Below are 133,993 nucleotides of genomic sequence, written 5' to 3' on the forward strand. Positions count from 1 at the left end.
ATAGAAAAAACAATCCTAAAATTTGTATGGAACTACAAAAGACCCCAAATAGCCAAAGCAACCCTGAGAAAGAAGAACACAGCTGGAGGCATTACACTTCCTGATTTCAAACTATACTACAAAGCTACAGTAACCAAAGCAGTATGGTACTGGCCTAAAAAAAAGACACATAGACCAATGGAACAGAATCAAGAGCTCAGAAATAAACCCTCACATATATGGTCAACTAATATTTGACAAGGGAACCAAGAATACTTAATGGAGAAAGAATAGTCTTTTCAATAAATGGTACTGGGAAAACTGGATAAGCACATGCAGAAGAATGGAATTGGACCCCTATCTTACTCCATTCAAAAATTAACTTGAAATGGATTAAAGACAAACATAAGACCTGAAACCATAAAACTCCTAGAAGAAAACAGGGGAAAATCTCCCTGACATTGGCCTTGGCAATGATTTTTTGACTATGATACCAAAAGCACAAGCAACAAAAGCAAAAATTAATAAGTGGGACTACACCAAACTAGAAAGTTTCTGTACAGCAAAGGAAATAATCACCAAAATAAAAAGGCAACCTATGGCTTGGGAGAAAATATTTGTAAATCTTATATATGATAAGGAGTTAATATCCAAAATATATAAAGAACTCATACAACTCAATAGTAAAAAAACCACAAACAATCTGATTAAAAAATGGTAGAGTAACTGAATAGACGTTTTTCCAAAGAAGACATACAAATGGCCAACAGGTACATGAAAAGGTGCTCCACATCACTAATCATCAGGGAACTGTAAATCCAAACCACAATGAGATAGCGCCTCACATCTATTAGAATGGCTGTCATCAAACATGAAAAATAACAAGTGTTGGCGAGGATGTAGAGAAAAGGGAACCCCTGCACATTGCTAGCGGGATGTAAATGGGTGCAGCCACTATGGAAAACAGTATGAAGGGTTCTCAAAAAATTAAAAATAGAACTATCATATGATCCAGCAATCCCACTTCTGGGTATATATCCAAAGGAAATGAAAACAGGATCCCAAAGAGATATCCATACCCCATGTTCATTGCAGCATTATTTACAATGGCCAAGATAGAGAAACAACCTAAGTGTCTTTCAACAGATGAACACATACAGTGTACATACATACATATATATATATATATGTATGTATATACACACACACAATGGAATATTATTCAGCTATGAGAAAGAAGGAGATTCTGCCATTTGCGACAACATGGATGAAACTTGAGGGTATTATGCTAAGTGAAATATGTCAGACCAAGAAAGACAAATACTGAATTATATCACTTTTATATGTGGAATCTAAAAAAGTCAAACTCATAGAAACAGAGAGTAGAATGGTGGTCACTAGGGGATGGGGGGTGGGGAAAATGAGGAGATGTTGGTCAAAGGATACAAACTTTCAATCATAAGATGAATAAATTCTGGGAATCTAATGTACAGAATAGTGATTATAGTTAATAACACTGTATTAGATACTTGAAAGTTACTAAGAGAGTAGATCTTAAATGTTCTCACCACAAAAAAGAAATGGCAATTATGTGTCATGATGGAGGTGTCAGCTAGCTATGGTAGTTGAGTTATAAGTGTATCAATATATAATTGTATCAAACCAACAGGTTGTACATCTTAAACTTATATGTTATATATATGTCAACTACATCTCAATAAAGCGAAAGGGGAAAAAAGACTTTACTGGAAAAAAAAAACATATTTCAAGGGAAACCTTCCCTCACGCACTCTTTTGTAACTGCCTCAACAATTGAGATGGTTACATTTTTTTTAAGTTTTTCATGATTTTATTAGAAAGCCATAACTGCATTGGTACCCTTTCTGATAGCCCACTTAAGGACAACTTTTGCATTATTCATGCATTTTTCACAATAGACTCTTCATGTCTTTGAATTCTTTTAGTTGGAGTAGGAAATGCAAACAACCAGCAAATGGACTTAGCCCTTGAAAGCCCATGTCCAGCTGAGTAGTTACAATATCAATTACATCATGATAAATTCCTTTTACCTAGAAACCTGCTAAAGCTCAGAGGGTTGCAGTATATTTCTCAACATAGGACAGACTGGAAAAGAAAATGCAGACCCCTTTTAAACATCTTTGGATGCTGGCAAAAATTGCGGGAGTTGTTCGATATGAGAAAAATAGGCATTTGCCTTTAAGGCAACATGTTGCCCATTATGTATTAATAAACTGGCTTCAACAAAGACTTTCTTATCCATTGCTAAAAATTGACCAACTATAAAGAGCTACCACAGTTCTGTTTTTGCCAGCGCCAAAAAGATTTCCAAATCCTTTCAGCTAAAAAGCCAGCAAAGATCAAAGAGGTTTCATGAGCGCTCTACGTGCCAATGAGGTACAAGTGCCATCTTTTAGCACATTATAATAAGCCTGTTGTGCAGTACTCTTTTTCCAATGACCTGTAAAACTTAGATATTTGAGAAAGGCATTTTCTTTCTTCAGTTAAAGAGAGAAAGTATGAATTAGGAAAGGTACAGTTAACAAGTTCAATGATCAATTGTTATAAGTTAATACACTTTTTCCCCAGGTTGTAGAATTCAGAATTGCAAATGCTTGGCCAATTAGCCATAACATAGACACAATTTGAACGTTACAGCGCAACTTGACAAAATGATTTATAACACTTTAGTCATTGGAATAAATAATATATGTGCTCTAACATTTATAGCTTTTCACTTATTTTGTTATGCACACCCTGCACCAAATTAAAATATGTACACTAGCACAATATGGTAGCCAGATTTCAAAAACAAAAAAAGTGAGGCAGCAAGCAAGGAAAGGAGGGAGGAAGGGACGGAAAAAAATCCAGCCACAGTTGAATTCTAGTTAAGTGCAATTTATTTATTTTTTTGCTAATGATATCATACTAATTTTCTAATGCATTCACACATCCATTGGCCATGATCAGTAACATTGAAACTTTCACCTGACCTCCTGGTTAGTTCTGACACTACAACACTCGATAGCCATTTGTTTTACTGTCTGCCTCCTACATCAGATGATAAGCATTACACTCGGGTTATGGTCAAAATCAAAATGTGTAAAATCTGTCTCCTCCACTATACTGTAAACTCTGTGATGTCAGGGAGCATATCTGCTTCGTGCACACACCAGCATTTAGGACACAATGTCCCGTGCATTCATTCATTCAACAAATATTTATTGAGGACCGCCTCTGCACAGGTCCTTTGGGTTGCAAGAAATATAAATCTAGTCAAATTACTTCAAGTGAAAAAAGAGAGTCTGGATGTTTTCTCATCCTCCTGCTCTTATGCTTCTTTGCTTTACCCTGTGTATCCACTCTATTCTTTTCACCTGATGAGCTTTCCCTGATACTCTTGTCCTTCATAATCTAGGAGTAGAGGAAACTCCAAAGGGCTGCCCAGTCCCAACTCCATGAGACTTTCCGTTTAAGTAGGCGCTATAATCTTCAGCCTCGGTTCTAAATTATGTGAGAAAAGCCTGATAAAAACAGCTCACCAGGGGCTGGCCCCATGGCTTAGCGGTTGAGTGCACGCGCTCCACTACTGGCAGCCCAGGTTCGGATCCTGGGCACATACAGAGGCACTGCTTGTCCGGCCATGCTGAGGCCGCGTCCCACATAACATCAACTAGAAGGATGTGCAACTACGACATACAACTATCTACTGGGGCTTTGGGGAGAAAAAGAGAAAAAAAGGAGGAGGATTGGCAATAGATGTTAGTTCAGGGCCGGTCTTCCTCACACACACACACAAAAAATAAAGTATATTTAAAGAAAAAAAAAACAGCCTACCATTTTCAAGTCATCCCCTTGGATTAAGTTTCCTCTGTCGTTTAATCAGCTGTAGCCAGGGAGAAGAAGGCACATATTAGGATCAGAGTGTGTAAGCACAGGAGAAGGGAGCCCCCATTAGGAATGGCTCCCCAAGACGAAGCTGGGCATAGGACAGGTAAACACAGACAAGTCTAGCCAAACTGTGTTTTTAGTTGTTAGTTTTGTTTTGTTTTTTATCATTCTGCCCCTGGTATCCGGCACATAATAGGTATTAAAAAATATTTCAACTGATGCTAGGATATGACATAATATATTATTTCTTTTAAGTTTTATAATTATATGGGGTGGGGAAGGAAAGAGGAGGGAGAAGAAGTCAGAGTTGCTGAGGTTTTGGATTCTGGAAAGATATACAATGCTCCCAGGATAAGCAGACTTAAAGCTGGAAATTTATGTTTCTTTAACTTTCCTACTCATTGTTTTTAAAATGAAAATTCTTATCAAATCAATCTTTTAAAAATCAGTATATAATAAAAATGAGTATATAATTTCTCAGAAACCCACTGCCCACTATAACCATCCCTGAGGATACTCCACATTTTAAAAGTGCCACAATACTGTATTCTCTCCTTTTCTGATTTCTTTAGAAATTAAGTTATTTAGAATGACATGAAGGATTCTATTATTAATTTCCAGATTTAAAAAGTAAGGAAACAAATCCTCCTCTAATGAATTCCCCCTTAGAAAATATGCTGTGAGGTGAAAACGGCTGACGGCTAGACAGATGTTACAGAAATCCGTTGGTAGAGATGCCCTTTGCTTCATGTTGGAAACAAGTAATTATTTTTCTCTTTGTTCTTGTGGAGGGGCCCCTCTAGTGCCCAGAGGAGCATTTATTAGCCTTTTTCCTCCCTTCCCTTCAAATAAATCAAAGTTGGTAAAGGGCGATAAAACCAAGACCAGATGTGATTATTTAAGCTGAGAATCCAACCACGCCAGTTGTCAGAGCGTGTTGTGAGCCCCTCTACCTGGGGGCTCCCCAGGAATACAGGTTCTCTCAAGGTCCCCTCCCTCTCACACAGAAAGACAGTTCAACTCAATCTGAGGACCACTGTACACACTGGTAGGAACTTCAACTTCAAAAGGTACAATGAGGTTAATGTACGAAGCAAAGCAGAATTCCTACAATAGGTTTTACATAGGGGGGTTTGAGGGATTGAGAAACTGTTATATTGTCTTCCACCTGTAACATTTTGTATAGAATGCAAATGTTCAGACTGCTTTTCTAGAAGACTCTATGGCTTACGGCTGAAGGCAGTATAGTTGAGTTGTGTGATCTATCCTTCAGACGGGAGTCATGGTATTATTTCACTCGCCAGCAACCCTTGGACTTGGGCTCAGATGTGACAGGAATAGCAGAACTTGATAGAGAGGACATCAGCTGCTTCCTCTAATCACTTTCTGGGTCCCGTGACCTCCAGCAGCAGAGGAATTTATTCTCCAAGGGTGTGCTGCTGTCTGGAAAGCCTATGAGCCTCGTCGGTCCTCACTGTGTGATCAGCTGCCGAGGGAACTGCCAGTACAATCTTGAGAATAGATGAGAAGTCACACTGATAGGATAACGTTTCAAGGCCTATTAATCCTTGTGCCCAGTGACATAAGAAGATCATCAGACCAGATTGATTATGGGAGGTATTTCTGCAAAGGCATAAGATTACAGTTAAGTGTCTCAAAGCTCCTGCCTTTTTTATGAAGTACTGACTCTAGCTAAAGGTGAGGCCCCAGATTGAAAGGATCATCTCTATTACAGGACAATTACTATCACTTTGTAATTTCTCTGACAGCCCCTCTTCTTTGCTCTTGGTATTTCACTCACATTTCCAGATAAAAAAGTCATTTTCCTGCAACATGGACATAGAACATCTTTTTGATCTCCTGCCAATGCTCCCACCCTTCTGCCTATTTATATAAGAAACTCAGATTTCACATCTTCTCCCCCAAATACTCCAGACATGTAAATCACCTCTGGGAGAAAGCACAGAAACCACTTCTTTGCGTCACCACTGACACAAAGGTGCTGGAAACCCCCACCGACCTGCACCTCATAATGCCCTGCCCCTCCACAAGAACAAAAAGAAAAATAACCACTTTCTCCCAACATGAAGCAAAGGGCATCTTTACCAATGGAATTGTGTAGCATCTGTCTAACCATCAGCTGTTTCCACCTCACAGCATATTTTCTGAGAGCTGTGCGGGTTGTGGGGTTGACTAAACAGAAAGATGAAACAAACATGGACCCTGACCTCAAGGCATTCCCAGAATCGAAGGAGACACAGATACGTAACAATTACACTGTGATTCAATAAGCACTATAGTAAATGCATCTACAAGGTTCAGAAGAGAGGATGATGTGCTAAGGAAAAGGGAAGTGATGTTTCAGCTCACTGTTTACAGTATGATCAGGAGTTTGCCAGCCAGAATATAAGAGAACATTTCATTCCAGGAAACAACATGAGGAAAAGCAGAGTCTTCCAATGAGCAATTGTTGAAACTGTTCTGGATATTGCAATGACACTTGAAAATATAAGCTTTACATCTGTTGTGTATAGTATGCAAAATTACAGTATAAAGTATATACAGTATAGAGCAGTCTTAAAAGAAACCTCTTTCCCATTTAAGGTAATGAAAAAGACTTTCAGAGCAGAGCTGGGATATAGACTGACACAAAAATGTCCCATTTTCAAGAATTTAAGTTGTGATGTTATACTATTCATGAAAACCATGATGAACTCTTTGAACGCGATTATTTATAAGAAGCAAAACCAAATGGCCTAATATCAGAAAAACAACCATGCTTTACTGAATTTTTACTATGTGGGAGGTCCCAATCTCACCAATTTATACAACGATGTCATTGACTTTAATCTTCACAATAGTCCTTTGAGGGAGATATTATCCCCATTCTATACTTACAGAAACAAACTCAGAAAAGCCAAGTAATTCATCCCTAAGTGACAGATCTGGGATTCAAACCCCAGATTTGTTTGATGCCACAGCATCGTACCTTACATCCACCCCCAAAATCCTACCAGGAACCAGTAAATGTTCATTATGATTAAGACTTTATGATCGTATAACTATAAGCATATATGTGGCTGCATGGCACAGTAGAAGGAGCACTATACCAAGAATCAAGAAGAGAGTATTCTAGTCCCCATACATCTTTTTGTGTGTGACTTCGGTTAAATTACTTAACCCGTGAGTAGGTTGAACTAGATAATTTCTAAGGCTCTACCTAGCTATAAAAGACCAAAATACTCCATTATTACAGTCATTGCTGCATAATGAGTTTTTCACTCAAGTATTAGCTATTATCTTGAAAACAAGTTCATCTTTCATAAAGGCAGAATCAATCAATCAGTTATATTTACAGAGCTCCCTACACTAAGTCTAATGCTAGGTTAGGTGTTGTATATTCTAAGGTAGGATCTCACTTCAACAGCTGGGTTAGCTTCACGAATTAACCAAAACATCATCTTTCTTAACATAGGAAGTAAATACTGTGTGAGTTTAAGCCTCAAAAGTAAAATGAGTATTTTCACAACTGGTAAAGATGTGACATCCTATCTATTACACACTGGGGTGCGGAGGAGCGTGAAGATAGACTAGGAAAGAAATTTGATTCAGTAGAGATTAACCTGTGGAGGATCAGAGAGAAAAAGTGAAGTAAATTAGAATCAGGGAGGACAGAAAGCAGTCATGGTACCCCCAAGCCCACTGTTAATTACCCAGGAAATGGTTTTCAGTATTTTGGGAAAGAGCATGATAGAAGTAGAAGAAATAAGGGCCAGAAATTTAACAGCAATAGATTTTAATCTCAGCTTTGTCACTAATAATTTTGTGACACTGGGGCAAGGGATTTAAAGCTCTTTGAGACAATTTCCTCTTTTACTTATGAAAATTGAGAAAATAATCCCTACAGAGCAAATTTGGTTGTGGAGATTAAATGAGGTAATGGACAGGAAAATGCCTAGCATTGAGAATGGTATAATGTAAGCACTCAGTTATTTTTCTTCTCCTTGAGCTGTAGTTAATTCAGTGCAAAGCAGCTTTAAATGCTATTGGATAAAAAAGCCCACCTTCGCATCTGAGAGATCTGAGAGACAACGTAATCATAAGAACACAGCTCTGGGCTGGATTTAAATCTTGGCTCCGCTCTGTCCTTGCAGTGTAAGGAAGTTACAAATGTGCTTACAAGTTAAGTTTGTACAAGTTACTTACCTTCTCTGAACTTCTGCTTCCACAACAGTAAACAAGGACAATCATCACGTAGGGTTATTGTGAGGACTAAACAAGCAGTACTTAGAGGATTAAATTAGATAAAACTTATCACAGTGGCTGGTGCACAGTAAGCTCTCAATAAACGTTTGCTTTCATTATTACTCTAGCCAGCATTTTCGACTTGGACAAAACTTCTATTAATAGCCAAGGTCAAATCTTCCCCTCCCTCTCATCTCAAGTTCTGCCACCTGGGCCTTGCTTCAGGCTGCACACAAAGACCCTGGTACATTTTGGCTGAAGGTAAGAGTTAGGAATGAAGTGAAGTTCAGCTGCGGCCTGGGAAGTTGTACATTATCTGCTCCTCAGCTTTAGCTTCAGCCTTTGCGAGGTCTGACAGTTGGCTACTTCAACGCGCTTTCTGGCATTCACAACTTGTGTGTCATCAATGACCATTTGATTACGTAGGTTACAGTCATACCTAATTAGTACGGCAGCCTGATTATTAATAATTGAATATTCACTTTCAAACAAAATCTCCCTGTGTGCTTGATATGTTAAATTCTATCCATCAGTTTAAGTGTGAATGTGCCTTTAGAATGCAAGAATATCTTACATGATACTCGCTGTAAGGATTCTCTATCTACTCCAGGAAAGAAGCCGAAATTGATGTGTATGCAATTAATGATGACATGCAAGTGGGAATTCACAAGCTATATTTCCATCTTGACAGCCAGTTACATTGCTCCATTGCCACATTTCTAGAACCCAGGTTTATGAACAATTTTTTTCTCAAGTAACTGTGATTCCTGTAAGTGCAGGCAAAAAACATTAGAAAAAAATAAATAAGGGCAACATGTAAAGTTCATTTCTGAAAACATTCAGAAAACATCATCCAATAGTGCATGAAGTTTCAGTTTGTGAGAATACTTCAATGAAATTTTATCATCATCACTGGCCACCAAATCTTCAATTCTAGGTGTTAAAGAAGAAATGCCTTTAACTTAGGCAGTTATTAATGGAGAAAAAGCAAATCCTAATAATTTGACAGCAACTGCATAATAAGTTGCTACCTGCTCTATACTTCAAAGTAACTACTAGTATCTTTTTTTTTTTTTTGGTGAGGAAGATCAGCCCTGAGCTAACATCCATGCCGATCCTCCTCTTTTTTTTGCTGAGGAAGACCGGCCCTGAGCTAACATCTATTGCCAATCTTCCTCCCTTTTTCCCCTTTTTCTCCCCAAAGCCTCAGTAGATAGTTGTATGTCATAGGTGCACATCCTTCTAGTTGCTGTATGTGGGACGCGGCCTCAGCATGGCCAGACAAGCGGTGCGTCAGTGCGCGCCTGGATCCGAACCTGGGCCACCAGTAGTGGAGCACGTGCACTTAACCACTAAGCCACAGGGCCGGCCCCACTACTAGTATCTTAAATGAGTAGTTTAACATGAGTCTGGGTGCAACTTAGTTGACAAAGCTGAGAAATTAATGATTCTGAACTAAATTTTAAAAATACAACTGATGTAATAATAATTCTTAAACAAAATATCATGTTTGTTCATGTCTTCTAGAAGCTTGTATCCTATGATGGTAATCTTCAACTTAGGTGTTGGCCAAATATAAATTTCAAGACTCAGCCACTGGGCATTTGGTCAATATATGCATTATGAATGTGACTCAGCCATATATCACACTTAAGACATGGCAATCACCAAGGCTGCATTCCCAGTACAGCTCCATCTAGGTCACCCATTTCCCAGGTTTGTGGACCTCATGTAAGAGGTTGACCAGAATTCTCCTGCACCAAAAACTTGTCCATCCATCTTACTCCTTAAGTTACCAGAAAGAAGTAGTATGGTAAGGGTCAAGGTGCGTGTCCTTAAATCAGAAATGAGACATGGCCCTCTGTGCCTAGGTTCCTGATTTGAGATTGCTAATTTGTCCTATTTTGTTATTTTTAGGCCAGAACGACAGGTTGAAAACTTTTCTTGGAAGTGAAACATTTCAGAGTGAGGTATTGCTGTTCATGACAGCAATATATATGGAAAGTTCTTTTCATATAGGAAAGAATGAAATTTTAACATACTTCAAGCAATTTTCCACACTGAAAATAACACCAAAGTAGAGTCAATAAATATTTTCTTTCAATTCAACAAAACCGAATAACTCAAAAATCATTCTTCACTAAAGATTAAAACACTTACAATTTCAAACAAATCCTTTTCCCCACAGACAGAGGTCATGGCACATCTTTAGAAAAAGAGGGCATGTTGTCTACTTGGAAATTCAGGCCAAGGCCATCAAATGAAACAATGGCTTATGTTCAAGTGGCTATAAAGAAGAGATAAGGACAGATGTAAGGAGTTACTACTACTTGAAGGATTATTCATTCACAAAAGTCTTTACAAATAACACAAGCTGAAATCTCCCAAAGGCAAGTCATTATAATAGAAGGGTGGGCATGATTACATGCAAATTAAACTAGTAGATTATGGTTCACCGCCTGACAGAACTTGAGCTTGGTTTAGGACAGATGGTGTATAATAGACTTTATCAGTCTCAGATTAATGCCACAACATATCTGTGAATTCAGTTCATTTCCTTCTTTATAACCAACCTACCTTAAATTGGATTTGTGTAGTCTGAATATATAAGCAAAGAACAAAGGAAGACAGGCAGACTAGTAAAGGAAAAGAGTTAGCTAGCCAAATGAGGCTCCTGGAGGAGCACCAAGGGCTCCTTGCGACAAAACACTAACGGGTATACTTCTTCCTACTTCTCATACACGCCAAGTTTGCTCTTGCCTTCTGGGCCTTTACTTTCACTGTTCTCTCTGCCCATTTCTGGTTCCTTCTCATCTTTCCTGTACTAGCTGGAATATTTCTCTTACAGAGACCTTCCCTGATGACAGTTTCTAAAGTAGTGGCCCAAGTGACTCTCTTCCCTACTCCCCCGCCCATCATCCTATATCTGTCCCTATCACTTTCAGAAGTTTGCTCCTTTACTGTCTTCCATCATTAAAATGCAAACCCAACTGTAAAAAGGGACCTTCTCTGTTTTGCTCATCATCGTATCCAGGCATCTAGAAATATTTGCTGAAAGAATGAATAGAAAATATGAGAAAACGATTACGAGAGTGCCAACGACTAACAGGAGGATCCAGAATGGGAAGCCATGGGAAGCACATGCGCCAAGTTCCATGATTACCTCTGGGAAAGAGAAGAAAGTGAAAATTAAGAGATAAGTTGGAGAAAAGAAAGAGAAAGAAAAAAGAAAGGAACGAATTAGGGTCTAACAGAAAAGGAAGCCCTCATTTTAACTCTGCTGCACTGTTTTACCAAGTGAGGAAACGCAAAGACTAGGTGGGGGTATTGCTAGCCTAAGTTTATCTCATCCAGCCAAAACTTGCTCAACTGCATCAGATTCTCACAACTATCAGCACAGCACTATGCCAAGTGTAATCCATAAAGCCAGACTTGGACCTTTTTTGGACTCAAGCTTCTCTTGGCTGTTAAGTTCCCAGCAGTCTTTTTTCCTGAATAAATACCAGAGCCCTAGTCTTATGGCACTGAACTCCAGATTGTTTTCCATTCTTTTTGGGTTAAGAAATTGGCAACACTAGCACAACTAGAATAATCAGCTGACTAAAACATGACAAACAGCATAAAGTTCACTTAAACAGTACAAAGCTCCTGAAAGGCAGGGGCAAGATCTTACACATCTTTTATATCCTCAACAGTACAGACATATGCTCTCAAACTGACAGAACACAGGACACTCTGTGACCAGAGATCCTGTATTAGCTCAATACATAAAGGTAAGGATTACAGTAAATAAAGATAAGATGAATTAATGACGGGTAGGCAGTAATTTCCTCTCAAGGAACGATTTAAATTACATTTAAAATAAAATATGATATAGATTTCTATTTCCTTTATATATTTAATAACAAAAAGGACACTTTACCTAGGTTCCAAAGCATTTTGTAAGATGGGAATGACAGCCGGGGCGGAATGAATGATAGAAACTTAATTTTATCAAGCACATTAAAATATAAAAAGCTTTAAAAATTAACCTGAGAGGATGTAATTTAATTGAAAGACAAAGGTTAGTATATCAATTTAGGAAGGAGAGTGATTTTTTTGGTCTTTTCTCCTTTCTTTTTTGAAAATTATGTATACCAGGCTATTAGTAAGAAAGGCAAGGCAAGTCTTACAACTTTTGCCTTCTTACTGGTAGTTTTACTTGAGAACATCAAGTTTTCAAAATGACATCTCTGAGAAATGAGGTTAAAGTTGGTATATACACACTCTCCTACATATAGCACCTAAACACACAAACAGCATCTTTCTGAAATAGCTTAATATATAATTTACAACACACCTATTTAATAGTACAAATTTAGAATAAAGGAATTAGAATCTTGGTGTAATTCCAATCCACTCTGAAGTTCATATATTTAAATTGGACATCTTTTCATTCTTTACCAGGTCTATAGCCCTTTTATATCAATGCTATTCTTAAGTTGGACTTGGAAATAAATGCCCTACACCCCTAAAAGTCAATTAGAACTCAGTTACCAAAGTAGCTGTATTCCAACATGAATTACTGTGCACTACTGGTGTATTTTAATAGTTGTATCAACTACAATGAAGACTGTACGAGCATTGTTTTCAGTCCTAACTACACGTACTAAAAAATTTTATAAATGCAAATAAGTGTTCCATTAGTACTTTAGAAGAAAATCATTTGAATACTCCACTTGAAAAAAACAAAGAATAAAAATGAGTAATTCATTAAATAAAAACAACAAATAAACATAAAGATATTTCACCTCACTAACAAACAAAGATGAGTAAATTAAAACAAGGTTTATGTTTCACCTTTTGAAGAGGCAAAGATGTGCTGGCAATAGTGGAGGAAATTCACTCACACACACAACTGCAGGAGTAAAACTGATATAATCTTATTGGAGGGAAATCTAATAATATGTATCAACGTTTAAAATGTGTACATCCTTCCATCAAGCAATCTTGTGAGAAATTATCCTAAGGAGATAATAGGCCAAGTTCACCAAGATACAGATGGAAGATATTTATAATAATGAAGAACAAGAAAATTGCCTAAATGTTCATGCAAATAAAACTGTTAAATTACACATGGTATATATGGAGGCATTAAAAAGAACATCAAAGAGCTTTTTCTACTATAGAGTGAAATAAGCAGATTATATGCTAGACATACATGGTGTGATCACATTATTGTGGTGTAAACAACAAAAACAGTATGTTGTAGTTTAAGTTTAGAAGAAAAGTTAAAATAAACAAAACGTTAAAAACAGTAGCTGTCAATTTACTTTTAATTTTTTCCTCCAACTTACCTTTGCGCCCCCCACCCCCTTTTTTGGTAGAAAAACTCTCTGTAAAGAATAATTAATTAGTATACCAGTCAGTCAGTCAGTCTGTTCGGGTATAAGAGAAAAAAATATGGGCAAGAAAAACTTCATGTGACGAAAGAGTGATCTTTCCTTGGCGTGAACAGGGGTAAAGAATGGCTTATGTACATTCCTATGGCCTTCCACATATTACCCTCATCAAAGTGCACATCCTCAAATGCCTACGTTACCTCTCAGGATATCAGGACCGACAAATTATTACCACTCTAGGATCCTAATATATCAAAACAAACAGCATTTAATCTTAGTTTCAATTGTTCACTGTGTAATCAGGCTATTTCAAGTTTGAAACTATACCATTTAAAAATTCTTTCCTTTTTAAAAGATTCTCATAGAACCACTAAAAATTTTCAAATAGTGACAACTATTCCCTGCTTTAAATACTGGACAAACCATACACAAATAGCAAAACGATAATCTTGTGGCACCTCGATTTCACTCCACTCTGTATCTTAACAAAGAAAAACATTATAACTGAGTTCATAGCAGCTTTCTTTTATCTTAACACAAGTTACCAGTGTATACATAAGAAGCCCTGAACAGCAAAAGCACTATGATATCCAGATACAAAGCTGTTGAGAAAGTCTTTACAATGCTAATCAAAGGGCAAAACATCTGGTTAGTTTTCAAACTAAATGAGCTGCTCTGCCCTCCATGCCAACGACCAGGCAATAGGCCCTTTATATCTTTCCCATTAATTATTGACTGATATAGTAGTTCTTAAGAACATTTTCACTAGTTCCATGATCCCTCAATTTTGTCGCATTCTTTCAAGTATTTATTTTTAGTTCTTAATTTTTTTTTTTTTTTTTTTTTTTGGTGAGGAAGATTAGCCCTGAGTTAACATCTGTTGTCAATCCTCCTCTTTTTGCTGAGGAAGATTGGCCCTGGGCTAACATCCATGCCCATCTTCCTCTACTTTACATGGGACACCGCCACAGCATGGCTTGACAAGTGGCGCATAAGTCTGCACCTGGGATCCGAACCTGCAAACCCCGGGCCACCAAAGAGGAGCGCGCAAACAACCACTACACCACCAGGCCAGGCCATTTAGTTTTTAATTTTTAAAGACTGTTTTATAATTCTATTTTCTAATTTTAATATTTTTTCCAGTGCAATGTTTTTCAAAACATTTAAACAAATCTGTTAATAGCTGACCTGGTATCAAATGCTATACTTACACATTCCTAAACTAAACTAAAGTTTAGTTTAAACTAAGTTTAAACTAAAACTTTCATATTATTGAATAAATTTCTGAAGATCCCAAATTAAAGAAATCATTCAAAATGTGATACCGTCTAGTGTTTATTTTATGTTATGGCAGGTACACTTGAATTTCAAAAATTTAAAACATATAAAAAGTGGTTAGGGACTAACATTTGTATCAACAGTTGATAAATGTCTAAGATTGTTTATTATACAGCAGGGTACAATGGTAGTGCTAATGCCAACAGGGCACCATGGAAGTTAGTCTAAAAATTATCACTAGGCTTTATACAAGCAACAACATATGCTGCTGTTTTAGAATTTCAGGACATAGTCTGCTTCTAATGCTAAGCAGTCCTTCAACATTTTTAATGTTATACAGTGTTATAGTACTGAGTTTGGCAAATGTTTTGAAATAAAGTAGAAATGTATTCATAACATCACAGAAATGCACATCCAGTTTTGTTTTCAATAAGAACCATAGGTACAGACCAGAACTCTTCCCTATATGAAATAATTTACACACAGATGAATGCTATAATATCACTATCTAAAATAATCACTAAATACAATTCTCTTTCAGAAATAAACAAGCAAAGGTTTTTTTTTCATTATCAAATATCAAAAACATAGAGATAATGTATGTTTTTCAAACAAATGATACCCTAAAATTATAAGAATAATTTCAGTGAATTCAGTGAATGTGCAACCTAAATCAACCAAGTATATTGTAGTACAACCATATTAAGAAACCAATGATCAGAAAATACAACTGTAGGAAAGCAATTTATAATGCACAAAACTGTTTTTCAGGCCTTAAGGTAAAATAGTTCCACAGTTTACAGGTAAAACCGAGGCAACAAAAATGCGTGCTTGTCTTCAATAAGTAGATATTTTAAGCAGAAGATGTAACACTTTGCTTGTAGACAGCATGGTATGCATTTCTCAGCAAGACATAAGGAAAACAAGATTCCAAAAGATCCATTGTCAGGAATGGGGATTCCTGCACAATCTGAAAAATTCCAAAAATGCATCAGAATTCAAGTTATTTATAACAGGAACATATACTGACAACTGGTAAACCATAATTTTATATTATTCTTATTGGAAATAGACACAAATTATTTTCCTTTTACTTTAAAATCTGAAACGTAAATGTGCCACAGGGTATGGTATCAAAATGTTTAAAATCACTACTTTTCAATTAAATCAACTAATCAACAGGAACATACTGAGTACTTTCATTGCCCTCAACAACATACTAGACATAAAAGAGAATACAAACATACTTAAAATGTGGTCCATATCACCATATGGACCCAAGTCTAACTGGGGAACCAAGACTATACTAGAAAGTCAAATCAAATGTAAGACCAACTATAATTAAGTAGAAAGCTATAAATACCAGAGGAGTTCAAAAAAGAAGAAAGGTTAATGCAGGCAGAGTAATCAGGCAAGCCTATCTGGAAAAAGATCTGAGTTAGGGGATATGCTGAATTATTAGCATAGACACGGATCTCTGCAGGTAAAGGAAATTATTCTAAGTGAGGGAAGAGCCACAGGGTAGAAACAAGAATGGCCATTTCATAGACAGAGAACGAACTGACTAGGCATAGAGAATTACAGGAAATTATATCACATGGGTGGAAGGGAGCCAGAATACTGAAAACTCAGAAAACTGGAAGAGTTAAAACTGATACACTAGAAAAATATAAGGCCCAAGTGTTTTCCAACAGGTTGAAAAACCAGTCATAGAAGAATACCCTACAGGTAATGCTGATCTTTTATTCTATTGTTTTCTAATATGATTACCATATGGTAAAATACAAGTGATGTCAGTCTTTTCAGTTAATTTTTACAAAGTGTGTGGCTTGCGTAGAGTGAACACAAGGGATCAAAAAAATACTTCAGCTCTTGTTATTTAATAACTAAAATGCAAGAAAAGATTACTAGGAATGACCGGTACTTTTTTCTTGTTAATAAAAATTAAAATGAGACTTACCATATCCAGCAGTAAATAAACAGATTCTCTATTTCTTGTTGTAGTTTTATCTGTCTCCTGGCCAATTTTCAGTAGACTGGAGGACGCAAGCTTAAAAGTATACATACATTTTAAATAAGTTTTTTTAAAGCAATGTTCACCAGTTACTTGTTTATTTTCATTATGCTTCAACTTGCAACACACTGCAATCATTCAGCAGCTATATATAAGACAATGAGCAATTAAATAACAAATAAGATGAGCTTAGATTCTTTACATTCAAGCAATAATTTAGAGAGCTATTAAGGTAAGAACAGACACAAAGATGATAAATGTAATCAAATGCTCTTAATTAGTCTTTAAAACTGTTTTTTTTTTTTTAAGATTTTTTCTCTTACCAGTATCTGTATTAACTATATTTCTTAGTACTCTAAAAAGAAGATTTCACACTGAGTTTGAATTAATGGGAACACTGTGAGATTAAGACATTAAGTCTTGAATGAAGGAAATAAAGGAAATGGAAAGAAAAATTTTAAATCTTAATACTGTTTTCTTTGAAATAGAAGTTATTTTCTCCTCAAGTCAGTACTATATTTGCTTTAAAAATTAAAAAAATAAATTTTTTTAAAAAGCTAACAGGATGTCTAACTTGAAAAGAAGCAAATATTCTAATATGTTTATTATACCATGGTGTATCTTTCCTTTAAGTAAAATATGGCTAAGGTACACTGATAAAGGAAAGCAAGAGCTATACTAACAAAGAAACTAAGAGACATACTTCATGAAGCTAGCATTAGCACTACCACCCTCTTTTGTTAGTGAATAGTATTCTTATTTTTGAGTTTGTCACCATTAACAGTCTTTCTTCAAATAAATGGAAATAAGTAAAATACATCCTTTTAGATGTATTTTGCCTCAGTTTTCCTTTGTTTTGTTTTTTCCTCTTTCAAACCCTAGGCAAAATTCTAAGGCAGTCTAAACATTAGCTTAGGAAAAAAAGTCACATTGCAGAGCTCTAGAAATGAGACTTGTAAGTCAAAGGGAAAAAATGCTAAACTAACAGCTCCTTGATTTTAATGCCCTGTGTTCACCTGTTCCTCCTTCCAAAAAAAATTAAGAGAATTTACATCTGTTACATCTCATAGTTACGATTTTTAATTTTCTTTAGAAAATGGCATGAGTTTTGCTATCTGATTATACATACCGCCAGAAATTCTTTAAGACGGTCTTCAATGCTTCCTTTGTGGATTGTAAACAAAGCTGCAGCAATCTGGTTGATGGCTTTGGCCAAGCAATGTATATTGTTGCAGTGCCCTGAGAAAGTGTAAACAGGGTTTGTGGTTTCTATGCAACCCCAAAATATCAAATAATACACAGAAGGCAAATCTTTAATGACTTCACAATATGCATAAATAGTGGCATGATTAAAAACAGAGTGGAGTGGGGCCGGCCCTGTGGTGTAGTGGTTAATTTCGGCGTGCTCTGCTTCAGCAGGCCGGGTTCACAGGTTCGGATCCCGGGCGCACACCTACACCACTTGTCAGCCACGCTGTGGTGGTGACCCACATACAAAACAGAGGAAGATTGGCATGGACGTTAGCTCAGGGCTACTCTTCCTCCAGCAAAAAAAAAGAGGGGGGAACAGATGTTAGCTCAGGGCGAATCTTCTTCAGCAAAAACAAACAAACAAAAAAACAAAACACAGAGTGGGGACATAACCTGCCTGCCTTGCTTTCCTTTCACTTTCATGAGGACTAGTGCTTTTAAAAACAAGGGTAGCTAGGGGCCGGCCTGGTTGGCGCAAGCGGTTAAGTGCGTGCGCTCCGCTGCGGCGGCCTGGGGTTGGCTGGTTTGGATCCTGGGCACGCACCAATGCACTGCTTGTCAAGCCATGCTGTGGCAGCGTCCCATATAAAGTGGAGGAAGATGGGCATGGATGTTAGCTCAGGGCCAGTCTTTCTCAGCAAAAAGAGGAGGATTGGCAGATGTTAGCTCACGGCCGATCTTCCTCACAAAAATAAAAAAATAAAAACAAGGGTAGCTAAAAGAGCACCAAATGTCATGTCTGTATTAAATAGGTAAATTTTCAAAAACCCTTAAAAGAAACCATACATCAGTTTTACACTGTCTTGGAAATTTAAAAAAGAAGTGCTTAGCTGCTTTACAAACATTTTCTCATTCAATCCTTAAAATAATCCTAAAAGTTGGATATTCCCTTACCATCCCCTGCCACACACACATTCAGGCACCCATAGGTTCACACATATGATTTCATGTATCAGGAAACAGGGCTTAGAAAAAGGAAAATCCACCATTCAAGGTTATACAGCTAGTAAGTGGCAGAACTTAACCCATTTTATTATAAAACAACATCAATTACTTAAAAAGTATCTACTGCATCAAAACTCATGACCTTTCCATTGCCAAAACAATTTTAAACCACTATTACCTTCTATAGCAGGGCTATACTGAGACATCACATTACTGGCCAGTGTTGGCAAAGAAACTGCCACAAAGACCATGAGGAGGCAGGCAATTTTATACTCTTCTTCTGGACTTATGTTCTCTAAGGGAGAAAAATTAAAAATAAAACCAAAGTATTTCTTCAAGATTTGTTAAGAGTTGATATCTAAACTAGAAAAAGCAAATTTTATTATATAAAGTATTTTACTGAGCCTCTACAGAACTGATCACAATTTTGTTACAAGAAACATAGAATAGAAATAATATACATTACTATTGGCTATTATCAACTACTCAGGCATATTTCAAGGACCTCTAATAAAACAATAAGGCAAAATTTTCCTTTTTTTTTAAATTTTAAGATTATAGGGCAAAAAATACAATTAGGATAACTGGAATCCTAGAATTTCCTAATTGAAAACTGATGAGAAATTATTATTTTACGGGGCCAGCCCCATGGCGTAGCGGTTAAGTGCACGCACTCCACTGCTGGCGGCCCAGGTTTGGATCCCAGGCGTGCACCGAGGCACCACTTGTCAGGCCATGCTGTGGCGGCATCCCATATAAAGTGGAGGAAGATAGGCACAGATGTTAGTCCAGGGCCAGTCTTCCTCAGCAAAAAGAGGAGGATTCGCATGGATGTTAGCTCAGGGCTGATCTTTCTCACACACAAAAAAATTATTATTTTACAAGAAAATTCTATTTACTACAGTTTAGATTTATTATCTCATAAATTACTCTGCAAAATCATCAAAAAAAATGCTGAAATTTTTTTTCTAAAACAGATATGAATATGATTTGAAATTTACTATTTAAAAGATATAAATAGGGAAGTGGACTGAATTTCCAACCTCTCCATTTTAGAAGACACAAGGAACCAGTCATAAATGAAAATAACTATAATTGCCCTAAGGCTTTTAAGACATAATCCTATCTAAAATATTTATTATAATGTGTACTAAAATTGTGGGTTGTCTAGGCACTTGACTGATCTGGTACTTGGGAACTTCCAGTTACCCTACTATTTACCACCACATATATCTAAGAATTGAACAGAAGAAAAGAGCCAGGATATGTTTTAAAAATTTGGTTGATTATGAAAAATACAACTGTAGCAAATTAAGTAATAGTAGTAATTATCTATGTGACTACAATTAACATACTGCATGAATGACAAAATAAAAAAAAGCAACGTTAAATAAAAAAAGAACTGATGAACTCAGTCAGACGCCATGCTACATGCAAGCGGGTAGGGGAGGACAATTTAGTACCAGAAACAGATGAAATGTTACTTACTTTGTAGACAAATCTAGAAATATCTAGAGCATTCTGGGTACTACATTTCAAAGGGCTGGCCTTAAAATCTTTCAAATGTTAAATATTATATAATAATGCACAGACTCTCTATGGTAGGTTGTTCTAGTCCAATTAAAATAGGACAATCTTTTCTAGATATCAATTTTGCTGTCTCCTGGACCATTTCCATCAGCATACAAATGCTGTTATTCCCCCACCTGAAAAAAATCCTTCTCTTGATTTTACTCCTGGCTCCAGCTACTATAATTTTATTTCTTTGCTCCCCTTTACAATAAAACTCTTTGAGAGAGTTGTTTTATACTTATTATCTCAAATTCCTCTTCTCATATTCTCTCTTAAGCCCTCTCTAATCAGCTCTTTGCGCCTAAAACTCCACTGACGCTGCTCCTGTCAGCATCACCCATTAATTCTACATAGTTGATCATTCCCTTTCTACTCTCCTGGAACTACTCTTTCCTTATTTCCCTTCTCCTTCACTGGTCCTTCCTTCTCAGTTTCTTTTTTGGTAGTTCCTCCTCTTCTCCCCGAGCTCTTAAAGTTGAGAGTGTCCCAGGGCTCAGACTCTGAACGTCTCCACCTCTGCATCTACATAAATAGCCTCAGTAATCTCATCCAGTCTTATGGCTTAAACATCTAATCTGTGTGATGACTATGCTAAAACATAAGCTCCAGAAAACGGGGATCTTTGTTTTTTCTGCACTGATATATTCCAGCTACCAAAAAAAAAAGCTTGATATAAAGTAGGCATTTGAATAAATAGGTAAGTATCACACCTATATACATTGCCCTGGTAATTTTAACACTACTACCTATTTACTAATGCACGTTACCTGATTTTTGTGAGGAGAGAGCCACTACCAAGGCAGGATCAATCTCGCAAGGTAATCCAGCAGCTGATGATAACTCATACACATTCATTGCAACCTGATAAAAATACAAGAATCACAGATTAACATATTCTAACAAATTTCTCAGAAGTCTCACTTTAGTAAGAAAAGATATATCATTTGGATTAGAGTCTACCTATAAGAACACTACGGAATTTCAGAAATGGCCGAAGCAGGAACTATAGCACAACTAACCTCACTGAACAGACGATTTACTACTCTGCGATGTGCTGCTGCTTCTAACTTCCTACTGTTAGGCTGAACAAAACCTGTATACTTTTGGTGGCAAATTCCAAGAGAATGATTCTAAAGTTATTATTTTTCTTGGAAGCATGCATATAAAACATGAAGCCAAAAGAGATGAATAAAAGTTAATCTAAATTACTAGACTTATGTTTATTGTCCATACTTGTTTAATGAAAAATTATAGTGGTTCAATGCCTAATCATATCATATCCATAAATATGCTAAATTACTTATTACAACAGATTTGTTAAGGGGTACTGATTTAAAATCTGATAAAGGAATTTCTAATGACAAAAGCAATTTTTTTTGGATTCACATATAAGTTTCAAGTATTTAAGATATTCTGACTGCTCAATACCTCAAATGACCTACATAATTTGTCGCCTCTGGTATTACAACAACAAACAACTCAGTATAAAATATTAAGTAAAACTGTGTATTTTAAAATAAATGGAAATTGCCATGGATTAAGTTCTAGATAACATTTGTTTGTGATCCATTACTCACTCCAAACATAAACATTTACTCAAAATAGATCACAGACCTACACCTAAGAGCTAAAACTATAAAATTCTTAGAAGAAAATGTAGGCATAAGTTTATATGACTTGGCTTAGGCAATGGTTTATTAGATATGACACCAAAAGCAGGGCCACAGAAGAAAAAACAGATAAATTGGACTTCATCAAAATTAAAAACTTTTGTGTTTCAGAGGACACTATGAAGAAAATGAAAATACAACCAACAGAATGGCAGAACAGACTTGCAAATCATGTATCTGTTAATGGACTTGTATCCAGAATATAAGAAGAATTTTTACAACTCAAAATTAAAAAGGCAAACCAGTCAACTGAAAAACGAGCAAGGGATCTGAATAGACATTTCTCCAAAGAAGATATACAGATAGCCAATTAAACACACACGAAAAGATGTTCAACATCATTTGCCATCAAGAAAATGCAAAACAAAACAAGGAGATGCCATTTCACACACACTAGAGTGGCTATAATTAAGAAGACAGATAATAACAAGTATTGATGAGGATACAGAGAAATGTAAATACATTGCTGGTGGGAATGCAAAATGGTACAGTCATTTTGAAAACAATCTGGCAGTTTCTCAAAAGGCTAAACATCAAGTTTCTATATGATCCAGCAATTCCACTCCTGGGATATACCCAAGAGAAATGAAAGCATATGTCCACACAAAAACTTGTACATGGATACTCATAGTAGTATTATCTATAAAAGCCAAAAAGTAAAAACAACCTAAATGTTCATCAAGTGATGAATGGATAAATAAAATGTGGTACATATATCCATACAATGGAATATTATTCAGCAGTAAAAAAATGAAGTACTGATATGTGCTACAATATGAATAAACCTGCAAACATTACGCTGAGTGAAAGAAGCCAGTGTCAGAAGACTACATATTGTATAATTTATATGAAGTGTCAAGAATAGGCAAACCTATAAAGACAGAAAGTAGATTAGTGGTTGCCTAGGGCTGGGGACCTGGAAGAAATTAGGAATAACCACTAATAGGTACAAGGTTTCTTTTCGGGGTGATGAAAATGTTCTAAAATTGACTGGGGTGATGGTTACACAATTCTGTGACTATATTAAGATCCACTGAATTGTATACTTTAAATGAGTAAATTTTATGATAGGTGAATTACATCTCAAAAAAACTATTAAAAATTATGTTTGGTTTTTTAAAAAATAGTAAGTTCTGTTGCAAGTTTGCTGGAAACTGGAAATATAATTATCAGGTGCTAAGAGAATTGGAGTTTTGCTAGAATATTAATTAGTATTCTCATAATCTGCACACTAGTGTCTTCTCAAGGACTGATTTGTCTTTAATGTTTTCTTAACTTTTTTTTCCTACAGCGTTTCCCTGAAGAAATAATTTTGTGCTATTCATACACAGTTTTCAATCATAGGACAATCACTGATCTCAAATGTTTATTCTATGCAAAGCACTGTGGGAAAAATAAAAATAAAGAAAAAAAGGTCTTGGTTTTCAAGATGTTTTCCATCTAGTATAAATTTAAGTGGAAAAACACAACTATAATACAAGGCAGAATGCACTTAATTCTACAATGGTTAAACAAAAGTTCTCTGATAATGCTAAGAAAAAGAAATTCTTTATCACTTGGGGATCAAGAAATGTTTCTTAGAAGAAGGCAATTGAATCAGGCCTTAAAAGATAAGTACAATTTCAAAAGGCAGAAATAGAGAAGGGCAGGATTTTCAGGCAGAACAAATTAGAGGACAAAACAGACAGACGTGAGAATGCACACAGAAAGATCTGGTTATCTCACAGGGTACATGTGAAGAGAGGGGTAGAGTAAGACACTGAAGAGAGCAGGAGAGGATGAAACAAGCGATGGAAGATAAGACTCAAAGTTTGAGTGGCATCAATCTGAGGAGAGACTTGAGTGTCACACAAAAGAGTTTAAACATAACTTTTTCCAGTCGCTGCTTTTCAAAATACGCAAAACAGAAAATAATCTTTCCAAGAAACATGAAAGCTTAGAAAACATAGATATGAGCCCTGATATGTCACTTACCAGAGGTGTAACCACTGGTAAATCATTGCTGGGATTAGATCAAAGGTTGGATTTCACGATCAATAAATTTTCAAAACAAACAAAAACTATGGACTTGCATCAGGCTACCAACCTTTTATCTTAGATTTATTAATTAAAAACGAGATATTTTAAAAATTTAAAAATTATAGCCTATGATTAACATCCTTTTATGACTTTGTAACATCAATTTTTAAATACTGATTGAATTTAGCTTTATTTAAAACAAAACTACTCTCATTTCACTGCTTTATCTTTTTCATTCTGCTTCTGACCATGTATAAATAGCTATCGGTTTAAGAAAAAAAATATCAATATCAACCCATTTTACATCGCTATAGGTGATCAAGGAAGACTGACTTTCAAAATGTCTACATAATATTTTTGTGCTAAGCTCTCAAAGACGCATTTGCAATGGCAAGCATGCTAACTGATCACTCTGAAATAGAAACTTTACAGTAGATCAGGATTTATTAAATCTTACTTCATATGTAACTTAAGTATTTCATTTTAGAAACTGTAAAATCCAAATAGAAGTTTTATTACCTTCATATCAGTTTCCCTTGGAATGTGATCCTTGAAATCTTCAATTGAACTTACAAGAAAAGGAATGTGGTAGGACAAGACCTAGGGAGAACAACAAATAAGAACATAAAATTATTTTTAGAGGGAAACCTCTAAATTTATGAAATATTACCATTCAATTACTTCCAGTTTTCATAAAAATTACTTTACTTTATCTATTTTCATGTGATTTTCTAAAGTACTAAGATATGTAGAAATGGAATGTATTCAATGTCAAACTAAGTATAGTCAAAATGGAAAATGTTTTAATAAAGAGTAAAGTTGAAATAGTAGTGCAATATCCAGGCAAGTTAAACCCCCTGCATTTCAATACAAAAAAAAAAAAATGAGTTTAAATAACTTTAACTTCTATATACTTTATTTTATAAAACTATGAAAAATGGAATTTTAATTGTATTACTGCCAACTAACATTTAGAGTAACTTTTAATTTCTGGGAAATTAAAAGGGATTATTTAGATATAGGATATGTACTTATAATGGTTTCTTACATCTCTAAGTGCTTCTTGTGCCAATGATCGGAAGGATAAAATTACACCAATTATTGTCATCCTCTTCAAGACACTGTCAACAGCTAAATTTAAAGGAAGGGGAGGAGAAGAGAAGAAAAGAGTGTGAACTGGAGTCTTTCTTAACCTTGGAGAAAACTCTTAGTCATAAAATTCCCATGATAAAAGGTACAATTAATAGCAATTTGATTACAACAAATGATTAAAGATGCAAAAGTACTGAAAGCTGATATTAAAATTAAGGAAATTATAGTTTACTTCAAATGAAGTACTCTCTATTCTTTAAAATGGTTTAGATAGTTCACTTGAATCTTGAAACAATCATATAAGTAGCCACCTGTATAATCCTGTCTCAGAAATGACAGAGGTAGGAGGAAGGAGAGAGACTAGGGCAGAAAGAGGAAGAAGCTGATCAGAGTGGATATGAGTTAAATCCTCAAATGCCAAATTCTTAGGTTGTTGGGACTTACAGAGTCCAGAAACAAAAAATGACCTTTGAGATCACAAGCAGTTTTGGCAAGACTAGGTTGCTGAAGACTATGAATGGATTTGATCACTTCATTTTGGTTAGAGAGCATTTTTCTGGAAATTATTACTATATACTCAATATGACAATACTTGGTTAACAAAATCAAGGGACATTAGGATTTGAAGGATCAATACCTTCCTATTCAAAAAGCCAACAAAAATTTATGGAATTACTCCCCATATACAAGGCATTGTACTATGTAAGAATACAAAATATAAACAGAATACTAATCTAGACCTTAAGTAACAGTCTAAACGGACTGTCAAGAAAACTAAGATCCCATTTATGTAAGAGAAAAAGCTATACATACACACATATATTTGTATACACATACACACATTTATATATACATACATTTGTATGTACATACAATACATATAATTTGTATATAGATAACAAATTTCCAGAAAGATGTATAGAAAACTGTTAACTGTAGTCACCTTGGAGGAGTAGAAATGAAGAGAATTGTTTTGACTTTCTACCACCTGTACGGTTTGTTTAAACCTTTACCGTAAGTGTCTTTTATTAAAACACACAAACAGGCATATAAGCCAAAATGTGATGAGAATTAAAATAGCGGTGTTAACAAAATGATGTTAAGCACAAATGTATTATAAATTCCTCATGAGCAGGAACCAGTCTTATTAATTTTTTTATCTATCTTTAGCACTCAGCAGAGTACCTGAGACCCAGACGACCAGAAGCTGTTCAATAAGATGTTTATTCAAGAAATGAGACTAGGAAATTGTTGCTATCCAGAAAAGGAGAGAAGAAAAGGAGGGTGAAAGGAAAGATTTCTCTGAGAAAATGTCATCTAAGTTGGGCATAAAGGAGGTGTAAGAGGAGATGGGCATTCCAAGACAGAAAACAAAAGAATAGCAAACTCAGAAAAAGAAATGGCAGAGAATACGGTGAATAATCAGAAAATAAGTAGCGGGCTGGCCCCAAGGTTTAGCAGTTAAGTGTGCGCGCTCCACTACTGGCAGCCCGGGTTCAGATTCCGGCCCGGGCTCGGATCCCGGGCGCGCACCTATGCACCGCTTCTCCGGCCAGGCTGAGGCCACGTCCCACATACAGCAACTAGAAGGATGTGCAACTATGACATACAACTATCTACTGGGGCTTTGGGGGGGAAAAAAAAGGAGGAGGATTGGCAATAGATGTTAGCTCAGAGCCAGTCTTCCTCAGCACAAAGAGGAGGATTAGCATGTATGTTAGCTCAGGGCTGATCTTCCTCACAAAAAAAAAAAAAAGAAGAAAAGTAGCATGATATAATCATATATTCCAAAGGGTGTTACCCAGAATTTTAATCAAATAGGTTTGCAAAAACTATTATCCTACAACCTCCTCTTGAATATGTGCAACAATAATGACACATTAAAAGCTTTGCGAAACTTCACAGTAAGAAATCTTGTTTAACTTACCGTTTAACAGATTATTTGCCAAATCTATTTGACCACTGGCACCTCCCCTAGGCCCCTATAATTTCCAGTAACATCTTGCTATGGTTTGAATGTTTGCGTCCCCACAAAATTCATATGTTGAGATCCTAACCCCCAAAGCTGATGGTATTAGGAGTTGTAGCCTTTGGAACGTGCTCACACCATGAGGATGGAGCACTTATGAATTTGATTAGTGATTATAAGAGGCTCCAGAGAGCTTTCTAATGCCTTCTGTCAAGTGAGAATACAATGAGAAGTCTGCGACCCAGGAGAGAGCCCTCACCCAACCATGCTGGCACCATGATCTTGGACTTCCAGCCGCCAGAACTGTGAGAAATAAATTTCTGTTGTTTATAAACTACCCAGTCTGTGGTATTTTGCCACAGCAGCCCAAATGGACTAAGACACATTCCAAGGAACTAACACTACAGCAGTGGCTATGAGGGTCTTGGGCAAGGCAACCAAATGGCAATGAGGGAAAGGAGGGGAAAGAATGGTTGGATACGAGGTTACTCCAAATAAAGGCTTTTGAATGCCATGCTAAGGAGTTTACATTATCATTCAAAAGAGGGGAGTGCTTAGGGTTTCTGAAATATGAGGAATGATATAAAAAGAAATATGTTTATAAATATGACTCTCAGTGTGGGAGATGGGTTAGAAAGGGAAGACTGTTAGGAAGCCATGACTGTAGTTCATGAAACAAGGATAAAGCCTTACATAAGAGCCACAGGAATAGACAGGAATAGATGTGGGGCATTACCTTTAAGAGGTGGGATCTGCAGCAGAAGTTACAAGCTCAAATACCTACAGCAGTTAACATAAAATAGTGGAGTAGACTCGATGAAAGATAGAATAGTGAGTAAGAGAGAATGGAGAAAAAATTTCTGAAGGTGGCAACTGTTACTAAGCTCCGGCTAATCACTGCCATGTCGGGAAACACTGCCCAGGCTTTTTTGGGGGAAGCCATAAGCTTGGATTTTTATGTGAAATATCTCCCTTTTAAAAATAATGCCCCCCCCGTTTTTTTTTTTTTAATTTAATGTAGCATAGGGCTAAACAAAGTATGTCTTTGGGCCAAATGTGACCCACCAGTTTGCACTCTGATCTGCAAGATACAGCTATTGGATGTGGAATGTGATGACACGAAGAATCCGGGAGGATATCCAAGTTTTCTTGTGCGAGTGACTGGGTAGGTGACGAGGTGGGTGATGAAATGTTCAAGAAGGAGTATCAGGCTTTTTCTCCCCACCCTTGCACCTCCCAGGAAGGGAAGAGCCTTCCCATTCCTATAGCTGAAGATGTTTCTCAAACTTAAGTACAAATCAGAGTCACCTGGTAGGCCCCAGCAATCTGATTCAGTAGGTCTGGGATGGGACCCAACAATTTACATTGTTAACAAGCTCCTAAGTGGTACTGTTGCCTGTTGCTTCTGCTCCATGCACCACACTTTGAGCAACCCCGGTCAAACTAGCCCTTGGTATTAAACGTGTGGAGCTCCACAGAGAGAGTCAAGGCTGGGGATGAATATTTAAGACACAGTGATAAATAAGACTGAATAAATTTTCCCAATAGGACTGTAGAACAATAACTTAAAAAGTAGAGATAAAAGTATTGGCAAATGAAGAGAATAAAGTTTCAATAAAAAGGAGAAGAAAAGAGATAAACAATATAGAGAAATCAAGTAGAATAAGAATGAGGAAACAGGACCAGATTTTGCAAATGAGTAGTCACTAATGACCTGTTCCAGAAGTTTCGGGAAAGTAGCCATATTACAGTGTACTAAGAGCAGGGAATTGGGAAGACAAAACAGTGAATACAAGCTTGTCAAAAAGTTTAGCAATATGAAGAGTGGTAGGATGCGTAAGAGGAAGGTTTAAACAACAGACTTAAAAAGTGTTATTTCACAAGCAGTACCTGGTTTCCAGGGAGCAGGAGACTTTTCTGGGATCAGGGAAATTGCTTGGGATGTTGAATGTAGCAAAAAGTCAAGGGTATGATAGCACAGAGGAGAATGTAATTAAAATCACTAATCAAATTTTATAGTGCAGAATGGGTAACTAAGTAAAGCCAGAAAGAGACTGATTAGAAAACTAGAGAGACATCAAAATTTCAGTGAGCTAGAACAAAAAGTTTAATAGGAGTGAAGGAGTGGGAGAGCTGGAACACATGACTATGGTCTCAGAGTGAAATTTCAAACTCAAGATTTTACTAGTGCAACAGTTTCAGGTGATAATAACACCCGAAGTAGTGCTACAGTAAAGGTCCTTGGAGGCAACTTGTAGGTTTGCAGATGGTGGCAAGGTCAGGGCAAAAGTGAGTGGAATGAGTTTTAAAACGGAAGAATTACTACATGAAAAGCAGAAAATAAAGGTCTGGAAGAAGGGCGCCAGTAAAGCGATGAACGTAGCCCCAACAAACATAGTGTCAAAGACTAGAAAAATGGAATAGGGACATTACTAAATTTGCTCAAGTCACATGGTTAGAAAGTCCTAAAACTGATAATTAATTCCAGATTGCTTCCCAATTCAGAGCTACTTTTAATAAATTATATTGCTTTTTATTTTTAAGGGTATTAAAAAGAATGTGTTTGTTGACTATGAAAATCACACTGCTACAAAAGTACATAAACTTCTGGATATGGGGTGAAGGAAGCCTAAAGGTAAGGATCAGACACAAAAGAGAATATTTTGGAAAAATTAAAAGAAAAATGTCAAAGGAGAAGTACGTAAAATACATGCATGGCTTTAATTTTCTTCAGGAATTTTTTTCATTTGGGAAAATAAACTTTCTCTGGTTTCCTAAAATACAAAGAATATTTTATTTGGGATTTCACTAATTCTTAACTTTGGGAAGGCTTTTAAATAAATCAGTAAGAAGTAATGGTTAGGGGCCGCCCGGTGGCATAGCGGTTAAGGGTGCACGCTCTGCTGCAGCGGCCTGGGGTTCGCAGGTTTGGATCCCGGGTGCACACAGACGCACCGCTTATCAAGCTATGCTGTGGTGGCGTCCCATATAAAGTAGAGGAAGATGGCCACGGATGTTAGCCCAGGGCCAATCTTCCTCAGCAAAAAGAGGAGGATTGGCAATGGATGTTAGCTCAGGGCTAATCTTACACACACACACACACACACACACACACACACACACACACAAAGAAAAGAAGTAATGGTTACATGGATATACATATACATTTGTCATAATTCATCACACTGTTCACTTAAATGTGTGCATTTTGTTGTATGTAAATTATACCTCAATAAAGCTGATTTTTACAAAATTACAGACAAAAGTTAATTCTCCTTTAGTCTAAATTAATACAGATTTACTGTATTAAACTTAACAGGTTCATGAACTAATTGATAATGATAACATTCATTAAATATTTGATACACGGTACTAAGAGTACAGTAAAAAAAAATTATGAAACACAGAAGCCATATACTTAAAAATGGCTTGACTGCAAAAATTTTCTAGTTCTCTTCATAAGCTAAAGAGTACTTTTCATAATTGACTACCTACATTTATATTTACAAATTTTGAGCAAAAGCTAAATACTGAGTCTTCTTAATGCTTATTAATGCTTATAAAAAGTATCATGAGTTACCCACATGATAATCTTTTGAACAGCGCAGCCATCTGGTCTGGTTTGTCAAAGCTGGTCCTCATTTGCGTTAGCACATCAACATTCTCCACCACAAGTTTCTAAAAAAAAAAAAAAGAAAGATCCTACGTCAGGCATAGACCTCCTTGTGTTAAGAAGATAAGAGCATGCTTGGAAATTACAACCTGACAAGTAGGAAATATAATTTATGAAATCCAGATACTCTATGCTATATATTTTTGTTGCTGTTTTAATAAAGAACCTTAAAGTTATTTACATAGGATTAATGTTTTCCTTCAGTTTGCAAATTTAAGAAGGGAGGAGTTCAGGAAAAAGCAATAAAGATAAGGAGCAGGATAAAGGATTTTCTTATGCTTAGATACAGAACAGCATCAATAATAAAAGGCAGACACTGAAATGGACATAGAGAGCAATAAATTCCAACCAAAACAAAAAGAACTTGCTCAAGTTAAAGCTAGCCAAAGACAGCCTACAGTTCACCACTGGATATATGCAATCAGAGGGAGGATAACTTGTTGGGGTGTGGGACCACTTCATGGAGATTATAATAGGGCAATGTTTCCCAGGACAAATGATAAAATGGAAGTGTCAACTATCTACTTCTCTTTCAAGGGACCTGAGAAAAGGGAAGAGAGAGAAGGAAGGGATACATATAAGGGAAGGGAGTGAAGGATAGCTAATGAAGAAAAGTATAACTCATTAAAGAAGTTTTTCTTAAAAGGAGCACTAGAAAAGTAATTTAGCTTAAAGAGTATAACTAAAACAAATATAATTAATTTGATTCTGGCAGAGATAGTGGATAGATGTATTTGGAAAGCCTGGATATTTCAATTCAGCAGGTCTGGGTACAAAGATGTAGCAAGCATATTATTCAAGTGCCATAGTGGTTTTGTTATGAGCCAAAGGCTGATGACAACTGATTAAGAGGAGCATGAAAAACTACAGAGAAAACCCATAAAAATCATTTTTCCTATACCAGTATGAATTTTGCTTAGGTTACTTGATATTACTTCAGATTATTTCTTTTTATGCTCTGAATCAGCTGTTCAGCTCCAGTCATTTTTATTTTTATTCAACTTCTACAGTCTCTGATTAGACTGCCTGCTCTCTCTGGGGCCAATTCAATACTTGCCCCATACTAAACCTTGATTCAATCAATACACACTCAAACTATATGCCCAACTCTGACGGTACCTAGGCAGCTAAAACATAATATCACATACCAGTCAATCACAGACATCACTGAATTTTAGATGCACCATTATCTTATGTATCATTAAGAAAAAAACCTCTACCAATTAAACTGACAATGTTTTTCTAATCATCTGACTATAAGCACATACATACAATTTCAGAAATATTAACATAGTATAATTGTGTTTTAGAATAAATAAATTATTATTGTCAGTGCTGTCAAGTCGATTCTGACTCCTAGCCACCCTCTGCACAGCAGAGTGGAACCCTGCCTGGTCTTTTTGTGCCATCCCCTCACCTTCCAGCACTATATCAGACAGTACTCCGCTGCCATTCATAGGGTTTTCATGGCCACTTTTTTCGCAAGTGGATGGCCAGGTTCTTCTTCCCTGTATGTCTTAGCCTAGAAGCTCCGCTGAAACCTGTCCATCCTGGGTGACCCTGCTGGTATTTGAAATACCAGTGGCATAGCTTTCAGCATCGCCGCAACAAGTAGCTATGACAGTGTGACACCCGACAGACGGGTGGTGTGATTCTCTGACCAAGAAACGAACCCAGGTCACAGTGGTGAGAGCGCCAAATCTTAACCACTAGACCATCATCAATAAATTATAGTATATATTTAATAATAAGGAGACTGTAATCATTTTTAAGCTCCTGCACTAGGCAATTTATAAATAATCCCATTTAACCTGATTCAAATGAGGGAGGTGATATTCTAATTTTACAACTGAGAAAAAACTAAGGCTCGAAGAAGTTAGACAACTTGCCCAAAGTTATAGAGATATTAAATAGTGGAGTTTGGAATTTGAATTCAAATGATTTAAAAATTCATGCTCTTAATTCCTAAAGAAGTGGTTCCCAATCTTTAGTGTGCATCAGAATTATCTGGAGGACTTGTTAATTAAAACATACTTTCCTAGGTCCCAGCCCCATAAGTTCTGATTTAGCAGGCCTGAGGTAGAACCAAAAATTGTACATTTTTAACACGTTCCAAGGTAATGCTGCTGCTGATAAGAGGACCATACTTTAAGAACTATTACCCTAAAGTATCTGTTTGCAAATTACTCTTTAAAAGAAAAAAAAAAAAAAAGTCAAATGTCGTCTCCTCTTGAAGGTAACAGTTTACATATTTAAATTTTTTTCTTTTCTCCCTCAATTGCATCCTGAAACAGAGCTCTCCATATATTTAAAGCCAATGATTAATATCACTGACAAACGGACTGAAAGCTGGAAGTACTACTAAGAACTACCAACTAAATGGTTTAGAACAAACTGATACAAATCAAGTGAAACAAATCAAGGGTACTAAAAAAAGAAATGGTTAAAAAAAAAGTGTTAAATTCTTGGCACAACTCGTATTTAAATTTCCTACTTCAAAAAAAAATCTTCCAGGACCCTGTGAAGAACTAGAAGAACTGATCTGTTAAATGCCAAAACAATTCTTTGGCAGGACTAGAAGGAGAAATTGACTCAATGGGCACAACTTCAAATGAAACATCCCATGAATTTTAGTAGGAAAGAAGACTGATTGTTTTCTTCTCCGGAAAGTAATAAACACATTTTACCATGAGTACACATGCACAGCGCTATGTCTGACACACGAATTTACTCACAACCATTAAATATAAAGAAGCTCTCCTTTTTTATTGGCACACAAATTTACTCTTTGAAACAAAAAGGTCCTCAGCTAAAACAGGAACTAAAAACAATTAAGGTCATCTTTAAAAGAAAAAGAGGCAGCCACATAATAGTTTGTCAGTTTAGATTAAACATAAATAAAAATACAGAAAAATAAAAGCTAAGAAGTTAACACAATGATCTTAAAAATATTATAATTCCCCCAAAAACATTTCAGTGTCTAATTTCATAAAGACTAAAATGCTGTATTACATCATCATGCTCTAATGTGGAGAGTGTGAGCTACAATTTTTTCAGAGAGGTACATGGCAATAACAGAAAAAATGTAAATGTTCATATCCTTTGATCCACTTTCAGAAATTTTTCCTATAGAAATGTTCAAACAAGTATGTAAACTATGTGGAAATGCTGGTTAAATACAGAGAATTCTATACATGTCTAAAACTCTGCTTCCTCCAGAAATCCACTAAAGTGAGAGGAAAAGAATAAAAAGGCATAAACCTACAATAACAGAGGAAACAAGACCAAATGAGAGATGTCAACAAATTTCTAGAAGATGGAAACTGGAGCAAAGAATAAGTAGAGGTGAGAATTTTCACTAGCAAGTTCCTGTAGGGGAGATACAATGTAGAAGGCAAGCTAATCCATGCCTCAGGACGCAGGCAGGGCTCAGGAATGGTAGGCAGTGGCATAGAAAGAAAGGCTTGAGACTGAAAACAAGAGAGTTAAGGGCTGGCCCGGTGGCATAGTGGTTAAGTTCGCACGCTCCACTCCAGCAGCCCTGGGTTTGCAGGTTCAGATCCCAGGTGAGGACCTACGTGCCACTTATCTAGCCATGCTGTGGCAGGTGTCCCACATGTAAAGTAGAGGAAGATGGGCACGGGTGTTAGCCCAGGGCCAATCTTCCTCAGCAAAAAGAGGAGGATTGGCAACAGATGTTAGCTCAGGGCTAATCTTCTTCACAAAAACAAACAAACAAGAGGGTTATTACACGTCTGTATGGGGGCGGGGGCGGCAGTCGTTACACACTCAACTTCTCCTCACCACCTTAAGAAGTGATGCAGCCAAAGAGAATACTAAATTCAAGAAACACCAGAAACAGAAGGTGGCAGGAGAAAGAGGCAGAATGACCTAAGAATCATGGCAGCCAGCCAGACGTATTAAACCTCCTACCTCCATCCTCCACTGATCTCTAACAGACTTTCACTCTCCAGCTAGAGGTCACCATGTTTGAAAAATTATTTGCAGGAATCATTTGAAGCCTAGGGTGAAAATACCTTTCTCCAAAGAGGATTTTTGTTAGCTTCTGCCAAGTAAGCACCTTGGGGCACTACTAATGTAGGACCACCTTAATCCAGGTTCAAGACCCGAGACTCCTTGGACAAAGAGAGCAACGTAAACAAGGCTGCAAACCCTGATGAGGGGTGAATCATTTCCAGTTCACTGTTACCCTGAAGGTGTAACCCTTTGGAGTGTTCATGTAAAAAGAGTGAAGAGGAATTTAAGCAGACTTCCTTCTCATTCCCATTTTCAGCAGGCTTTCCGGTTTTGATTACAGACTCCTTGCCCAACAAGGCCACCAAAACCACAGTTTAATCTTACAAATGTTAGTTCTGGATCAGCAAATGTCCTCAGGTCAAAAGTGGCTTCCAGGGCTAGGCTTGTCTCTGAGTTCGCACATTCTCTCTGATACCAGCCTAGAAATACCTATCTTTTTAGCTCTTCTTTAAAAGAAGACTCGTTTCCTTTTATCTCTCTAGTTTTTTAAGTTGTCCTTAAGGGACAACTAAATAACCTACCCTATCAATATTAGAAACAAAAATCTATATTATTTTGTTTCTGTAATTTCATAAATTAGCTTATCCTGAGGAAAGTAATCTTATAGGACACTGAAAGATGCAAAACAATCAGAATCATCACTGAAAGACTGAGTACTTTTGGAGATTTATTTCAATGAAATAGTATACAACACATTGAACTTGTCTATATGAAACTAATTATATTATGATCATAAGATTTCTTACAGAATTAAACAAAAGAATACACATGAAAGTACGTTTCAGTACACAGAGGCTGAGAATATAAAATCATGAATAACACCTTCTCCAGTTCTTAATAATACAGAAGTAGTTTAATCCAGAGAAATCTGGATTACATCTTGGGATTGTTAAGAAGTATTTCTAAGAAAATCACTGTAAAGCACTGTGCAATTCCAGAAAACTGAATCCTTAGGACTAACTTTGTTTTGAAGAACCTAAATGATAAAGACACAAAGAAAAGTAAAGCTTTCATATTTATGGTTGACCATATGAAGAAGCCTTTTGAAAAATATTTAATCAAATCAGGATTTAGTACTAGAGAAGAAAAAAGTAAAAACAGAAAGCCTCTAAATACCAAAACATAATCACATGATTTTCTAAAAGTCTTTCTACAACTAACATTAAATCATTAATAAAATATGCAAGTTTTAATGAAGGTAAAATGGAAAGTCAGGTCAAGTAAGGAAAATCACATAGAAAATTACTAAAACGCTAAAATCAAAAGTTTTAGAGAAAACAATGGTTTAGCGTAAACCATCGCGGTTTTGGAGCTAGTTACATTTAACGACAAACCCAAGCTAATCCACACCCATGTAGCTAAGAGATAATGAATCTAAGCTCTTACACAGAAAGTCTCTTTTGTCTAGGTTTTTGACTCAGGTTTAATATTATCAAATATTTGAAAAAGAATCCAGCCAAGAAATAACATCTTGAATCAGAAAGGTCCATAGCATTATTTATACTATTAGCACTCCATAGGACTAGTCATACCATTAACATTATTTATACTATTAACAACTTTAAATTAAATTTTAATAATAGCTGAGAAAGAAACTATGGTCACTCCAAGATATAAGAGAAATGTTAAAATATAAGTTCCTTCCATTTCTTTTCAAGAATCAGAATGTTATTTGATAACATTAATACTTAAGAAAACAGCTAAGACTTATGTTTACAAAAGGATTACTAAAAGACTATGACAAAATCTGAACTCAAAAAAGATCTGGAAATAATGGACATTATCTAACAAGATAAATTTTTAAAAGAACAACAATAAAGCAACACAGGTCTAAAAAAACTGTACAAAATATATGATATGGAGAGCCATGGTTCAATGTCAATATGTATGGTAAAAAAAAACAAGAAAACTTATCTGATTGCAAGTTGATATCAAAATAACATAGTATAGCTACCAAAAGTGTTAATGCTATCTTAAACTGTATTAGTAAGTACAGTATCCAGAGTACATTTAAGTGTACCCTCACTAATCAAATCTCTAGCTAAAGTTTATTTTCAGTTCAAGGTACTAAGCTCTAAGAGTGACACTAACAAGACAGAATTTGTACAGAAGTGAGACTAAATATGAAGATATTTCCCATGGGGATGAGAATAACACAGCAAAAGTTTTTAAATATGTGAAGGGTGATCTTGTCAAAGGTAGTCACTGCCTTTTGATACAAAAATGAGGACCAATCAAAAATTACTATTTAGATATTGACTCAACATAACTAGAGATACAAAGTAATTGATGAGATTGATTCATTTTCAAAAAGACCAGATCACCACCTAAAAAAATGTAGCATATGTGCCTGAATCAGCTAAGGGTGGGTCAGGTGACAGCTAAGATTCCTTTCATTCCCAGAGACAGCGTAGCACGGTATTAGCACCAGCTCTGGCGTTAGACAGATTATGTAGGTTCAAATTTTAGTTTAACCACTTATCAAGCATGTGAGCCTTGACAAATTACTTAATCTTTCTTGGTCGTACTTTCCTAATTTGTAAATAGGGACAATACCAGTTTTAAGGATTTAAAGAAGTTAGTAATACATATGTAAAGAGCTTAGAAAAGTCCAGGAACAGAGTCAAGAAAGCTATCTATTTTTATTTTTGCATTCAATAAATATTTGGCCAGCACCTACTATGTGTTGGACACTAATTTAGCACCAAGGCTTTAAGCGAGTTTATACAATCATCCCGCAGTATCCACGGGGGATTGGTTCCAGGACTCCCCACCCCCCAATTTCAAAATCCCTGGATGCTCAAGTCCAAAATGGCATAGTATTTGCAAATAACCTATGCAGATCTTCCCATATACTTTAAATCATCTCTAGATTACTCATAATACCTAACACAATGTAAATGCTATGTAAATAGTTGTTACACTGTATTGTTTAGGGAATGATGACAAGAAAAAAAAAATCTGTCCATATTCAGTACCGACAACCATGGTAGGCCTTTCTATCTGTGGCTGGTTGAAGCCACAGATGCAGAATCCACAGATATAGAGGGCTGACTGTAACTGAGTTTTTATTCCAGTGAGAGTGACATATACAAATACACAACACGAGAGGTCACAAGTAAGATACACATAAAGCTGGATAAAGAGAATAAAAAGTGATGCTTACTATTTCAGAAAGTGTGGTCAAGGAAGGATATCCTGATGTGGTGACATTTGAAAAATACACAAATGTTATGAGAAGGCAAGCTAAGACAATATCTCATTGAAGAGTGTTTTGAGATGACACAATAGCAAGTAGGCCAACCAGGCTGGAGAAGTAAAGGAGGTGAGGAAAAGTGGAAGGCCAGATCCCACAGGGGCCTTGCAGTGCTGTTAAGGACATCAGATGCCTTTGAACTCTCACAGACATGAATACAGAGAGACCCAAACAGGCTTATTTTTATTACACCACAATACTCAATCCACCACATTAAATGGGAAAGAAGCACTAAAAATACTGACAGTTCTAGAAGTATCTCTTTATTCAGTCTGAAATTAAAAAATAGCTGGTAAAGTAAAATTACTGGGCCATAATTCTTCTATTACCTCATACTGAAAGGAACAGAAGAAAGTAAATTGGAGATGAGAAATTTGTTATCTGAGAACAGTAGGATGAAAAGAGATCATGTATTTACAGGGAAATGAGTCTAATAAATAAGAATGATATTTGCTTGTAAAGAACCAAAACTAGTATTACAATGTTTGTATATTTAAAACTGTATAAAGTTTGTATACTGACAACATGGATGGACATTGAGGGTATTATGCAAAGTGAAATAAGTCAGAGGGAGAAGGTCAAATACCGTATGATTTCCTTCATTAAGTAGTAGTTAATAACAACAATAAACAAACACATAGAGACAGAGATTGGATTGGTGGTTACCAGAGGGGAAGGGGGGAGGGAGGAGGGTGAAAGGGATAATTCGGTACATGTGTGTGGTGATGGGTTATAATTAGTATTTTGGTGGTGAACATGATGTAATCTATGCAGAAATAGAAGTATAATGATGTACACCTGAAATTTTTACAATGTTATAAACCAATGTTACTGCAATAAACAAACAAAATTTAAAAAAAAAACCACACACAAAAAAATGTTTGTGTACTGAAAATGCACATTATAAGGTATCTAACAGTTGATTTTTATATAAGAATTGTAGAACATTCTTTTAAAAAAGAATGAGAGGATAATGACATGATGAATGCCAAAATAATATTTACTCAGTACTTACTGTGTCAAGCACTACGCTGAGTACCTAAGCTGACATGTATTATCTCATATAATTCTCTCAAAGTAAAAGCCTAGTGAGTTTAAATTTGGTCCAAAGTCAAAGCTCATATGACAGGACTGAAATACAGGCAGCCTGACTTGAAAGCTTGAGTTCTTAACCACTGGGTAATGCTGCCTCTCCTTTTAGTCATGCTGACTTTTGCCATCTATTTTATTCACTCAGCGAAATATTATTAACCTTACAGCAATTGACTTATCCTATAAATTTGCTCCATTTTCAGTAAATCAGATTACCACATTTAGACCTCTAAATGCTACATTTGAAATGCAAGCTACTTATCGGTGCTATATACCATATTCTTAAGAAATTAAAAATGCAAGGCACAAATAACCAACAAAAAAACTTCCACAAAGAAAAAGCCATATTTTAAAACATGCCTTTTCTATTCTGCTCATAAGTTCAAGTTTTAGTGGCCCAAATTCAAATTCTTTCAAAAACTAGATAGCTATTATATACACAGACTTATTCAAGATAAATCACCTTAGCTCTGGGATATTTCTAAAAGGCTTTTAAAAAAAGTTATTTAAAATGTTCTTATTTCAGTTCTTTTATATCTTTATTAAAACATTAAGCATTCTAAAGACATTTTTCATCCAGCTTAAAACAGGCATAAGATAATTTAAAAGATTGCTTAATGGTAAGAAAAAAACAATAAGCCTAATAATGTTTGTGTTTTAATCTGTGGAAAGTAACACATTCAAACTACAAATTTAAACAAATGACTTTGGCTGGAATTTTTAAACATGGTCATTCCAAGAAAAGCACCATGGTACAAGAGAAAGAGGACTTGACCAAAAGTCAAGAAATCTGAGTTTCAGTCTCCTTTAGCAAGTCAATTCACCTCTCTAGGCTTTCAGTTTTTTCATCTGTAAAACAGAGAGAACTACACTAAGATGTTACTGAAAGGCCACGCTAGCTCTCTAATTTCATTTACATATGAGAACTTTCATGTCAGGATAAATTAATTAACAGTCTAGCCTTGCTGTTCATATTCTTGAAATGTTTTTCAGGAATTAATGTTTCTATTAAAAGCTAAAATCAATAAAGTCTGTATTACCTTAAGTTCAGCAACTTGTGATGAAATATGCCACATAAGGCTTTCACTTAGGAACTTCATACCATATGGGCCTAGCAGTTCTGATAACGACCTCATTTCTGAAAGGAAATGTAATTAATTTTATACTTTGACAGAGCAAATACCTTAAGAAAATGAATAACATACTGGAACATTCCATTATAGAAGCAAATTATTAATGGAGAATCTTGAGAAAAGTCTCTAGAATAAAAAAAGTAACACAAATGCAAAGGTAAGTCTAAGATAAAAGGTATGATTATGCATATAATTAAATGAAAACAGTCATAACAGAATCAAAAACCAAAAGAATCAAGGTTTCTTCATTCTCTAAAACATGTCATAATATTATTCACCTGATATGTCAGAATATTCCTCTGCATTGAATGTTAACTCATTTTCTGTAGGTAAGTTCACAAATGCTTTCATTGCAGGGAAATAAGCTATGTGACCATTGCTGACTTGTCTTAACAAAGTTTCCAAATACCTAAGGAGAAAAGTAAATGTATAACAAGGAAAAATTATTTAATTCAAAATTTATTATGGTATACACTCCTATATATAATTTTAAGTTGACCAATAACAACGTAAATGAGCACTTACAAGAAAATAACTTTCCTAAGTGGTTCATTACAAAGAAACTTTATTTCACTCCAAATTTCTAAATGTGCTCCTTACCAATTTGTGTATAGACTTGTAATGGTTGGCTCTCCATGACTGTCTAAATGTTGTGTTTGTTGAAGAAGAACATTATTAAATACTCTTGTAATATCAATTTGCACATAGTTTTCTATTGACTGGAGTACAGTCATGTATGCTCTTACACTTGTTAGAAGCTCTGATGGTTTTGCAATTTCCTGTGTGGCTTGATTATACATAGTCATTCCAACAATTGACCTGGGGGTAAAAACAATAAGAGCCCTTAACTTTTGCATTTATGTCAACAGGCCATTCAACCTACTGATCTCTATTATTAAATAAGCAATAAAATTAATTTTAAATACGGTTTGTTAGAAAGCCATGAAATTACTACTATCATTACCTTCCAAAGAAACAACCTAAAAAGAGGAATGAATACCTAAAAGCTACAATGAAATGGGAATGCAAGTGATTAAAAAAATTCTAAGGACTTCAGTAATAAAAATGATTTAAGGATAAAGAGGGTTTAAAAAATTCCTTTAACATGATATGTTGTCTGTAGCAACTACAATGGACTATTTAGTCCATAGCTTGAATTCATCTGGACTGCTATATGCCAGTAGTTTTTTAGGCTTTATATATATTCCTTAAAATCCTTATATTTAATAACTACTATGTAGTTATTATCACCACTACTTCACAGATGGAAAAAAACTAAGGCTCAGAACTCAAGTAAAGTGATCAAGGTTCCTTTGTTTGGAAGTGGTAGGTCTAGGGTTTGACCCCACAATTGCTTAACTTAGTGCTGCCTCTCAACAAAACACATGACAGTCAAAACAAGGCAATAAATAAAAAACTTTATTGTTCTTTAATCACTCACAGCACATAAAACACAGTTCTGTTTGGTTTATATCTTAAGAAACTGTATAAACCTAAAAGGAAGCCTAATTTTGAAAATATTTTCCTAAATGATCTTTTCCTACACTGGCCACCCTTATTTCACTGTCTTTAAAACGCCCTGAGCATTAGATTTGTAAAGATCTTAGACTTGTATTTGTAAAGATGAGTCTCTAAAGACAACAGACAAACCCCATCACTAGAAACAGTCCCAGAAGACCAACTCAAGACAAAAACTGCTATCCTTGTATACAGCCCCTAAGTCCTAAGATTGTGCTCAAGTGATTAACAAAAATCAACCGACTAATACTCACAAGCTATTTTTCCTGACATAAAAATCTTTCCCAGGTAAACAAGTTTACAGCCTTGCCTTGATCCTGATCACTAAGCAGATATTTGGTAAAAAGAACATCTGCTTCTCCACAGATTAACAGACCAGACTATTTATAGAAGGAAAACAAAGGAGCTATAAATTGAACCCCACCTTCCACCCACCACTCCACCACCCCCACCCAGTTGAGAATAATAAATACCACAGGGCGAAGGCCCTTTGGTCTAAATGCTAGAGCATTCGGGGCTTCACTGTCAGGATGCCTGGCTTATTAAAGGAGAGCAAAAGACAGTGTTCAACACCAGACTCTTCTCTAGGCGACTGAGGCTTAACACTCAATTTACTGCCCATTTATATATTCTCCTATTTTGTTCTCTAATTGTTGTAGCTCTAAGCTTTATACCATTTCATTACTATTCATAGTACTTAACACAATGTTAAGCATATGGTACAAATACTACTTGTTAATGACTACAAAACTTTGAAAAACCTCTGGCAAAATTTTGTTTTATAAATTGCTTTAAGGCTTTCAAGAAAAGGTTGTCAAATCAATCACTATTTGCTTTAATAAATAGATGTGTAATTTTAGGAAAGGTTGAAGCAACATTTATAAAATTGAAAGGTTTCTGACTTATGACATGCAATATCATGTCAAGAAGCATATATACAACTTATAAAACTCTAATTAGAATTGAGCACCTCAAAAGTCTAGAATTCTACAGGCATAACAGCATATATTTGAATTCAGAAAAGACTTAAGAGCTCATCTAGTCCTGTGGTTTTCAAACATTTGACTGTGACCTACCATAAGATATGGAGCTAGCATCACAACTCTATACACATACACATACATAACTGAAAAGTTTCATGGAGCAATACTTCAACTTACTACATGCAGTGCAGATTCTTTTTTATTTCTTCTTCCTTCCTTCCTTTCCTTCCCTCTCTCCTTTCTTTCTTTAAATGTTGACTACAACGTTCTAAACTGATTTCATCACCCTATTGGGTTGCCACCTGGCAGGTGAAATACACTGATTTGCCCCAATCTTCTCATTTTGCTTATAAGAAAGCCAAGGCTTACGGAGATTAACTGGCTTGTCCAGTGTTACAACTAGTTAATAACAAGTATGGGATGAGCATCTGGGTAATTTAAGTACTTCCCAGTTCATTATTCTTTATACTATGCCAGTTCTACTAATGCTTTTCCTCATAAAAAGAAACACTGTAGAGATATGAAGAATAAATATAACAAACATTAACCGAACCAACAAACAAACACCGTTCATATTCCTTCTTACTTAGTAAAGCGGATTTCCAGATGAGAAGTCAAATATTCTCGCGGGGTAAAGGTATGTTCCCAAACCACCATGTTTGGTACATAATTTATAGAGAAACACAACTCAGAAAGTGCGGTGTGCAATTTATCAAGGCTGAAAAAATATTAATAAACAGTAAATGAAACTTTCAACATTTCATGCCGGCAATACAAAATTAATTTTATAAACATATCAGAACTTCTTTGGAGAAAAGAATTACAGAATCCAATTTTTTTCCTCTCCTAAACTGACAAAGTTCAAAATCTTTAAGGGTATAGCTAACCTGAGAGAGCAACTTTCTAAAGATAACATCAGGGCCGGCCCCATGGCTTAGCGGTTAAGTGAGCGTGCTCCGCTGCTGGCGGCCCGGGTTCGGGTCCTGGGCGCGCACCGACGCACCGCTTCCCCGGCCATGCTGAGGCCGCGTCCCACATACAGCAACTAGGAGGATGTGCAGCTATGACATACAACTATCTACTGGAGCTTTGGGGGAAAAAAAGGAGGAGGATTGGCAATAGACGTTAGCTCACAGCCGGTCTTCCCCAGCAAAAAGAGGAGGATTAGCACAGATGTTAGCTCAGGGCTGATCTTCCTCACAAAAAATAAATAAATAAATAAAGATAACATCATTCGTTTTCACATTCAGATGATAACGACTATATTGACTTAATATACAACGAAGAGCTTATTCTACATTCATAAAGACAATCATTTCCAACTCCTGCTATACTTTCTGTTATGGAGGAAGAAAACTGTCTACAAAATGGCAAATAGCTTGCTCAACGGAGGAAGCAAGGAAGTATGAAATTTACTTTAAACAAAAAAAATTCACCCATTATTGCCCATCTATGCCTCCCCTCCAAACAAAGAGTCTTGAATGCTATCTAGTCTGATATATCCATTTTAAAATAATGATATCAGGAATGTTCTAATATATGACAACAGGCCAAAATAAAGTCTCAGATATGTGATTTTAAATAAACTGAAAATTATAGATTGCTTATAGTGCACCCCCCCCCAAATTTTAGATAGATTCTTGGCCTTCACTATTCAGTATATAAAGACAAATATCATCTATTACACATATTTCTTCAAAAATTCAAAATCTGTATTTTAGGATGAAATAAGCACTAACTGGCTAATCAAGTTCACAAAAAAGTAAAAAAATTAATGACTAGGAAATGAAGATTTTACAATTACTAGCATTTCTTCAGTACTAACACCATACAAAAAATGAAAACACTCTTCTACGTGTAACAAAAAGATATAACAAAAGTGAATGGCTTACTTGGTCACTACCAGCCTGTTTTTCCTCATGCTCTCAACTCCTGGTTTCTCCCTTTCAGGTTCCCCTTTCTTACCAGTCTGTTTTTTCGACTTCTTATTCACTGCTTGACTAATGGTTTTGGCACAATGCTTGGGCAGCAACTACATTTAAACAGAGATGAAATCTTACATTACACCAATTACTCTGAAAACACGTTAACTATTGAAGCAAACCTTAGCTGAATCTAGACTATGTAGCAAATACCATGCTAGCACTAAGAACAGGAGTGTAAGGGAGAAGTAGAGTTTATCTACCCAGCTTAGGAAGCCCACACGGCTTGGTGGAAAACAGAAATAGGTAAATCTTGTGTGAAGAAACACTTCATAGAGGAAGTTATATCAAGGCTGCAGTTTAAAGGATAAGTGAAAACACACCAGGCAAACAATGAATGAAAAGGACCATTTTACTGGAAGGAAAATGGCCTATGAAGAACAAAACTATATTAGGACATGATGTGTTCACAATCTCGTGTGTACTACTAGGTGGTGGAACATAAAGTGCAGAGTAGAGTAGACAGATTTGAGCTATCAGGAAGAGACCTGAATGCCAAGCTAGAGGTTGGATTTCAAACTGTAAGCAATCCTAAAGACAGTGGCAATTTTTCAAAAACCTAATAACAGAGCTTCACAACAAGAGGTAATGAGATTTCCTGAAAGTTTGAGAATAAAAAGTGGAAAATAAAAAAATAACTGGCTAATACATAATTTTCTTGCCTTCATACACCAATGTTCTACCCGTAAGAAAACACTTAAATTATTACCTGGTCACTAAGAGTACACTGTTCTGTGCAAATATCAGTGATGAGATTTCGAGCTTGTTTGGCCATTTCATCCAGAAACATATTACATAAAGAAAGACTGCGATCTCCAATATGATGTCGCTGTAAAAGCAGAATTAATAATAATAATAATAATAATAAAAGTTACAAAAAAGTAGTTTGAATTGAAACACAACATGGAAAATAAGGTTAAAGTCTATTCTACAATAAGGAGTAGAGGTGGGAGATGTTATATAGATTTCTTTTATCTCTTGTAACAAATAAGCTACCATCTGTACACAAATGACATAAAATAAGTATTTGGTGATTATAAAGTAAACTATGACTGTAAAGAATCTTAAAGAACCAGTATTTTCCTTCACATGAAAAACTATTAATTTGGTTTTCAAATTCCACAATGTCCTATATCCACTTCTTAAATAATAAAATATCAAATATAAGATGTGAAATAACAGATTTCTTTAATGTTTTATAATCTTACCTGATTTTATATATATATAAATCTTGACACAATAACAACTTTGTAGTGTATAAACAGAAAAGAAAAGCTCAAATATTTAAAATTGTTAGAAACTGAGTCAGTAAAACAAACAAATTCACAAGGCATTCAACTCCCTAAAATCAAAGTCCCTGTCTCCCCGTCCCGGAGGAGAAAAAAAAACTGACCATGCATTTACTGAACACAACAGGGGAAAAAAAGAACATTATATTTAATTTTTAGGATATTTTAGATATATATATATATATATATATATTTGATATATATATCAAATCTCTCCATCTCTATCTACAGGATTCTGTATCTTTTTAGTTTTGGTGGATGTTGCAGTAGTTTAATATGTTTTTCCTGTCAATGGTAACTGGAATATTGCATATATAATGCTGTAAAATTTTGTACTATACATTTATAATACTTTACAAAGAGACAAATTCTACAAATTTTTCCTACCCTTACCTTACATAATTATATAACAAATACACAGACAGATTATATACATTATTTCTATGCTACTCTAATAAATGTAAAAGAATATAAAAATACTTAAACATGCAAAATAACTATTCCTAAATCTATCATGATACCTTATAATGTATTTTATTTAAAATACCCTTTAAAACTTTAATAGGAAGCCAAATCAAAAGGGATCTACAGGCCAGAAACAACTAAATATTATTTCACTTTACTTAAGGAAAGATTTCAAATTATAAACATTTAGAGTTTTGTTTAACCAAATTCTGACTCCTGAAAGATAAAACAGATCCCTTGTTATCAGTTCTTCCTGAAAAAAGAACACTGAACTAGCATTGCTTCAAACTTAGTAGACTAACTTAATTAAAATACAGATTTGATTTCATTACTCCCTCTCAACGGCTCAGAAATTCTGAAACTGGAAAACAAAACAACTAAGGTTTCTTAACACATCACAAGTCTCGCCACGATCTGGCCTCTGCCTCCGGCTGCAGTGTTGCGAAAAGACTTTAGGAAGACAATGGCAGAAGCAGAAAGAGCATTTAGGAGACTATAACAATAATCCAGGCAAAATATTATGTGGCACTGACAAGAGTGAGAAGAGGGAGGATTCTGGATATATATAAAGGTAGAGCCAAAAACAGAAAAGGCTCGAAGGGTAGGGCTGGGGTAACATGCAGAGAATCAACAGTTCTATTCTGGACATGTTACATTTCATATGGCTAAAAATACCTCAGTTGCAGCAGGATACAGAGAAAATCTAGAGTTAAAGGGAAAAGTGTAGGCTAGAGATACAGATTTGAGAAACAGCAGCATATGGAAGATTTTTAAACAGTGAGAATGGAAAAGATGAGTGAACTACTTCTATACTAGAAAGGACTGATAGAGCAACACAATTACTAGTTTCCCATTAGTACTGGCTGCCATTATCTGGGGATCCTGCTGACCTAGCAGGGTGTGAATTTCAAATCTAGTTCAAATGTACTGCCTTTCTGCAAATTCATTTTAAGTATTCCAGCTCAAAGTGAGGCCTCAGCATTAAGAAGTTGTTTTGGAAGCTTTTTCTATAATCTTTCTGATATAAATGAGCTGACTGGCTAAAACTAAAATTATAAAGCAAGATTGCACTGAGAACTATGCACATCAACTTACTCTATCCTCATCCTTAGGTGAATTCCCTCAATGCTTCCAGAGTGCCCCATGTATATTTCTACCACAGCACACATAATCAGATCAGGGATTTGTTAAGGGTAGAGATTGTATCTTCGCATCTTTTTATCACAGAATTTAACAAGACACAGCTGGAAAATAACAGGCTTTAACAAATTAGCTAAATGAAAAACAGAACCGTGCCACTCGCTAGCTTCATGACTACAGGGAGAAAAAAACACATCAGTCCACTAGAGACTTTCTTCATCTGTAAACTAAAGATAATTACCAGCAGTACTGACTATGTTGTCACTTTGTTTAAGAATCAAATGCAACAAAAGATAGAAGAATGCCATATAAATTTTATGGTTCTATATAAACACATTATTAATTACCTGTTGGAATTACTTTATAAGAATTGAGTCTTACCCTATTAAGGAACCATAACTTTACAAACTAACTGAGGCAGAAATGATACAAGGTAGATAATGACAGATATAACAACAATATAAAGTGCTATGAAAATATGGTAAAGGAGGGACAAATTCTAACCAGAGAAATGATGAAAATCTTTTTGGAGGAGGTGGGATTTAAGCTGAGCATTGAAGTAGAAACAAGAGTACAACAGGTAGAGGTGCAGTGAAATGAATTTTATGTATGAGGAAAAGCCTTTAAGAGACCCAAAAGTAGACAAGTAAACTAGTATGGTTTGCGTAAGGCAGACTAGTTATAGTTAGTAAGGAGTGGAAAGTAGAAGAAAAGAATGAGAGTGGAGTCCAACAACAGAGGAGGGGATAAACAAAATGTGGTATATACATACAATGGATTATTATTCAGCCATAAAAAGAAAGTTCTGATACATGCTACAACCATGGGTGAACCTTGAAACACTATGCTAAGTGAAATAAGCCAGACACAAAATGACAAACAGTGTATGACTCCATTTATATGAATTATCTAGAATAGGCAAATTCATAGAGACAGAAAGTAGACTAGAGAATACCAAGGTCAGGAAGGATGGGGAATTACTGTTTAATGATTACAGAGTTTCTGCTTGGGGTGATGAAGGTTTTGGAAATGGACAGTGGTGATGGTTACACAAAACTGCGAAGGCGGGGCCGGCCCAGTGGCTTAGCGGTTAAGTTCGCCCGTTCTGCTTTGGCGGCCCAGAGTTCACCGGTTCAGATCCTGGGCGCGGACCTACTCACCGCTCATCAAGCCATACTGAGGCGGTGTCCCATATAGAAGAGCTACAACTGTACAACTATGATACACAACTACGCACTGGGGCTTTGGGGAAAAAAAAGAGAAAAAGAGGAAGATTGGCAACAGATGTTAGCGTAGGGCCAACCCTCCTCAAAAAAAAAAGTGGGGGGAGCTCCCCTAAAAAAAAAAAAAACTGTGAATGCAATTAATGCCACTGAACTGCACATTTAAAAATAGCTAAAATGGGGGGCCAGGCCAGTGGCGTAGTGGTTAAGTTTGCGTGCTCCACTTCAGCGGCCCAGGGTTCGCAGGTTTGGATCCCAGGCACGGAATGACACACTGCTTGTCCAGACATGCTGTGGCAGCGTTCCATATAAAGTAGAGGAAGATGGGCAAGGATGTTAGCTCAGGGCCAATCTTCCTCAACAAAAATTGGCATTGGATGTTAGCTCAGGGCTAATCTTTCTTACACACACACACACAAAAAGTTAAAACTGGCACATTTTTATGTTATATATATATATTTTTAATCATAATTTTTTAAAAGACAAAAAAAAAAAAGAAAGACTGCGAGTAGAGATCAAATTGTTGAGGATTTTAAATGCCTGACTGAGAAATTTTTACTTTCTCCATATGCAATGGACAACCACTGATGGTTCTTTAAGAAGGAAAGAGGCATCTGGTGGCATTGGATTAGTCTTAAATGCAGAAATACTGAAGGAAGGAAAACTATTTAAGAGTATATATGAAAGAATATTGAAAATATTAACTAAAATAGTGACAACAGCAATGGAAAGTACAGGATTCAAGAAATGATACCACACAAATAAAATTAAGAGGACTTGATGGGTAATTTAGTGGGAAGGATGATGAAGAGGGAAGAATTAATAGTATATCTTAGGTATCGAGCTTGTGGAAAAAAATTTATTAAATCTAAAAAATCTGTAAATCTATTAAAATTGGTGGTGTTAATATCCTCACAGGTATTAATCCTAAAAGCAGTCCCTAATAAACTTCCTGCAGGCTAATCTCTGTCTCAGAGTCTACTTGCAACGGAATGCTGGAATACAATCTGCAACAGATGTTACCTAATGCTTAAAGATATTAATAATGCTACTGCTATCTCTAAGTTTCTTTTCTACAAGTTCTGTGGTTCTAAGTAAAGGGACTGAGCATCAAGTTAAATTATAAAGAAATATACTATTTAATTTTAATATATTTTCTTACCACACTCATAAAGTGATATTTCTTCTTTAAAGATTAAAAGAAATACTGGGTAAATTTTTTTTTTTTTTTTGGAGGAAGATTAGCCGTGAGCTAACATCTGTTGCCAATCCTCCTCTTTTTGCCAAGGAAGATTGGCTCTGGGCTAACATCCATGCCCATCTTCCTCTACCTTATATGGGACTCCACCACAGCATGGCTTGATAAGCAGTGCGTAGATCTGCACCTGGGATCTGAACCTGCAAACCCCGGACTGCCGCAGCAGAGTGCATGAACTTAACCACTACGTCACCAGGCCAGGCCCCTGAGTACATTTTTGACAGATACTTGGTATCAACAAAACTAGTGAGTAGTTCAATCATTCAGTAACTGTGTATGCCTGCGTGTATATGTCTGACAGATACCAGCAAATCTGAATTTTGTTTACTATATCTATTATATTAACAAGTCAGTGAAATTCTTCTTTGCATGTTTTTGTTTGGTCAGTAATCTGTACGTTCAATTTTCAAGTCTTTTCAATGATAGTTTCAGAGGAAAAGTAAGCATACAAAATCAATTACTGTACATAACTTTACCATACATATTAATACCTGACCCACCCTTTATTTTAATAAATTCCAAGTAATTTTATGATATGTTCTTATAAAAATGTATGTATATTTATCTATCCATCCAAATATATATAATATCTATATCATATATCTATTCAAGCATTTTTCTGATTCTGTATAAAGATGCAGTAGGTGGGAAGCTAGATTAGGTAATTATGACTTTGTAAACATTTAGTTGGCTACATGTTTGGTCTGGTTTATTCTGCATACCATATAAAAAACAGTACTACTCTGAAATTACCTCTTCTGGACACAATTCATGAGTGCAACTCATGAAATGAGTGCAAAGTAGTGGAAACGCAATTGAGTATCTTGACTGAGAGGGTAACTCCAAACACTGCTGAAACATCTTCTCAAAAGCACGACTATAAAAACTACATAAAGAAACAAATTAAAAATTAGAATCACAATTTTTATAGTTAAAATTAAAATTTTATGACACAGTACCTGATAGTTAACTTGATTTAAGTGAATGAAAGTTACCAACTGGTAGAATTAATTCCCTTAAGAAGAGAATAGTTATTTTTCCAAAGAGTACCTCTTACACACCAATAATCATTCTGGAGTAATAAAAATATTATTTGTATAATATTAACAAATTTTAAAATAAAAAATAGACAGAAAATAAACCATATCTATGGTATATGAATATGACATTCAAATCTTACATCATCAAATTTCATCAAAGCTAAGTCACTATCAATTGTAAGAAACACCATTATTTTATATACCACTAAGAAAGAAAAACATTGTCAATTAAAGAATGACACATCATCAATTTTAAATTATTTCTCGATTTAAGAGAGATTAAAAGAATGTGAAGCAATAAAATATAGTATATCTTGGAATAATAAGACAAACAGATGTGACAGATAAAATAAGAATGTGGTTATGAAAAAATATAGATGAAAATTAATTAAATATGACTGAAAATTGCAAATTTTAAACATTACTCAAAGTGCTTTTATTTCTAAGAAAAGGAAGAAGACTTTCTAATTGCTGTACCCTTCTTTTGCGACAGGAACCTTTCTGTAGCTCAAAAATGCCTAACCATATAATGTTCCTTTTTCTTTCCAAGGTAGCCTCTGGGTCAGACAATAGTATAGGGTTCCAAATAATCTTCAAAATTCCTGCAAATCTGACATGTGATGTATTGTGTTTCCTAAGTTCCTTTATGAGACCCCTTATGCCTTCCCTGCCTGGTGATTTGCATTTCTTCTGCAATACTGCTAATTAAAGTCATCCTAACAAACGGCCAAAATCAGTGCAGACTGGGTTATTTTCCAAAATAAAAGCAATGAGAAGCTTTTCATAATGATCTCTATTCAGTACACAGAAATTACTATCACTATCCACTGAGATTATCTCAACGTTTTAGAAATAAAGGGACATACTGGGGTATTCTGATCAGCTTCCCTAAAGGAAAAAAGGCCAAGAAGCAGAAATAGAGTCGATTTTATACAGCTTTCGAGCCAGAATACTTGAGTTTGAATTCTGGCCCCAGTGTTTATTCATCTGATCACAATCAAGTTCATTTATTCATTAAAAAACTTATTAAGTATCTACTATGTTAGACACTAAGGAAACAAAAATAGGACCTTCCTTTAAGGACCACATTATGTGGGGAGAAAGAGGGCGGGAAAAGTTGTAAACTACTAAGTATAAACAAAAGAGGCTATGATAAAAGCAAAAGGGAGTGGAGCACAACGGAGACAGCAGTCACCACATGATCATAATATCAATGTCTAATTCAATACTGCAGAGTGAAATCACTTGGTATTTCATTTCCAACATTTGCTCTATTTGGCCCTAATCCACACTTCTTTCCCCTTAGTCTAATGATGCAAAAAAGCACTCTAAGGCAATGTGAAGTGACTATATTTCACCTCCTCAGAAAGAGTGTAAAAAATAAACTCACAACAGTAAGAGTTGTTCTTACAAAGAATTAAAAGTAGACATAAAATCTCAACTTTTTAAACTTCTTTTTGTTGGCAAGTTGTCCACTATTCCCTTTATTCTTAAGAATCTGTTACTGAACTGTGTTAAGGACTACAGTAACATAACAATCAAGAAACATATCTTTGGATACTAAAAATTTCAAATTCTGATTTAAAGAAAATTACAACATACCAAAATATAGAGAGATCTGAAGTTTCCACCAACATTTCCACCAAGGAATCTACCATTTTTGTATGAAAAATTATTGTATTCATCATCTTTCCAAGTTCTCTGTGATCTGCAAGGCTAAGAGAAGCCTTGGAGACACTGGTATAGGCCTGTAAAAGTACAGCGAAAAACAGTAGTTTAGGTATAGATCAATGACTTTAGCCTTGTCATTCTACAGGAAAAAAAATACCCACTATTGAAAAATATTTAAAGTCTATTGTGACACTATATCAGTAACATTATCTTTTTAAAATCATCTATAGTGACCCAAACTTGAAATTCCTATCAAGAATTTCTTTAAATAAATAAATTGAAATACTTCTGTCCATAAAACAGAATCTAATATGAGTCATTCATCATGAACCCCAAAGGAAGTGAAGTTATAATATCAAAAGTATAAAACAATGAATTGTCATGTTGACCCTACCAAAAGAAGTTTTCAAACTAGTTTGAGAGAAAACATACATAGGAAATAATCAGATGAAAGTACTGCACATGTTGATTCAAGGAGGTTTTAGATTATACTGAATCATTAAAAACTGGACAGTAAAATATACTGTACTAATTGATGAATTCTAGAAAAGCACTGAAGATGGTAAAAATTAGTGTAGGTTGGCCAAAAAGGTGATAGGACTAAACCAAAACCATTATGCTAGGTTGAAAGGGAAAGAAATTCCCCTATAAGGGTACTAAATCACAGAGAGCAAAACCCTGTCCACAGATAATGTGCATTTCAGAACGGCAGAGAACAAGAATAGGAGGGGTGCCTACAGAATAAATATCGTTCACTATGGCTACAGTTTGAGTGCAAAGAAGAGAAGGGAAATGGTAAAAGAAGAGATTCAACTAGATCATGCAGACCCTTATATACCATGTTAAAGAATTTAAAATTTTTGGTGAACCACTGAAGGTTCTGTGTGATAGCCAATTGTCGTTTTAGAAAGATTCTTCTATGTGGAGGGAGAAAATGCGGAGGGGTGGGCACAAAGAGAAAAGGAGGCAGAAATCTGTTAGGAGGTAGTGGTGGCAATAATCCAGACACGATTATGATGTGGTCTAGAGTGGCAGTAGTGTAAAAGAGTTTAATCTGGAAAATGACTAGACGTAGTGGTCAACGTAAGAATTATGGATGATGGCCAGGGTTCTGAATTTTTGGGAGACACTCCTTCATGGATCTCATGTGTGCCTACACATCTTGCTGGATATGCCGAGAATGCAAGGCCCAGACCACTCATTATTCAGGGTTGTATTTGCAGCTATCAAACTTGAGAGATGAGGTAATGTCTACCTCTGGAACCAAGAGCAAGTATGATTACTGCTGATAACACGAAGACTCCCTCAAACTCAGTCTTCCTTAGCTGCAACAACACAAGCCCAACGCACACCTACCATTCATCTGGGTCCCTCTGCACCACCCCTATGGGACACAGAAGCAAGAAAAATGACACATATATGCTGATGCTCATGCTGCTTCCTGTGCAATGAATTAAGTCCTTCGTCTCTGATCCAGGAGCCTCATGTCTTCTGACAATATCCATAAAACAGTAAGAGACTAAATAATTAGCGCCTTGTAAGCAGGATAAAAATCGATCTCAGCCCCCACAATAGCAAAGAGTCACCACGTGGATGAGTTACCACTCACTAAGGTAGAGACATCACAGAGAAAGCAGATTTTTATATTTTGTTGTTTTTGTCTGCCAGAAAAGGGGAGAGAATGAGGCATATGACGGCAATATTCTGATGGCAAGATATACTCTGGACATTTATTACAAACTAAGTCTAGCTGAAGTTTAATTTACCTTTAATCAGCTTTAGAATACAAAGAAGAACCAGCTCTGGCCACGAGTTCAATACAGACTTTCATTAATTGAGCCACATTTAAAAAATTCGGAATTAAAATATCACTGTGAAAATAAATTCAGATAAAATGTATGGTGACAAAATGAGATAATTTAGTTTAAAACACTCATTTGAAATGTTTGATAACAACAGAAGGAGAAACATGTTATTAAAAAAGAAGAACAGGTTTAAATAAAAGTGTAAGATATGCACAACCCAAATAAATTAGAAGACAAGAGAAGATCCTCAATGAAAGAGTGACTGAAGATGCTTAAGGAACTAATGGAATGCACAGGGGAATAAGATGCCTTAAGAAGCAGGAAAAAATGACAAAGAATGTATGCAGGGCTGAAGAACTCTTCTCTTAAGACTAGAAAAAAGACACAGAAAGATCAAAGTGACCTATAAAAGACCAATGACCTTAGGATCAAAATTGGATACAACTCCAGTGAAAGCACAAAGCATACTATACAATTCACCCAAAGGCTTATCCTTCTGGCCTTGCTCCACTCAAGGACTGATATCTATAGAACTCGACACCTCTCTCTGGCCATGTGCTACTTTTGTCCTTCTACCTGATCACTGATTCAAGTCAGATCATTCATTATCTCTTGTGAAGATCTGCTCCTTCTTCTAGTAATACTTGACACTAAAAAGTCTCTTTACCTGCTCTTGCCTCTGTTTGCCCTTTTCCTGTGTAAGCTATTTTCCTATTCAAATTCTACCCATTTTCCAATGTGTGGGTAAAATGTTGCTTTATAGAAAGCCATTACTAGCAATTTCAACTTGAAAAAAGCTTTCTCCCTTCTGAGAATCAGTAACTAACTGATAATCACACTCTGTCAGTGGCATCTTTTAACTTAATCTTTCAGATTTTCAACTGCTATTTTTCATATCTTTTATGCCTTGTCCCCATAGTCAGATTTATAAAATCCTCATAACAGGATCTGTACTCTTCTACAGATTATATAATATTGCTCTCAATACTTGATCTCTTGTATCATATTATCTAGTCTGTAGGCTTGCAAACTTCACTGTTGACCTGCTCTTCATCATCTATGCAAACCTCCTAGATTCTGGACACTGCTTCCCATCTTGCACTTTTGCCCTCTTTTCCTAGCCAAGATTTCTCTAGATTATCTGTATGTCCCATTCTTTTCTTCCTTGCTATGCTTTGCCCCACTGTCCCTAAAAAATAAGAGTCTATTATGCAGTAGAAAGGAGCCAAGTGACTGTATGTCCCAATATGGTTAAGAGCAATGGTATGGGTTGAACTGTGTCCCCAAAAAAGACACATTGAAGTCATAGTCCTCAATACTTCAGGATATAACCTTATTTGGAAATAGGGTCTTCAGAGGTAATCAAGGTAAAATGAGGTCATTAGAGTATGCCCTAATCCAATATGACTGGTGTCCTTATAAAAAGGAGAAATTTGGACACACACACACACAGAAGGAAGACTATGTGAAGAGAGACAGGGAGAATGCCACTAGAGTGATGCATCTATAAGCCAAAGAACACCACAGATGGCCAGCAAATCACCAGAAGCTAGGAAAAAGGCATGGAACAGATTCCACCTCACAGCCCTCAGAAGGAACCAACTCAGCTGACACCTTGATTTCAGACTTCCAGCCTCCAGAATTGTGAGACAAGAAACTTCTGTTCTTTAAGCCACCCAGCTTGTGGTACTTTATAACGGTAGCCCTAGGAATCTTATACAAGCAAGTACAGAATACATGAAAGAATGTGATAGATAGCAGGTGCTATGCTTATAAATATGTAATAAAAATAAAAAAACTCACACAGGGATATATTAGTTTTACATTCTTCATGCTCCTGCAAATGCTTTATATTCTGTCATATGACTGAACAAAGCTAAAATTCTCGAATCCTTCAAATGAGTAAGTTTAATAATCCTGGAAGTATCTAAGAAGGGTAAATTTGAAATCCATCTCTAAAATTCTCTGAACCCATATGTTGGTTTAGGCACTCCCACAAACTGAGGGCAGGAGACCATGACAATGACTTTCAAAATTTTAAATGTGTATATCCTTTGGCAGAGCAATCACTTCTATTTTCACTTTATAAGTTCTACTTCTACATTGTTTCCTTTCTTTTTATAAAGATAATGTTAATTTCTAAACTTATTATTTTTAATAGGAAGAAAATAACCTATAATATATACACATTAAATATTTTGGGATGGTGGTGTTTTAAGGGTTCCTCCCTGATCTTCCACTAATCAGCTCTGCAACCTCAGTCAAGTTACTTAATACTGAGACCTAATTTATAAAATCTTCATTTCTAAAAATACACTGTTGCAGAACACAGAACAAGAGAGAGAAAAGTACCTATGTATTTTGAGGTTGGAAGGAAAGAACCTAAGAAAAGCAAAAGCACCTCAGGGAACTAAGAAGACTGCCAGAAAAGTATACGCTTCCTAGGAGTCCTTCCTGAGACTATGTTCATTTAAAAGTCTCTTCTGCAAACTACGTACTGCTTGTAGTTCCATTTTTTAATTAAACAAAAAAATATTTTTTAAGTTGCAGAACAGTCTATAGTATAATCCCATTTACATGTTTGAACACCTAAAAGAATATAGCCCAGTTATTAATAAAGTGAATACTTCTAGGGAATGAGATTGGGAAAAGTGCAAACTTTCACTTTACACTCTGGATACTTTGACTTTTTATAATGAGAACATACTATTATTATTTTAGAATATACATATTTTTAAAATATGCAGTTATTGAAAACACTGTGCCACAGTTTTCTCATAATTACTAGAAATACTTAAGGGGTAATTAAATTCTATCATTAAATTTACAGTATATACAAAGATTTTAGGCTTGAATTTTAGAAGCCCTTAAAAACTATTTATGTGAGAGTTATATATTAAATAAAAACTTTTAAAGTCTAATATCATTTATTTTTACATTTTAGAAAAATGAAGCTTTCGGCACTAGATCAGGGGATGGTAAACTATGGCCTATGAGCTGGCTGCTTGTTTTTATAAATAAAGTTTTATTGGAACACAGCTATGCCCATTTAAAGAAATGTATACAGTCTACAGTTGCTCTCAAGCTACAACGGCAGAGATGAGTAGTCATGAAAGAGACTATATGGCCCACAAGCCTAAAATTTTTATCAATTGGTTCTAGATTATAAATATCTTATCAAAAAAGATTTTGTGTTTTCACTTTAGAAGTACACATTTGAATCAGGATAATCAAGAAAGATATTGGGATTTAAATATCTGGATATTTAAAAATTATAATAATCTGTTTTATTCAAAAACCCTTTTATATTGGCATAAGTTAGAAATGTATTTATCTAAGTTTAACAACTAGTATACAGTGCTCCTATATACAACTCAGTAGCAAGAAAACAAACAATTCGATTAAAAAATGGCCAGAGGATGTGAATAGATATTTTTCCAAAGAAAACATACAGATGGCCAACAAGTACATGAAAAGGTGCTCAACATTACTAATTATTACGAAAATGCAAATCAAAACCACAATGAGATCATCAATTCACACCTGTTAGAACGGCTATTATCAAAAACACAAGAAATAACAAGTGTTGGTGAGGATGTGGAGAAAAGGGAACCCTGTGCACTGTCGGTGGGAATGCAAATAAGTGCAGCCATTATGAAAAACAGTACTGAAGTTCCTCAAAAAATTAAAAATAGAACTACCATATGATCCAGCAATCCATTTCTGGGTATTTATCCGAAGAAAACAAAAACACTAACTCGAAAAGATATCTGCACCCCCATGATCACTGCAGCATTATTTACAATAGCCAAGACATGGAAACAACCTAAGCATCAATGGAGGGAATGAATGGATAAGTTGTGGTATATGTATACAATAGAATACTATTCAGTCTTGGGGAAAAAAAAGGAAATCCTGCCATTTTCGACAACATGGATGGACCCTGAAGGCTAATTTATGCTAAGTGAAAATAATTCAGACAGAGAAAGACAAATACTACATGATCCTTACTTATACATGGAATCTAAAGGAAAAAAACCACGCAAAAAAAAAAAACCGAACTCATAGATACAGACAACAAATGGGTAGTTGCCAGAGGCAGAAGGTAGGAGTGGGAGGTGGGTGAAATGGGTGAATGTGGTCAAAAGGTACAAACTTCCAATTATAAAATAAGTAAGTCCTGGGGATGTAATGTACAGCATGTTGATTATAGTTAATAATACTGCATTTATATTTGAAAGTTCCTAAGACAGTAAATCTTAAAAGTTCTCGTCACAAGAAAAAATAAAATTTTTAACTGTGCGGTGATAGATATTAACTAGACTTATTGTGGTGATCATTTCACAATATATACATATATTGAATCATTTTATTGTATATCAAATTAACAATGTTATATGTCAATTATATCTCCAAAAAAGTTTCTTCTATGAGGTAAAGAATATGGTTAGTTACACAAGTTTTTTCAATAGATATACAACAATGAATATTTTTTCATGTTAAGCAATGTTTTCATGTTAACTAAGGTATTCAGTAACAAAACAGAATAACAATGAAAACTATTAAGTTATTCTTACCTGTAATCTAAACCAATCTAATCTCATTCCTCTGAAATCAAATACTTCCCCATCTTCAACTATGACAACAGAAAAAAAGATTACAAAGCAAATTAATGTTTTCACAAACCTATAATCACATTTTAAAATTTAAAAGCTAAAACAATTCCACTCTGGGCACATATACAAAAGAATTAAAAGCAGGGTCTTGAAGAGATATTTGTACACCCATGTTCACAGCAGCACTATTCACAATAGCCAAAAGGTGGAAGCAACTCAAACATCCATCAACAGATGAATGGATAAACAAAATGTAGTACGTATACACAATGATGCATTATTCAGCCTTAAAAAGGAAGGAAATTCTGACACATGCTAGAACATCAATGAACCCTGAGGACATTATGCTAAGTGAAATAAGTCAGTGACAAAAAGGCAAATACTGTATGATTCCACCTGTAAGAGGTATCTAGAGTGGTCGAACTCATAGAAACAGAAAGCAGAATGGTCAATGCCAAGGGCTGGGAGGAAAGGAAAATGGGGAGTTGTTATTTAACAGCTATAGAGTTTCAGTTTTGCAAGATGAAAAAGTTCTGGAGATTGGCTGCACAGCCATGTGAAAATAACACTACTGAACTGTACACTCAAAAATGGTAAGATAGTAAATTTCGTGTTATGTATATTTTACCACAATTAAAAAATAAAAAGAATTTAATAGCTAAGGCTATTAAAATAATTAAAATAAGTGAGTAAAATAATTCTCAAATCCTATCAAGATGATGATAAAGGAGGCAGTTATGCTCAGAGAAGTGTAAAATATAGACTTCTCTCCTAATTCTCAGTTTGCTTACATGTCAATTTGAAGCAGCTTGAGGAACCCTGTGAATAGAAACTTTGGATAGCACACTGAAGTTTCACATAATAACTTGATAGAAACCAAATATCACCAGGCAAGTTTACAGTAGTTTCATTACTTAAGTGGGATAACTATAAAGATTGGTTAAAATAAAATAAATATATTCATTACTCAGAAATGTTCAAGGTTTCTGACACCTTTTACTTAAAGATTATGAAACTCAAACGTCATATCAATCCATTGGAAGAGGGCATTCAAATAACAGAGAGGCAGTCTAGTATAGGACATCAACTTTTGAGACTAGCAGACCTGAACTTAAATTCCTATTCTAGTACTTAATACCTCTTACAACTTAGGCAAATCATTTTAAATAATTGAGAGGTCAACTCTCAAACCTTAAGATTCCAAATCTGACAAATAAAAGTAATAACAGCTTTTTAAAGATGATGTGGATAAAATAGGGTAATTACAAAAAGTGCCTGGCACAGATTAAACATTTTACCAACAGTATCCATTACTGTCATAGGTAAGGCTTGGACCAAACACACTTTGTTACGATACTAGGCACTTTTTTTTTTTTTTTCCCCCACAAAATGCCCCTTTTTCCCCTGCTGAATAATAAGAAATTTCAAGCTATAATTCTTATGATTTTTATAAACTCATAACACATTCATTTTGGAAACCTCTGCTTCAGAGAGATGAAGTTAAGACAAAAGAGAACAGAATAAATATGTCCAAAAATAAGATAAATGATTCTGTAAAAATTAGCTGTTAAGTCTTCTTAATAATCAAATTTGAAAACCTAATTACAAAAAAATATGTTTTTACTTAAAAGACTCATTACCTTGTTTTACACTTAGGGAAGTCATAGTGTTAACAAAAGAGGACATGATGATCGATTCATCTTCAGGGCAAACAGAAAGATTCTGAAAAAGAACAAAAAACAGTAATGTTAAAAACAGCTAGTTGGGAAACAACTCATAGGTCCATCAACTAGTGGACAGATAAACTGGTATATCCATACTATGGAATATTTTTCAGCAATAAACAGGAGTGAAATGTTGATACACACAATAACATGGATGAATCTCAAAAATACTATGCTAATTGAAAGAAATCAAAAACAAAAAATTACACAGTATATGATTCCATTTATATGAAACACTTTTTTTTAAAAGGTAGAAAGTGACAAAAATCAGATGGATAGTTTTGGGGGGTCTAGGGAGGGAATCAACTACAAAGGTGCACAAGAAAACTTTTAAGTGTTGGATATGTTCTATGTCTTGACTGTGGTAGTGGTTACACAAATGTATACAGCTGCCAAAATTCAAACTGCATGCCAAAAATGGGTGATTTTTATTGTATGTAACTTATACCTCACCAAAATCAGGACCAAAAAAATCTCTCTCAAACTGGCTAAAAAAATGAATATTTGATAAACCACATTTGAAAGTGGATGTATAATAAAAAATTTTTAAAAAGTGGATGCTTAGCTCACAAACTGCATAAATAATTTTCAGAACATTAAGACCTATAAAACAGTGTAAACGTACATAATGTCACTACACTGTACAATTAAAAATGATTAAAATGGTAACTTTTATGTTCTGTATATTTTAGATATAAATAAATAAACATAACACCTATTACAATGAACTATATTAACACGTTAATCTTAGTTCTAAATTTAAATCCTAGCAAATGGTTAAAAACACCATGAGTGTACTTTACAACAGAAGGAGGTAAAAAGCTCAGGTGTTGGAGTTAAGATTGGAGTTCAAATACTGTCTCTATTACTTATGAACTGTGTCATACTGATCAAGTTACAGAAGGTCTTTTTTCTTCAGCAAACAATGATAACTATACCTACCCTCAGAGTACAGATATAACAAAGAATACTATCAATAAATTTGCCAATCATTAATATTAGTATTATTATTGCTGCTACTATTACTAAAATTCCAGAAAAAAATAAGAAATTAATTTTCTCAGTACTGTTAAAATCTAGTTTATACTTAAAAAAAAACACCAAAGATATGGAATGCCTTAAAAATTTTAACATCATAACATAAATCTCTAAAATTTATTAATATCCAACTAGCCATTTTGTCAATCAAAATGACATGAAATCAGGAGTCTGGTTTAATTTTTAAACTATGATAGCCTGATAGCTTCTGATTTATCTGGTTAAGCAGTAACTATTCAAATAAAATTACAGCAAAGCAATAACAGTCTAGGGATAAAATCAGCTTTTCAATTCCCTTTTTTAAGGGACATTTTAGAAAAGAAGCATCTGAGCTCCATCTAGTGGATAAAAGGAGAAATAAACTAGTTTAGGATAGTAACCCACATAAGCTGTAAATAATTCAAGGTAAACAATTACATGAACAATTTCTTATTTGCATTTTTAGGTAGGTTTGAAAAAAATTAGAATTTAAAAGTATGGGGCCGGCCCTGTGGCTTAGCGGTTGAGTGCGTGCGCTCCGCTGCTGGCAGCCCGGGGTTCGGATCCCGGGTGCGCACCAGCGCACCGCTTCTCTGGCCGTGCTGAGGCCGCCTCCCGCATGCAGCAGCTAGAAGGATGTGCAGCTATGACATACAACTGTCCACTGGGGCTTTGGGGGAATAAATAAATAAATTAAAAATATATATATAAAAGTATGATTGTTTCTCTGGAAAACCAGTAGTTTTAGAGTAGTCTTAATATAAAGAGAATTTGTGCTGTTCTTTCTTTATACTGTTAGATTATAGTAGTTTTTAGACATCTGTGATTTCATAAAATGAAGCAAATAAAATACTATTTTCCTTATAGTCAGTTTATTGGGAATAAAAATAAAAGAAATTTATATTAAGATGAAAAAGACTGAATAAAGACATTACGGAAAGCAAAAGAAAAACACTAAGACTAAAAATCAAAAGAAGAAAACCCAAATTGAAAATAAAATTAAGACATTTAATTAAATTAGGACACCTAGATGAATGTTTTTTTACTGGCCATCCTCTGACACACTATGCAAAAAAATTTATCTTCTATTTTTCCTCTAATATTTATCAATTATAATGTCTCCATCCTCTCTCCTTTAGCCCCACAGCCACAGTCCAGGCTCAGGCTCTCAACAGCTCTCACCAGCCTACTGCAGTCATTTTTCTTCTGATCTCTCTGCCTCCTCCCTTGGCCTCCAGCAATCCATTGTCCACACTGAGCCCAGGTGATATTTCTAACTAGTAAATCCGATTTATAACTAACTTCCTCTTTTGCAAGGCGCTCTACAATTTGATTACTGTACACACACCTCGACCCCCTAGATACAGAATCATTCCCTGCATTGTGTTCACTCAGGCTTTGTACACACATAAGCCTAACGCCTATCACACTGGACTACAACTAAATGTTTTTTCCCCTCTGGAAGACGATCCCCTTCACAAGACATGACCATGACTCATTTACATTTGTATCTCCACCACGTAGCACAAGATTATATCTTATAAATGCTTGCTAAGCAAACAAATCAGTTACTATATAGGAGGGAAGGGAGAATAACAATAGAGAGTTTTTACCTGCACAAGTTCATTAAGGACAACAGCATCAAAGCCAGAAAGGTACTGCACGTAATACCTCTGCATCACGGGTCCGTATTTCCTTACATGTGCTCTAAGCTCTTCCATGTAGAATATTAATTCAGCAATGTGCCTTTGTTAAAAATTCAAGAAAAATATCACAAAAGGTAAGTTCATTATCAAGGAAAATATAAAATATCTTTGATATTACTACAAGAAGTTTTGTTCTTAAGAAAAAGCACTGTTAAATATTTAATGTCAATTATTTTCTTTTTAAATTATTTCACATGAATAAAGAAATCATGGAAACAAAAAAAGAGCTAAGACTAAAAAATTGATAGAAGAAAATCCAAAATGAAAATACAATTAGGACATCTCAAATTCATCATTTAAAAAAAACACAGGGCTGGGCCGGCCCCGTGGCTTAGTGGTTAAGTGAGCGCGCTCCACTGCTGGCGACCCGGGTTCGGATCCCGGGCTCGCACCGACGCGCTGCTTCTCCGGCCATGCTGAGGCCGCGTCCCACATACAGCAACTAGAAGGATGTGCAGCTATGACACACAACTATCTACTGGGGCTTTGGGGGGGGAAAATAAATAAATAAAATCTTTAAAAAAAACACAGGGGGAGCCAGCCTAGTGGTGTAGTGGTTAAGCTCACATACTCTGCTTCGGGGGCCTGGGGTTCGTGGGTTCAGATCCCAGGCGCAGACCTACACACTGCTCATCAAGCCATGCTGTGGCAGCCTTCCATATACAAAGTAGAGGAAGACTGGCATGGATGTTAGCTCAGGGACCATCTTCCTCAAGCAAAAATAGGAAGATTGGCAACAGATGTTAGCTTAGAGCCAAACTTCCTCATCAAAAAAAAAAAATCACAGGGGCCAGCCCAGTGGCATAGTGGTTAAGTTTAGCATGCTCCACCTCAGCGGCCCAGGTTCACAGGTTTGGATCCCGGGTGTGGACCTTCACCACTCATCAAGCTTGCTGTGGTCGTGACCCACATACAAAATAGAGGAAGACTGGCACCAATGTTAGCTCAGTGTGAATCTTCCTCAAGCAAAAAGACAAAGATTGGCAACAGATGTTGGCTCAGGGCCAATCACCCTCACCCCCCAAAAAACAAATCACGAAAGAGGATTAGAAAGAAATAAGATTCTTCTGTATGCTCTTATTTCTCTGCTTCATTTATCTAACTCCTATTGAGGGACTGTGGACTAAAACGAGAGAAAGACATTTCAAATGACACATTGTTACAACTCTACTGTTAGGATTCTTATTTAAATTTTTGTGTAGTACACCATTTTGAAAAGTGAATTCCAATGGAAATACTACTGGGTATACGAGGAAACAAACAAGAACTTTATGACCACCTCGGGTACTAGAGACAAAACACTAAAAGCCTTAATTTTAAGCTAAAGTTGACTTTGCTTCTAATTCATGTCATCCAATGATATATTACAATATTCCACTATTATGATAAATATGGAAAGCCCTAAAAGAAGCTTTGCAAAATAATTTTACTTCAAAGTCCCCAAATTCCATAGCCCATAAATCAAAATATACAAAAAATAATGTTTTTAATGTTGTTAACTTACTTATCTATAAAGTCATCTGCACTCTTCTTTGGCATGTTATCTGCATGACGAAGTAGCCAGATAATTTCATCACGGGCAAAGGATAATGCCATAAAAACAAAAAGTGCCTAATTACAAAAAAAAAAAATAACATTGCTTACTCTCATGCAAAGATTAAAAAAAAAAAACCTATTCATAATCTTTCTCCAAGTGAAAAGTCATTGGCAAGAACTGACAATATCAAGATCAAAAGACAGAAATGAGAGGCCAGAAGAGAACTTGGAAGTATGTATCAGGGAAAACATGCACATAAGCAAGAAGCAAGGAAAATGCAGGAAGGTGTGATGTACAAGTGTCAAGGCAGCAACATCACTCTCAGCTAAATATAAAATCTTTTATATAGTCCTTGACTCAAATTTTACTAAAATTTCACGAGGTAAGATTTTTTTTAATTTTAATGTGGCATACTTGTAGCTGAAATAAGAATTAAATCAGTTACCTTGGGACCTAGCAAGCCAGGTTGATCAGACAGGACAGTGGCCAATTCTTTCAGTGCAGACCTTAAAAACTTGCGTCTTTCTCTGTGCATGGAACCACTACAGGAAAAGACACCATTACAGTTTATCTGTTTCTACTAAAATTATTATTGGCAATTAAACAATATCATTTCAGGGTCAACTTCCAAAGTTTTCTTAGGAAGCAGAAGCCCCGAAAAATATCATCTATGTGTTTGTCATTAAGTGACTTTGCAATCTTATGTTATCCTTGCCTTTCTTGCGCTACCTTTTGTAACTATGTTTACTCTGTTATACTCCACCTATCAAAATCCTACCCAAATTTCAAGACCAATCCTTCAAGAAGCATGTCTCAACATCCAGATGTCCTACTGTATACATTCTTGTCACTTTCACATAGAAATCAAATAAATATAACAATAAATATCTGATTATCCATATCCTCGTTTATTAAATATATTCCTATTAAATATATAAAACTGACTAAACAAGAGCTAGATTCAATAAAGATACTGGGATGAGATCTATTTGGCACTCTTGTTCAAAAACAGAATGATGAGGAAAGGAAAGGATAATCATAAACACTGATGTACCAGGTATTTTTAAAATAAAATGTCCATTAGAAAGAATTTAGTCTCACATATCACCATGGAAAAAAAAATCACAGAATATTCTAGGTATTCCAGCTCCTCATACTATGCAAAGTATACACTGATCCAACAAAGTTTTAAAACTTAGATAGGTTCAAAAAATAAATGGCCATACACACACACACAATGCATATGCCAAAAAACCAAGTATAAGAAATAACACCAGAAATTTAGCTGTGATACAGTAGATTAGTTTTAGTAGACACAGATTACAATCCAACCACTGCCTATGTGACCTTAGGTTCTACCTCTCTAAGTTTCAGCCTCTCTATAAAACAGGGATGCTGATACCTGCCTCAAAAGATACATCTTTCATAATGTCTAACATATAGTACATTTACCATGTTAGTTTAATGCCAATGACAAGCTCCTTTTTATCTGACAAGAATAAAGTCATATGGGGTAACTTCTAAGAAGAAAGTAGACAAATGTTATTTTGACTATTTTACTACATCAGGTTGCTGCAAGGACTCTGTGGTTCTATTAACATTGAGAGAAAGTGTCTACAAAGTACTATGCCTGGCACATGGTAATGAGCGATACATTTACAAGTGCTTACTATTTATAATTATTTTATATAATACAGGGAATAAAAACACCTTATTTTTAAAACTTTATAAAAGATATATGACACCATATATCTGCCTACATTAGGGTCTATCTCATGAAGAAGCGATAATCGTATGTATTTCTGTAGGTCAGGAAAGGAATTCTAACACACTCCAAAGTATGTTATTTGTACTAGAGAATGATTTTTCAGTAATCATTAGTAGAGGAAAAAAATACGCATGAGGAAATGATATAGCACAATCATTAGCAGAGAAGAAAAATACGCATGAGGAAACAATATAGCCCAGAGAGCAATGAAAAAAGACAGTTTAAATTCCTAGTATCCATCCTATAGCCTAAACCTAAATTCTAAAACTTCTTGTAGTTTTATATTTTCATCTATGGCACTGATGCTTGTGTTCTCTCTGCCTTATAGAAATACTGATGGATCAGATAATGTTATCACTACATCACCTAGGCTCATTGGAGAAAATATTATATACAAGTATACCATATACATAACAATTAAAATGAAATATCAAATTATTTACAGTTCATAAGAAAACTGAAAAGTTGTTCAAAGATCTTAAATACACTGATTTCTAATTTATCTATATTTACTACAATTTGGGAAAGGTGTGGGATTAACGCACTTTACAAAGTAAATACCATTTGGGAGAGTGTGAAGAAATGTCAATTTTCATGAAGTAATACAACAATCATCACAATCTGCAAAGTACTGGCACGGGAGCATAGTGGCAGTAAGAAACTTGAATGATACCTAAAATAAAAGTCCTTTGTATAGTACTTCCTTAGAACATTTTTATCAACATTCTAAAAATATTTAATATCTGTCTGCACTAACTCCAAGGGTACCAGATACCGAGGTTATATACTTATTTTTCATTGATTGAAAGTCCCCCGCTTCAATTAACACGTCTTGCACACTCTTAATTTGCATTTACTTCAACAAAATAATGCTTTAAGAAAGGAATTCTTCTTGATTGAAAGTACCACGATAAGACAGAACTACTTACGCATGTGACACAGCTGCCTCTTTGCATTCCCTTATGTCATTAATACGCTTATTATAGCTATGTGCAAAAAAAAAGAAAATGGAATCATGTTAATCTTAATTTGATCAATAACAGTAAAAACAAGTTATTCAAATACCAAGTCAATTAAAAATGACTTATTATCAACAAGAAAAACTGGTCCTCAAACTGGAAATGCATGGAAGAAATCTATCCACATCCTTTCCTACCACTGTTAAGTACCCCGTCAAGTCTTCCTAGAAAAGTAAATCTCATATTGTATTAAATCCAACAATAAAATGAAACTTCACAAAGCAGATCTTTATTTTATTAAACACAGTTCCTTAAGGCCTAATAGAGATTAAAATTATCCTTCGAATGTAACTAACAGTGATTTCCAAAAATCTAAAGTGCGACAAAGCTATTCTGACTTTTTATGCTATCTCATTAGCATTAATAAAATTTGAAAGGACATTTACTAGTGATCAACACTAGTGACTATTTGCAGATAGGGGTTTTTGTGGTGGAGAAAACTGGACCAGAAAAGTATTTGATTACTTTATATTATTTTAAGGGATAGAATTATGGGTGATTTTTACCTACTTTAAAAAAAAAACACTTATTTTTCAAATTAAAAAACATTTAATGAAAAGAAACAGAACATAGAACATTCAACAGTTTAAAGGTGCCATCTGAAAAATAAGTACTAATAAATTTATGTTAATTTCATGAGTAGTACAGACAAAATCTCAAAATTCCTAAAATACTAAAGAAAAACTATCTTCCTAACAACCTGGCTAAAACCACTTAACCAAGAACTCTAACTCCTAAATTAAGTACTCCAACACTTATATGTTCTTTGAGCAAATGACCAAAGTATACTAATTCTGTAATCCCTGACCTTTATAATTAAGGTTTTATATTGATGATCTGATTTGTAATTACTCTGATAATTGACATTTTAAATTGAACACTCACAATTTAATAAAAAATTAAAACAACTTTAAATACAAAGATTCTTAAATGATAAATTTATCATTAAAAAAGCATAGCAAAAAAAATTGGTTTCATGGTGCCATTAAACTGACTTGTACCATATATAACATAAGCTCACTCAATATGCACAGACTACGTGGTTTTAAATGTTTACATATATTTAAATACGATTATTCCACAGAGAGGTTGTCAATATGCTAAGACATCACACAAGTTTCATGATTTTCAATCTGAATCAATTAGAAAATGACAAAACCCATACAACACAGAATATTTCCAGGTACTCCACCATCTAAAATGAAAGCCAAATGAGAGCTAAGAGGTACACAGGGCACTGTTTCTCATATTGTGACTGAGAGACTATCTGCATGAGAACGTCAGAATCACCTACGGGGACAGAAATGAGAACAGCGGTCACCTGAGAAAGTGGCCGCGGGGAGGGAGTTCAGGGGAGACAGTACTGACCAGGAAGAGAGGCACAGGAGAATTTTCTGGGGATAATGCAATGTTCTATATCTTGATCTAAGAGGACATCTCGAGTATTCACGTGCAAAGTCACTGAGCTGTACGCCTAAAATTTACGCATTTTTCTGTTTGTAAAGTTACCTCGATAAATTTCTAGTTGGGGGAAAAGGGCAAATTCCATTAACCTTTTCAAGATACAGATACAGAAGGTTAGGGGTAATGCCCAGGAACCTAGATTTTAATTCACACCCCAGAGTAACTCTTATGTACACTAAAATTTGAGACAGTAGACTGACTTTAGCACTAGACATATCTTTGTCGTTTAATAACTAAGAGATGCTTTATTTTATCTCAATTTCATTAAGACATTACTGAACTGCATATAAAATAAATGTAGGTAAATTTCATTTCTATTGGAAGCTAACAAGCCCAACATAATTATTCAACAATTTCAGATACAGGGGATCCCAGGATATTTTAGATGCTCTCTATTTCAAAAGATTTCACAATTGTTACCAAGTCGGAACTGAATTTGGTTTTTACATACTGGCTACAGAAGCTCAAGTGGAAAGAAATGCAGGCATCAAAAATTCCAAAGGAAACAAATTTCTGAGAATCATTTGCTTTACAGGGAATGAAGATAAATTAGTCACCTAGAATACCTTCCTATTACAAGGAAACATGATTTCCTACATACAGTGGTCTGACTTCTCTAATTGTTATAATTAATTTAATGAAGTATTTTTGATTGATTCACATATTTTTACAAATGGACTGTTTTCTAAAATACTTATAAAAATTTCAAAACTCTAAAACGTATATGGTGCTTTTAGTAATATTTATGTCTAAAGCCATATTATGCTTTGCAAAAGAATACATATCTTCTCTCTCCTGGAATACAAGTTTTAAAAGGTCAGGAACACTGGATATTTTAATCTGTGAAGTTAGCTGTAAAAAATGTTAATTGCTACCATATCAGGAAGTAAAAACAACTTGCTGCCACCTGGAAGATGTTACAGGCTATATCTTCTTGCATGATACGACCCTTCTCTATCCCAAAACTTCAATAGATAATCCACCCACTACTCTTCTTCAAAAAAGACAAAATAATTGAAAATGTCATACCCTCGTATGTTTACAAATAAGTCCTCTGCAGCTTTGTGAATGTGGAAAACTTCATCCCGAAAGAGAGAGAGGCAAGAGCTACTTTGAAGAGCTAGTTTCCAAAGGTTCAGTGCTGTTGTATCAGTATTTAGGATCCCATGGCACAAAATAAAGCCAACTTTAAATAGAAAGAAAAATAAATACAAATATGAAAGTATTCCAAAGCTATTTCAGTTATAGAGTGGCTTTTGAAAAATACAGAAACATAAACATGATCACTAATTTGAGGCTTTTAAGTGACAGATAATAATATATATACACACAAGATAGCAACAATATTCTTTTTCAATAATAATTTTCTGTACTCTGCAAAATCAGTTCTTTGAACCCATATGGACAAAAAGGAAAAAAATGTCGTTTCTGGGTTGCGAAGGAAGTCATTTTAATAAATGAGTAAAAGATATTTTCAGAAATATTTATAAAATATTTTACACCAGAGATCAGAAGTTACTAATTAACACATAATACAGTAATCATTACAGTTGTTACAACAACTGAAAAGTAAAGCTCATCTACTTTTCTAAATCACTAGAAGAAATGAAATAGCATCTCACATTTTCATAGCAACTTATAGTCTACTAAATAAGTCTTTTCACATATATTCTCCCACGATCATCCCATAGAGTAGACAGAACAGGTGGTATCCTTCTTTTACAGCTGAAGAAATGAAGGTTCAATGACTTGCCTAAAGTTATACTAATCAAGTATTAGAGCTAGACTTAGCCTCAAACAGTTACCCTTAAAGTCCAATATTCGTTCAATATATTATGCTGCTCTCTCTCATATGAATTCCGAAATCTCTTTTACCTTTTGTTACCTAATTTGGAAATCCCACACAAATGTGTAATCCTGAATATGTTTGTTAATGTCATTCCTAGCCATCTTTATTTGTATTTCATGTCCACTGTATTTTATAAAAGTATCAATCCAAAAAACATTCAAAAAGAAAAACTGGTCCCTCACCATAGTTTAAGAAACACTATAATAAATAAAAGTCAACAAATAGTATCTAAGCGTTAATAAATCAAGAAACAAGAACTATAAGAACTAAAAAACACAACCTGCTCAAAATTATTCCTCTCTGCCAGTGGACCTGGGGGAGGTAGAAGGAATTACATTGTAGTAAGTCTTATTCTACATTACATCTGTGTGTCCATGTGTCTATTTCTCCCATAGTTTGTGAACTTCTTAGGAGCAGAAACTAGTAATTTTATCCCCCACGCACCTAACAAGCTGCCAAACATGAGTCACTTATTACATGTGCTGAAGTAAATTAAAACCAAGCCTTAAGTGAATAAACGCAATAGTTAAAAAATCATTAAAAACAAAACAAAAAAACTTAGTTTAGATGGCTATGCTGAGAGGCAATATAATGTAGACCATAAGCTTTGCAGTTAGCTTGGGTTCTGATTTTGTCTTTGTCACTTACTAGCTGTGTGGACTAAGCTCTAGATTCCTCATTTATAAAAGAGACTAGCTACCCCTGCAGGGTCAATATGAGGACTGAATAAGGTAATGCACACAGAAGGCCTGGCAGAGAAGTAACACGTTACCTGTTATTTTTCTCTAAAACTTAAAACCTGAGAGGTAATCGTAAAACTAATCGATTTTACTTACAGATAATCCATTTTTCCATTGCATCCAAAGAGAGATATTCACAAGGCATCTTAAAAAGAGAAAATAAAAATTTGTGGTTTGAAGAAATTCTAAAAAAAATATTCCATATTAAGTCACTCTCCTCTTCCTCTTGAGAATTCTTACTCCTCAATTCTTGGCTCAAATACTACAAAAAATTTGAATAGCTGGACAAAAGTTTTATAATCTGTATTTAAACTTGCAGTCCATAAATTCAGAGCTGTGCCCCCTTTCGTGTTTACACACCCTGAAACCTCTCTTTAAAAAATACTGTTGCTAAATTGTCTTCAATCTGGCAAATGACAAGTTCTAAATTTCCCAAGTCTATTTCAGAGTTTGCAGTATTCCAAAGGATAAAATTTTAAGTCAAGTTAAAAAAGATTTATGTACATGGATGCTCAGTGTCTCACCCAAATCAGTAATTATGTGTGTGTATTCTCCATATGCATGACATCTATGTTCATATACAGAGAAAAGAATATAACAGAATATAATAACAACTTTCTCTAGTTGGTAAGATTTGAGGTGATTTTTGTTTTCTTCTTTATAATTTTCTGCATCTTCCAAATTTTCTACCATAAGAGAAAAAAACAAACTTTAAAAGAAAATACTCATACTACTAATTGTATTAACAGCATCAGAATCTAGAAATAAAAAAACTAAACAGTATAACTTAACTACTGAGCATTTTACAATAAATTTCATGGATAGGCTAATACTAATTAGAAGAAAAACTGCAACAGCACTGCTTAACTGACTTTTTTAAAAATCAACTTTACTATTTTCATTCAAAAAGGGAAAAATGGAACCATACAGTGTCAGACTGTGCAGGATTAAGCATTGTACTGGGTGCACTGATGAGACTCAATAACTGGGCATTTCTCCATTGGTCAGCTGAAAGATTCCTTCGAGGATATACCATCTGAAGAGAAATTAGTGCATCTGAAAGAGACTAATTAAAATAGGAAAAAAGAAAGTTGAGGAATAAAAATGTTGTTTTTCTTTTTTCATTTAAATTCCAACTACATCTCTTGTGCATTTCTAACTGAACAATCATAAAAGAATAGAGCCTAACTACAACTATGCTCCATATAATATCTGAGGTGGGTCCCAGCTACCCTCCTCTAGATTTTCTTTTTTTTTAATTTCCTGAAAGCTACATAGATTCTACATTCCTGGGCAAGAGCTCAGCTCAGGAAATCATGTTACTTTCTTAAAAGTTAACATGTTTGGCAATCTTTATTTCAAGAGGAGTAGAGACCCTAGTTCCATCCTTTGGCATATCATTTTCTACTCTGATAGTTCTCATTGAAAGAAAAGGACATTATGGTTATACAACTAAGTGTTAATAGAGCTCAACATGTTTCAGAATTCTCCAACGACTGTCTTATAAAAATAATCCACTGTACATGGACAGAGAAAACTGGACTGTGGTTACCCGGGCAGTGGGGGTGGGGGGTGGGCACAAGGGGTGAAGGGAGTCATATATGGGGTGATGGACAAACAAAAATGTACAACCCAAAATTTCACAATGTTAGAAACCATTAAAACATCAATAAAAAAAAAATAATAATAATAATCCACTGTACTCTATCTTAATAAATTACTTAACTTCTATTTGCATTTTGTCTGTTAATTACAGCTTTATCACCAAGGTATTTAACGTTTTATTTCATCTGCTTCTTGCTTGCTTTGAACCATCCTTTGCTATCCATCCCTGCTTCCTAAATTCTATACAGAGTGACTCTTTAATCTGGCTGCACATAAACTGCCAGAGTAGTTTGTTTAGAACACAGAATCCAGGGCTCCATCTGAAACTTAGCAAACCAGAACCTCTGGGAGTAGAACCCAGGAATCCATATTTTTATTACACTCTACCAAATGATACTGAATATGTTCCTAAAATTAAATTAATTTAATTTTAACAAATCCTAGAAAATACATTATAGCCTTTCTATCAAAACTCTGAGATATGATGGAACATAGAAAAAAATCAAGACTAGGAAATAACTGGACAAATGGACAGTTCTCCTCAAGTAATTATTAACAGTCTAGGAATTGCTAGTGACTAGGGAAAACTTAAAAAGAGATCCAACAGCCTTCAAGGAAATATTCATCACCTAAGTGGGGAAAGAAGCAAATTTGAAGTGGCTAAATAAAAACAAAGCCAAACATGATTGTCTAAAAGTCAGAAATGGATCCAGAGAGGAAAAAATAGAGAGGAGTAGGGAAGACAGCTGTAGGTGAGGGAAAAGCACTACCAAAACCTGAGAGACGGATGACGACTATGATACGGTCAGCGCTTTGAGGAATCCTGACACTTTCATCTACAATGCTGATTTTTACTTCAAAATTGATGCCATCCACTAGTCTCTTTCAAACTAATGATTCAACTAATTCCAAGACATTAAATCTATATAAATCTGTGGTTATAATACAGCCATGCAAAGAATTAAAATGGAAATGCATCTTCAGAATTTTCTGAAGGAAAATTCTTGGTGTTAACTATATGTCAAAAAAAAGCACAGATTTATACAAAATAGTGTATTATTGAAAAGTCTAACTCTCATTATTCAAAGAGAACAATGGAGCAAGATCCTAATATCCTGGGCTTTAGCTCTGCTTTGGCACTACGCTGCCAGAGGGCTTACTTTGTCATGTCACTTCTCCAGGCCTCAATTTCCTTATCTATAAATAATGAGGATGTATGAGAAACCTATAAATTTTCTTGACATGCCTAGGAACCATGGTTCTTTAAAAGAGCCCTACTGCAGAGAAGCTGTAATGGCAACATTCCTTAAAACCAAAATTTATTTCATTAAGAACTATTTTTTTAATTAAGAACTATTTTTTTAATATATAATAAAAGATAGACATTGCAAATTATTTCCAGAAAGCTCCTATAATTTTTTTCTCCTTAAGAGGCTATATTCTAATAATATAGCTTAAATTTATCAAATATTATGTATCTAAATAGTTTTTATGAAGTAACTCAGTTAGTTCTCATAAGAGTCATTTGAGGTAGGTACTACTACTACTCCATTTTTACAGATAAGAAAACTGAGGTATAGTGAAGTTGGTTAAGTAACTTGCCCAATACTATACAGTTAGTAATTGGCAGAGTTGGCATTAGAACCCAGGCAGTCTAGTAATGAGTAAACATTCTCAATACTAAACTTCACTACCTCTACACTCTATAATAAATCTAGAAACTATAATGGATCAATATATTCCTGAGTCTTTATACACTATTCAAAATCTAATCAATTAGTTCACTGGTTCACAATTAGATAAAACCATGCATGGCTATTATTCATATCCCATTATAATTTTTTTCCTAAAAGAAGTTTATCACTCTATCTAACTATCCATCCTTAAGTTATCTCACACACATTATTAAAGCCCATCTAAAAACCAGCTCTTACCTTGCTATGGGGTACAAATTCTTCCATCATCTTCTTTAAAGGGTTTTCATAATCCACAATCATCTGACCAAGGCGTGGGTATTCTCGATCACTTAAAACAGACATATCAAATTTCACTGAGTTGTAAACCATCAAATTGAGAATTTCACCAAGATTCTTATAATGCAGGTCTACCTTGCTCCATGGGTCATTTCATGAGCATAGTTGTATAATCCAATGATTGCCTTCCTTTCTTCAATTCGAGACAGCAGTATCATTAGTGTTGTATAGGTTATGATCAAATCTAAGTAGTTCTTTGTTAAATCAAAGTTTACAGTCTAGGGAAAAAAATCATATTTAATGCCTTCCTATTTCACAAACTTTCAAACACATACAGACTCATCTCACGGCAGCTACTGAAAGCAAATAGTTTTCTATAGTTATTTACTTTATCCCCATTTCTGAAATTCTAATTCCTTTCAACAAAAATATGCCTAAAATTTGGGAATTACAGATAATAATTTTGTGTTTGTGACACAATTTTATGGATGCAAAAGAATCTGTGATTGCCATATTCAAACTGCTAACAGTTTAAAAGGATAACCAAATCCAGAATAAGAAACGCTAGAGGCCAATCTCACTAAGCAAGAAAAATGACTATTAAATAAACAAGTAAATAAAAAGTTCACCATTAAGTCAGTGGAAACATTTTCACTTTGCTTTCCTATATCTAGAAATTGTCTTACTAAGAAAGATTCTACCAAGTACGCCTTTTACAGAGAAAAATATTATCCACTTAACTTTTTTAATTGGGTCTACTAAAATAAAATACTAAATTAACAACTATTTCCCAATATGTATAAGACTTATATTCAGTGACAATCAAATAAACAAGGAAAAATAATACATTATAAATCCTCACTTTAAAAAACAGCTACAAAACAAGCCAAATTAACAATGCTAAAACTTTATATACTAGCCATATAAATTTTCTCTAAAGAAAAGCATTCGGTCCCCTTAGTTCTACTACAAACAGATAAGAGAATTGAAAATTTTTCTGAAAATAATACTTACAATATCAAAGAAGACTTGGCAAACATCAATAGTGTTCAGCAATTCACAAACATGGTCCTAAAAATAAAAGCTTATTTTAATCTTTAACCTATACAAATAATATTAAATTCAGGAAACACACACAAACAAAATGTATTTTAAACTAGTTTTAGAAGAATTCTAATTTTCTTACCTATAAGTGACAAAGCAGTTTATACAATTAACAAATATCATATCTACCTCTGAAATGTTAAATTTTATATATTAAAATACATACCTTGAATTCCATAACATCTACAAATGTGAAGTAATATAATGCCAGATTTTTCAGAATCTCTGATTTTTCTTTCTGTAGCTGTGCAAGCTGTTGCTGTAAAAACAAAATAAGAATGCATTGTTCATTGAGAAGAAAAATATTTAATTTTACTACAAACTATCTTCTTTTATGATTGCTATATGGAAGCACAAGCTTTTAGAACAATATTTCTAATGATTAGGGCTTTTCAAAAAACCAAAATACTTGAGACAGCAACTGTGCTAATAGTGATCAGCAACTGACAGTGTGAGGCTATAAAACGAATCAAAGCAGATTAGTATCAAACTGCACTAACTGCACTACTATTAAGGAAAACTGGAAAATGTTAGGAAAAAATAATTATCAAATGAACTCTTTAAAAAAAAATTAAAAACAACTCATGAGCATGATCACACTACTAGAAGTGGAAGAAAAGAAGGTGAAAAACATCATAACTTACACTACAAAAAACAATATGCTTTATAAATTTGGAACTTACCAAAAAGAACATCCAGGCAAAGCCACGTTACGCATGCAAAATAAAATGTAGATACAAACATAAAATACAGTAACGGTTCCCTGACCAGATCCACAAAACACAATAATACGTTAAACAAAAGCAAAAACCACAACAACAAAAAAGAAATGAGAAAGAAGCAAAACTAGAATTAAGACACTGGTACACGTATGAAAGAGGGAAATGTGAATACAAAAGACAAATATTATTTCAATCAACTGTATTATTAAATTTACAAAAGTCCTAAGTTTTCTTTGTAAGACTATTAATATAATTTCTGAAAGAACTCAGCCATATTTAATGCCAGAATTAAAATAAAGCATCTAGAACTTTGATACTCTGAGTATAGTCTAAAGAATAGCAACTTCCACATCATTTAGGAGCTTGTTAAAAAAGCAGAATCGCAGTCCCACCTCAGACCTAGTGAACCAGAATCTGCCGTTTAACGAGATATCCAGGGGATCTGAATGCATATTAAATGTCTGAGAATCACTTATCTACAACATGAGGAAATTAGAAAATATGGGACAGTGGTTCCAAACATCAAACCTGCTATCAAAGCCCACACAGTTTTGAGGTCCTCATACAGTTCTTACTTATACAGAAAGGTTGGGGGAGAGGTGCCTCTGTACATAATTGTATTGAACCATTACAATAAGCTAGAATATTTACAGCAGTGAGCATAACATCAAGGGAAGATTGAAAAAAAAAATACAAAAAAGATTATTTAAAACAGCATACATAGCAGTCTGGTAGACCCAACTATTATAGGTAAACTACCCTGAACAGTGCAGTCCCTGAAGACATTTAAAGAAGTAGCTATGTCTGGAAAACGTGTAAATGAATTATCTCATCACTTCCCCCAAACGCCATACAAATTAAGGTATATACTTATAGTGATGAACAACTCTTCTTAGCTTTACCTGTGAGAGTAGTTGTGTTTATTTTCAACAACATATCTGTTTCAAAACAATTCTTTGTTTACATGCTCATTTTTAAATCATTAACTCACAATATCATGCAGATACTTATTTAAAAATGATTCTATTTCCTCCGATTATACTACCCTTACCTTGTTCAACATCATCAAACATTTACGATTGACGTCTTAGTCCTTTTTCCTGCTTTTCAGTACTTTAAATTTGAGTTTTGAAATATAACAAGTGAAAATAGACTCATAATAAGAGGCAAGGATATAACTTGGTTGCTACTGGGCTTAACTATTTTTCCTTTCAATTTCAGTGTCCTAGTTTGGACAAAAAATGACAGTCACCATCTTGCTACGGGCCTTAATGATCTTTTGTACAAAGAACCTAATCAAGAACCCAATGCCCAAAGAACTTTAAAAGAATCTTCCCAAAGCTACCTAATGACAGGCCAGGATTGGAAATTTTATTTCCTTACTCCTAATAAAGTGTTCTTTCTACCATCTACATGCCCACCATTTCTCTTTTTAATAATAAAATCTCATTATGGTCTAAATTTCTCATTCAACTTTATCTTCCCCAAAACCATACGTAACTAGCCTCTACAATGGCTAAAAAAATTTATTGAACTAATGGATGTCTGAATTCAAAACGATTAGTCAAGTTTTCAAAGCCCTACATAATTTGGCCCTAATTGACCTTTCTAATTTAAATTTCCCCTACACCCATTCACATACTATACACAGTAGCCAAAACAAACTATTCCCATTTTCTATACACATCTCATGTTTTCTTTACTGGTTCCTCAATTGAGATATCCAAATCCCACCACTCATTATATGTCCAAATCCCACTACTCCTAAACTACTCAGGTTAAACGTTAACCTCATTTGCAAACTTCTTCCCTAAATGCAAATAACATCTCCTTCCTTTAAATGTGTACAATTTCTAATAGTATCACTTTCTACCTTACATCATAGCTATCTCCAACACTATAAGACAATATACCTAACTCGATTTTTTAATTTCCATAGCCCATATTATACAGCTGTGCACAAAAAGAAGTATCCAATATAAACATCTATCAGATGAGTGATTATGACAAATTTAAAAGACCTTTCTATGTCAGTGTCAGACAAGTTTTGGTAGGTGATGCTAGAAAGCCTACCTTTTATTGTGCACCCATGGCTAAACATGCAACCTCTCAGAGCCTAATACCCTCATCATCAAAATAGGAGCCGATGCGGACAGTTAGCCAAGACAAACACATGAAAAAATCTACCAGTGCCTAGAACCTAGAAGCTACTCAAAAAATAGGTGAATAACAAAGGAAGCTCACACATAATTTCTTCAAAATAAGCAAAAATAAAGCTATTTCAAATAATCTCAATACTACTCATAGTACTTCTAATAAGCGCTGATATTAACCGAACATGCCTCTGCTAGGCATTGTTACAAATAATCTTCAAGTATCTCACACAATCCTCCCGACACCTCTTTGAGATAGTTACAATTAATTTCCCCACTTAATGAAAATAAATTCTATAAAGCTCTGCATGAAAGAGTTCAACTATAATGACAAAGAGGTCTACAACTCTCAGACTTCAACTGTAAAAATATGCTACATTTTAGTTCTTAAAGTGAAGGAGAGTAGCTACTACCAAAAAGTATTTAACTTCAGGTTAGAAAGAACAAGGCTTTCTTAATTCATCATCCCATTGTTCTATAGTCAATAAAAAGCAGGAAATGGTTTAAGAACATAGATGAGTAATAAACAGACGTTACAGAACAAAACATTAGAAGAGTGCAGTTTTGAGAACAATTGGTTCTGTTCACTAACACTGTAAAAGTATATCATCGATACACAGGTTAACTATATTAGCAAAATATCTGTACAGTGCTTGCATTAAAATCTCTAACTACGGATCATTACTCTTAACATTCAAGTAAAATGTATAAAAACTGAAAATAAACAGAATAAACATCAGCCATGCAGATAGCAAAATATGATCATATCTTCCTCGCACTGAAAAACCTTGGTAGGGCCGGCCCCATGGCTTAGCGGTGAAGTGCGCGCGCTCCGCTGCTGGCAGCCCGGGTTCGGATCCCGGGTGCGCACCGACGCACCGCTTCTCCGGCCATGCTGAGGCTGGGTCCCACATACAGCAACTAGAAGGATGTGCAGCTATGACATACAACTATCTACTGGGGCTTTGGGTAAAATAAATAAATAAATAAATAAATAAATAAATAGATAGATAGATAAATAGATAGATAAATAGATAAATAAGTAAATAGATAAATAAATAAATAAATAGATAGATAAATAAATAAATAGATAAATAGATAAATAGATAAATAAATAAATAAATAGATAGATAAATAAATAAATAAATACATAAATAAATAGATAAATAGATAAATAAATAAATAGATAAATAGATAAATAGGTAAATAAATAGATAAATAGATAAATAAATAAATAGATAGATAGATAAATAGATAAATAAATAAATAGATAAATAAATAAATAGATAGATAAATAAATAGAAAAATAGATAAATAGATAGGTAAATAAATAGATAAATAAATAAATAAGTAAGTATAAATAAATAAAAATTTACAAAAAAAAAAATCTTGGTAATCTTTGTACAATGAAGCATGTCCACACAAAAATAAGTATCTAAAAAACTGATTGAAATTTAAGTATTTACTAGTTTTCATTCTTTCAAAGAAAAAGTACTGGCTAATTATAATAAGGAACCAATGCCTAAGAGAGCTAACTCACAGATTTTCCACACAAAGGAATGTGGCTTTAGTTCTTTATTAACCCATTTCAATTATTATCTTCTTTATTATTGAAACTGTTTACACATAATAAATTATTTTCCTTGATCTAAATTATGCTAGTATTTTGTTCCTGTTAAAAAACAACCAAGAATAAGAGTTTGGTTTCAGAGAAAATCTTGTTCAGTTTCTAAGTATGATATTTGAAACTAGGTTTTTTAAAGTAAGAATCCTGAGAGGCTATTTGGGTAACAACTCTTTTAAGGAACTCTCCTGCTACCACCCTAGTCATCAACTCTCATCTGGATTACTACAGTGGCCTCCTAACTGGTCTCTGTACCTCTGCTCTTGCCTCTTCAGTGGTCTCCACATAGCAGCAGGAAAGAGGGCATTTTAAGGCACCACACTACCCTGAAAAAAGGATTCCAGTGATGGTTATGTAAGATGTTAACACTGAGTGAAGAGTATATGGGAATTCTCTGTAGTATTCTTTCAAAATTTCTTTTAAGTCTAATGTTATTTCGAAATAGAAGGTTTTTAAAAAATTTCAATAGTTTCCTATCACACTTAGAACAAAAAACAAAGTCCTTATGGGGCCAGCCCAGTGGCATAGTGGTTAAGTTCATGTGCTCCGCTTAGGCGGCCCCAGGTCTGCAGGTTTGGATCCTGGGCACAGACCTACGCATTGTCCATCAAGCTATGATGTGGCAGGCGTCCCACATAAAAAGTAGAGGCAGATAGGTACCGATGTTAGCCCAGGGCCAATCTTCCTCAGCAAAAAGAGGAAGATTGGCAACAGATGTTAGCTCAGGGCTAATCTTCCTCACCAAAAAAACAAAAACAAAAACAAAACAAAGTCCTTACAAGCACCTCAGAGTAGAATCTAAACAGGACCCCTGCCTATCTCTAAGACCTCATCTCCTTTCACACTCCTCCAGCCTCACTCAGTAGTTGTCAAGCTGGTCTTCCTGCCATGCTCATCAAATTCACCAAGATGGCCCCACCTCAGAACCTTTGCACTTGCTCTTTCTCATGGCTGGGATGCTCTTCTCCACTTCACAGAGCTCACTCCCTCACTTCACTCCTCTTCAGAGAAGTCACTGCTGAGCACTCTTATCTAAATTAGTCTCCTCACCCTCTTACACTCTCTAACTCCTTATCCTGGTTTCTATTTCTTCCTACTACTTATCTCTAAATGAAAGTACGTATTTATTCACTTTAGTTGTTTGTTGTCTAACATCCCAATTTGAATTTAAATTTCATGGGGGCAAGGAGGTTTGTATTATTTCCTGCTGTATCCCCAGCATGTAGGATACTGGCACAAAGTAGATGAACTACAAATAAATAAATAAATAAATAAATGATCCTCAAGTTTCTCAAAAGTCATAGAGTCAATTTTTAAACTGCACTGCTGATTTCAAATGAATGAAATACCTGTATCACGTCATGTCTCTAATGAGTTTATGTATCCTAACACAGAGTGGTGATTTAATCCCTTGAATACACCTCAAAAGTTGGGAAAAATATTTAATTTTGTCCTTCCAGGATAGGAAAGCATGAAAGAAGGAAATGCGATACATCTAAAGAGAAATGACATTCATATCAATTATAAGCAAATCTCCAAAGATTACCTGAAAATCCAAATTAACACAAGATTAGTCATTTTTTAAAAAGTTCATAAGACTTTGTAGGACTTTCCTTTTATCATATACCAAATGATTCCATTGGCAGTCAATATTTCAGAAATGCTTTTTTCTGAGCAAAGGGTAATTAAAAAAACACTTTAGGGAAAGTTATCCTGATACTTGCCTAGTAAATAAGCACTACTGAGTGTTTAAGATTTGTTACTAAATTTAATCCTCATAACTACTTTTCAAGGTACTTTTTTTTCTTGTGGTAAAATACACATAACATAAAGTCTATCATTTTAACCATTTTTAAGTGTGCAGTTCACACCTAAAAATACAGTTGCATTCTTGTTCAACCATCACCTCCATCTATCTCCAGAGCTTTTTTCATCCTCCCAATCAAGGTATATTTTTATAATCATTTTCCAGATACAGAAAGAGACTAAAAGAGGGTAAGATGCCAATCCAGGTCAATCAGATTTCAAAGCTCAGAACACTTCTTCTATACACTTCAACATTCAAGATGCCATACAATGAGAAAAAGAAGTATAGGGACAAGCAAAGCTAACACTATTTTCTTTTCAGAAAATACTTGTATTTAATTGTAGCCTCATCAATCTCACAGACTGAAGCTTCTAAGAACTTTTAATTCACCCTCTTCATTTCACATATTCAAGTGATCTTTTTCAAGTTTACATTGCTAGTCATCTGTTTAAATTAATTCTAAAAAGCAAAGAATAGAAAAGTTTTATATTTTAAAAAACAGAATGGCAAAAAAATTAAAGGTTGCCTCCATGCCTCTCTGCAATAGGATTTCATTGCTCTTTCCCACTAACAGTTGTAGTCTACTTTCCCACTCCAACAATCTAAGCTGGACTTGTAACTTGCTTTGACCAACAGAAAGCAGCAAAGCGATACTCTTAAGAGGCTTTATAGCTTCAGATTTTGCTCTCTTTGGAACAAAGCCCTAAAATGCCCTGTGTGAAGAAGCCTGATATATCATATAACGTGGAAAGTGAGGCTCAGCATCCTGCTATCCCAGCTGAATGCCGCAGTGACCTAAGGCTGGTGAGACCAGCAAAGCAACTGCTCAGTCAACCCAGAGAATGACAAGAAATAAGCTGCTGTTGTTTTAAGCACACTAACTTTTGGGGCTGTTATGCAGCACTAGATAACTGAAACAAAGATTAATATAAAGTTCAGTAATACAAATGAAAACAATCTCTAGTTCACCACCTGAGCGCATTAACATGTATCAGGAAAACTCTTGAAAGTTTTAAGATTTCTGGTCACAAGATGGTCAAATTAACACAAACTGATGAAACTACTTCTATCATTAGTACTAGAAAATGACAAATTATATGTCCTAGTACAGTGTGGTTGGTCAGATATAACATGGTTGTATAAAAGACATTACATTGTGTTAATGATAACATAATTTACTTCACATAATGGCACTGTCTTCCATTATAAATGGAAATATAAATGAAGCTAGTCCCTTTACACTCAATGTTAATATTTTTTCAAAATCTCTCTAATATGTGATTACCTTGCTTTCAGAAATAAATCAGGCTTTTCTTACTGATTAATGTCATCATTGTAATTCATAATTATACTGAGCTATTTATGCCTAAATGGCCTCAGGTGCTACTGACATGTGCAAGGTAATCTGCCAACATTAAACAGTCCTTGCTGGCTATACTTTTTACTTTTTTTTTTTTTTTGCTGAGGAAGATTCTCCCTGTGCTAACATCTACCAAATCTTCCTCTTTTTGCACGTGAGCCACCACCACAGTACGGCCACTGATAGACAAGTGTTGTAGGTCCACACCCTGGAACCGAACCCAGGCCACTGAAGTGGAGTGCGCCGCCAAACTTAAGCATTAGGCCACTGGGGCTGGCCCCACTTTTTACTTTTTAAAGTTTTTATTTCTCTTCCAGTCAATTATCATTTCCTCCTGATGAGAGAACTTCTTAATGTACAATGTGTTAGAAAATATACTGGTTACAATTTTGCCTAAGTAAACTCAACAAGCTTGGGCATATTGAGAACCAAAAAGCTTATGTCTGAAGAAACTTCATTTTTTCTAAAATATCATTTCTGGTTGCTCAAAATCATTTGTTTTCCATAGCTTTATTGAGATACAGTTTATACACCATAAAATTCATTCATCATAAGTGAACAATTAAAGAACTTTCGTAAATTTATAGAGTTGTATAACCACCAACCCTATCCAGTTTTAGAACATTTCCATTATCCCCAAAAGTTCCCTTGTGCATATTTACAGTTAATCCTGCTCTTAGCCCCAGCCCTAAGCACTTCTGATCTGCGTTCTGTCTCAATAAATTTGATTTTTAAAAAAAAAAAGATTTTTCTAGACCTTTCCTATAAAATGGAATCATTTAATATGTAGCTTTTTGCAACTAGTTTCTTTCATTTAGCCTAATGTTTTTGGAGTTCATCCATGTTGTAACACGTATCGGTAGTTTGTTCCTTTTAGTTGCTGAATAGTATTCCATTAAATGGATATACTACATTTTGTTATTCATCAGTTGATGAGCATTTGAACTGTTTCCAGTTTTAGGCTATTATGAATAATGAATGCTGCCATAAACATATCTTTATGTGGAAACGCACTTTCATTTTTCTTGGGAAGATTCCTAGGAGTAGAACTGCTTCCTTTCTAGTTCTCAGATGTGATCCAAAGAGGCAAGTGACATGAAAAGTGACCTCTAGATAACTGAATAGTTACTGTAATAATATATTATTCATGTAGTCAACCAACGTCCCAATCTAGTATATTGTCAGGCATCGTGGGAAGAGGTCAGAATAAAACTATGAATAAAATGCTGACCCTACCCCTAAATGAGCATACAGTCTAGTGAGGAATGTATATGCAGATATAAGGTAACTCTCACTTTTCTTAGGTAAATATCCAGTTTTAGAAGCTGGTTACACTACAACTAACTTCCAGGTGCAAGCTTCAAAGATGGTGAAAAACTACAATGATTAATTCCCTTCAAGGCAAAGACCCTCACCAACAGGTAATAACATAAGATGTAAAACATACACACACCCACATACACACACGCACAACAGTATGAGCAAGACCACAATAATAAAGGGCAGAGCTTCCAAGTGCAGTGAGGATGGTGAGCAAGATGGAGGAATTTAAAGGTGGGCCTAGAATTGAGAAGGCACCCAGCAACTATTTTTGTTACATGAATACATACTGACAGAGAGTGGTGGCTTAAGTTTCCTCAAGTGGCAGGACTGTAAACAGGAATAAAGTTTATGCTTAAACTGTCTTGGCTTCTTTCTGGCCTTTTTGGACATCTGTTGTTCTTGGGAGATTTGGAAACAAGGTGAAGTGGCATCAACAGCAGAATAGTTCCCACGTAATACCTCTAATATCCTCTTAATACCCTACCCTCATCAATTCTTTGAACTCAGGGGGACCTTCTATCCATTCACCCTACCATCTTTTCACTGTCACTCACCCTCTCATGTCCTATTTCCTTTTTTATCCATCTTAAGATTAAATGGCCCCTCATCGTATTACTTCTTTGTCCCTCTCTCCCTCTACCATAATTGTCTGATAAAACCCACAATAGGAGAAAGCATATATCTATGCTGACTCAATCTCAACCTGAATTTATGATCATTAACCATAACTGAGCAGCAACATTACTCCATTTTCACTGTCAATTCCCTCTCCCACTCTCCTCAATGATTATTCTGCTCCTTCTCCTCTCTTTTAAAACACTCAATAATTCCTCTTCAATTTGATTCCCAGCTTAATGTTAGCCTGAGCTCTAGACTTATATATACAAATGGTTACTCAACATCTCCACTCAGACTTCTAATAGGCCTTTCAAACTTAACATATCTAATAACGAGCTGTTGAGTGCTATCCCTTCTATACCCCCACCCCACACCTGTTCCTCTTACTTGCTCACCCCAGTAAATCTTGATATGTGTTCAAGCCAAAAACCTTGGGGTCTCATACACCTCATATCAAATGCATCAGCAAATACTCTAAGCTCTGCCTTCAAAACACATGCAGAATTTGAACATTTCTCACCTCTACCGCCCTAGTCCAAGCCACTATCAGCTCTCATCTCAATGACTGCAAATTTCCTAACTAGTTTCCCTGTTTTTACCTTTGTTTCCCTGCAGACTATTCTCAACCCAGTAGCCATATTGATGATAGATATATATCACTTCATTCCTCTGCTACTCCCCTTCAGTGACATCTCAACTCACTCAGAATAACTAGCCAAAGTCCTTACTATGGCCTAGAAAGCCCTATACATGATCTGCTCACCCCTTACAGTCACTCTGTCCTCATCTCCTACCACTATCTCTCCTCCCACCCCAATCACTCTGTTCCACTCATAACTGCCTACCTCCTGTTCCCTGAACATGTCCCACAGGCTCCCACCTGAGCCTTTGCAGATGCTGCTCCCTCAGCACAGAATGCTCCTCCCCCAGCTTACCCCACTCTCTCATATTTTCAAATCTCTGCCCTAAGCCTCCTCCTCAGTAGGGACTTCCCTGGTCATCTTAATTATATTAGCATCTCCCCAGTATCACTCTTATTCACTGCTTTGTCCTTCTCCTTAGAACTCATTTCTACCTAGTATTATGTTCCTGTTCTTTTTTTGTCTATCTCTATCCAGCAGAATGTAAGCTCTATGTGGTATATATACACAATGGACTACTACTCAGCCATAAGAAACGATGAAATCCAGCCATTTGTGACAACATGGATGGACACTGAGGGTATAATGCAAAGTGAAATAAGTCAGAGGGAGAAGGTCAAATACCGTATGATTTCCTTCATTAAGTAGTAGATAATAACAACAATAAACAAACACATAGGGACAGAGATTGGATTGGTGGTTACCAGAGGGGAAGGGGGGAGGGAGGAGGGTGAAAGGGCTAATTCGGTACATATGTGTGGTGATGGGTTGTAATTAGTATTTTGGTGGTGAACATGATGTAATCTATGCAGAAATAGAAGTACAATGATGTACACCTGAAATTTTTACAACGTCATAAACCAATGTTACTGCAATAAACAAAAAATTAAAAAAAAAAAAAAAAAGAAGCAGGTTTGCCTTTTCCTTATACACTTTGGCCAGCTGGATGTAAAGAACTTCTACCTTCAGGGATGGTGGAGTTAGAAGGTGGAAGGAAATGGGTCCCTGAGTTACTGTGGGCGGAAAATCACCCGGTGATTAGGACTTCCCAGAATGGACTGTTAGAGGAGTGAAAAATAGACTTTTATTATGTTAAGCCACTCAAATTCTGGGATTTATTTGTTTCAGCTGTTGAGATTACCCTAAACCAGAGGTTGGCAAACTATAGCCTGTGGGCCGAATCTGGCCTCCTGCTGCTCTTTTTGTATGGCCCATGAACTAAGAATGATGTTTACATTTTTAAATCATTGAAAAAAAATTTTTTTTAAGTCATATTTTCTGACACGTGAAAATTATTTGAAACTTAAATTTCAAGGTCTATAAATAAAGTTTGTTTGTTTTAGATAAAAAAAAAAAAAAAGAATGTAAGCTCTACAAGAGCAGTGACTTGATTTGTTTATTCACTGCTAGATCCCCTCCCCCAAAGCAGGACTTGGCTCATAGAAGGCACTCAATAAATGTTTTAAATAAATAAATGAACGATAAGTAGAAGGGACTATGGGAACACATACATGCAACTCTTAACGTAAGCTGAAAGGGTTAAAGAAAGCATCTCTGAAATGGTGACATCTAAGTTGAGACCTCAAAGACAAGCAGAAGTTAGCCTAGTGAAAGAATATGCAAGGCAAAGATTGTTCCAGATAATAAAAACAGCATAAGCAAAGGCCCAGAGGCAAGATAAAGCATGGTCATTTGTGCCATGAAAATGTACATACTCTCCCAAAATAAAATACTCCTTAAAAAAATAAAGCAATTAAATATATTCCCCCATATTCTACATTCTATCCTACACTAGACAATGAGAACTAACACAATATACTATCCGATGTATTCTCGGCCAAAGATCATTGGTGTACATATTTAAAACATTTTTAACTAAGAAGAGTGCTAGGAAGAAGAATAAAGGAAAATAGTATTATTTACTTCATTATAGTACATCTGTTATTTACTTCATTATAGTTTCTTTTGCTGTCTTTTATTTTGGATCTTGGCAAATAACTTTTGATCTGACAAAAGACAGACACTGCCATGAAAAATAATAAGATACCATGCTAAAAGTACTCAAAGGGTACCAGGTTAAAAGTGGTTAAAGCCCCTTCAAAGAAATGACCAAGAAAACAAAAATTAAAGATCAGCAGGTGATTAGGTTTTAGTAAAATCCTTTGCTATTATGAAGGGCATATCACCATAATCACCATTGTAGCCAAAGGGATTGGCTAACAACAGTTTGAAAGATAGCTGAAAAACTATCACTAGAGGCAAGACATAACTTTAGGAAATTTGAAGAAAATGAAAAATGACTGCAAATGCCAGGAATGCATCTCCTTAGGGGCTCTGCTATGAAACCCCAGTATAATGCTCATTGGCAGTCTCATTTGCAAGAAAACAGAAAACATCCTTGAGCTGAAGAGGTTAAGACTGTACTTTAGTTAGATCAGAAGATATAGTGCACAAAATTCACAAAATAATGGGATTTTAAAACAGATGCCCTTTAGGATAAGAACCACCCTTGAGAATATGACGAAAGTTGAAAAATACATTCACACACAAATTCTGTACAAAATTTCAGGGGATTCCCAACCTCTATCAAAACTCAATGTGAAAGCTCAGGTGAAAACCACTGCACTAGACAATAGAGAGAAACATGTCCCAGGATGAAAGCTATGCAGTACGCTTAAGCAAACTGTCTAGAGGGAAGTCAGAGACGACGGGGTATAGGAGAGTGGGCTCCAGAAAAAAAGGAAATCGTACACAAAGGTGGTATGATTATTAGGCTGGATAAATTTAAGAATTCTATAAAGGCACATAACTGTAATTCCAAAAAGCCATGCTATACCTATGAAACAAATTTAACCGTGAAATAATTTTGGAAGAAAGAACCCATTTCACTTTAATGCTAATTATATTACATTATATATATAAGTAAATATATAGAAATAAACACATATAACATAAATATATTATATTATTGGAACTTATAAGAAAGTCCGAAGTGTGAAAACAGAGTGAAGCAATGCAAACCAAGCACCCAGGTCTTTACTAGTTTTTAATTTTTAGAATCAGCATATAATTCAATCTGAGAACACTTTATAATTACAGAACAAATAAGCAATAACAATTCGACAACATAAAAGTATAAACGACCAAGGGTGAGGATATAAATATACAGAGAACTATATTATTTAAAAGGAGACAAAAAGAAAAAGGGGACAAAACCCTTTTAAAAGGGTTTACAAAGGAAGTAAGCAACAATCCAAAAATATTAAGAAAAAAATTATCAAACATTAGGAAGAGGGGAGAGGGTAAGCAAGGGACAGGAAATTTAATGACCTACATCTTCATCTTTTGTAGCAAAGAATTAATAGACATTGTCTAAAGTTGGTAAATAAATATATAAAAGAACAAGCATATTTCTTACAGTCCTGGAGGTAACCTCTAGAAGTACTAAAAACAGAAGTTTCCTCTGAGGAATACGACTGAGGTGGGAAAACACTGAGGTAGGAGATACACTCACTTTTCATTCTAAATTCCTCTGGACTATTTGATTCATTACCACGTATTCATGTTATTTTGGTAAAAATTAAAAATAAAAAAATTTAAACCAGTTTGGGCAGGTCCATTAGTAATGATGCAATACTCTGCCAGCCACTTAACTATTTCAAATACTTTTCAAATACATCAAAGCAAGGCTTACTTGTATCTTCTAAAGAGGGGTTCATTCTTTTATTTATTGTTTATTCAAGCTAGAATTAAAGACTACATGTGGAAGAGATATTAACTCAACGTTGATGATACCTTTTCAAAAGAGTATTGACATTTAAGTTAAAGTTAAACTAAAATTGTTTGAATTTCGTCAAAGTTTAATTGGTCAAGACCAAATATTTCTTCAAGTTTCCATTAGGGTCTATATAGAAAGAGAGACATATTTACTCACAACAAAGCACACCATCAAAACTCTGTTACATCATTTTACTATAAGATGATTCCTTTTAAAACCAAAGTATTATTTGCTGGTCTACTATATTCTAGACAACAGGGACTCAAAGATGAGTGAACGGTCCAGGAAAACAGAGATGTGAGGTAATACAGAGAAAGAGATTACAGTAGCTTTGTTTTATTTTGTTTCCCCTAGTGGAGGCTGCAGGGAGGGCCGGGGGCTGCAATAGGAGGAGAGATTGGAAGGCATGAAAAGCAGTGTTTGGATTATCATAGCATTTGTCCCAACGGGAGACAGAAACCTGAAGGGGATAAATTCGAGAGACATTATAATACTAAAACTCACAAGCCCTAAATGACCACCTTGATGTTTTGTAAAAGTCAAAGGAGTTTCTGAAAGATCTAGTTTAGGTAACCAAATATATGGGGATGGCTCAAGGCAGAGAACACAGAAAAGAAACAAAATGGAGTATAATCATGTGTTCAATATTGGATAAAAGGCCGGCCTGGTGGTGCAGCGGTTAAGTGTGCGAGCTCCATTTTGGCGGCCCTGGGGTTCACAGGTTCGGATCCCGGACACACCGTGTACCAACGCACGCTTGTCAAGCCATGCTGTGGCGGCATCCCATATAAAGTAGAGGAAGATGGGCATGGATGTTAGCCCAGGGCCAGTCTTCCTCAGCAAAAAGAGGAGGATTGGCATCAGATGTTAGCTCAGGGCTGATCTTCCTCCCCCCCCCAAAAAAAAAAAAAAAAATTGGATGAAAAGTTTGCTATTTAGCTTGTGGAGCTGTCCAAAGGGGAGCTGGAAGTCAGATCTAGAACACAGAAGATAGAAGATAATGTATTACTTAGTTAAAGCATGTTTTCATACATATATACTGTGGGATAAAAAAAGGTCATTTAGAAATACCCACATTTAAAGGGCAGCTAGAAGAAAAGCCAGTGAAGTAGACCAAAAAGTCAGAGAGGTAACATAAATAACAGCTTCCATTTTTCAAAAGCAATTTGTCACACAGTCTGCTAAGTGCTTTAGGAGATATTAAACTGCTTCTTGAGATTGGTATTGTCACCATTTTAGAGATAAGAACAAAGAGGCCTTAAGATGTTAAATGATTTGCCCAAAATCATTCAGCTAGTATGTGGAAAGACCAGAACTCAAATTCTGATTTATTGACTCCAAAGTCCAACCTCTTAACCAGTACACTACCATCATAAGGAAAGCCATGACAAGACAAGGAATGCCCTCTTAGAGACTAAGGAGGAACGAGCAAGCTTCCTTACCCTTTCCTTCTAACTCCTAACCACAGTGCATGTGTCAAGGGCCTCCCTAGACCCATCCCCAATACCACCACTCCACCCCCACAACACATTTCTGGTTTTTCTTGTGTTTTTTTTGTGAGAAAGATCAGCCCTGAGCTAACATCCATGCCAATCCTCCTCTTTTTGCTGAAGAAGACCGGCCCTGAGCTAACATCTATTGCCAATCCTCCTCCTTTTTTTCCCTTCTTCTCCCCAAAGCCCCAGTAGATAGTTGTATGTCATAGTTGCACATCCTTCTAGTTGCTGTATGTGGGACGCCGCCTCAGCATGGCCGGACAAGCGGTGCTTCAGTAAGCGCCAGAATCCGAACCCAGGCCGCCACCAGTGGAACGCACACACTTAACCGCTAAGCCACGGGGCCAGCCCCACATTTGTGTTTTTAAGTAGCTGTGACTCTTATTGTTTTTCCAGATTACTTTCAGTAATATCATTAATGAGATATATTTGTGTAGCTCCACTAAAAAGCAGTTATTTTTTTAGCTAATAACATAATAAAGTTAAAAGAAGTATTGATAAGTTTGGGTTCTGACAGATCTAAGACAATGTTTGAATAAATAAAAGCTAGCTGACTTAAAGCATATCAATGTTCATTCACTCATCAAACATTTATTTAGTGCTTCTTATGTGCCACATACTAGTGATAAAATGGTGTTTAAAAACACACTCTAGGGGCCAGCTCTGTGGCGCAGCGGTTAAGCGCGTGCGCTCCGCTGCTAGTGGCCGGGGTTCGGATCCCGGACACGCACCGACGCACCGCTTATCAGGCCATGCTGTGGTGGCACCCCATGTAAAGTGTAGGAAGATAGGCACGGACATCAGCTCAGGGCCAGTCTTCCTCAGCAAAAAGAGGAGGATTGGCATGGATGTTAGCTCAGGGCTGATCTTCCTCACCAAAAAAAAAAAAAGAAACAAAGAAAGAAAAAGGAGTTCATTAAAGAACTTTAAATAAATAAATAAAAATAAAAACACATTCTAGGGCTAGCCCGGTGGCGTAGTGGTTAAGTTTGTGTGCTCCACTTCAGCGGCCTGGGGTTCGCAGGTTCGGACCTATGCACCGCTTATCATGCTGTGGCAGCATCCCACATAAAACAGAGGAAGATGGGCACAGATGTTAGCCCAGGGCCAATCCTCCTCAGCAACAAGAGGAGGATTGGCATCGCATGTTAGCTCAGTGCTAGTCTTCCTCACAAAAAAAAAAAAAAAACAGAAAAAAACAGACTCTAATGCTATATCTCTGAATCAACTTTACTGCCGATTATGACACTTTTAAAGTTGCTTTATTTTGTCTTTCCTTGAGTGACCCTGTAAGCTATTTAAATAAAAAATATAATTTATTACACAGTATCTTGTACTACTGTGTTGAGAGAGGAGATAAATATTATCTATAACACAAAATATTTCTCTTAAGTTTGAAAACTTCATTTTCAAATTATTTCAATAATGGCCTGTATCTCGGTCCAGAATCCCTACATAATTCTTGTGGCACTCTACTCACTAACAATGTCTTCATTCTTAGGAAGTTAAGATCTAATTCAACATATATAGACAGTAATATCATTTTCCCATTAATTTGGGAATCAAATCAAAATTTGATACTAAAATGTACAATAAATAGGCAAATTCCATAATGATACCTTTGTGCCAGATATTTTACTGTTTTAAAAAACACTAGCTTTTAGATATAAATAGAACATAGGAAGAAAGGGGAAAAATTAAGTGTAAAAAATATTGGAAAAATTTTAGAAAAAATTTTAAGAAAAGTTTTAACATTCACCTGAACATGTGCCTTTTAGAATTTCTTGGGCAAAAGAAATTTTACCTGTTAATAAAATAAGGAGTTTCTACTATTTTCTTCATCCAGGGAAATAACAGATTTCCCCTCTATATGCTCATAAGAAACCTATGAGAAACAAATTATAAATCCATTTGACAGTTAGACTTTGAATATAATGGAAGATAGCAAGTTATAGATAAATTAGACAATCTCTCAGCTCAGAAATGCTTTCCTTAATCTGAAATTAAAAAAGAAAATCTATTAACTCTATTAAAACACATAGCCTGGCACATATGAGACACTCAACAAGCAGCTGCTATAATTCTAAAACGGGCATGGCTTTTATTCATTTGAATTTTACTTAATCAGCCTGCCTTGAAGCATTTAGGGCATTCAGTTCAACATCATGACCCAGAAAAAAAACCCATTCCTTGGTCCAGACTTTCTCTAAATCCAAAATTGGGGGGTACAAAAGTTTATCACTAGGCACAAAGGGGCCTGAGCAAGACAGTAAAAGTGACAGAGTCCAACATCCTCACTGTTGAAGCCATGTTAGGCACCAATCCTGTGACCTGTCAGCAGTGTCCTCCTTTGCTGTATACCAAGTATCTACGTGCTCACAGCTTCTGATGAGATTTAAGAGGGAGAAGCAGTTACCACAGAAACAATCAAGAATCAACAATTTTTTGGCTGTAAAATAAGATTAGCCTTTTTTGTCAGGACCTATTTTAGAAACTTCCAAAAAAAAAATGCTGCTGAATTTTTCACCAAAACAGTCTCTCTTTATGACTGCCTTTTCTGAAACTGAGGACAAGTGGTGTTTGTATGACATGAATCAAAACAGAAATAGTGCTAACCAGTACCTCTCCCCGATCTCTGAGATAAAGTAAGCATGCTCTGTGACACATATTTATACAACGACTCCAAGACCAGAAATAAGAAGGAAAAAAAACCAACTATGATATCAATACCATTTCTTCAGTGCACTTAGCAGCCAGAAATCTGCAAGCTCCTATCAATTCCAGATGCTACTGTCATTCCTAGTCCCGAAACCTCCATCAACTACTTCTATGGAATGAAAAAATAATAATAAAACCGAACTCCTCATTTCTCATTTCCTAACCCAAGCTGGCTAGGAACTTCTCAAGAGGATTTTATCAGGCTTAGATCAAAACTGAGACCACAAAACTTCAGAAATACCCAGTATATAGTACTTCAGCAGATAAAAAACAACAGAATAGCATTACACTGAATAGTTGTAAAGGCCATATGACAAAACGCAGACCTTGCAAACAAAACAACCAGAGTAAATTCTACAAGTAGTAATAACACTCAACAACACTGTACAACTGATTTTATAGATTAAACACAGAATTACCATACGACCATTAACAATTCCACTCCTAGATATATATATCCAAGAGAATTGAAAACATATGTTCACATAACTTGTACACACAAATGTTCACAGCAGCATTATTCGTGAGTCAAAAAAGTAGCAACAACTCAAATATCCATCAACTGATGAATGGATAAATAAAATGTGGTATGTCTGCACAATGGAATATTTTTTGGCAATTAAAAAAAATGAAGTACTGATACATGCTACAACTTGGATAAACCCTGAAAACATTATGCTAAGTGAAAGAAACCATTCACGAAAGACTATATGTTATATGATTCTATTTATATGAAATCTCCAGAACAGGAATACAGACAAAAAAGCAGATTAGTGTTTGCCCAGGGCTGGGGGGGTTGGCAGGAGTGAATGCTAATGGGTCCAGGGTTTCTTTTTGGGGTGACGAAAATGTTCTAAAATTGATTGTGGTATTGGATGCACAACTCTGTGGATGTCCTAAAAAAATCACTGAATTGTATGGTATGTGCATAATATATCAATAAAGCCATTACTGAAATAATCAATTTTCTGTTACAAAGTTGAGAAGAGAACTAAAACTATTAAAAAACAAAAAACAACAGCATTATTCTAAACAGTTTGCCCAGCAAATCAAGAACAGCAAAGATTCTTAATTTACTCTTTAACAAAAAATTTCACTGTCATCCAACAGTGAATATATATTTAATCATATCTTGGTAATTTTCTAAGAAAAGAGCTCATATTTAGGAACTATGCTTATTCTCACAAGGAAATTTACACACACATACACATATAAATTAAACTTAAAAGATTCTCTGAAGTGCTCACATCACAGACTTTGTCAGTCATGAGAAAGAGAAGTGTATATGAAATTAAATGCAAGACAGATTTTCACTATAAAATCTCTCTCATTCAGAGTGAGCATATGATCTCTCAGATGAGTTAGCTAACTACAGATGAGTTAGCTAACTACAGATGAGTTAGCTAACTAACGTCAATAAAGAAAAAAGAGTTCTCCACACAAATAGTGTTCTTAAGAAGCGTGTGCTTTGAATCACTCCTTTGTAATCAAGAACTAATAGTGCTACCTTAATATACTAATTATAAAGCACAATGTTCTATGAAACAAAAACCCACATTAACCCGTACTCACAAAAAACATAGACTTTTTAAAAACTTCTTTAAAAAGTACTTTACCAGACTTATTTTATTAATTCTGACTGATATTTTCCCTTTACATTAAAATATTTTTAAGTAAAAGTGGTACCAACAGGCTAAATACAAATCTTCAATGAACATACATGATTTGAGGAAACCAAGAAAAATCACAAAATATTTTTTAAACAGAGCTTCCTAAAGGAGAAAGATCAAATGTTAAGAGGAAATTTCTAGACTAAGTTTATACATAAAGAAAAAAAGAGAGCAAGAATTGCAACAAGAGACGATCAAAAAAATAATAAAAGTAAAAAAAGAATACATAAAGATTCCAAGTCAACAAAATTTATATTAAAGGCCATATTAAGGTGAAAAATAACTTTAATTTTCAAAAATTAGTTAGTCATAGAAGTTATTATAAAGAACTACCAAAAGAGGGGCTGGCCCAGTGGCACAAGCGGTTAAGTGCACGTGCTCCACTGCGGCGGCGGCCCGGGGTTCACCAGTTCGGATCCCCGGTGTGCACCGATGCACCACTTGTCAAGCCATGCTGTGGCGGCGTCCCATATAAAGTGGAGGACGATGGGCATGGATGTTAGCCCAGGGCCAGTCTTCCTCAGCAAAAAAAAAGAGGAGGACTAGCAGATGTTAGCACAGGGCTGATCTCCTCACAAAAAAAAAAAAAAGAACTACCAAAACATATGTAAACATATCAGGAAGACTCTGAATACGACTATATTTCAATATACTAAGAACAACTGTCCCATCTGAGAAAACTAATATGGGATAACAAAGATCCACACCACCACCGCGTTATATTATTTAATTTTCAGGAATGGTTTTCACAATTACAAAAATACTAGAGAAATAAATATATTTTAATATTAACACAGTTAATTACTAAAAACAGCAAAAACAATACAAGCTCTATGAAGACTATACTAACTTCAAAATAAAGTGAAGTTTATGACTATACGATAAAACTGTCCAACTAGTCATGCAAATATTTGGAATACATACGTGTCTATTACCTTACTCTCTGTTGCAACTTGAAACGGAAGAAGTGTAAAGAAATTAACTCTTATGTTTTTCTATAATAAAATGGTAATGTAGCTCAGAGTCATTTTTTCCAGTTTCAGAGATAAGAATATTGTCTCTAAAAGCCCTTAATTAATGTATGTAATCTGTATATCAAAACAGAAAGAATTAGATAAATAAGAGCTACTTTAAGCATTATACTGACCATTACTTTCCCTGCAGATGGCTAAAATCAAGTAATACAAAAATTTAGATGACTTACATTGTTGTTGCGGGTTTCTACAGCAGGGAACTTTCTGACTATGAATTTCACAGCAGATTCCAGGTTTTTGTCAATAAGATAGGATGGTTTTGCCTTGGGGTCTCCACATGCCTATAAAACAACAGTAATAAAAAAGTGAAATACATCCTTCTTCTAAAACCAAGGAATAATAGCAAATCTGTAATCAGAAATTAGAGAGGTATTTATTGATTTTGGTGAGCAGGTGATAAAATGAATAGGCAAAGTGCAGGGATTGTCACAGCTGAAATATGCAATGGGAGACAGTACAGAGATGTTCTTCTACTGAAAAAAATGCATGGAAAGTTTCAAAGCAGTTAGCGCAGAACAGCAGTGAAGGAAAAAGCTCAAACCTAAAAAAAAAGAAAAGAAAAAAAAATTCTTGGTTTGAGGTAGGATTGTATTCATCTGAAGCTAATAAAATATTACAAAATTAAATATTCAAAAGTACTGGAAATGTTTCTTTCTAAGTGTTATAAAATAAAAGCTTATGTTTAAATGTCTTTTCCAAAATGTTTTCCTCATTCACTTTAAACATTTTAATACAAGAGCCCTAGTTCAAAAGAACTGGAAGCTGCTAAAATTGTCTGTATAGTGCTAAAGTGTGTTGCCTGTTCCTCTGAACATCTGAGTTACAGCAGTTTTCCATCATACCAGCAGCACTTCAAACAATGAATCTACATCTGTTCTATCTCTCTTAAGCACAGAACAAATGGAAATGTTTACATTTTGACCACATCAGCAGTATAGCATTCTCTGTAGTAAACTGCAAAGCATTATACAAATCTAAGTATTATTATTAGAAAGAACTTCTTATCTGAACTATCAGCAATACAGAATATAATCTTCAGTACTGTTCACTGTTTCATTATGTGACATTTAATTAACTGCTTGCTAGTGAGATGTTATTTCTTAGGGAATTACTAAAATTATAACATTCCTATTTAACTTCTTTTTATTGTATTTTAAAAAGGATGTGTCCTTTGAAAAGTTGTATCTCTCTACTATGTGTGAGGAATACCGCACTGTAATTTAATGTTTTTTCATTGTTTACTATGGCTATGTTGTGAATTGTAGAAAGAGAAGTTATGAAACATGAAACTGATCTGAAAGCGGGCAAGCGGGCAGAGGGAAGGTGAAAAGCTTTGCAAACCTTCCAAACTTGTCCTTGCTGGGGAAGCATTGTAATAAAAAGAGAGAAAATTACGTGTAAACAATGATTGTCAAACTATGACATACGCTTCAGAAGAGAACTTATGCACTGAAAACTATGAATAACAAAACAAGATTAGAACTATATGGTGCTACAATTTTAAAGGTATTCTAAGTAGCGAGTTTTAGTATACAATAGATTTATAGAGATTATACTATTCATATATATTTAAATACTACTGTGTAAGTGTACAACCATGTCAGTTTCTTGGTGCTCTTTCTAAATCAACTTAGAATAATACTAGAAGGAAAAAATAAAGACTACATGCAACTATAAAAATAGGAGCAAAACCATCAGTGAAATTTTACATACCTTAAAAAGAAACTGTAGCCAAGAATAAAAATAAATTGTTATTGGATGACTACTGCACTTTAGCTCAAATTGAAACTATTTTTCAAGTATCACCTAACTTCCTTCCAAGCCAAAGTACAAATAGCAATGCAAATATTCCTATATTTTCCAAATGGAAATAGGAATGCTGTAAGAATTTTCTTAATTCTCAAACATAATTAGATAAAACAAAATTAACTAAGAAATTTAGAACTTCATAAATCTTTAACCAGACTGACACAAGGCTACATGTAAATTTCATTTCAACATAATTAACATTAAAATATATCTGACTTCCTCAGAGTAGGCTATCATTTGTTCAAAATATTTCTCATAAATTAATCTTCCAATTATTTAACCTCCAAAAAAATAAACTATAAAATAGGAATAACTAAGAACCACATAACTAAGAATTTGTCCAAACAGAAAACAGCTACTAGCATTTCCTTACATCAATGATATAAGGAAAATGAAGTTTCATAAACATGCCTGAGGCAGTGCAGAATCCTAAGGTGATTCCAAATTATGTTCAGTTTTAATGATATGTATTATCTTTCATATTCTAATTATTTAAAAATTCAGCTATCCATTCTAACAACAGTAGTGACTATCAAATAATGAAAATATGCTAGACTATCATACCCATTTCCCAGGATCACAAATTTTACTGCGTAAGAATGTAATCAAGTAACTAAAGATAAATATATATAATCTCCTTTCCTTGGAACTGATTACCTTTTTCACACTGCTCACCAAGCCATATCTAAACTTACTACACTGGGAGTAGTATGCTTGCCATAAAGGTTAAGAACACAGACTCTACAAAAAGACTGACTGGATTTCAATCTTCACCACTTACTACCACGGGACCTCGAATATATCACATAACATCTCCTAGTCTCAGTTTCTTTATGGGTAAACGGGGAAATTAGTACTTACCTCATAGGGTCATTATGAGGATTAGAAGAGAGATAGATACACCATGTATAGTACTTAGCAAAAGGATTGGCAAATAAGTGCTCTAAAAATGTTACCCGTTGTTAATAATAGCTATAATTACCCAAGCACAGTTTCATATGAATAGTAATCACAGAATAGTCTTTATCATAGTATATACAACTAGTAACAATGACTACAATTCCCTCTCCCGATATTTCCTTCATTTACCCTAAGTCTAAACATACCAAATTTGTTGAACTTATAAAAAGTTTAGCCTAGTTGTTAAGAACATGAGTTCTAATCCCAGCTCCATCACTTCCTAGCGGTGTAACCATAAGCAACTGATTTTACTTCTCTGTGCCTCAGTTTTTCCATCTGTTAAAAAGTAATAATAATTACAATCTACCAAAAAGTTTTTAGGCCCACTAAATGAGTGTGTGTGTGCACGTGAGCACACAAGGCATTTACAAGGGCATGTGGCATACCGTCAGCGCTCAAAAAACGCCAATAAAAAATACAAGGTTCATAGACACTAAACAGAAATACCAGGCCCCATTTTATTTTTTCTGAAATCAACCTACTTGATTTTTTTACTTAATATCAAGAGACATTTGTGTGGGGAATACTCAGGCAAAAAAAGAAAAAAATAAACTATGACCTGACTAAAAGCTAACATTTAGGTAAATACACCCTGGCAAGGAGCCATACTTAATAATTTAGTTAAGAAGGATTTCCTACTACATGCTTTAATGTATACTAAACAGGTACAGCAAAATTCCAACTAACCAGATGTCTCAGTTTATAAAGATTAATCATCTTCCTCACCCTAACTCAAAAAATTTCACTTTGAGGACATTGAGGACAAACAAATCATAAGATAACAGCCTATATTTTAAGAACATAGCCCACAGTTGGTACACCTGAAACCCTATCTCATCCTAATACACCTACAACATTACACAAAATTAATCTTTCACTCTGAAAACTATCACCCTTTGAAGTACCACATTTAAGAAAACAATATATCTCACTATATTGAGTTATCAACATATTTTAGACTAATATATTTCAGAAATGCTAACCACAAAGACTGAATCAAAAGGTTTTACAAATCACCAATTCAATTAAATAAAATTTTTGAGTACTTCTATTCCGCCTCCCCAAAAAAAAGGTGAGTACAGGGCCAAATTTAGTCTAAATCCCTGAATCTTACAGCCCTACCAAAAAACAGTTTTTTCACATAGGCTATTTCACCAGACAAAAGGGAAATTATAACTGAACCACAGAATTTTTAAAAAGCACTGCCGCAAAACCTTATGTTTTACTTTATCTTGACTCAGCATGCTTTCATAGTGCACAAAATACTATAATTTAAAATTCCAGATCTAAAGCAAATTTAAATACTTACATACTTAAATTTCCATTTCTCAGAATTGGAACTTTATTTTCCATGAATATTCTAATTATCTTTAATTTCATCAAAGACAGGACTATTTAATGTGGCAGATAAAATTACACTAGTGTTAAAGGAAATACTTAAATGTAATAATTAAGAACTCTTTCTCTGAATCAAGTAGATCACAGCCCACATGACCTTAGGCAAATTGCTTAACCTCTGAGCCTCAGCTCTCTAATCCATAAACTAAGGATACTATTACTTCGTACTTCAAAGGATAGATTGTTCAGATTTTTAAAAGATAAAATGCACATTAAGTGCTTATTCCAGTGCCTGGCACATAAGTACTTAATAAATAAGTTCTAAACAATTATCTTCTATTTTTTAAAATAAAATTTTTGAAAACACATGGATATCTATAGTGACTTTCCAATTATCAAAAATAAGTTTTCCATTTAACCAAGTCTAGGTCAGTATTAACTGTCAATTCAATATCTCCAAGTTCATATTTTCATAAAACACAAATGTAATGTTATTACTAAATATAAAGAACAAAGATGCTTCAGAAAACCACATAATATTTTATTCAGGCCACAAAATAACGTCTTTGACTAGCAATCTCAAGACCAGGCTTTATACAATTTTAAAGCATGACTTTAAAACAAATCTTTCTGCCAATCTACTACCAAAACCCCTTCCCAAGTCCTTTCCTCGGGCTGTAACAACATAGATTACATACCACAGCTTAATGTTACATGGTTAATGTTACATATTTTTTCAAGAACTTACCATGATTTGATTTTTTTAAATCAAATATAGATAGAAATAGTCCTCTAACAATTCATAAGAGATTAAGCAACAATCAAGAAAAAAGAAAACTATAAAGATACAAGAGTGGGGAGTAAAAAGAGCATTTACTGGGCACCTGCTGTGTGCAAAACACCTATGCTTTAGAAATTATCTAAACCATCACTCAACAGAGAGAAAAAGAGCTTCAGAGAGAGTAAGTGACTTGCTCAAGGTTTTACAACTACTAATTGCGAGTACTCAAAGATTCCAAAGCACTAACAACACTTATCTGAAAATATATGCTCAAAAAAACAAATAAAAACATGCTCCATTCTTTCAATACCCCAGCTGTTCAAAACTTTCATTGGAATAATTACTACCAAGGGAAAAATCTGATTAGTTCGATCAGTTTTATTTTTTAAGTCCTAGTCTAACTCAGCAATAAAACACCTTCCTTTGCCTAAATACTGTAGAATGAAACAATTTTTTTTTAATATAATAACTTAATTGAAAAAAACACAAACAATCCAGGGATCATAGTGAGAATGCTTTTTGTGACAGTACAGGAAAGAAAGGAACCCCATCTGAACCAGGTTAGGGAAAAGGAGAAAAACACAAAAAAGAGGAATTTAATTTTTACTCAATAAACAAGAAAGACCAAATTTTAAAGCAGGTTTTGCAAAATTGAAGGTATAAAGGGACCAGGATTCTCCCGAGTTTTTAACAAATTGAAGTTAGCCTAGAGGAAGAATGGACATCACCTAACATCACAGACTGTAAAGGCAACTTACCCATCATTCTTTTATTTTCTAATTTTAAACATAATGAAAGTAATACAGTGTGAAAATTTTCAACAAATATTGGAAAAACTATCAAGTGCAAATCAAGTCTCAAATTCTAGTATTAGTGGTTAATTTTCCAATTTTTTTTTTCTCATGTGTATCACATATTTTGGCCAACCACTCTGCTTTGAACTTTCCCTTGAGCTCAGGTGGGTGAGAAAAAAAATTTCTATTAAGTAATCACAGCTACAGTTTGGATTAAGAGGCTAGATAGGAAAGTATACTGAAATAATTAGAAATGCTTTAAAATTAATGTAATTTTATCAATAACTACCTCTTAATTACAGCCAATAACAACAGATTTTTTTTTTTTGGTGAGATCAGCCCTGTGCTAAAATCTGCCAAATCCTCTTTTTTTTTTTTTTTTGCTGAGGAAGACTGGCCCTAGGCTAACATCCGTGCCCATCTTCCTCCACTTTATATGGGACGCCGCCACAACATGGCTTGCCAAGTAGTGCATCGGCGCGCCCCCGGGGATCCGAACCGGTGGACCCCGGGCTGCCAAAGTGGAGCGTGCACACTTAACCACTTGTGCCACCAGGCCGGCCCCAACAACAGATTTAAAGACATAAATTATGGTTATTGTTTTCTAAGTTCAAGTTCTGAGAAAATCATAAACTTAAGCAATATTTCAACCCATTATATATTTCAAAATTCGTTATTAAAAATTTTAGTGATTCAAATGAGAGTTACTAATTACTATTCAATTCACAAGAAGATGTCTATGTCACTGTTGCCCTGAAACATTTTTCAGCTTCCAATATACAGAAACATCTCAGTTTATAAAACAAAGGTGTTCTGTTATAGTTTTTTAGAAGTATTATATGTGGTCACATTTCTACTGTTCTAAAGAAATTGCTCTTTAAAGGACTACTGAAAAACATACTTCCGAAATACAAATAGTTATTTTTTATTAGCAGTAAGCAGATATCAAACTATACTATCAGGTAGTAAAAAGGAACAGTGAAGAAATGTCTCCTAAAGGTAGTCTTGAGCTAGATTTAATAGGAAAAAAATGAACATTTATTAAATGTCCACTATGTTTCAAGCCCCAGAAATACAGTCAACATTTATTCACTTCTTACTCTTGTGCCAGGTACTGCACTAACACTTTACATGAATTAACTCATTTAATTCTCAATATTATAAGGTTAATTAAAGAATATTCCACAAATGTGGGAGAACTGAAATATCTATTTAAGACTGAAAGAATTAGAATCAATAAGACTAACATGGTTTAGAAAACCAAAAAATATAACCTAGAGCATAACAGAAGCTGAGAGCAAATAAGTGCCCTGTAGATGCGTTTGCCAGCAGAAAGCCTATGTCCAGCCTAGCATTCCAGAAATTTAGTTATATCCCAAAAAACAAAATTAAATCACTACAGTGAACAATTATCAGAGAAAGAAATTAGAGGTATTAAGAACGTACATTTAACTTATTTCAGTGCTTCTTAACATCAGAAAGCCCACTTCAGGGGCTTTTTCTTCTTCAGTAGGTTTGAGTCAAGTCCAGTTGTGTTTATTTTTAAAAACCTTCTAAAATGATTATATTGTATATCCCTGGCTAAGAACTACTGGTCTCCTCAATTTATAAATAGAGAAACTATAACCCAAGAAGGCTAAATAACTTGTCCAAGTAAGAAAAAGAAAATAGTATAAGAGCTTTATCTAGAATCTAGCTCTCTCAAGCCACAGAATGTACTACAAGTATGGAAAATATCATGATAGAGAAGTTGTTCAGAGGCTATATGCCAGCAAGAAGGACATCAGACATTACTAGGATATTTTATAACTTTATACATTTTCTATCTTTATATATTCTACTGAACAAAAGTTCTGGAATCTTAAGTAATGTCTGGCTACTCCCTGACGTTGCCTGTCTGAAGCTTCTATCCAGACTTCAAAACCAAGCACAGGGCCGGCCCCGTGGCTTAGCGGTTAAGTGCGCGCGCTCCGCTACTGGCGGCCCGGGTTCAGATCCCGGGCGCGCACCGACGCACGGTTTCTCCGGTCATGCTGAGGCCGCGTCCCACATACAGCAACTGGGATGTGCAACTACGACATACAACTATCTACTGGGGCTTTGGGGGAAAAATAAATAAATAAAAATTAAAAAAAAAAAAAAAAAAACCAAGCACAGATGTCACAATCTCTTCTTCCCAACCCCCCAGACTTCTCAAGACTCCCCCAACCACACTTACAAACTACATTTTAATTAAATATCTATACATCTCTCTCACTCACTAAGATATGAATTTCTTAGCACTGGAGAGTGCATCTTAATTTATCCATTTCCCCAGAGTCCAGGAAGACATCCAATAAGTGAAGAGTAAATGAATGAATGAAAAGGAAACCCTTAATATTGAACACTAAATGAAAGAAGAGCTCATATGACTTTATGAGTTTTAAAGATGCAGTTTTATTTCTGTCAAGTATCTAAAATAATCAACTATGCAATATGAATGTATTTTCCAGTACAGGCTCTTTTACTTAAAACAAGAGATTCCTTTGAAATGGACACATGTACAACCTTACTTACAAACTAACAATTCAAGAGCTTATGAAGTTTATTAACCTACTTAAGTAAAACATTTCAATACACTATTATTTGAAGAAATGATTCACTAGGAGATTTTCTCATCACTGTCAGATTAAGTAAACAATTTACCAAAGTCTAATTACAGAATTGCAAATTTCTAAGAGGATCAAAATTAAGATTTTACTACATTTACTAATAAAGGCAATATTAAAACAGTCAACCAAAAATCACATTTTGGGAATAGAAAGGAGTACTGCTAATTTTGGAATGTCAAAGACAAAAAGAAAGAAACTTACTGGTTCTACTTTCTTAACTGCATGTCTTATATTTCATGTTACAGGGCTTTCAATGTAAAAATGTTACCATTTGACTTTAGAAATCAAAATATAAAATGAAAAAAGTATACTGAAATTTCAAAATTAAAAACAAAATATCAAGTGAGGAAAAAAATTGCATGTGTCCTTAAAATTAAGGCAGATGAATGCTGTTTCATTCTTTTTAGTTTACACCTTCCTTTCTGCCTTTTTTTGTGTGTGTGTGAGGAAGATCAGCCCTGAGCTAACATCCATGCCAATCTTCCTCTTTTTGCTGAGGAAGACCAGCCCTGAGCTAACATCTATTGCCAATCCTCCTCCTTTTTTTTCGCCTTTCTCTCCCCAAAGCCCCAGTACCTAGTTGTACGTCACAGCTGCACATCCTTCTAGTTGCTATATGTTGGACGCCGCCTCAGCATGGCCGGACAAGCCGTGCATTGGTGTGCGCCCAGGATCCGAACCCGGGCTGCCAGTAGCGGGGCACTCGCACTTAACCACTGAGCCACGGGGCCGGTCCCCCTCCTTTTTGCTTTATATACACTCTTCCCCCAGTTTAAGCAAAATTTCCTGGTTTTTTTTTTTTTAGTATTATTTCTATGATTAGTCCTTTCAGTTCGTCTATTTTAATATGTCAGAGACTACATTTTAGAAATAATCACAAAGGAAAAATGCAGTTAATGTGAAAAGTAAACATAAAATATATTTCCCCAAAAGATTTTTGAATAAATTGAATTTTAAAATTCCTAATTCTAGGGGCCGGCCCCGTGGCTTAGTGGTTAAGTGAGTGCGCTCCACTGCTGGCGACCCGGGTTCGGATCCCGGGCTCGCACCGATGCGCTGCTTCTCTGGCCATGCTGAGGCCGCATCCCACATACAGCAACTAGAAGGATGTGCAGCTATGACACGCAACTATCTACTGGGGCTTTGGGGGGAAAAAATAAATAAATAAAATCTTTAAAAAAAAAAATAAAATTCCTAATTCTAAACTATTTATTATTTTAATACATTACAAAGTTAAACAGAAGTCTCCATTAATGATTACTCTGGTATACCAATAGTATGACCTCAATGGTCTTTTCATATAAATCCATACAAAGTTCATATAAAAGTAGTCTATATTAAGAGAAAAACTATTTCTGTAATATAATTGCATTTATATTCATGTTATTATGTGTTCAAAATCTAATTATATCTACCACAAAAATTTCACCTATGACTATAAGTCTAATGGCAAAATTAAGAGCCCAGACTTAGGGATCAAGAAAGAAAGGTGTCAACCCAAATTCTTATTTTTCTAGAGTAAGAACTGGGCAAAGTACTTAACCTCTCCAAATCAATTGCTTTACCTATAAAATAGGTACCTACATCACAGATCTAAGGACCAACACAAGAAAAAATACAAAACACTTAGCATACACTAAAGTCTCAATACATGGCAGCCAGCATCACTTTTATTACACATTATTTTTATTGGACAATAAAGAGATGAAACTATTCAGTTTTAGTAACATGTAAAATGTACATCTACTGAACCTGACCCAAAATTATTTTTGGAATTTTAAACATTAACATTTCTAGCAAATTATCAAATAAGAACATGAATTGGATTTCCAATCACTCTAACCAGTCAGGACAAGAACTTTCAACACTAACATATTTTTTCATCTGGGCCTCTTCATTTTTAAGGTATTGGATGTGGCTAGCTGAATATGTCCATTCCTTTAATTTTCTTAAAATGTAAGTATACTAGCAATAAATTAAGGACCCTAACTTCATTTATATGCAAACTGCACCATGCTGCTTCTTCAATTTTATTTTTGTAAAGAATCTAATTTAGGGGCACAGTCCAGTGGCACAGTGGTTAAGTTTGTGGGTTGCGCTTAGGCAGCCTGGAGTTCACAGGTTCAGAGCCCGGGTGCGGACCTACACACAGCTCATCAAGCCATGCTGTGGCCGCGTCCCACACACAAAAAACAGAGGAAGATTAGCACAGATGTTAGCCCAGTGACAATTTTCCTCAAGCAAAAAGAGAAAGACTGGCAACAGATGGTAGCTCAAGGCCAATCTTCCTCACCAAAAAAAAAGAATCTAATTTAATCATAATATAATAAAATATGCATGCACATATGTTAGCATTTGTACCAAAAAGGATTAAGGCTTTTGTTTTTTTTTCCCATAGCATGTCTTGATTAGCGGCGCGTAGGTCCATGTCCAGAATCCAAACCTGCCCAAGCGGAGCACGTGCACTTAACCACTAAGTCACTGGGCCAGCTCCTATATGGCTTATTTTTAAAAGTAGGAGATGGGCAGGCAAAAAATTTTAAAGTCACACATTTCTGTTATGTTTGAGTTTTTGACAATAAACATGTATACCTTTTGTAATCATTAAAAATTTTTAATATTTAAGTTATTTAACAATTCCACAAAGGAAACACAAGATGGATAATCTATCACTGCTACTTAAAAATATAAAAATAATTCTTTTTCCTAAGTGTTTTTCAGTGATCTTTATCTCAACCTCCCATCCAGCATAACAAGGAAAAAGAATTATCAGATCCTCATTTTTATAAGCAGCTTCCTTGAAAAATGTTACAGACAGACATAATAGGATTTGTTTAAATAAATAATACATATTATTTAAAGTCAGATTTATGGAAAGATTAATGTTTTCTTCTTAACATGTTTAAAGCTCTCATTAACGAAACCACAGGGAGAAAAAAAAATTTTATACAAATAATACTCATTATTCTAGAACTTGCCACAATTCAATCTTTGGAACATACTTCTGCCCCTGATTGACCACCAGAGAAAATAATGCCCTAAATGAAGAGAAACACAACACTGAAAGGGAAGACTGGAGCTGGCGTCCCTCCCTTCACCTTGCTCTGCACCCTTCACATACATCTTTTTTTTTTCTGCATTAGATAAGCAGATAGCAGCTATGGACTTTCATTTTACACTGCTATTCTATTACTTTCTTCCTCATGAAATACATTTATCCAAAATCAAGAGAAAAGGACTGTGGGGGGAAAAAAAGAAAAATATTCCTCTAATCAAAAAACAAAAAAGTAAAAGTGGGATGAAATCTGCAAAAATACTCCATTAAAAAAAAGTTTGCAATAGTTGGGTGGGTCTTTTCTCCTTTTCTGTCTTTTAGAGTTGAGGCAATAATTTAACAAGAGGAAAAATATGCAAGTGTTAACTGAGAGTTTTTGGTACAGAGTTACCAAATTCATGTTGGTGATGGTGTAGGAAAAGAAAGGAGACAGAAAAAAACAAGAGTAAACAACAAAACAGAAATATTTTTAAACTCAGCAAAAATGTTTTCTTTTGGGATTTGGAAAAATGTGTTTGCTGAACAGCAATAAAATTTCAGAAAAATCCGTGTTGCCCAAAAAAGTTGCTGAGACTCCTAAATAAATACTACCTTCCATTCACAGAAGTTTTAAGAGTTTCACATTGTTATTGTCTTTTGTCTTCACAAACAATCCTGTGAAGTAGGCAGAGCAGGCATTACCATCCCTATATTATGGAAATCTAAACTTAGCTCAGTTACTATTTAAGATGGGCCATAACTTCTACTTGTAAAGATAACATAATCAGAGCTGGAAGAGACTTTAGCCTTCCTTTTACAGTTAATTTTCCCCCACTTTACAGATGAGGAAAAATGAAGCTCATGGAAGTCAAGACACCTACCCAATGTTACAGAACTCTCAGTGACAGACTGAAAAATGGAATGCAGGTCTCCTAACTTCTAGCCCAGTACCCTTTACTTCCACCATGCTGCCTGCCATGCTGCAGTAACAGATATAAAAGTAGCCTGAAAAATGTTAAAACTCATTTTATAAGTGAGTAGCATTATTAAGTCTGGAAAAGGGAAGACCTGTTTTTAATAAAAAATAAAAACTTTAAGGAATTAAGAAACAAATAAATGTAAATGTAAAACTGCCTACCACCTTCACGTCTTTCCCCTAAAATCCTCCTTTATGTGTTTATATCCCTGATTAAACTACAAGCTCCTTAAAATTTCCGTAACCTGTAAATATTAAGATCTCAAAAATTTTTTGACTGATGAAATTTTCTTTACAAAAGCAAAACATTTTTCAGTAACCATGTTACAGTCCCCTAATAAGCATTAAAGAACATTATTCTTGATTATAGTAACTTATGAAGTTATTTTAACTTAGGTCACTGAAGTATTTTTCATTGTGTATGCTCACTAAAATATTTCCATTGCAGACTTGCAATTAAAACAGCAAAGTAACCAGATCTGATAGACAATCTAATGCACACATGCATTAATAAAAATGTGATAATTGAGTGGTGGACATGTACTATGTGGTGGGAGGTTTTTTTGAGGACCAGAAGATTGAGACTGAAAAGATCACGTGGTTTATACTGTCATAAAAATGCAGACAGCATGAACCTTATAAACACTTGGTGAACAGATCTTACTCATTTTGGCAAAATTTTTGAACAAATGTTTCAATTCCTAGCCAGCCGGGAAGATATGCCAGTCTTAGACAACTCTGCAGAGGCTGAAAGATTCAAAATCTGATGCATTTGTATGCAAAATTATTCAAGGAAAGCAAACCAAAAATTATTAAAACTAGAGCAAGATTATACACACACACTCATATATATGTTAAATATATACATATAATATAATATACATAATATTCATCCGTTTCAACAAGGCCTAACTGAAGGCCTCATGGACCACCTGAGGCCCTAAGTACCAGTAACTCAAAAGTGAGTAACACTGTCCCTGCCCAGAGGGAACTCACAATCAGGCAAGGTAGATAAAATACTTCTCAACAAACCATAAATATGTTAAGTGTTGAAATATAACATTTCAATAACTCAAAATATTTGACACTAGGATATAATGATCACATTCAACTCATTTTAAATTTTACTAGTGCAGTAATACAAGAGCCTCAAGTTTCTCAAAACAGGAAGTGAAAAAAGACACTTTTGAGAAAAGACAGTGAACTGAAATTATAAGAGTTCAAATGCTTCGAATTTAGTATAATCTTAGTTAATTTATGAAGGTGGATTATGCAAAGTTTGATTGTATTTACACCATAAAAATGTTGAACGAAGGCTTAAAAAAACCTATTTTGCCCAAATACCCAAATCACTTTTGATGTTAACTCTCACTTCCTCTTCTGGAAACCATCATAACCATTTCCTTTAACCACAATACCACAGGTCTAGTAACTTTTAGTAATGTTTGACTTGTTCGTTTTTTGGACAAGTTCAGATAGGAACCAATTTCCAACTTTGTTAAGGAGTATAATGCTCACAAAAAAGTTTAGGTCAATGCAACCTATAAGTAATACTACCTAAAATTAAATTATTCCCAACCTACATAAATGTATAACCAAGGCTCTCTGATAAATGCAGAGGGCTTCTTTCTAATGACACTGAGCTCCTGCCACATAAAATATAACCAACTGAATAGGCATGTTGCAGTTACTCTCCAAATTGCACTGAGTTTAGAGTCAATCAATCCTTGCATCCAGGTGAGCAACTGGGAGCATTGCTATCCTTATGCAATATTTATCACTATTAAGTCAGGTCAGTTTTCTCCTTTATAATTACAATGTCTACATCAAATTGTTTAGTTTTATACTTGAACCCCATGATAGGAATTTCAAAAAGATATTCTTTCTTCAGCAGCCCTAATTTACAAGCACTAACATTCTATTGCCATGAAAGAAATATTTATGATATACTAAAAAGCCAACAAAAATTATTATGAAGACATGACATCAAATACACATTGGAAACTCTAAGGATCTAGATTGTACCAAAAAATCTCTCTCATTTTCTCTTAACAAATTCTTTAAAATTTACTAACCTTGTCTTCAAAAGGATTTTGCTTGTTTTCTCTTAGAGATAAATTAATATAATATTTGTTCTATCTTTACATTTATTTTTCTTAATTCCAACTCAGCCTTCCATTCCTTAATCTGCTGAAGCCATATGAAGACTTTCAATGGGCCTATTAGCTACAGCTACTCAAATTATCAGCATATGCTATAAATCAGCAGTGACAGCGACATACCCACAGTTTTTATTTTGTACCGACGCCGAACTTTAAGAAATGGTGTTTGGGTACTATCAGACAGGGCTGGAAAAACCAAGATGAGGAGGAGTAAAGAGGGAAGGGAGAGAAGGTTGTTATTCCTGTTCTAGTGACTCACAGCCCAGGAGTATTTCAGAAGAAAATTGGTTCCACCCTCACTTCCCCCTCCTCTCCACCTCCGAAATGACATGATCTCAAACGGTCAACCCGCTCTCAAATGGCTTTTATTTAGCAATCTAAAATAAAGTGGCAAAGTGGAGGGGATGTGGGGTTCATCCTGATTAGGCATTCCTTTCCCACATTCCCACACTTACACACCAAAAAAATCCAGAAAAAACTGCTACCATCTCCGCCAGATTCCTACCATTCAACCCCAGTTAGGGAACACCCAAGTTCTCCTATTCCCCCCCAATCTCGCCCCCCCCCGCCACCCTCCTTTTCCAGTGTACCCCGTTCGGGGGCGGGGGTGCCGGGGAGGGGGCGGCAGCGACCCTCACCCGCAGCCGGGCCCGGCCGGATTCCGGCGCCAGAAGCCGGGAAATGGCTCCTCTCGGCCTCCGGCCGGCCCGCGAGCCACCGGGGAGGCGCCCGGACTCCGCATTAGGCCGCGGCGCATCCTGGCGACCCCGGGCCGGGCCTGCGGCGGCGAGGCCGTGATTTCTGCCCCGGGCGCCGCCCGCCGCCCTCACCCCGGCCGCCCCTGCCCTCCATCCCTCCTCGGCCCGCCCGCCGCCCCCGCCGCGGCCTCGCCGGCCCGTGCGCACCTTCTTGATGTTGTAGAGGCGGGTGAGCATGCCGACGCCCCGGTCGTTGAGGATGGTGAGCTTCTCCGCCAGCTTCTGCTGACTGGGCTGCAGCACCGAGCGCGACATGGTGGTGGAGGAGGTGGTGGAGGAGGTGGTGGTGGTGGTGCCGCCGCCGCCGCCGGCCGCCTCGCGCCCAGTCCCCGGCCCGCGGCCTCCGCGGCAGCCTCTCCCGGGCCTCCTCCCCTCCCGCCCGCGACCTCCGCCTCAGGGGAGCGCGCCCATGGCCCGGGCGTCCCAATCCCGCGCCGGTGACAGAGCGAGCCGCGGCGGACGCCTCGGGGTCCCTTCCCCCGCAGCAGCCTGCGCCCCGGCAGCCTCCTGCCTTCCGCCCGCCGCCTTTCCGTCCCCACCCCCGGCGCTCTCCGCCCCAGCCCCCACCGAGCCGCCTTCCCGGGCTCCTCCACTAGGTGTGGCGGCGGCGGCGGCGTCTCCGGCGGCTGAGAACGAGGCCGCTTCTCGCAGCCCCGGACGAGCGCTCGGTCACCTGATCGGTCGCGCCGGCGCCCCCGCGAGGCCGGACGGAGAACTGCGCCTGGGGGGCCCTCGCCCTCCCCGCCCCGCCTCGCCGCCGCTCGGGACCCGGCTCGGGCCCCAGACCCGGCCCGGCCCGCCCACTGCGCCTGATCCCGGCATGCGAGTCCTAACCCGGGATCGAGGCGGGTCACGTTTCTACGCTCGTCCCACTTCGCCCCACGCCCCTCTCCTTCAAGTTCCCAAAAGTTGCTTTTCCGCCCCACCTCCCCAAAGAAAGCAGCAGAAGCCCGGAGTGGGTGGGTTTCAGGCGAGTTTCGCCTAAGAGTGGGCTGGTGGCTCCAAGCTTTTTTTCCTCCCACTGCTTGACAGACGCTTTCCGCTGAACATAGCAGATGTTGTGCTCCGCGAGGCGGGCATCGCCTCTCCCATCCTCCCCATCCCATCGCTACTCCCCCGCCTCAAGGCAGTTTGTGAGAGAGGAGGTCGGAAGTGAGGGCGACTCAAGTTCCTGAGATAATCAGAATCCGGAATTTGCCGACGAGGAGCACCCATCCGGAGAAAACGCTAATAGAGAGGCCCTGGCATGTGGAAGGCCAAAAATAAAATGTTCAATGAATGAAGGAACGCCCCCATTTTTTTCTGACCTCCACCCTAAATCCTACCCCTTCTTGGAAACATTCTACTTTTCTATCTCATTGTTTCTTTCCTGATCAATTTCTTCCCAGCCAGGCTCCAAGACTACTCCCTTTGGTCAAATATATTAGACACGATTCCAAAAGTGAACAAATCAAGGACTTATGTAATTGACTGGGGTGAGGTATTCTAGCCAAGACAATTGAAGCCATTTTAGTATTTTTGGCCTTGATTTCCTTCAATGTGTTGATCTTATATTATGTTCATTAATTTTAAGTGAGTGACAAAATGTTCTGCCACCTTCAATAAAAGACATTTTAAGAGTAAATAAGCTATCATTGGATTGATCAAAACTTTATGAAAAGGAAATTGTGACGAATAGATTTTAAAACATTTTTTAAAGCTAATAAATGTACTATTCCTACGGAAATCTTCATTTCAATATCCCAACGAGAGAGAGGGAGTTAATGGAATGGATTGCATTTAAAGGCCGTTACAAAGAGTCCTACATCCACCAGAAAGTCTATCATACCTGACATTGTGCTTGAAATTCTATGCATAGAATTTCATTGCCTTAAATGAAGGCTTTGTACCTAGAATCCTTTTTGTTTGTTTTAAATACAAACACCTCAGAGAGATCACCTATTGAGCTATTATTAGTCAATAACACGTTAGGGGATTTAATTTATCTGGTTACTTTCCAACCTGATAGTTAAAATTTTAATTTAGAGGCGACCAGTGTCTGGAGCCTGAGAAAGTGAGAGCACAGCTGGGAGAAGGGAGGCTGCATGAGGGGTTTGGGGCAGTCAGATGGGAAAACTGAAAGGTGTTGAATGTTGGGGGAAAGATGTGCTCCTTTAGAGGACCACAAGCAAATTTAACTAGAGTCAGAATTTCAGAGTCCTACCAGTGAAAGCTTACATCATTTTCTAGTTTTTCAAAAGTGCCGTATAGCGAGAACAAGAAAATGGCACCATATAATTTGAACACAACTGTTACTCCTCAAAAAAGCCATATCATGTTTCCATCTGAACTTGAACGCTTATAGCTGCTTATAACGCAGAGAGTACCCAATAAAGGGAGAACTCTGAAAATAGTAGTCTCATTCAATATTTATTACAACTAATTTTTAGACATATTGGCCCTAGACTGAGTGGAATATGTCTATTTGAGTAAAAGAGATTAGGTCTAGATGAAGTATTTACAATTCTTGCATTTCTCTGCATTTTGCATCAAAAAGTATTTTGTTATTAAGATCCAACCCTTTCAAAGTTTGCCTATATGTGTAGTATAAATATACTGTCAGTGCTAAGGTAATAATCATATATTTTGCTATGCATGTATGATTTATGGCTATTGTAATTACTATATGTCATTTTATATTTACTTTCAGGTTTTCAGTCTTTGAGAATATGCCATACCATGTGAATCAGCCTGTAAAGTTATTATGAAAAATTGCTCCTGTTGTGGATTTTTTTTCCTGTTGTAGTTTTCTGGAAAACCATAATATTTTTTAAATGATTAGGAAACTAAATTTTAAAAAGCACGATTGAAAATTTTATTTACCTCATCATACAAAGCATTGTCTTCACAGTTCCTTTGGTACTAAAGATTTTCAAATAGTTTCACTTCAGTTAAGAGATTTCTGCTGTTTGTCCCCAGAACATATTCAGAAATCACTGAAATTATTATAAGCCTTCAGAGAGACGTAGCAAGTAGATGATAGCTTCATATTTGTAGTAATCTTAGAAAATTAACTAGTAAAGTTAACTAGTATAGACCAGTATGCCTAAAAAAGTGTAAATTTTACTGTATGTAAATTATATCTCAATAAATCTGACTTTTAAAAAGTTATGTATCGGGCCAGCCCCGTGGCTTGGTGGTTAAGTGCGCGCGCTCCGATGCTGGTGGCCCGGGTTCGGATCCCGGGCGCGCACCGAGGCACCACTTCTCCGGCCATCCTGAGGCCGAGTCCCACATACAGCAACTAGAAGGATGTGCAGCTATGACATACAACTATCTACTGGGGCTTTGGGGGGAAAAAATAAATAAATAAAATCTTAAAAAATAAATAAATAAAAAGTTATGTATCTATGTTTGAAAAATTATTTTTATTGAGACAAGTATAATGGTACCCACTCTAAGGAATGTAAGCATTTGAAAATCCAAACTGGAAAATACTTAAATTGAAGGAGAAGTGAGGTTGACTTTATAAAAGTATTTATAATAGAATTACATTTTGTGGCACCCAAATATATTTTACAATGATTCAATTATAAACTTCTACTCATAAAATTTCAGAAACAAATCTATGATACACAGCTTTTATATATGTATTATTACAAAACATTCAGTCATTTATAGTAACAATCCTGGATGGATTTAAAGAATACTTTTCAATTCTATGTAATACATTAAACAATCAAATACTTAAAGTATGCAAAGTACTGTTGTTCTAAAGGAGATATGAAGCTGTATAAGATCTAGATTTTGATTTCCTTGAACTCACATCCTGGTGAGAATAGAAATATACATAAGGAAGTCTAATATAAGGAGGCCTGAAATACAGGGCTATAAGAGAAGACCTAGAAAGAACAGTTTCAAGCTGAAGTTGCTAAGAGCCCTTTTGCAATACCTTACCCTTGGGCCTTGAATGAGAAGTAAGTCTTGGACTTATAAACTTGTAGAAAATGACATTCTAGGCAAAAGGTTCGACTTTGGTGAATGCAAAATAGTAGGAAAGTGCTGGAAATAATAAGAATGTTCATTACATACATGAAAGAAACAATGAGAAATAAAGCCAGAAAGAGAAGTGGAACAGAAAATATGTAAGCTTATGAATGCTAAGATAGGGAAAAAAATTCAACGAAGAAGAAGAAATGTAAAAAAAAAATGGGAGAACAAAAGATGACTTTTGAGGACTCAAGGATAATAAAGATAATTTGAAAATTATCTTTATCACAGTCGCTGACTGTGACAGGGTCATTGATTATCCTTCAATAGCTGTTGTTTCTTTCTCCTTTAGAAATAGAATAAAGACTACATCTCCCAGCCTCCCTTGCAGCCTAGTGTAGCCATAGGACTAATGTTCCAGCCAATATGATGTAAGTTTTCAAGAATCTTCCTTAAGAGATTGCTGCTCTCCTTTTGCCAATTCTTCTCCACTTGAGTCATTCTCCCACATGAAACAAGGATGCGATGACCACTATCCTGGACTGTGAAGACAGTGGCCACTCACTAAGGATGGCAGAACATAGAAATGGAAAGTGTGTGTGGGCTTCTTCCCATACCAACCCTGGCCTGTCTAGATCTGGATGTTGTGTGAAAGAGAAACTTTTATTTAAGCTTCTTTTATTTATTTATTTATTTTTATTACTCACACAGCCAAACTCGATCCTAAATAACAACAGTTTTTGTGGCCAACATTATAATATCTCTACTAGGAATCGGATAAGGAATAATAATCAAATTTAATACTCAAGTGTTATTGCACTATGTGTCAGATGCTACTATTTGAGTTACTTTTTCTCATCTCCCTATCTCAACAACCCTTTGAGATGTCATCATCTTCATTTTAGAGGGGAGGAAACTGAAATGCAGATAGGTTTTTTAAATCACCATGATCGCACTCATAGAAAGTGGTAAAGCTGGTATGTATTGGATCCTTTCTCAGTCAGACTCCAAAGTTCATGCATACTCTTAATTACTGTGATGTCTGAAGACCAGCTAAATGGCAGAAATTTGTCATGCACCCAGTGAACATGATTCTATAGTTTCTTCTAGAGTCCCTTAACTCTGCCTACACCTTCATAAACAGTCCCTTCATTAAACTTTCTTCAGTTGACAGCTAGACTCTGCCATATTTTCCCCTGACTGAGATACCAGCTCTTTTAGGTGGCTTTCTTTAGGTTTTCTTTCTCCAGAAACTAGGATGAGAATTATTTCTGTAACGCATTTTGCTAATCATAAAGAATATTTCAGTTTGCTTTTTTTAATCACTTAGTTGACTCAGCCTTCTGTTGCTTTCCTACTTAAGGCAAGAAGAGAGAAAAATCGATGAAAGGCATCTTCTTGGGTTCTTAAGATAAAGCTGTTAGATTACGATGTTTCCTGTCGAAGGTAATATTCCACTTATTCTTAAAGACAAATGCAACATTTTTCCTCCCATCAGACTTGAAACCAGGTACTACTAGCTATGCATGACTAGAAATGTGTGACCAAATTTCTCTAGAAACAGCTTGGGAATGGTGTAGTAGACATATATTGTTTTTGTCTGTCCTCCATCCCTTGCTTTAGGAAACTGCTACATTCTGACAAAATTGAGCGTAGAAAGGGAAAAGGGGGTCAGGCTGTGGGAAGGGTCAGGCATATGTAAATAAGAAATTAGTGGAGTTCTGCAAGGAATTGTCATTTTTTAAATTGTTTTAAAGACTGCATATAGTTAGACGATAAGGTAAACAGAGGAACCAACTTTGGGTGAACTGTGAAAAAGCGCAACAGAAGATTTCACTTTTAACAGTAGTCATAGAAAGAATAGACAATAACATATATACTCAATCAATACTTCAAGTTGTTTTCTCCTACAAACAAAGACCACCAGGTACAGAAATCTACTTCACTAAAAATAACTAAGAAAGAGAATAGGGAAATGATGGAGGAACAGTATCCCAGTATCTGTAGTAAATGAAGTAAGGAGTTAAGATTCAGCCAGAGATTGCAACTTGGTATTGCAAAGGAGTAACGAAGACAGGCCTAAATGAAACATAAGATGTCTCCAGTAGTCAGCAGAAGAGATGCCAGAAATAGAACTGATCCGAAAAGTTCAAAAAGAAAACAATGAAAAATTAATTACAGTCTTGGTCTTGACTGTTCACATTCTATTATCTTCGTCTTTTTAGCCTGCCAGATCTTTGGTAATGCACTTCACACATGTTTATTTGCTTCTGCTCTGCAAAACTGAAGATAGATTTATCTTTCCTTTTAAAGTCACTCAAATAACTTCAGTTTTCTCTGTGGAAAAATTCTAATGAACACTTTCAGTTTATGATTGGTTTTAATTCTTCTTGGTTCTTTTCACAGTACAAAGGACTTGTGAGTTCTTTTATTTTGTTTTAGAAATTTATTGTGCTTAGACTTATACAGTAGATCATGAAATACAGATCAGTGTATACAAATATTGGTTGATCTTTTTGGTTTGATCTTAAGTCTTTTTTAAATATTAGAATGCTACATGGAAAATTGGTGAAATCAATGGTAGAAAAAACTTGAGTTAGAATACAGGACAAGCTTATGATGATACTCAAGTTCCAGCTGAACACCTAAGACCCACTTACATTTTGTCTACCCCAAAAATGAACACTCTTTCAAAAATTGGGAAAGATATTGACTATACTGAACCAGATTTCCAAGGAGAGGCCTATGCTAGAGATACAAATTTGGGATCATCAGAATACGGATGTTATTTGAAGCCATGGGAATAGATGAGATCATTTTAGGGGAGAGTATTTTAAAAAGGAAAATAGGGCCTAGTCCAAAGCCCTGAGGAATTCCAACTTTTAGAATCAAATAAGATAAATGGAGCCAGCAAATGAGACTGAACAAGATTGTGAAGGGGACCAGAGACTGGGGCAGTATCTGGAAAGGTTAAGGGAAGGTTTTTTGTTTATTTTTAATGGTAGTTGCCTGATTATCCTGTAAAGAGGGAGAGACTTATAACTTGGCACAGAGAGAAGAGATCATCAAAGGAGCAGATACCTTGACAGAACAGGAAGAAAAGAAATGGAGGGGAAGCAGACGATACATGTATGGTGGATTGATTTTTTTTTTTAATAATTTTATTTATTTATTTTTTTCCCCCAAAGCCCCAGTAGATAGTTGTATGTCATAGCTGCACATCCTTCTAGTTGCTGTATGTGGGACACGGCCTCAGCATGGCCGGAGAAGCAGTGTGTCGGTGCACACCCAGGATCCGAACCTGGGCCGCCAGCAGCAGAGCGCACGCACCCAGCCGCTAAGCCACGGGGCCGGCCCCGGATTGATTTTTTTTTTTTTTGTGAGGGGATCAGCCCTGTGCTAACATCCACCAATCCTCCTCTTTTTTTGCCGAGGAAGACGGCCCTGGGCTAACATCCGTGCCCATCCTCCTCCACTTTTTTTATATGGGACGCCGCCACAGCGTGGCCTGCCAAAGCAGTGCATGGGTGCGCGCCCGGGATCCGAACCAGCGAACCCCGGGCCGCCGCAGTGGAGCGCGCGCACCCAACCGCTTGCGCCACCGGGCCGGCCCTGGATTGATTTTTGATTGGGGGTTGTGGAGAGAGACAAGGTGATGATGATATTAGCTAACATTTACTGAGTACTTGCAGTGTGTCCTGTCCAAGTGTCTTACATGCATTAACGTGTTTCATCTCCATAACAAACCCTTCAATTAGGTTCACTCTATCATTCCTCTTAAACAGATGAGGAAGTTGTGCCCAAGGTCACAACTAGTAAGGGGCAGAGCTCAGACTATTGACCACTTGATGTGTACACTGATGTAAGTCAGTAGAATTGGTTTGGAGAAGATCAGAAAGTTTTCTCATATCTTCTATTTTCTCAATGAAATGGAAATACTTCCTTAGCCTAAAAGGGAGGCCATGTGTCAGAAATGTTAAATGTTGATTTGAGTTTGGCGTCATGTATTTAAACGGTTAGCAAAATAAGCCTACACTCTGGGATGAGACTGACAGAGTGGAATCCTGGCTTTGCCTCTTACAGCAGTGTGAACGTGGACAAGTGACTAAAGCTCTCTAAACCTCAATTTTTCACCTTAAATGGGGATAATTGTCCTACCTCCCTAAGTTGTTATGAGGAATGCATGAGATTGTTTTTAGAACTGTACCTTATACAATTCAGTGAGTATAAATGTTGCTTGCTGATACTTCTGTTATGGCTATTACTATTATTTTTATTATCATTGTTGCCCCAGTCTGCCCAGTTGTGTGATTTTCTACACCGGTACATGGCACCAAAAAGATAGAAGGTTGTGGATTTTTCTTGTTGTAGGTGAGTGCAGTGGAGGGAGAGAGTGGCAAAGGAGCTGAGAGAAGTGGGTAGGGAATAATATAGCTAACTCATCGTGTTTTAGCATTCAGTCAAAAGGAATTAGAAACTTACCTAATTGTATTAACATTGCTTTGCTTGATGAACTTCTATTTGAAAGTAATAATTTCTGAAAATGACATTTTCACTATTTCATCTTAGACACACACCATAATCATTAAGCTTCTAAGTGTTGATTATGTGTAAATGCTAAGGACATTAAATTTTTTCTTATTATAAAATATACATTATACTAAAATATTATAAACTCATTATAAAATGATTTTCCCCACTAAAACATCACTGAAGTGTAAATATTTACAATAAGTCAGGTGTTCACTGATGCTTAAATTCAACTTTGTATTCTCACTTAAATTCAAATCAAATGTTACTTAACCACTATCATACAAACTAGGCTGCTACTGTCAAATCCTTTTTTTTTGCTTTAAAACTATGAATAAACAACTGCCCCACTTAGATTGTTTGCATGTTAAAGTATTACCATTTTCTTCTATTATTTCTAATTACTTAAACTGATTACTCTTTTCACAACAAAACTTTAGAATCAGAATTTATTCAATTTTTCAAAATTAAATTTTGTATTCCTCCTATTCCTGATGGTGTTTATTTGTATAATATTTGAAATAATAGAATGAACAATTAACTTTCAGCTTGTAAAGAGAGGAAAGCCACATTTCCTAACTGGTTTCGAATTATTCACTTATTTCGTATAGTAGATTCTACATTTTAAATATTAGGAGCATATTAAAGCAAACTTTGGCATATACATATGTATGTATAAATATTTTCTTATGTCAGATTTTAATTATAGAAAGTTTGACTTAAACAGTAAACATTTGCAAGTCGATTTAAATAGAAAATAGTTATGTTATTTAACTGATAAGCTAAAAAATGCTAGTAGTTCTGTTATCCAGTATATTAGTCAAAAATGCAACTGCCAGATTACAAACTATAGAACTTCCAAACCTCAGAAGAGATCCTTGGCTGGGCAGTCAATTCTGGAAGTAACAGAGTTAGTCTAGTTCACTCTCTTATTTTAAGAGAGGATGAGATAGACTTAAAGCCCATGAATTGAATCAGAAGAAAGGAATCAAGTGAACAACTCAACTTTGCTCGTTTCCCCTAAGAAGTCAAAGAAGAAATAAAAACAAAGCTGCAATCATTTTTTCTTTACATGTTGGTTTTTACAGCTCAAATTAATTCTTGGTTCTAAGGTTCCTAATTAGCTTTGGATCACAGACCCCAAAATAAATTTAATGAAGCTATGCATCCTATCCATAAAAAATATACACATTTGCAGCACAATCTTAAAGAGTTTATGGTCTCACTAAAGCCTATATAAAGCTCCATAGACCCAAGATTCAGAACCATTCTGGACTGTAATGAGTCCACCCAAAAAGGCACAATAGGAGCAATTGTGTACGTAAGTAGTCCTGTGATAAGCGTCCAGATTTAACCTGACATAAATGTTAAAAAACAAATTTTTAGACCATCGTCCAGAGTTGTAAAAAGTATCTTTCCTGATCAGTTCAATGCATTACAACCAACTCTATGGTAATCTTTCCACAGAAGTAGTAGGGTAGCCTCTATAATCAACATTTTATCAGGACTAAATATCCCACTGTAGATGGATTACTCAAGTTCTCTCTTTATCTGCCTCCTCTGGCTGCCAGACCTTTGGCACCTCCAACAGAAGGTGGGAAGGAGAGCTGAAAGCAGGAAACTCAAGTTGTTTTGTTTTACTTTCAATTGAATACCTTGACTAAAACAGTTTAGTGCAGAGGAAAAAATGGAAACTGCTGTTTAGCAGTAAGTCTTTGAATTGTGTGCAAGATATCATGTGCCTACATATCCCTTTCTCTTATTACTATACATAATACAGGGTTGGCTGCCTCCTTAATGAAATATACAGTGCTTTAAAGAGAGCCTGCGGCTTTTGCACATTACATAAGCCGTAGTTAGTCTGCCTCAGAATGATGCAGAAAAATTGTAAATTTTATCTCAGAAATCTGCTGCTAAAGCAGACTCTGCCAGTTTTTCAGCTTTCAAAGCTGCTCTGTATAAAGCAGCACATTTGGAAATCTGTTGCTGGTACACCCTATTCATACTCTATTCATAAGAAGTAAAACTTAACATGCGAAAGAAAAGGACATAAGACATGTGAAAGGATCAAAAAAATGAAGGAAGCAATGAATTCTAAGAATATTCAGTATTGGTTAGGTTTTCAAATACCTAAACATTAAAATGTCTTTGAATGTTGACAATATACACTTGTTAGCGAAATAACCCTTCTCTTGACTTCTACGCCAGGTGGCAAAATCCCATTCCAGCAGCACACAATTGGCCCTGTGTTTCATGCTGCTATTGCTTTTCCAGGTAGGTGAAAAGTAAATATAAAGTAAACACCATCACCACCATCATTTAACATTAAATAACAGTTTGACACAAAGCAATGGACTTGACTACAATTTTCAGAGTTAGGTAAGCTGCCTTAAATTCTAAGTCATACAAAAATATAATCAAATACTAGGATTAAGGGATTTCTTTTTCTTCCTTCCATGGGAGACAGATTAGTTTTATGTGAAAGATTTCTTTTTCTTTTATGTCTCTTTTATTTCAAGAAGTATTCCTATCTTTAGTGGGAAGGTTTTTTTAAATTTTGACTTTTTATTACAAATTGTTTCAAACATAAAAAGACCAGAGAGGAGTATAATAACCTCCCATGTACCCAATACCCAGCTTTGACACTTAATATTTTTCCAAACTTGAACGTAAAGGATTTTAATTTGTCTATAATCTAAATCAGAATTCTTTTATTTATGCCATAAATAATAGAGTATAAATAATATAATATAAATAATAAACAACTAGAAACTCTTGAAAGAGATCCCTTTGAATTATTTTTAAAAAGACAACTATTTGTTGTTCCCTCAGAAAGGCCCTGGAGTTATAAACAGTATTCTTAATGTGGAGTTAATTTTATTTTCATGTTTCTTAATGGTAATTTTTAGCAAGATTTTTTAAAAAGGAGACTATAAGAATAAATACCAAAATGACATGCCTAGCAATAGCCAAACCAAGGGGTAAAACTTATTAAGATCAGTTCAAAACATATCTCTCTATCAAACGGAAGCTAAGCTAACAGCATGTGATATCACGACAGTGTGAATAGTGCTTCCTAAATTGAGAAGCAAATGAAGAATGCATCCAGTGCATTCGTTATGCTGAGTCACTGGGTTGAAAGAGAGAAAGCTAAACCCCTACTGAACAACCACATTTTTTTCTTCTAGGTGAGTCATAATTCTTTGAGGACTGGCAGGCACAAAGCCACCAGGCCTTGTGCTACCTGTCCTGTCTACAGTAATACCCAGTGCTTGTTCCGTGTATTTTGATCTCAGGCAACTCTGATTATGGGAATTTGACTATGTAAAAAGCTCTCTGGCTAGTACGTAGGTGTAAGCAAAAAAAAAAAATTTTTAACTCAGATAATATTCAAAATCACAGTGAAGTATTTTATTGACTGAAAGCTTTTTCGGTTAGTATTAAATATTTGCTAGATATTTACACTAATTGACAGGAAAAATTACAAAATTATTTTGATTGACTCAGTCTAAGAATAATTTCTCCTTTTTTTATTTCCAAAGAATCATAGAAGAGCCTTTTTCCTGGCAATATTAGCTATCACTTTGGGAAATTCAAGTTATTATAATGACAAGCTTGATCAATATACTCTTCATTTAATTTTTGTTTAGTAAATTTAAAGTTAAGCCTAAGATTCATTGTAAGAAAAAGAGCTATAATAAAATACAGAAATATTAATTTTTACAATTTTGTATTGTTTGTGATATCAAATGCCTTTTCTTCTCTATAACACACAAAAAATCCAAACTGTATTTTCTTTTTTTTTTTTTTTTGTGAGGAAGATCAGCCCTGAGCTAACATCCATGCTAATCCTCCTCTTTTTGCTGGGGAAGACCCGCTCTGAGGTAACATCTATTGCCAGTCCTCCTCCTCTTTTTTTCCCCCAAAGCCCCAGTAGATAGTTGTATGTCATAGTTGCACCTCCTTCTAGTTGCTATATGTGGGATGCAGCCTCAGCATGGCCGGAGAAGCGGTGCATCAGTGCGCGCCTGCGATCCGAACCAGGGCCGCCAGTAGCAGAGCATGCTCACTTAACCGCTAAGCCATGGGGCCAGCCCCCAAACTGTATTTTCTTCATGAATTTACAACATGGGAAAAAAAGGTCTCCAAAATTTAGAACAGCAAGAGTCCATACTTTGGAAAACAAGAAAAATTAAGTTTAAAAATAAACTACTTTTGGGGGCCAGTCCGGTGGCACAAGCAGTTAAGTGCGCAGCGGCCCAGGGTTCGCCGGTTTGGATTCTGGGGCGCACCGACGCACCTCTTGTCAAGCCATGCTTTGGCAGCATCCCATATAAAGTGGAGGAAGATGGGCATGGATGTTAGCCCAGGGCCATTCTTCCTCAGCAAAAAGAGGAGGATTGGCAGATGTTAGCTCAGGGCCGATCTTCCTCACAAAAAAAAAATAAAAATAAAAAAATAAACTACTTTTGTAGTAAAAAGGGTACTTTCCTACAGTGCTGTAACCCTTTTGGAGATCAATTTGGACATATGTATAAAGAACATTTAAAATATCCATGACTTCTAAATATGAATATACACTCAAACATTTGAATATTTGACTCCTGGAAATATTCCCTAAGAAAAAATCCTAAATAAAAAAAAAATTGTGCACAAGGGTACTATTTATAATAACACAGATTAGACACAACCTAAATTCTCACAATAGGGAATAGTTACAGGAGTTATAGTACACCCACACCAAGAAATTTCTAAGCAATTCCACGTCAATGAAAGAAAACATGGGATAGCCAGATCTTACTAACACCTGTTATGTATCTGCTGCTAGCTGAGGCTTTTGATGGAAATTCTTTGGTCCTCTATCAGCTTTTGAGAACTAAAAGATATGTCTTTCTTGGTGGAGTAGGTCCTATAATGAAACCAACCAGATCATCCACTTGATGTGATATGAGGAACACAATAAGCTCTTGATATTCGAAGTATTATAGTATTACTTATCCTCAGCTCAGATTCTACAGTAGAAGGGAAAAATAGGGTGAAATACCAAACTGTTTCTCAGGCGCCTTTAAAGCTACTAGGGTCATAACCCAAGATTTAAGTAATTCAGAGAAATGGGCCTTCAGAGAGGGGTACCTGGAACCTTGGTGGTCTGACAAGAGGTCAGGACAAGGCAGGCACAGCAGTTTCAAGCCCCACTTGGCCAAAGGACAATGACTGATAGAGTTGGACTTTTGAGGTACAAAATCTACTAACCTGTGGGGGCAAAAGGGAGTTTCCATTTGGGGTTCTTTGCATCCTTTGGCACTCACAAAGCCCAATGCCCAAACCACCACTTTCATGGATTGAAGAGGCCGTTGCCAAAACCATCCCTTTTGTAGGCATTCTACAGTGCTGTTCTACCCTTTTAAAATCCTCTACATTCTTTAGTTTAGCCAAAAAATGTAATGGCATTGACTGCAAAGGGCTGCTTTTTTTTTTTTTAATAATTGTTTATTTATTTATTTTTCCCCCAAAGCCCCAGTAGATAGTTGTATGTCATAGTTGCACATCCTTCTAGTTGCTGTATGTGGGACGCGGCCTCAGCATGGCCAGAGCAGCGGCGTGTCGGTGTGCGCCCAGGATCCGAACCTGGGCTGCCAGCAGCGGAGAGCGCACACTCAACCGCTAAGCCACGGCGCCGGCCTGAAAGGGCTGCTTTTTAAATAGACTTATGTCCAAAAGGTCGACACAAATTCTCCAGTCTTTCCTTTTCCTTTGTTAGCTTGGATTAGGTCAGTAGGCAGCCTTGTACCAAGCAGGAAGACCTAAGAAGAGTTAGTACATTTGGGAGTGAGTCTGGCATTGGGACAAGAATAACAGTGATAGTCTTGGTGGTCTGGCCAGGGTGTGCTGCTAGGAGAAGCTGTGCCTGGATAAGAGAAAGAGGAAGTTTCACTTCACTGAAGAGAGCAGATGAGGAGGACTTGTCAGCATTCAGGTATGTTGTGAGGGCAGGTGTGACACCCCAAAGGCAGGAAACAATTTAAAAGGAATTTTAAAGGAGTTGCACCTAAAGTAAGGACTACTCTCCAAGGAAAAGTATGGTGTCACAATTCTGCCTAAGGCTGCTCTGAATAAAGGTTTAGGGAACCTGCCTCCTCCCTATCCTTATAAATCTTGGAGCATAGAGAATTTAATGGCCCTGGAGGTTGTTGTGGGAGGAGGAGTAGTAAAGATACTAAAACCCAAGGAATCAGCCTTCCATTTCCCAGGAACTGAAAAGGGTTAGGTAGAATCAGCCCTGTTTTTTCTAGTTATGGTAAACAGTTTTAAAACTCTCCTTTATCTAAACCTAGTAAAAGGAAAAGATTGGCTGATTTAGGCTTCAATTGTTTTTTTTTCCTGAGCTCATGTTCTCATAATGGTTCAGATTGACTAGAGATGTCATAAAATCATAAAATTTTAGAGCCAAAAGCGACCTGGAAAATTATTTCTTCCTCTTCATTTTATAGTTGAGAAATCTGAGAGAGGATAAGTGGCTAAAATTTAGGAAGCCAAAAAGTTGCAGGAGAAGCAATAAGTATACGTAATCCATAAAGTGAAAATCAGAATGAAATCTTGAGTTTATTATAGAAATTGTGATTGTGCTTAACCATGGTTTCTCTGCAGGTTTGGGTCAATGTTTGTTGTCTCTAGTTTTGTTGGTTAAGGAATGGATCAAGGTTTTTCAAAATTATTTTTTGCTGCTACAATGGAAATCTACAAAAACAAGTAATAGACTATTTTGGGACCATTGTTCAGAAGTGCATTTATCTTAGAAATGGTTACCATGGAGATGAGCACATGTTGTGTGACTCTACAGCTTTTGAGTTAGAGTCATCTATGCTACTAAGACATAAATAGCCATATATACACACAGATGCACACGAGCCCATGCACACATGCACACTGAAGTTATAGTGTTCCTCTCTTTCTGTAAAATAATAATAATAAAATTCCATGCAGTGCTGATCTCTGATGGTGGAAGGACCTGCAAACTCTAGACATTTTAAAATGTAATATTGTACAATGATATAAAAACCATTTTTAAAAAACATTGTAAGGTAGAATGAATCAAGCTTAAAGACTAATAACATACTTGACGTAAAATAAATGATGAGAACATACTTCTTAGTTCTTTCAAGTAGAAATACAAAAATAAGAAAGTAAAAAAAAAATAAACCCAGAATATATTATGAAAAAGTTCTTGAGTTATTTTTCCCAAAATATTCAATAATATTGGGCACAGTTTTTTGTCTAGTTTTTCTCTCCTTCCTCCCTCTTTCTAGCTAGCTAGCCAGGTAATTTCTTTGTGTGTGTTTCCTTTCTTTTCTTTGCTTTTTCTTCTCCTTCAGTAAATAAAATTTTTAGGATGCTTAAATTCCCAAGAGACTGGCCACTTTCAGGAGATCGCAAAGGTAGATATTCTGATAAAAGTTAATTTTTTTAAATTTATTTTACTTTTTTGTTTACTTTTCAATAGTGGACATTTTCAAATTTTCAAATAAGAGGAGAAAGGAGAGTAAAATTAACCCCGCTCCCACGTACCCGTCAGTCAGCTTCAATGCTTATCAACATATCGCTAATTCTGTTCGATTTATAACCCTCCTTCTCCCATCATTTTAAATCAAATCCCAAACATCATAATAAAGATTTTTTTTGAATAATTACACTAGCTGATAAGAAAACTTTTTTCCCTCCATAATTTAATTTTTTTATACTTTTCTTGAAAACTTCAAAGGTTTCATTGTGTATAGGATGCAATATGAGGTACTAAACTCAGTAGTGCAAGTTATAAGGAATAGACCTAGAGTAATAATAATAATGCTTCCTTGAATATTCAAGCAATTTAACACACCCATGATTTAGCCACATTTAGCTTTGAAACTACACACCATCATTTGTCTATTTCTTTTCTTATGTGAAAAGTAATCTTTTCTTATGCAGCAGAGTTAATTTTTTTCAGACTCGCTAGTACATGTGTATTTAAAGGTATATTAAATTAAGCCATGCACTTTGACTTGTTTTATAGAAATATAAGAAATGTACATCAAATAAACAAAACCAATATGTGTTTTTGCTTTTTTTCCCAAGACAGCTATTTTAATGTATTTGATTAGTAAACAAATACTCCAATTGCTAAAGAGTACACAAAAAGGACAATTCTAAAACAGCACATCATTGTTCACAGTCTTTTCATAAAAAATAGTCATGTGAAGTTTCTCAATATTTGCTGCTATTTTCAAACTGAAGCATCATGTACTTTTAGAGCTGCAGTAAATTCTTCAGTTGAAAATCAACAAAATCCAAATCTGAGGTCAGCAAAAATGCCAGCAATATAAGCTTTATTCCCTGACTTTTACTTGACTACTCTTTATTTATTTATTTATTTTTTGCTGAGGAAGATTGGGGCTGAGCTGATATCTGTTGCCAATCTTCCTCTATTTTTTTGTTTGTGGGTCACCGCCACAGCATGGCTGCTGACAAATGGTGTAGGTCCTCACCCGGGAACTGAACCCTGGGCTGCTGAAATGGAGCATGCCGAGCTTAACCACTAGGCCACAGGGCTGGCCCTACTTCACTAGTCTTGCACACTGCCTTTTAGAATTTCAGCACTGAAAGATTTGTGAAATTTGCATTTTTTCCCCAAATTCATCAATCCAATATGCCTTACTCTCTTCAGGTTAAATACTTATTTATCAACATACTTATATTAAATTCAAGTCTTTAAAAATTTAAAGTCTTTAAATCTTGGTCTTTTAAATCTAAGTGTCAGGAAGTAAAAGACTTAACTATCATAGAATGAGAGACATCTCAGATCTCAGGAAAAATATCCTTTCACTCTACATAGTCTCATTCCAAATTAATTAATATAGTTTTAAATAACCATTGTTTGAAAACAATGAGGGCTTTCTCCTATATGCTTAGCTCTAGTGATTCTAGCTTTTACTAGTCATCCTCAGAATATCTATAGGGATATCCCCAGAGAAATATATAGTTCTTTAGGAGTATTTCCAGGGGAAATAAGCTGCTAGGAACTCGTGACTCAATTGAGAGAGGACTGAAGATAAAAATAGAAGACATGTCATATTGCATTGGACCAATTGGTCATCCAACTGAATGTTGACACCAAGACACATTTTGAAGGGAAGCACTATGGCTTTCTAATTCATCCATCTAAAAGCCAGAAATATAGATTATTTCCTTTATGAACTAGATCAGCTGATGTATGATCCAAACATTTTCTAAACTTCTTGGCCATTATTCTGTTGTTTGCTTGTTCCAGTGCTTTAGACAACACATTCAGTTAACTTTACTACTCACCATGTTCTTTTGGTTGACATAAAATTACTCTTTTTAAACTTCAAGATACACTCCCTAGCATTTTTAATATCCTAGGATTTTATTAATTTAGCTAACATTATCTATATTATTCCTGATTCTTTTAAATAATTTGATCATAGTTCTTCTCAGCTTTTTATCATTTTAAATAAAAATATCACATATATTTTATATATATACATATATATTTATATATACACATATGTTATAATTAACATAATTAAAGAAGTTTAGAGAAGGATAAATTCCTGGCAGAAAGTGGAGATGTCAACATTCCTTGAGAATGACACTGTGGAAGGGAATTTTTTTTTTGTTTTTTATTTATTTATTTTTCCCCCCAAAGCCCCAGTAGATAGTTGTATGTTATAGCTGCACATCCTTCCAGTTGCTGTATGTGGGACGCGGCCTCAGCACGGCGCGTCGGTGCGCACCCGGGATCCGAACCCCGGGCCGCCAGCAGTAGAGCGCACGCACTTAACCGCTAAGCCACGGGGCCGGCCCCAGGGAATTTTCTATCATTGACAATCTAGTAGTTTCTGAGCATGACCTACATCTGCCTCCACTACCAATCCATCAAATCTCTCCAACCCCTCTAATTTGACAGCTGTCTCTACCACTCTATTGAAGCTGTTCTATGTAAAATCACCAGTTGATCTCATTTTATCATGTCAAGTTATCTTTTCCTGGTTCTCTGTATCCTGGCCTCTCTGTACCTTTTTATACTGTCGGACAACTTTTTTTTTTTTAACCATAATTAACCTTTAATTACATGAACCAGGTTTTCTACTGTCTTCTGTAACTTCTCCTTATCTGGTTTCTTTACATGTTACTCTTGCTTTTCAGGCCTCCCAAAGTTTGTCCCCCAGGGCATTGTCCTTGACTGGCCTTTCTTTAAACTTGCTCCTTTGAGAAATTCATATTTTCTCATTTAACCATCACCTCCATGTGAATGACTTCAACTCAATTCAGATGTCCTGGCTTCACTCACTTGTTCATCCATTCATGGAATATTTATTGAATGCTTACAGTATGACAGGCACTAAATAAATAAATTGGGTTCCTTAATAATCTATAAAAATATAACTCATAATCCTCATAAGACTAGTGTCCAAGTTTCCCTAGCTTTAAACTGTCAAGTTATCTCTGATGAGCTTCTTTCCTAAATTCGTATGTTCATTCTTTCAACGTCTTTCATGTACTTTTAAAAAGCGCCTTTTGAGTCATCATTTCTTATGGGCTTCAACATAATCCAAATTGTAGTGTCCCTTATACCTGGATTATTACTTTAGTTTCCCAATTGTTCCTCTGATTATTTTCTTCATCCAGTATAACAGTGTTTTTATCATGTCACTCATGCTGTTCGTAAACACTACAAGCCCAAACATCACCCGATTTTTGAAGCTTATATAATCTAGACTCACCATACCATGTAAATTTTATTCCCAACATGCTCTCGTTTTACAACTGGGAAGCTTCCCCACAGCATGAATTATTACTTCCATGTTTTTGCTAACACTGTTTTTTTATTCTGTGATTTATTTTTTCTCAGTTGATTTTTTCCCCCTTCCAAATGGAATTGTAAGCTTTTGGAAATCAGCATCTATTTTTAGTTGTTGTTGAGTTTTATCAATTCTGAAATACACATTTTTTCATATTATTAACTTCTCTGAAATCAAGATGCATCTTATAATCAATGATGTCTTAAAATTTGTAACGATTTAATTGGAAGTATTTTTTCTTTCCCGGTGGTGCATAAAATAATGGTGTGTCTTATAATCAATGGTATCTTAGATTCAATGAAATACCACTTTTTTGTACCTTCACAGCCCTGGATGGAGTATTAAGCTCAATGTAGCTACTCCATAAATGCTTGTTGGTTGATTTATTTCCTAGTTATATGGTTTTGAACCACAGAAGTGGCTGCAATAAAGATAACCCACATATCTAGCATGTTACTAATTTCAAAAATTTTTTTAAAGTGGTCTGTCTTTTGAGGGAAATAGAAAAGATGAAAAAGAATTAGACAAGTATTTGGAGCCTATTTATTCTTTTAAATGTATATCACAAAGGATTGAACTCTAAATTTCTGAATTATATCCTAAGCTCTCTTTCTCCAGGCTTTAAAAAGATCTCACTTATTTGGGGCCATGTGAGATCCTTAAATATCACCACAGACATGCAAGTAATTAATATTTGGAAGGAAATGTAGAAAGTTTCTACTTCTGTTTTTATTGCTTCTTTTTGTATTATCTCTATAACCATACACATATAAGCAAAAAATGTTGTGTAATCAAAATGCTCCAGTAACAAATTCACATGAGGCATTGTATTCATAAAGTGTTTCATTCAGTCTCCTGGCTTTAAATGGCATCTTTAAGCTGATTACTCCAAAATTTACATCTCCAGCAGACTCTTCTATAAGTCCAGATTCATATGTCCAGCTGCCCACTTGACATCTGCATTTGGCTGACTAATAGGCATAAAATTTAGCATGTCCCAAACTGAACTTTTCAACTCCACATCATTCTTTTCTTGGTAAATGGCAAATCTACGCTTCAGTTGCTTAGGCCAAAAAACCTTGGAATTCTCCTAATATCCCCCACATCAAAGTACTAATAAATCCTCTAGGCTTGGCTCTCATATATGTCTACAATCTAACTATGTGTTACCTCCCCCCTCTGCTCTCATTCCAGCTCAAGCAATGCCCAAGCATCTTCCATCCGGACCACTGTAGTAGCTCCTAACAAATCTCCCTGCTTCCATTTTACCCCTTCTCCTCACAGCAGCCAGAAATATCCTTCTGCAGCATAAACATAATATGACGTCACTTATCACAGATTGGGTTTCCCTGGAAGCAGACTGAGGTAGAGTTTAGCATGCAGGACTTTTTTAAAGAAGTGTCCGTGGGATCGATG

The 133,993-nt window shown here is 35.6% G+C and overlaps 1 protein-coding gene across 1 annotated transcript; it reads right to left on the reverse strand.

Moving 5' to 3' along the window:
• Positions 1 to 14,831: 14,831 nt before the first annotated feature.
• Positions 14,832 to 113,725, reverse strand: NCKAP1 (NCK associated protein 1). The gene is made up of 31 exons (XM_058549375.1): positions 113,367 to 113,725; positions 98,127 to 98,237; positions 77,179 to 77,271; positions 76,923 to 76,979; positions 76,044 to 76,186; positions 75,870 to 75,960; positions 73,259 to 73,396; positions 72,427 to 72,475; positions 70,771 to 70,927; positions 68,188 to 68,244; positions 65,936 to 66,032; positions 65,458 to 65,564; positions 63,861 to 63,993; positions 61,147 to 61,228; positions 59,468 to 59,526; positions 53,017 to 53,162; positions 51,128 to 51,260; positions 45,709 to 45,828; positions 44,910 to 45,049; positions 43,604 to 43,735; positions 41,117 to 41,335; positions 40,795 to 40,925; positions 40,424 to 40,521; positions 30,909 to 31,002; positions 25,312 to 25,394; positions 24,783 to 24,863; positions 21,342 to 21,435; positions 19,181 to 19,297; positions 17,936 to 18,045; positions 16,753 to 16,842; positions 14,832 to 15,762 (listed from the first exon to the last, which is right to left on the reverse strand). Exons 1-31 carry the CDS (start codon positions 113,472 to 113,474, stop codon positions 15,646 to 15,648), a joined length of 3,387 nt encoding a protein of 1,128 aa, XP_058405358.1. The 5' UTR covers positions 113,475 to 113,725; the 3' UTR covers positions 14,832 to 15,645.
• Between the last annotated feature and the right edge of the window lie 20,268 nt (positions 113,726 to 133,993).

This window comes from Diceros bicornis, chromosome 10 (assembly GCF_020826845.1).
Source record: "Diceros bicornis minor isolate mBicDic1 chromosome 10, mDicBic1.mat.cur, whole genome shotgun sequence".
Lineage (NCBI taxonomy): Eukaryota > Metazoa > Chordata > Mammalia > Perissodactyla > Rhinocerotidae > Diceros > Diceros bicornis.

Bases quoted from the DNA above. Each gene is read 5' to 3' on its own strand.
- NCKAP1 (XM_058549375.1), bottom strand. From the start codon at position 113,474: ATGTCGCGCTCGGTGCTGCAGCCCAGTCAGCAGAAGCTGGCGGAGAAG. The intron at 72,476-73,258 runs GTATGGTTCCAT...TCTCTTTTTAAG, and splicing joins ATCCTGCACAGTCTGACACT to ATGCCTTGTGAATATCTCTC. The intron at 59,527-61,146 runs GTAATGAGTCTT...CTGTTGTCATAG, and splicing joins TTCCCTAAGTGTAAAACAAG to TTGAAGATGGGGAAGTATTT.